At 42.0% G+C, this 144,179-nt stretch overlaps 1 protein-coding gene across 3 annotated transcripts; it reads left to right on the top strand.

Annotated features, from left to right (window-relative positions):
- The first annotated feature begins 31,448 nt into the window (after positions 1 to 31,448).
- Positions 31,449 to 112,213, top strand: SHPRH (SNF2 histone linker PHD RING helicase). 3 transcript variants are annotated; one of them, XM_072140915.1, is made up of 32 exons: positions 31,449 to 31,979; positions 32,324 to 32,400; positions 38,932 to 39,562; positions 47,728 to 47,857; positions 52,046 to 52,264; positions 54,760 to 54,838; positions 58,487 to 58,637; positions 62,075 to 62,162; positions 66,836 to 67,098; positions 67,298 to 67,903; positions 69,851 to 69,988; positions 71,668 to 71,919; positions 72,937 to 73,015; positions 74,343 to 74,506; positions 76,661 to 76,917; positions 78,069 to 78,190; positions 78,867 to 78,955; positions 84,525 to 84,617; positions 85,305 to 85,412; positions 87,564 to 87,706; positions 89,430 to 89,603; positions 92,609 to 92,671; positions 93,031 to 93,256; positions 97,430 to 97,573; positions 98,013 to 98,114; positions 98,377 to 98,448; positions 100,401 to 100,589; positions 103,111 to 103,203; positions 105,369 to 105,455; positions 105,912 to 106,090; positions 107,810 to 107,890; positions 110,399 to 112,213. In XM_072140915.1, exons 3-32 carry the CDS (start codon positions 38,951 to 38,953, stop codon positions 110,496 to 110,498), a joined length of 5,103 nt encoding a protein of 1,700 aa, XP_071997016.1. In that variant the 5' UTR covers positions 31,449 to 31,979; positions 32,324 to 32,400; positions 38,932 to 38,950; the 3' UTR covers positions 110,499 to 112,213. The 3 variants fall into 3 exon arrangements, with proteins under 3 accessions (XP_071997016.1, XP_071997015.1, XP_071997017.1); XM_072140914.1 differs by lacking the exon at positions 32,324 to 32,400 and having other exon boundaries at positions 31,450 to 31,979; XM_072140916.1 differs by lacking the exons at positions 32,324 to 32,400; positions 69,851 to 69,988 and having other exon boundaries at positions 31,452 to 31,979.
- The last annotated feature ends 31,966 nt before the right edge of the window (positions 112,214 to 144,179 follow it).

The following is a 144,179-nucleotide window of genomic DNA, read 5'->3' as shown; positions in this document are numbered from 1 at the left end:
AGAGGGTTAATCAGACCCTGGGATGCTATCTCTGCCACCAAAAGGACGACTGGTCCTCCCTGCTGTCATGGGCGGAATTTTCTTGCAACTTTCTGGATTCTGATTCTGCCAGCTATGCTCCATTTTTTGTTATCTTTGGGCGACATTCATGCCTACCTCTTTCTCTGTCTGAGCCTTCTGATTTTTCTGCCATGGAGGAATTGGTTCAAGATCTCAAGTCCATCTGTTAGCAAATACGGCAGTCACTACTTTGGACCTTTGCCCGCACCAAGACCAAGGCCTCCTCCAGTCTTCTCTCCAGGTCATAAGGAGTGGTTATCTTCTAGATACGTCTGGCTGAAGGATCCCAGCTACAAGCTCTGTCCTCGCTATCTGGGTCCATTTGAGGTGGCCTATAAGCTCCGCCTTCCTCCCATCATGCGCATCCCAAATTCTTTCCACTTCTCCCTTCTGAAGCCAGTCATCCTGAACCGCTTTTCCTGGCAAGTACCACCTCCAGCTCCTGAGGCGCATTCCACCTACACTCACCGGCCACTTTATTAGGTACACCTGTCCAACTGCTCGTTAACACTTAATTTCTAATCAGCCAATCACATGGCGGCAACGTGCATTTAGGCATGTAGACATGGTCAATACAGTTCAAACCGAGCATCAGTATGGGGAAGAAAGGTGATTTGAGTGCCTTTGAATGTGGCATGGTTGTTGGTGCCAGAAGGGCTGGTCTGAGTATTTCAGAAACTGCTGATCTACTGGGATTTTCACGCACAACCGCCTCTAGGGTTTACAGAGAATGGTCCGAAAAAGAAAAAACATCCAGTGAGCGGCAGTTCCGTGGGCAGAAATGCCTTGTTGATGCCAGAGGTCAGAGGAGAATGGGCAGACTGGTTCGAGCTGATAGAAAGGCAACAGTGACTCAAATCGCCACACGTTACAACCAAGGTAGGCAGAAGAGCATCTCTGAACGCACAGTACGTCAAACTTTGAGGCAGATGGGCTACAGCAGCAGAAGACCACACCGGGTGCCACTCCTTTCAGCTAAGAACAGGAAACTGAGGCTACAATTTGCACAAGCTCATCGAAATTGGACAGTAGAAGATTGGAAAAACGTTGCCTGGTCTGATGAGTCCCGATTTTTGCTGTGACATTCGGATGGTAGGGTCAGAATTTGGCATCAATAACATGAAAGCATGGATCCATCCTGCCTTGTATCAACGGTTCAGGCTGGTGGTGGTGGTGTCATGATGTGGGGAATATTTTCTTGGCACTCTTTCGGCCCCTTGGTATCAATTGAGCATCGTTGCAACGCCACAGCCTACCTGAGTATTGTTGCTGACCATGTCCATCCCTTTATGACCACAATGTACCCAACATCTGATGGCTACTTTCAGCAGGATAATGCGCCATGTCATAAAGCTGGAATCATCTCAGACTGGTTTCTTGAACATGACAATGAGTTCACTGTACTCAAATGGCCTCCACAGTCACCAAATCTCAATCCAATAGAGCATCTTTGGGATGTGGTGGAACGGGAGATTCGCATCATGGATGTGCAGCCGACAAATCTGCGGCAACTGTGTGATGCCATCATGTCACTATGGACCAAAATCTCTGAGGAATGCTTCCAGCACCTTGTTGAATCTATGCCACGAAGAATTGAGGCGTTCTTAAGGCAAAAGGGGGTCCAACCCGTTACTAGCATGGTGTACCTAATAAAGTGGCCGGTGAGTGTATGTCTATGAGGTGAAAGAGGTCCTGGGTATGAAGTCAGTTCGAGGGAAGCGGTTCTTTCTTATTGACTGGAAGGGGTTTTGGCCAGAGGAGAGATCTTGGGAGCCCAAGGACAACATCCTGGATTGTGCTCTTCTTCAAAGTTTCCTTCAATCAAGAAGAGGGGGAGGCCGAAGGGGGGGGGGGACTGTCACGGGTGTCCTGCGACCCATATCGCTGATCACAGGCGCACCAGTGTACTTCCGTGTGCCCTAGCCAGGAATTTACCTTTCCCAGCTCCAAATATGTGATTTTTAGATGCTCTATATGTGTGTCTGTGTATAAATGTGTGTGAATGGGGTTGGGATCTAAACAAGGTGGTTAAACCCAGTCTAGGGCTACACACATGCGCAAAAAAAATATACAAAATTGAAAACAAAAAAGCATGTGTAAGGTAGCAAAACATCAAATAATTACTTTAATGAAAAGAATGGACATACAACAAACATCAACAGGACACAAAATAATAAAATCATTTAAAAAGGATGCACCCTAGTGCACCCATGCATACACAGTCACCTGGAGCCCGACACCTGATAATGTCAGGTTATCCAGACCTGCGCCCCCCACAAGCCAATCTCACAACACTAGCTCCAAAAATATATATAGCTATAGAGGCTGGGCCTGTGTTTGTAAGCTATAGTAGTGTGATCACTGTCAGCACATCCGGGCTGAGGATATACAACAATGTGTGCCCAAATGTGCATAATATTTCTCTGTGCCGTGATGGCTTGTGTGCAAAATATAGACCCAAAAACACTGGTCCAAGCTGTGAATTTACCGGGAGGTGGAGGTGAGGGCTCAGGACAGGTCGCCCCATGCATTCCGCCATGAATCGCAGCTTCCTCAGGGGTGCCCCGCTGATGTAGTACCCAAACATATATACCTGTAGCTTGTAAACATGATGTGCAGCCGGTGTGTGAGTACCGGGGCTGCGCCAGAATCGGCATCCCCGGAAACAGGGAGGAGCGTGCCACGATACGACGTCACATCCGCTGACGCGGGCCGCCATCCGCGCATGCGCACTTCCAACCCGTATCCGGGCAACCTAATCTTACATAGAATCGAGATAGCACGGGTGTCTCATGAAAACGCAACTGTTGAGAATAGATAACCACAGTGCAAACCACAGTATTAATAAAGAGCATAGTGCATATGTAATCATAATGGGTAGTGCAAATATAAGCAATGTGCAGGTAATAATAAACAACATGATTAGTCCAAAAGGAATTTCTATCACAAACTGTAACAGGCACATCCAATCTGCCACTCATGCACCATATATGCATGGGCCCATGCACACTAACCCAACACTCATACCTTAACATTCAGTCAAAAATATTTCATGATAATTTCATCATAAATTTTGTTACAATATAATTATTGTAAGAAAATGCCAGATATTATAAAATACAAAATAGTGGGTACTTGAACTGTCAGTATGACCATATCAATTTTATATAACAAGCCATAATAAGGTTTGGATGGAAAACAACTATCCACAGTTGCAAAACATTTTCTCAATGTGCACAGAGGTTATTCCTCCAGTTTAACCCCTTAACGCTGAAGCCACTTTTCACCTTCCTGACACGGCCCATTTTTTAAAATCTGACATGTGTCTATTTAAGTGGTTATAACTTTGGAACGCTTTAACATATCCAGTTGATTTTGAGATTGTTTTTTCGTGACACATTGTACTTCATGTTGGTTGAGAAATTTCATCAATATGTTTAGTATTTATTTATGAAATAAATGGAAATTTGGCAAAAATTTTGAAAAAAACAATGTTTTCCAAATTCAAAATTTTCTACTTTTTGGAAAGTTGGTCATATCACTAAAATAACTTGATAACTAACATTTTCCATATGTCTGCTTTAACTTGGCATCATTTTTCAAACATCTTTTCCTTTTTTTAGGATGTTAGGAGGCTTATAACTTTAGGTGCAATTTTTCAGATTTTCACGAAATACATCAAAACCTACTTTTGGAGGGTCAATTTAGTTAGAAGTGACTTTATAAGGCCTACATGACAGAAAACCCCCACAAATGACACTATTTTAGAAACTACACCCCTCAAAATATTCAAAACAACCTTTGGGAATTTTGTTAACCCTATGAGCGTTTCATGAGGGTGAAAGATAAATGAAAGTGAAATTAGAGAAATGTAATTTTATCTTACTATAGATTCATTGAACACTAAAATTTGCACCTTCACAATGGGTTAAAAAGAAAATTGCATTTTTCAATGTTTTGGGCAATTCCTCCTGAGTATGCCAATACCCATTTTGTCACTGTACCCTGCTGTACGGGCTCAGGGGGGCACTTGGAATGCAAAGAGCGTTGTTTCGATTTTGGAGGGTAAATATGGCTGAAAAAGTTTTCATGTGTCAGGATGCATTTGGAGAGCCATAATGGTACCAAAACAGAGGAAAGCCCCAACAAGAGACACCATTTTGGAAAGTACACCCATTGGAGAGTGTAGCAAGGTGTAATTTGTGTATTTGCCCCAACAGGTGTTTGATTCAATCAGGCCCCAAAAGGGAAAAAAGGTGAAAATTATCTCAAAAAAGTCACTTTTACCCCAAATTTTTGTAAGCCACAAGGGATAAAATATGAAACAACCCCCATAAATGTGTAAAACTATTTCTCCTAAGCACAGAATTGCACCACTTTTGCATATAAAGTGTTGTATGGGTACACAGTAGGGCTCAGAAGGGAAAGAGGGGCTTTGGCCTTTTAGAAGCCAGATTTGACAATCATCCTTTACATGTGTCAGGATGCATTTGGAGAGCCCTAGTGGTACCAAAACAGAGGGGAACCCCAACAAGTGTCACCATTTTGGAAAGTGCACCCTTTGGAGAATTTAGCAAGGTGTAATATGTGTATTTTCCCCTACAGGTGTTTGCTTCAATTAGGTCCCTAAAAGGAAAAATATGAACATTTTCCCCAAAAAGTCACTTTTACGGCTAATTTTTGTATCCCATAAGGCATTAAAGATGAAACAACCCCAAAAAATGTGTACTAGCATTTCTTACGAGTATAAAATTGCCCCACACATGCAAATAAAATGTTGTATGGGTACGCAGTGAAGCTCAGAAGGGAAAGAGGGGCGTTGGCCTTTTAGAAGCCAAATTTGACAGTCATCCTTTACATATGTCAGGATGCATTTAGAGAGCCGTAGTGGTACCAAAACAGAGGGGAACCCCAACAAGTGTCACCATTTTGAAAAGCACACCCCTTAGAAAATTTAGCAAGGTGTAATATGTGTATTTGTCCGTAAAGTTGTTTGATTTAATTAGGACTTAAATAGGAAAAAGGTGAAAATTTTCTTATTAAGGTCATTGTACCCCTAATTTTTTATAGCCACAAGGGATAAAAATATGTAATAAACCCCCAAAATGTGTAAACCTATTTCTCTCGAGTGTAGAAGTACCCCACATGTGTATATAAAATGTTGTATGGGCGCACAGTAAAAGGGAAGGGGGATGTTTGCCTTTTAGAAGCCAAATTTGACAGAAATGTTTGACATGCATTTGGAGAACCCTAGTGGTATAAAACAGATAAGAATCCGAAAAGTGACCCTAATTTTTTAACGCACACCCCTTAGAGAATTTTGCAATGTGTAATATATGTATTTGCCCCTACAGGTGAATGATCCAATTAGGCCCTAAACATTAAAAAGGTGAACATTTTCCTATAAATGTCACTTTACCCCTAATTTTTGTAAGCCACAAGGGATAATATATTAAATAACCCCAAAAAAGGTGTAAAACTATTTCTCACAAGTGTAGAAGTACCCCACATGTGCATATAAAATACTTTATGGGCGCACAGTAGAGGAAAAGAGGGATGTTTTGTCTTTTAGTGGCCAAATTTGACAGAAATCCTTCACATGTGTCAGGATACATTTGGAGAGCCGTAGTGGTACCAAAACAGAGGAAAACCTGAAAAGTGACCCTAATTGTTGAATATACACCCCTTGGGGAATATAGCAAGGTGTAATATGTGGTGTAGGGTAATACACGTGGTGAAATGAGCATTTTGAACATATAGGTGATGTGCAATGGAGTCCAAGATGGAAATTGCAATTATTTCTGGAAAGTTCAGTGCCCGTTATGTGGCGCCCCTTATGAAATAATCGAGGGGTATAGGGAGCAACGTGACCTAACAGTTGTTACAATTATTCATTTTACCTAAATGAATTCACAACAGGTTGGGGCGTAAATTGTGAATGTGTTGCGTATAAGGAGATGGAATATACCAAGGGACCAATTAAACGTTTGTCACTCTGGAGGTGTCGCAGGTCTCTTAGTAGTGTGTAGTGTCCATCCTTACTCCTCTTTTGGAACAGACTCTTTATTGAAGCAGCAGAATTCACCGGGAAAATGCTGTCCTGGCAAAACACAGGAACACCTAAACCAGAGCGACTGGGGCCCCGTCCTTCTTGTCCCAATATTAGTTTCCTAATACCTTCCTCTTGAAAACGGAGAAATGATACGGCAGGACATGCACATTGGAACAGCTCGTAAGAGTTGTACAGCATAATCTGTACAATGTGCATGGCCAGCGCTTTTGTACCATATCTTCGTTTTCCGTAGGGAAATTATCGCCAAGTGTTGCTCTTATTCACCCTAGCGATGCCCATTGTGACGAATATTGCTGCTTTTGGCTGGACCAAATCGACCAGCCAATAGCGGCAAACATGGACAGAGGGGGGCAACAAAACCCCTCTGGACCGCAAGGCAAAATTGGTGGCTGTCAGGAACAGCCGCCACCCTGCCCCGATCACCGTGTCTACAGACATGGTGATCGGAATTACTGACGTCATAAGTAAATTCGCTGCTATTGGCTGGTCTGAATTGATGAGCCAATAGCAGCGATCGTGTGGGGGGGACGTAACCCTTCTGGTCCATGGGGCAGGATGGATGGCTGTCAGGAACAGCCGCCATCTTGCCCCGATCACTGTGTCTGAACCGTGTTGGCAAGTCGCTACCCGCCGCACCGTTGTATAACAACGCGCGTTGGGAATAGGCTATACAATCTTTATTTATTTTTTAAGCAATTTAGACAAATAAGGGCTTATTTTTTGCGAGACGAGATGCACTGTAAAAAAACCTTCATTTTAGTGGGTTTTTAGTTTATTGAAGCAATTTTATTAACTCTTTACGTGAGGAGGAAAATAAAATCATCAATTCTTGTTTTGGATTTTTAGCATTTTTTTGGGGGGGTGTTCACTGTAGCATAACAATAATATATTATCTTTATTCTACGGATCACTACGATTACGGTGATACCTCATTTATATAGTTTTGTTTATATTTGTCCAATTTTATTGAAGGAAAACTAGAATAGAAAAAATTGCATTTGTTTTAGAATTGCCATTTTTATAGCAGCATAACTATAGTATTTTTTTATTGACGGAGCTGGTTGTGAGCTTATTTTTTGCGTGACAAGTTGTTCTTTTCAGTGGTATCATTTTGGTGCTTGTAACTTTTTCGGATCACTTTTTAGAACATTTTTTGTAAAGCAATTTGATGAAAAGTTTAAATTTTTGGCACGTTTTTTGGGGTTTTTTTCTACCACGTTCACCGAGCGGGTCCAATTATGATTAGGATTTATTGTACATATTGTTACGGACGCAGCGATACCAAATAAGTGGGGTTTTTTGTGATTTAGTGTTTTTTTTTATACTTTATTACTTGTGTACATGGAAATGTGGTGTTTGGGGGGACTTTCACTTTCTTTTATTATTTATTTTTATTTAAAAAAACTTTATTTATGTTTTAACTTTTTTTTACAGTAATTGACATCTTAGCTTGAACAAGTGATCTTCTGATCACTTGTTCAAGCTCTTTTACAGGTTACACAGTGCAATACAGAAGTATTGCACTGTGTAATGTAAGACACTAAGCATGCTGCGCATGCCCAGTGTCTTACAGCCGGGTCCTGCCAGGAGGCACGGACCCGGCACCGGGAGGAAGATCGCGCAGCCCCGGGCACCGGCAGTCCCGGGGCTGCGATCGGAGCTGCGGACCCCCCCGGTAAGTGCCGCGGGGGGGTCCGATTGACTTAAAATTCTTTTAGGGTTTAACACCCGCGATCGGAGAAATCTCCGATCGCGGGTGTTAGAGGCGGGTGTAGGCTATAATATGTAGCCGACACCCGCAGCTTCTGGCGCCGGCTCCGTTCAGGAGCCGGCGCCAGAAGCTTGACGTAATACTACTGCATTTTGCGGGAACGCACCTCCCGCCATGCAGTACTATTACGTCAAATGTCGGGAAGGGGTTAAGAATCATAGGCCTTGCTCGATAAGGTGCAACCTAACATACGGGGAGGCGACCTGACGCCGGCCCTTCTCCGATTCGAAGCTAAATGGATATTCGAGTTGACAACACAGGCAATCTCGTAGTCGGGGACAGGCAGGAGGTCAGGACAGGCAGCATGAGATCAGAGCAAGAGCGCGTAGCAATAGGTCAAGGCAGGCAGGGAAGAAGCTTAGTCAGGAACGGAACCGGGGTCACAACAGGAAATCACAGTTACAGCGCTGGGCATCAGACAAAGATTTCTTTAAGGCACAAGAACAAAGATCCAGCAGGGTGTGCAGGGAGAGGCAGGTTTAAATAGATTTTGGGGAAATGGGTAGTGCCAATTAACAGTGCGTTTTATGTAAACATATATCTTTTCTTTGCCTTAAATGCATTTTCATTTTAATAATTTTTGTCTGTCACAAAGTTGCCTGATGGTGGTGCAGGCTGTCAACTGTTCAAAACAAATGCAATTACTAGGTTGACTGCTTTGAAAAAATATATAGGTTGTAATTGCCTTAAAATTTCTAGTGTTATTATGATGATTTATTCATGTGAACATATAGATTTGCACCACAAACAGAAGACATTTAGCCTCACATCTTCTAAATGCAATAGATGGACATGGGTAGATTTCACAGATACCTCATTTTTATGCATTTTATATAAAATCTTAGTTTTAATCAGCATGAAGATGCCTATATCTATAAACTCTGTAATGCAATTCTGAAAATGGAGCAACTGTCTGCTTTCAGAATGTACACGGTTTCCTGGGGTTTAGTCTAATTCTTTATGCTGTTTTATTTGTACTCCTCCGCATTATAAAAATTGCTCTGGCCAAAAATGCTACAAAATTAAAGGAAACGCCTTGCAGCAAAAGGGTTAATGATGACCCTCTGTTTTCTGTCGCTAAGCCAATTGCTTACCGAAGATGCACAGATTTCCCTTAGTCCCAGCAGTCGCATTTTATGTACCAACCTTTAATTCGGCACTGCATCAAATGCCTTGGAAAAGTGTAAATACACAACATCTTTAACCCCTTAAGGACGCAGCCATTTTGTAGCATAAGGCTCAGCCCGATTTTTTGGATTCTGACTTGCTTCGCTTTATATGGTTATAACTTTTAAACACTGTTACTTATCAAAACGATTCTGAGATTGTTTTTTCCCCACATGTTGTACTTCATTTTAGTGGTAAATTTTGGCTGATAAGTTTTGCGTTTATTTACAAAAAAAAAGAAAATATGATAAATTTTTTGAAAAATTAGCCATTTTCGAAATTCTAAATCATTGCGTTTTCAGGCAGATAGATTTACCACCTAAATAAGTTGCTGAATAACATTTCCCATTTGTCTACTTTACATTTTCATAATTTTTGAAATGTCTGGATAATTTATTTTGATGTCACACGGCTTACAAATAGAATATCGCTTTTCCGGATTTTCAGAATTGACTATTTTGGGGATAAATACAGTTTTGAATGAAATTTTACATATTTAGCATCAAAACCCCCTATATAATCTACCCATTTTCAAATCTGCACCCCTCAAACTATCAGAAACAGCTTTTACGAAGATTGTTAACCCCTTGAGATCTTCATAGTAATTGAATCAAAATGGAGGTGAAATTTAGAATGGTCATATTGTTCCCTTATACGTTCATTTAGCACTAAAATTTACACATTTCCAAAATATAAAAAGAGAAAACCCACCATACAATTTGTTCTGCAATTTCTCCTGAGTACAAAGACCCCCCACATGTGGCTGTGACTTGTTTTATGGGGGCACAACGAGGTGCAGAAGGGAAGGAGGGCGCTGCAGCTGCCAGGATTTTAGTTTCCTCATTGGCCCCTTTTGAAGGCTATAAAATTTTCGCTTTTTCGTTATTGGGGCCATGTGACGGCATTTTTTTTGCGGGACGAGATGCTTTTTCCATTTTTACCATTTTGGGGTTGGTATCACCTATTGTTGAAAATTTAGGAACTTTTTTTGAGGGCAGGAGTAGAAAAGCATCAATTCTGTACTGGATTTTTAACTTTTTTTTTTTGTGTTCACCGTATAGACTAATAATCATGTTATCTTTATTCTATGGGTCGATACGATTACGGGGATACCAGACATGAATATATTTTCTTACGTTTTACTAAACGTAAATGTGGGGAAAAATCTATCATTTATGTATTGCCATCTTCCAAGTGGCGTAACATTGTTACATTTTTGGCTACGGAGCTGGTTGATGGCTTGTTTTTTGCGGGACATGTTGTACTTTGCAACAGTATCATGTCTGAGTACATATGGTTTTTTGATCGCATTTTATAGCATTTTTTGTGGGATTGAAAAGGTAAAAATCATAATTTTTGGAGGGTTTATAACAGTTTTTTTTTACGGCGTTTATCATGGGGGTTCAATAATGATTTACTTTTATTCTACGGGTTGTTACGGACGCGGTGATACTATATATGTGGGGTTTGTGTTATGATTTAGACTTTTTTTTGAGTTATATGTCTCTTTATATGTTTTGGGGGTTTGGGGCATTTTTAGTGATTTATGACTTTATTTTTTTATTGAATAACTTTTTTTTTTTTTACTTTTTCACTTTTATACCATGGGACATGAACAAGCAATCATCTGATTGCTTCTTCATGATAATATTCTGCAATACTGATGTATTGCAGAGTATTATCAGTGTCAGCCTATACACTTGCATAGGCTGGCACTGTGCCAGTAAGATGACGTCACAGACGCCATCTTACCGGCAATTCTTGCAAGTAACTCTGGGGTCCAGATCGGACCCCAGAGTTGCTATAGCAACGATCGGCGCCCCCCGAAAACGGTTCGGGGGGGCCGATCGTGGGGGAAAGATCCCCCAGATGCATGTTAGATGCCGCGGTCGCGCTGACCGCGGCATTTAACGGGTTAAGCACCCGCGATCGGAGACAACTCCGATCGCGGGTGTTACACTGGGGTGCCGGCTATTAGTTACAGCCGGCACCCCGTGTTTCCCGATGCCGGTTCGGCTCTGATCCAGAGCCAAGCCGGCATAAGCGACATGGCGGATATATCCGCCACTGAGCGCTAAGTCACTGAAGGGTTTAACAAACCCCTCAAATATTTTCCCCACATCCAGAGTAATAAAGACACTACAAAAGAGTCGTAAGCCAGTTACAATGGCAATATTCAGGAGAACATATCTTATTGTTTCAGAAGACAGGATTACCTTCAGACTTCATCCATCTTTGCTCCTGAAAATAATTTCAGATTTTCAGAGAGATCAGGAGATTGCTCTCCCCTCGTTCTGTAACAATTAGAGATGAGCGAACATGCTCGTCCGAGCTTGATGCTCGGTCGAGCATTAGCGTACTCGAAGCTGCTCGTTGCTCGGACGAATACTTCGCCCGCTCGAGAAAATGGCAGCTCCCGCCGTTTTGCTTTTTGGCGGCCAGAAACAGAGCCAATCACAAGCCAGGAGACTCTGCACTCCACCCAGCATGACGTGGTACCCTTACACGTCGATAGCAGTGGTTGGCTGGCCAGATCAGGTGACCCTGGGATAGACTAGCCGCTGCCCGCGCTGCTCGTATCATTCTGTGTCTGGATGCCGCTAGGGAGAGAGCTGCTGCTGGTCAGGGAAAGCGTTAGGGTGTTCTATTAGCTTACTGTTAGGCAGGAGTGATTCTCCAAGAACCCAACAGCCCTTCTTAGGGCTACAATAACGTTCTACTTTTTTTTTTTTTATTTGCATCTAGTACCATTTTGTGAGGAATTAGCAGGGGGACTTGCTACCGTTGTGTTTAGCTCTTAGTGGCACACATATCCACCTCAAACACCAAAGTGGGAAAATTTAGTAGGGGTTGGATTTCAATTAGGCACAGTCTGCCATTTTTCCTTTTTTATTTTACGTTTATTTTGTTTAATAACTCAGTGTCATCTCATCTGGCATAGTAGTGTGCTTTCATACTTGGCTAGAAAATAGCCATAGGAGAATCCAAACGGCTTACGCCTACAGTAGCGTTATATATTTGATTTCTGGTTGATCTGCTGGTGGCTGTACTTGCTGCAGTGCATCTACTAGCCAATTGTGAGCAATTTGTAGTGAGACTTGCGACCGCTGTGTTTTGCGCTTAGTGACGCACATATCCATTGCAAAGACCGAAGTGGGAAAATTTAGTAGGGGTTGGATTTCAATTAGGCACAGTCTGCCATTTGTCCTTTTTTATTTTACGTTTATTTTGTTTAATAACTCAGCGTCATCTCATCTGGCATAGTAGTGTGCTTTCATACTTGGCTAGAAAATAGCCATAGGAGAATCCAAACGGCTTACGCCTACAGTAGCGTTATATATTTGATTTCTGGTTGATCTGCTGGTGGCTGTACTTGCTGCAGTGCATCTACTAGCCAATTGTGAGCAATTTGTAGTGAGACTTGCGACCGCTGTGTTTTGCGCTTAGTGACGCACATATCCATTGCATAGACCGAAGTGGGAAAATTTAGTAGGGGTTGGATTTCAATTAGGCACAGTCTGCCATTTGTCCTTTTTTATTTTACGTTTATTTTGTTTAATAACTCAGCGTCATCTCATCTGGCATAGTAGTGTGCTTTCATACTTGGCTAGAAAATAGCCATAGGAGAATCCAAACGGCTTACGCCTACAGTAGCGTTATATATTTGATTTCTGGTTGATCTGCTGGTGGCTGTACTTGCTGCAGTGCATCTACTAGCCAATTGTGAGCAATTTGTAGTGAGACTTGCGACCGCTGTGTTTTGCGCTTAGTGACGCACATATCCATTGCAAAGACCGAAGTGGGAAAATTTAGTAGGGGTTGGATTTCAATTAGGCACAGTCTGCCATTTGTCCTTTTTTATTTTACGTTTATTTTGTTTAATAACTCAGCGTCATCTCATCTGGCATAGTAGTGTGCTTTCATACTTGGCTAGAAAATAGCCATAGGAGAATCCAAACGGCTTACGCCTACAGTAGCGTTATATATTTGATTTCTGGTTGATCTGCTGGTGGCTGTACTTGCTGCAGTGCATCTACTAGCCAATTGTGAGCAATTTGTAGTGAGACTTGCGACCGCTGTGTTTTGCGCTTAGTGACGCACATATCCATTGCAAAGACCGAAGTGGGAAAATTTAGTAGGGGTTGGATTTCAATTAGGCACAGTCTGCCATTTGTCCTTTTTTATTTTACGTTTATTTTGTTTAATAACTCAGCGTCATCTCATCTGGCATAGTAGTGTGCTTTCATACTTGGCTAAAAAATAGCCATAGGAGAATCCAAACGGCTTACGCCTACAGTAGCGTTATATATTTGATTTCTGGTTGATCTGCTGGTGGCTGTACTTGCTGCAGTGCATGTACTAGCCAATTCTGAGCAATTTGTAGTGAGACTTGCGACCGCTGTGTTTTGCGCTTAGTGACGCACATATCCATAGCAAAGACCGAAGTGGGAAAATTTAGTAGGGGTTGGATTTCAATTAGGCACAGTCTGCCATTTGTCCTTTTTTATTTTACGTTTATTTTGTTTAATAACTCAGCGTCATCTCATCTGGCATAGTAGTGTGCTTTCATACTTGGCTAGAAAATAGCCATAGGAGAATCCAAACGGCTTACGCCTACAGTAGCGTTATATATTTGATTTCTGGTTGATCTGCTGGTGGCTGTACTTGCTGCAGTGCATGTACTAGCCAATTCTGAGCAATTTGTAGTGAGACTTGCGACCGCTGTGTTTTGCGCTTAGTGACGCACATATCCATTGCAAAGACCGAAGTGGGAAAATTTAGTAGGGGTTGGATTTCAATTAGGCACAGTCTGCCATTTGTCCTTTTTTATTTTACGTTTATTTTGTTTAATAACTCAGCGTCATCTCATCTGGCATAGTAGTGTGCTTTCATACTTGGCTAGAAAATAGCCATAGGAGAATCCAAACGGCTTACGCCTACAGTAGCGTTATATATTTGATTTCTGGTTGATCTGCTGGTGGCTGTACTTGCTGCAGTGCATGTACTAGCCAATTCTGAGCAATTTGTAGTGAGACTTGCGACCGCTGTGTTTTGCGCTTAGTGACGCACATATCCATAGCAAAGACCGAAGTGGGAAAATTTAGTAGGGGTTGGATTTCAATTAGGCACAGTCTGCCATTTGTCCTTTTTTATTTTACGTTTATTTTGTTTAATAACTCAGCGTCATCTCATCTGGCATAGTAGTGTGCTTTCATACTTGGCTAGAAAATAGCCATAGGAGAATCCAAACGGCTTACGCCTACAGTAGCGTTATATATTTGATTTCTGGTTGATCTGCTGGTGGCTGTACTTGCTGCAGTGCATGTACTAGCCAATTCTGAGCAATTTGTAGTGAGACTTGCGACCGCTGTGTTTTGCGCTTAGTGACGCACATATCCATAGCAAAGACCGAAATTGGGAAAATTTAGTAGGGGTTGGATTTCAATTAGGCACAGTCTGCCATTTGTCCTTTTTTATTTTACGTTTATTTTGTTTAATAACTCAGTGTCATCTCATCTGGCATAGTAGTGTGCTTTCATACTTGGCTAGAAAATAGCCATAGCAATAGGATAGCATCGTTTGGTTTTAAAAACTCAAAAACACAAAAAAAAACAAAAAAAAACAAAAAACACAAAAAAAAACAAAAACACAAAAAAAGTAAAAAAAAAATTAAAGTTATAACTCTCATTTTAAAAATGTTTAACCCGAGGGCTAGGGGTAGAGGACGAGGGCGGGGACGTGGGCGTCCAACTACTGCAGGGGTCAGAGGCCGTGGTCCTGGGCGGGGTGAGACACCACCTGCTTATGAGGGAGCAGGGGAACGCCGCAGAGCTACACTCCCTAGGTTCATGTCTGAAGTTACTGGGACTCGTGGTAGAGCACTGTTGAGGCCAGAACAGTGCGAACAGGTGATGTCGTGGATTGCTGACAATGCTTCGAGCAATTTGTCCACCAGTCAGTCTTCCACGCAGTCCACCCATGTCACCGAAATCGCCACTCCTCCAGCTCCTGCACCTCAGCCTCCTCCCCCCCAGTCTGCCCCCTCCCAGGAAAATTTGGCATTTGAACCGGCATACTCTGAGGAACTGTTTTCTGGACCCTTCCCACAGTCACAAACCACTTGTCCGGTTGCTGCTGAGCAATTTTCCGATGCCCAGGTTTTCCACCAGTCACAGTCTGTGGGTGATGATGACCTTCTTGACGTAGTGGAAGTGTGTAAAGAGGTGTCCGACGATGAGGAGACACGGTTGTCAGACAGTGGGGAAGTTGTTGTCAGGGCAGGAAGTCCGAGGGGGGAGCAGACTGAGGGATCGGAGGATGATGAGGTGACAGACCCAAGCTGGGTTGAGAGGCCGGGTGAACACAGTGCTTCTGAGACGGAGGAGAGTCCTCGACCAGAACAGGTTGGAAGAGGCAGTGGTCGGGCCAGACGGAGAGGCAGGGCCAGAGCTGGTGCATCAGCGCCAAATGTGTCAACTAGTGAAGCTCCCGTGGTGAGGGCTCTTGCGGCGAGGGCTAGATCTTCAGAAGTCTGGAGGTTCTTTAACGAAACACCGGATGACCGACGGACTGTGGTGTGCAACATTTGCCAAACCAGGCTCAGCAGGGGTTCCACCACTACTAGCTTAACTACCACCAGTATGCGCAGGCATATGAATGCTAAACACCCCACTCAGTGGCAACAAGCCCGTTCACCTCCGGCCGTGCACACCACTGCTCCTTCCCCTGTGTCAGCTGATAGTCAGCCCCCTGCCCAGGACCCTGCCACAAAAACCCCATCGTCGCCTCCACGATCCTCCACAGCATCCACCAGCGTTCAGCTCTCCATACCCCAGACGCTGGAGCGGAAACGCAAATATAGTGCAACCCACCCGCACGCCCAAGCCCTTAATGTGCACATCTCCAGATTGCTTAGCCTGGAGATGCTGCCCTATAGGCTAGTAGAGACCGAGGCCTTTCGCAACCTCATGGCGGCGGCCTCCCCTCGGTATTCGGTCCCCAGCCGCCACTACTTTTCCCGATGTGCCGTCCCAGCCCTGCACCAGCATGTGTCAGACAACATCACCCGTGCCCTGACCAACGCCGTTTCTGACAAGGTCCACCTGACCACGGACACGTGGACGAGTGCTGCCGGGCAGGGCCACTATATATCGCTGACGGCACATTGGGTTAACTTGGTGGACCGAGTCTGACCCTGGGGCTGGTCATATACTGCCGACGCCGAGGATTGCGGGGCCTACCTCGGTCCAGGTGTTTCAGGCCTACTATGCCTCCTCCTCCTCCCACCCCTCCTCCACCTCCTCCTCCGAACTACCATCCGTGGGCACGGCGCCATCAGTCGGTAGCTCTAGGCACAGCAGCAGTGCCGTCGCTAAGCGACAGCAGGCGGTGCTCAAACTGCTGAGCCTAGGCGACAAAAGGCACACCGCCCAAGAGCTATTACAGAGCATCACGGCGCAGACTGATCTGTGGCTGGCACCGCTGAACCTGAAGCCAGGCATGGTTGTGTGTGACAACGGCCGTAACCTGGTGGCGGCTCTGCAACTCGGCAGACTGACACATGTGCCATGCCTGGCCCATGTGTTAAATCTGATAGTTCAGCGTTTCCTCAAGACATACCCCAATCTGTCTGATTTGCTCACGAAGGTGCGCCGCATCTGTGCGCATTTCAGGAAGTCCAGCCCAGATGCTGCCACTCTCAGGGCAGCGCAGCGCCGCCTCCAACTGCCCGCTCACCGACTGTTGTGCGACGTGCCCACGAGGTGGAATTCAACACTGACCATGTTATCCAGAGTTTACCAGCAGCGCAGAGCGATTGTAGACTGCCAGATGTCAACTTCCACCAGAAGTGGTAGTCAGGTCAGTCAGCTTCCTCAAGTCTACAATGAGGAGTGGACGTGGATGTCTGATATCTGTCAGGTGCTGAGTAACTTTGAGGAGTCAACACAGATGGTCAGTGGCGATGCCGCCATCATCAGCCTCACCATCCCGCTGCTTGGCCTGTTGAAAAACTCTCTGATCAGCATGAAGTCGGAAGCTTTGCGCTCGTCACAAGAGACGGGGGAAGAAGATTCCCTTGTTGATAGCCAAAGCACCCTCAGGTCTGTTTCTCAGCGCATATCGGAGGAGGTGGAGGTGGAGGAGGATGAGGAGGAAGAGGAGGAGAATGTTGGCGAGACACAAGAGGGGACCATTGTTGAGTCCTTCACTGTTCAGCGTGTATGGGCAGAAGAAGAGGAGTTGGAGGAGTTGGAGGAGGAGGAAATGGACAGTCAGGCCAGTGAGGGGAGTGAATTCTTACGCGTTGGTACTCTGGCGCATATGGCAGATTTCATGCTAGGCTGCCTATCCCGTGACCCTCGCGTTCAAAGAATTTATTCCAGCACCGATTACTGGGTGTTCACTCTCCTGGACCCACGGTACAAGCAAAATCTTTCCACTCTCATCCCTGCAGAGGAAAGGAGTGTGAGAATGCATGAATACCAGCAGGCCCTGGTGCACAAGCTGAAACAGTATTTCCCTTCTGACAGCGCTAGCGGCAGAGTGCGTAGTTCTGCGGGACAAGTAGCGAGGGAGAGTAGGCGAGCAGGCAGCTTGTCCAGCACTGGCAAGGGTCCGCTTTACAAGGCTTTTGCCAGCTTTATGTCACCCCAGCAAGACACTGTCACCTGTCCCCATTCTCGGCAGAGTAGGGCTGATCTTTACAGAAAGATGGTGAGGGAGTACGTAGCTGACCATACCATCGTCCTAAATGATCACACAGCTCCCTACAACTACTGGGTTTCAAAGCTGGACATGTGGCACGAACTGGCGCTGTACGCCTTGGAGGTTCTTGCCTGCCCTGCCGCTAGCGTCTTGTCCGAGCGGGTTTTCAGTGCAGCTGGTGGCATCATCACAGATAAGCGTACACGCCTGTCGACTGACAGCGCTGACAGGCTGACGCTTATTAAAATGAATAAAGGCTGGATTTCTCAGAATTTCCAATCTCCACCAGGTGAAGGAAGCTCAACCTGAATAATTGATCCACTCCTCCTCCTCCTCATTTTCCTCCTTCTCCTCCTCTTTGTACAGTAAAGCAGAGGAAACTGGCTATTTTTTGACAGGGCCCACTGGCTCTTGCTATAGTACTTTATGCATTTAATTTTTCTGGAGGGCCACCTACCCGGTCCTCTGTTTGAAACAATTTTTGTGAGTGCCACATACAGGCACTCAATCTATTCCATTTTTCTGGAGGGCCACCTACCCGGTCCTCTGTTTTAAAAATTTTTTGGGACTGCCACATACAGGCACTCAATCTATTCCATTTTACTGGAGGGCCACCTACCTGCTCCTCTGGTTTGAAAAATTTTTGGGACTGCCACATACAGGCACTCAATCTATTCCATTTTTCTGGAGGGACACCTACCTGCTCCTCTGGTTTGAAAACTTTTTGGGACTGCCACATACAGGCACTCAATCTATTCCATTTTTCTGGAGGGCCACCTACCTGCTCCTCTGGTTTGAAAACTTTTTGGGACTGCCACATACATGCACTCAATCTATTCCATTTTTCTGGAGGGACACCTACCTGCTCCTCTGGTTTGAAAACTTTTTGGGACTGCCACATACAGGCACTATCCAAATTAAATTGTCTCCATAGCAGCCTCCACACGTTGTCTCCATTGCTACCTCCAAAAGTCGTCCATATAGCTGCCTCCATACATCCTCCCCTTATCAAACGAGGTGTGTCAGGCAGAAATTTGGGTTGTTTTCATGGATTCCACATCAAAGTTGTTAACTTTGTCGCCACCCTGCTGTGTTATCCACAAAATATACTGGCAAACTTTTATGATTAACCGATATTATTTCAGCGCTTCTTGCGCAGCTGTTTACATTCCCCTCACCCGCCATATCCCAAACTTATAAGAACGCTACTACACTTGATCTTATACAAAAGGTTCTTAGAAGTGCTGTTTGGGGAGTAGCCTAGAGACAGGGGCTTGGATTGGCGAAAGCTCGCCTGGCTGCAGAGCGCCAGCTCCATCCCAAGATCCAACTAACATAGTTTTAACTGCAGCACCTTTAATCTACTACTAGTTCACTGCCTCCATAATAATAATAATAATAATCTTTATTTATATAGCGTCATCATATTCTGTAGCGCTTTACAAATCATAGGAAACAAATACAAATGTAATGTAACAGAGCACAACATTTGTATGGAACAACAGGAGTGAGGTCCCTGCTCGCCAGAGCTTACGGTTTATGAAGATGATGGGGTAACACGAGGTAAAAGAATATATAATGGTCAAGCCATTCTTCTTAGGGAATAGAACAAAATATAATAAATGGAATTGCTGTCGCTTGAACCACTCAGCCGTCATCTTATATACCAGGTCCAGGGTGAATGGGACTGCAGAGAAGTCTGGTGCCTGTTGGTTGCTGGATAACAGATGGGAGGACGACACAGGACGGGTTAGTAGAAGAGTTAAAACTTCATGCAGTTAATGAGTGTTATAGGCTTGCCTAAAGAAATGGGTTTTAAGACCACGTTTGAAACTTTGGAGGTTAGGTATTAGTCTGATAGTCCGGGGCAGAGCATTCCATAGAATTGGTGCAGCTCTAGAGAAGTCTTGGAGACGCGAGTGGGAGGTCCGCACTAGGGTAGAGGTTAATCTAAGATCACTGGCGGATCTAAGAGCACGGGTTGGGCGATAGACTGAGATAAGAGAGGAGAGGTAGGGGGGTGCAGCATTATACAGAGCTTTATGGATGAGGGTTATTATTATTTTAAACTGTATTCGAAAGGAGACTGGCAGCCAGTGCAGCGACTGGCATGAACTGTAAGCATACATGGTCCCCTTATCAAACGAGCTGTGTCAGGCAGAATTTTGGGTTGTTTTCATGGCTTCCACAACAAACTTGTTAACTTTGTCGCCACCCTGCTGTGTAATCCACAAAAAATACTGGCAAACTTTTATCATTTACCGATATTATTTCAGCGCTTCTTGCGCAGCTGTTTACATTCCCCTCACCCGCCATATCCTAAACTTATAAGAACGCTACTACACTTGATCTTATACAAAAGGTTCTTAGAAGTGCTGTTTGGGGAGTAGCCTAGAGACAGGGGCTTGGATTGGCGAAAGCTCGCCTGGCAGCGGAGCGCCAGCTCCATGCCAAGATCCAACTAACATAGTTTTAACTGCAGCACCTTTAATCTACTACTAGTTCACTGCCTCCATACATGGTCCCCTTATCAAACGAGCTGTGTCAGGCAGAATTTTGGGTTGTTTTCATGGCTTCCATGTTAACTTTGTCGCCACCCTGCTGTGTAATCCACAAAATATACTGGCAAACTTTTATCATGTACCGATATTATTTGAGCGCTTCTTGCTCACCTCCTTTGGTTCCTCTCTGCCACCCATTGGTTTGAAGCCTGAGTCCATTTAGGGTATGTCGCCATGACACTCTCTAGCCTGCTGCCGCTGCCTCTGCATGCCGTCCCCTATAGTGTCAGGGTCAATTATTGGATGTTTTAGATGCTATTTAGCTTCATTCTGTCACTCTGTCATGGCCATGCTGTTGCCCATAATTTTGGCATAATGTTGCGATTATGCAGCCTCAGAGGCATCCATGCATGCTGCCCCTGCTGTTTCCTGTCCATTTCCGTGGTGTTTCCATCCTTTTCTGAGGTTCCCAGGTGTTTGGCCAAGCTTCCCTGTGCAGAGCCTTGGTCCCCTTGAAAAATGCTCGAGTCTCCCATTGACTTCAATGGGGTTCGTTATTCGAGACGAGCACTCGAGCATCGGGAAAAGTTCGTCTCGAATAACGAGTACCCGAGCATTTTAGTGTTCGCTCATCTCTAGTAACAATCCATGTTCTTCTAGGGAAGAAAGCTGGCATTTCCTGAATGTCAGACGAGCAGTCCTCTAATATTTAGATGCCACAGCAGCGTGGAGAAGTGATGACAACTTATTTATATTGTATTATAAACCGGGGCCTCTTGGGCAGAAAGAGGAGGTGCTGCACATATATCAAATAAGCAGGCCGGCCACATGGCCCTCGCCTATATAAAGCATTATCGTCTGGATCTGCAGGGTGTCAGGGATCTATTATTCGGCGCAAAGTTCTCCAGGTGGTGGTCCCACCCTAAGGTAATATTTGGTATATCCCCACATGGCCCACTTTTCCATGAGTCCACCATGACGGCCCTATATATTCCCTCCCTTGTTCTCTACACTTCTATTTTCACTGTTCATTTCGGTTATTTTTTATTACACTGGTGAAGGAGGATAATGGAAGGGTTTTAACTAGAGATGAGCGAAAACACTCGTCCGAGCTTGATGCTCGTTCGAGCATTAGCGTACTCGAAACTGCTCGTTGCTCGGACGAGTATTTCGCCAGCTCGAGAAAATGGCATCTCCCACCGTTTTGATTTTTGGCGGCCAGAAACAGAGCCAATCACAAGCCAGGAGCCTCTGCACTCCACCCAACATGACGTGGTACCCTTACACGTCGATAGCAGTGGTTGGCTGGCCTGATCAGGTGACCCTGGAAAAGACTAGCCCCTGCCCGCGCTGCTCGCATCATTCTCTGTCTGGATGCCGTTAGGGAAAGAGCTGCTGCTGCTGCAGGGATAGCGTTAGGCTGTTATATTAGCTTACTGTTAGGCAGGAGTGAGTCTACAAGAACCCAACAGCCCTTGTTAGGGCTAGAATAGCCTTATATATTTTTTTTTTTTGTTTGCTTGTGGCTGGGCTTGCTGGCACTAGTAGTGCAACTAGTACCATATTGTGAAGAATTTGCAGGGAGACTTGCGAACGTTATATTTAGCTCTTAGTGACACACATATCCATCTCAAACACCTAAGTGGGACAATTTATTAGGGGTTTGATTGAATTAGGCACAGTCTGACGATTTTTTTTTTTTACTTTTATTTTTTTTTATAAGTCCTCAGGCACAGCACAAAATCCAGTTGTGTGCTGTCAGTGTAGGTTAGAAACTAGCCATAGCAATAGGATAGCATCGTTTTATTAAAAAAAAAAAATAAAAAACACAAATAAAACAAAAAAAAACTAAAAAATCCCCAAAAATTTACAGTTTACACTTTAATTTTGAAAATGTTGAACCCGAGGGCTAGGGGTAGAGGGCGTGGGCGTCCAACTACTGCAGGGGTCAGAGGCCATGGTCCTGGGCGGGTGAGTCTACACCTGCTGATGAGGGAGCAGGGGAACGCTGCAGAGCTACACTCCCTAGGTTCATGTCTCAAGTTACTGGGACTCGTGGTAGAGCACTGTTGAGGCCAGAACATTGCGAACAGGTGATGTCGTGGATTGCGGACAATGCTTCTAGCCATTTGTCCACCAGTCAGTCTTCCACGCAGTCCACCCACGCCACCAAAATCAGCACTCCTCCAGCTCCTCCACCTCAGCCTCCTTCCCCCCAGTCTGCCCCCTCCCAGGAAAATTTTGCATTTGAACCGGCGTACTCTGAGGAACTGTTTTCTGGACCCTTCCCAGAGTCACAAACCACTTGTCCGGTTGCTGCTGAGCTCTTTTCCGATGTCCAGGTTTTCCACCGGTCGCAGTGTGTGGGTGATGATGACATTGTTGACGTAGTGGAAGAAGTGTGTATAGAGGTGTCGGACGATAAGGAGACACGGTTGTCAGATAGTGGTAAAGTTGTTGTCAGGGCAGGAAGTCTGAGGGGGGAGCAGACTGAGGGATCAGAGGATGATGAGGTGACAGACCCAAGCTGGGTTGATAGGCCGGGTGAACACAGTGCTTCTGAGACGGAGGCGAGTCCTCGACGAGAACAGGTTGGAAGAGGCAGTGCTGGGGCCAGACGGAGAGGCAGGGCCAGAGCTGGTGCATCAGCGCCAAATGTTTCACATAGTCAAGCTCCCGTGACGAGGGCTAGATTTTCGGAAGTCTGGAGGCTCTTTAAAGAAACACCGGATGACCGATGGACTGTGGTGTGCAACCTGTGCCACACAAAGATCAGCAGGGGTTCCACCACTACTAGCTTAACTACCACTAGTATGCGCAGGCATATGAATGGTAAACACCCCACTCAATGGCACCAAGCCCGTTCACCTCCGGCCGGGCACACCACTGCTCCTTCCCCTGTGTCATGTGCTGCCTCTGCTAGTCACCCCCCTGCCCAGGACCCCGCCCCAAACACCTCCCGTGCGAAAACCACATCTTTGCCTCCACAGCATCCACCAATGTCTGCATGCGCAGCGTTCAGCTCTCCATACCCCAGACACTGGAGCGCAGAAGGAAGTATAGTGCAACCCACCCACACGCCCAAGCCCTCAACGTCCACATCTCCAAACTGCTTAGCCTGGAGATGCGGCCTTTCAAAACCTCATGGCGGCGGCCGCCCCTCGTTATTCGGTCCCCAGCCGCCACTACTTTTCCCGATGTGCCGTCCCAGCCCTGCACCAGCACGTGTCAGACAACAGCATCCGTGCCCTGACCAACGCCGTTTCTGACAAGGTCCACCTGACCACGGACACGTGGACGAGTGCTGCCGGGCAGAGCCACTATGTATCGCTGACGGCACATTGGGTTAACTCGGTGGAGGCTGGGACCGAGTCTGGCCCTGGGGCTGGTCATATACTGCCGACGCCGAGGATTGCGGGGCCTACCTCGGTCCAGGTCTCTCAGGCCTACTATGCCTCCTCCTCCTCCTCCCACCCCTCCTCCACCTCCTCCTCCGAATTACCATCCGTGGGCTTGGCGCCATCAGTCGGTAGCTCAAGGCACAGCAGCAGTGCCGTCGCTAAGCAACAGCAGGCGGTGCTCAAACTGCTGAGCCTAGGCGATAAAAGGCACACCGCCCAAGAGCTATTACAGGGCATCACGGCGCAGACTGATCTGTGGCTGGCACCGCTGAACCTGAAGCCAGGCATGGTTGTGTGTGACAACGGGCGTAACCTGGCGGCGGCTCTGCAACTCGGCAGACTTACACATATGCCATGCCTGGCCCATGTGTTAAATCTCATAGTTCAGCGTTTCCTCAAGACATACCCCAATCTGTCTGATTTGCTCACAAAGGTGGGCCGCATCTGTGCGCATTTCAGGAAGTCCAGCACAGATGTTGCCACTCTCAGGGCAGCGCAGCGCCGCCTCCAACTGCCCGCTCACCGACTGTTGTACGACGTGCCCACGAGGTGGAATTCAACATTAACCATGTTATCCAGAGTTTACCAGCAGCGCAGAGCGATTGTAGACTGCCAGATGTCAACTTCCACCAGAACTGGTAGTCAGGTCAGTCCGCTTCCTCAAGTCTACAATGAGGAGTGGACGTGGATGTCTGATATCTGTCAGGTGCTGAGTAACTTTGAGGAGTCAACACAGATGGTCAGTGGCGATGCCGCCATCATCAGCCTCACCATCCCGCTGCTTGGCCTGTTGAAAAACTCTCTGGTCAGCATGAAGTCAGAAGCTTTGCGCTCGTCACAAGAGACGGGGGAAGAAGATTCCCTTGTTGATAGCCAAAGCACCCTCAGGTCTGTTTCTCAGCGCATATTGGAGGAGGTGGAGGAGGATGAGGAGGAGGAGAATGTTGGCGAGACAGAAGAGGGGAGCATTGTTGAGTCCTTCACTGTTCAGCGTGTATGGGCAGAAGAAGAGGAGTTGGAGGAGTTGGAGGAGGAGGAAATGGAGAGTCAGGCCAGTGAGGGGAGTGAATTCTTGCGCGTTGGTACTCTGGCGCATATGGCAGATTTCATGCTAGGCTGCCTATCCCGTGACCCTCGCGTTCAAAGAATTTATTCCAGCACCGATTACTGGGTATTCACTCTCCTGGACCCACGGTACAAGCAAAATCTTTCCACTCTCATCCCTGGAGAGGAAAGGAGTGTGAGAATGCATGAATACCAGCAGGCCCTGGTGCACAAGCTGAAACAGTATTTCCCTTCTGACAGCGCCAGCGGCAGAGGGCGTACTTCTGCGGGACAAGTAGCAAGGGAGAGTAGGCGAGCAGGCAGCTTGTCCAACACTGGCAGGGGTATGCTTTACAAGGCCTTTGCCAGTTTTATGTCACCCCAGCAAGACACTGTCACCTGTCCCCAGTCTCGGCAGAGTAGGGCTGATCTATACAGAAAGATGGTGAGGGAGTACGTAGCTGACCATACCATCGTCCTAAATGATCACACAGCTCCCTACAACTACTGGGTTTGAAAGCTGGACATGTGGCACAAACTGGTGCTGTACGCCTTGGAGGTTCTTGCCTGCCCTGCCGCTAGCGTTTTGTCTGAGCGGGTTTTCAGTGCAGCTGGTGGCATCATCACCGATAAGCGTACACGCCTGTCGACTGACAGCGCTGACAGGCTGACGCGTATCAAGATAATTAAAGCCTGGATTTCTCAGTATTTCCATTCTCGACCAGGTGAAAGAAGCTCAACCTGAATAATGTATACACTCCTCCTCCTCATTTTCCTCCTTCTCCTCCTCTTTGTACACTAAAGCAGAGGAAACTGGCTATTTTTTGCCAGGGCCAACTGGCTCTAGCTATAGTACTAGCTAAAGTATTTAATTTTTCTGGAGGGCCAACTACCCAGTCCTCTGTTTTAAACAATTTTTGGGAGTGCCACATACAGGCCCTCAATCTATTTAATTTTTCTGGAGGACCACCTACCTGTTCCTCTGGTTTGAAAACTTTTTTGGATCCAAATTTAATTGTCTCCATAGCTGCCTCCCAAAGTCGTCCATATAGCTGCCTCCATACATCGTCCCTTTAGCAAACGAGCTGTGTCAGGCAGAATTTTGGGTTGTTTTCATCGCTTCCACATCAAACTTGTTAACTTTGTCGCCACCCTGCTGTGTTATCCACAAAATATACTGGCAAACTTTTATCATTTACCGATATTATTTCAGCGCTTCTTGCACATCTGTTTACATTCCCCTCACCCGCCATAACCCAAACTTATAAGAACACTACTACACTTGATCTTATACAAAAGGTTCTTAGAAGTGCTGTTTGGGGAGGAGCCGAGAGACAGGGGCTTGGATAGGCGAAAGCTCGCCTGGCAGCGGACCGCCAGCTCCATCCCAAGATCCAACTAACGTAGTTTTAATTGCAGCACCTTTAATCTACTACTACTTTACTGCCTCCATACATCGTCCCCTCATCAAACGAGCTGTGTCAGGCAGAATTTTCGGGTGTTTCACCAGATACATAATGGAACTCGGCGCATCTGTCGCCGCCATGCTGGAGACCTGAAGTTGCAATCATAGCAGCGCAATATGGATGCCCCATATTGTCACTCTTAATCATGGAAGTCGTCTCCATGGCTGCCTCCACATGTCGTCCCCTTATCAAACGAGCTATGTCAGGCTAATTTTTCGGGTGTTTCACCAGATACGTTATGGAACTTGGTCACTATGTCGCCACCATGCTGTGTTATCGACTAAATATACCGTCAACCTTTTGTTCACATAGGAAATCATTTCAGCGCTTCTTGCTCACCTCCTTTGATTCCTCTCTGCCACCCATTGGTTTGAAGCCTGAGTCCATTTAGGGTATGTCGCCATGACACTCTCTAGCCTGCCGCTGCTGGCGCTGCCTCTGCATGCCGTCTTCTATAGTGTCGGGGTCAACTATTGGATGTTTTAGATGCTATCTAGCCTCATTCGGTCACTCTGTCATGGCCATGCTGTTGCCCATAATTTTGGCATAATGGTGCGATTAAGCAGCCTCAGAGGCATCCATGCATGCTGCCCCTGCTGTTTCCTGTCCATTTCCGTGGTGTTTCCATCATTTTCTGAGGTTTCCAGGTGTTTGGCCAAGCTTCCTAGTGCAGACCCTTGGTCTCCTTGAAAAATGCTCGAGTCTCCCATTGACTTCAATGGGGTTCGTTATTCGAGACGAGCACTCGAGCATCAGGAAAAGTTTGTCTCGAATAACGAGCACCCGAGCATTTTAGTGCTCGCTCATCTCTAGTTTTAACCTCTCTGTTTCCTGTTCCTGTAGGTGTAACTACCTTCTTGTTTTAGCAACTTAAATGCCTTATCTTTCCTGTTTATTGCTTGCCTCACAGTACTAGTTAACCAAATTGGCGTTTTCTTGATTCTCTTATGCTTTCCCCATATGGTATGTATATTTCACTGGACTTTTTTAGAATATTTGTTAAAGGTCCCATTTTTAGTTGTTTTTGAGAACATTGTCTAGTTTATGCTTTAAGGTTCCTCCTCAGCTGCTGAAAATGTGGCCTCCTGAAGTTCAAGGTGTTCATTGCACCTATATTAACCATATCAGTAAAGCATAATAGAAATCAATGATATTGTGGTTACTATTACCCAGGTTACCCCCAACCTGTAATTTTGATATTCTGTCAGTTCTGTTGGTTAGGATAAGGTCCAGGGGTATTTCACCATGTTTTGAGGCCGCATCCATTATATTCCTCAAAAGAGGCTTTCTCTATGCTTTCAGTGTAAGAAAATGCTGTGAATTTTCTGTTTCATGCATAACATCATGTCTGACGAAGAGAGCTAGTATTCTCGAAAGCTCACCATCAAATATACTCAGGTACAAATCTACACTACTAGCATATATGCTTTCCTATCATTATCTAAAGTCTCTTTTATAGTATGAAGTACATACCTGGGCAGTGGCAACAGAAGTCTCCACAGATCTACGGAATCTTTGCCACTTGATACAAACATCATTGCAGAGATGTGGCACTTGAAGGACAACCAGGATCAAGGAATATGCACTAAGCACACTGACATGCTGGTGTGTGCCCTTAGGATCTGCTCTTCTTTTAGCTTCTTATGCCGGTATTTTTGTTTTGTTAAAAGGACTTTAAAATTATTCAAGCTAGCCTGAGGGGCTCCAGGTGTTAAGGGGTTCCTATGGCACTTAAGACTCCAATGTACCCTCAAGCTATTTTAGGATTGGAGACCAATATCCCTAAATCCTCACTACTGTCTCCATCCCGCACATTATACTTCGGTATGAACTTATACACTACACAGACAAATTCTATACAGTGGACTGGTCGGTTGATTAGATTGTTTGCCCCATTGGGGGTAGGGATCTGGCAAGATGTGTAAGCTATATAAATAAAGGAATTATTATTGGAAGCATAATTTGCTCTGAAAATGTGCTTGTAATTTAAAGCTTGAATATATCAACTTGCACGCCCCATTGATCTACCTGCACACTCCAATAATCTCCTTCTCACTTCCTGCAGACGCCTATAATCTCTCCTTTTCACACTACCTGCACACCCCAATAATCTCCCTGCATACTTCAATAATCTCCTTCTCACACTACCTGCAGACCCCTATAATCTCTCCTTATCACAGCCTGCACACCCCACTTTTCTCCCTTTCCGCACAATGTGAAATCCTCCTGTTCTCACAGCCAGTACACCCCGATACTCTCCCCTTTTTACAGTCTTCACACCCCACTATTCTCCAGTTCTCAAAACCTGCACACCCCGTTATTCTCCCTTTCTCACAACCTGCACACCCCACTATTGTCCCCTTCTCACAGCCTGCACACCCCGATATTCTCCCCTTCTCACAGGCTGGACACTGTGATAGTCTCCCCTTCTCACAGGCTGGACACCCCGATAGTCTCCCCTTCTAACAGGCTGGACACTATGATAGTCTCTCCTTCTCACAGGCTGGACACTGTGATATTCTCCTCTCAGAGACTGCACAATCTCTCCCTTTCCCAGTATCATCCCCTCCTTAGTTACTATCTGCCCACTTCCTCTGCTCTGCAAGTGGAGCAACCACCTCTTGTGGCTCCTCACTATCACTAACAACTATAAAATCCCACTATTCTCCCCTTTTCACAGGCTGGACACCCCACTATTCCCCCCTTCTCACAGCCTGCACACCTCGATAGCCTCCCCTTCTCACAGGCTGGACCAGGGCCGGCACTATGGGTAGGCAAAGTGGGCAATTGCCCAGGGCCCCCTGAAATGGGAGAATATCTGCTTTCAAATGAATCTTGAATTTTGTTTCAAGGTGCCATGGATCCAGAGATATTTAGGTTTAAAAAGAGAATATCAGGTGCCATTTTATATATCTCCCAACGGCAGTTTAACAGTTAATATCTCCATTATCCTGACACATAGAGACACAGATTTAGATTCATATAAAATAGGAGACTCTCTTCTTTCATAGGAAAAAAGAAGTGAGGTTCTATGTGTCGCGGAGCCAGAGATACAGCCCATTCCCCTCCCCCCCCCCCCCAGATTCTTAGCCATCAGGCTACAGGGAGAATTTGCTGCACACAGGAGCTGCTGCACCTCACAGATAATGGAAATATTCACTTTATATGTTACTGCATTCTGAGAAGGGATAATATCAACTAATATTCATCTTTTTAATCCTCTCCTATCCAGAACTATCTAAGAGCACACGTGATAGGTTTTTTTTTGTAAAAATTGACTGATACGATGAACATTCGATCCTCTTCGCCTAATGTCGCTACATATTATCAACGCAACAAGAACATGTCTATAAAGCTATATGTAACACCAAAAACACATACATGCTCTGGAATAAAGTTTTTATTTCCCACCATCCTCCATTATTTGCATGTTATGACATCCTCACTCAAATTCTTATGATGTGCGGAGGGTTCTGTTAGGCCCGTTCCACACTTGCGAGTGTGATGCGATGAACTCGCATCACACTCGCAACGCAAGCTGCCGGGAACGCACGGCCTGAACGCTGCACCGCGGGAGTGAACTCAGCATGTCAGTTCACTCCCGCGGTGCAGCGTTCGGACCGTGCGTTCCCGACAGCTTGCGTTGCGAGTGTGATGCGAGTTCATCGCATCACACTCGCAAGTGTGGAAGGGGCCTTATTGTGCTGTTAATACATCTAAACGTGACTTTTATTATCTCGTAAGCTATGGATATATAGTTATTTATTTGGGTCACCATTGTGTAAGGGAACATACAATGATAGATCTGTGTGACGCTCAAACAGTTTGGTGTCCCCTGTGGATTTAACGTTCCCTCTGTTGCATATTTTGGTGAATATCCACATGTGGGGTATGTGTGATCTTCTCCATCTTACTGGTGTAGGAAAGTATGTTCTCTTTATATAAGTATTCTGGATTTATACATATTTTAGAGGAAATTTTGAATGTTAATTGCCAAATGCATCGCCTGGCTGTCTGCTTTCAAAATTATATAGGTTTTATGGCGCCTTTACCTTATTCTGTTTTATTTCTATATTTTGTAGGCTGTGACTGTCTGAAAAGCAGATATCTAGTTATTATAGTTTATGTGGATTTATTTTTGTGAACATATCAGCATTTGTGAACTCTACACATGTCCATCTATTATGTTTAGGAGATGTGAAGGTAAATATTTTCTGCCATTTTTTGCCATCAAAGTTCAAATTTTAGTATTTTTTTATAAAAAGTTTCAGAATCAAAATTGCATGAAGGCGCCTATGTCTATAAATTCCTTAATGCAAAATGGGGCAAGTGTCTCCTTTCAGAAAATGTGGTTTGCTGCTGTCTACTTTAATTCTTTTTGCTGCAATTTTATTTTTAAACGTCAAAATTGGAAAAAGTGCTCTGGTCAATAATGCGACAAAATATCCAGAAATGCCGGGGGGGGGGGGTGAAAGGGTTAATACCCCTTGGTTGAATTCACGGGTGAAGATGCTTATCATCTATATCCTGTGTATATATCTATTTGTCTAGTTATCTATCTCCTATGCTCTGAACATTTATGTATCTCACTTTTTCTCTATCTATTTTTCAATCTATTTCTCTTCTACTGTACAGTATTTATCTCTCATCTATCTACTGTATATATCATCTACTTTATATTCTGCATCTAGAAATCCCTGTCATCTTTCATATTTATCTTATATCATAGTAATTATAATTAATAATTTCTTTATTTTTATAGCACACACAGATACCACAGCGCTGCACAGAGCTTACCAGATCAGTCTCTGTCCCCATGGGGCTCACAATCTATTCAACCTATCAGTAACTTTTTGGAGTGTGGGAGGAAACCGGAGGACCCGGAGGAAACCCACACAAACACAGAGAGAACATACAAACTCTTTGCAGATGTTGACCAGCGCTACAAGGTTGTAGTGCAAACCACTGAGCCACCATGCTGCCCATCAATCTCCCTATCATCTCTCTCCTATTAAATTCTCCCATATTACAGTATTTTTTACCATACTAAAGGAGCCTCTAACTGACTGACTGGTCATAAATAGTTTTATTTTGGGGGCCCCCTTTTAGTTTTGCCCAGGGCCCCACTTTGTCTAGAACCGGCCCGGGGCTGGACACTGTGATATTCTCCCCCTCTCAGAGGCTGGACAATCTCTCCCTTTCCCAGTATCACCCCCGCCCTCCTTAGTTCCTATCTCCCAGCTTCCTCTGCTCTGCAAGTGGAGCAACCTCTTGTGGCTCCTCACTATCACTAACTATAAAATCCCACTATTCTCCCCTTCTCACAGCATTGACACTCCCACAGTCTCCCCTTCTCTCAAGCAGCACACCCAGATATTCTCCCCTTGTCACAGGCTACACACTCTAACGCTCTGCCTCTCCCAGTATCATCCCCTCCTTGTTTCTATCTCCCCGCTTCCTCTGCTCTGCACATGGAGCAGCCACCTCCTGGAACTCCTCACTATCACTAACAACAATAACCTCCCCCACTAGTCTCCCCTCCTCCTGGAACTCCTCACTCTCACTAACAACTATAACCCCCCACTAGTCTCCCCTCCTCCTGTAATTCCTCACTATCCTGTAAACAGTAGAACAGCTCCTCCCACACGCGTCTGGTCACATGATCATGATGTCATCGAAGGTCCTTTAGCACACTAGGAAATAGCATCTACCGACGATTGCAGCCGATGCACAATGTCTATGCATACGTATTACAGGAGAGCGTAGGACAGCAGGCGTGTATTGAATACGGTGCGTTATTCTTCTGTGTGTGCATTATGTATGACAATGTACGTGTGCTATTGCAGTCCTGTGATATAGCCTGCTTGCTGTGAGGAGGACTGCTCAGCTCTGATATGTTCTAGAAATGAAGTCGAGGTTGTAATCATTGTAGGTGGTTTGCAGTTATATAAAACTTCCTTTAGCCGTTATTGGGCACATCAGTGAAACAGCTGCAGACAAAAAGTCTTTGTTGCCCACAGCAACCAATCACTGCACAAATTACCTTTTTAAAATTCAGAATACACGGTGAAAGCTGTGTTGTTATTGGTTGGCCTGGGCAATAATTCGTTTTCTTTTTTTCTTCATATTTTTAGTTTAAACTATTCTACACGTTCCACCAGCAGTTGGGGATGTGACACCAGAATGGGTGCCTGAAAGTCTCTGCACAGAGGTGATCGACATGTGCCCTATTTACATTTGTTGGATTGCAGACTATACTATACAATACTATTACTATACAATACTATACTATTCTATACTGCAGATATAGAAAGTAGCGATAACCTGCACCACCACTACTCAGCATATGGATCTGTGTAAGCTGCTCCAAGGGGCAAGATGGGAGAGTCATTTGATAAGTAAAGACCTACATAAAGGGGTAGGAAATCAATATTCTCACCCCAGAAAGTACTCTAAACACTTGTAGGCATCCTCCAAGCCCCTGCTTAAGTTGTGATACATTCAATTAAGTTGGAAAGCGCTATGGAATATGGTGGTGCAATCTGAATAAAGATGATTAATGAGGCTTCCTCAGGCATTTTTCAGACTTTAAAAGGATGTACCAAGGTTGATCCCATGGAAAGGTATAAAGCTTCAATAGGTGGAGGCTTGTCTGCTGGAACCCCATGATCAAGTTTATTGGGGGGGGGCTAACTTGCTGATCAGTGAGGGTCTCTGTGCTGAGACGATCACGAGAACGAGGGGTCCGACTAACCCCTCGCCGCTTCTCAGACTAATGGAGCAGACGGCCGAGTATGACCGTTCTCCCTTAATCTCTGCGGGGTTTCAGCACGTTATCTCTGCTCTTGACTGCATGTTAGGTGCAGAAAAATTGCGACTTTTCACCACAGTTTTGCCAAAATTTGCGACTTTTTCAGACATCCATATCTGGAAATTTATGACAAATCATGACAAATTTTGTGAAATGGAAACAGAAGTCATGAAAAAGAAAGGTAAAAAATTTTTGATAGATGCCCTCCGTGTTTATCAGAATTAACCTTAGGCCGTACTCAACAATTTCCGTAGAATTGAACAGGACATATGCTCTACCTGCTGTTCCATCATTTAGTGAGAATGGGACCCCAATCCTCATGATCCTGGGGGTCCCAGCAGTCGGATCCTGTGAATAGAGGATATCATTCAAACTTGGTACCACCCTTTTAAGACCTGCCTTAATTTTTCTGCTGCTGTCCCTCACACAGTTTAGGCTTTCACTAAATCTGCAGCAAAAATGGGCAGACCTTTTTAGTACTGTAACAACTTTTTCCTCTCTTTTTATAAAGAGTAAAGAATATGAATATGTTAAGTGGGACTATAATAGTTTATTATTTAACCCCTACGGTACTCAGCCTCTTTTGGCCTTAAAGGGGTATTCTCGTCTGGGCTTTCACATTCATTTTCATTAATCTGCCATATATAAACATTTCTTCAATTAGATGTCATTAAAAAAAAGTTCCTGTGTCAAGATAATTTCTCATAAATGTAGTGATTTGGTCCCTTAGAAACAAGACTGTGTCCCTGGATACGGCCACCTCTGCTGGAGTTATTGCATAAAGAAACAAAAAGTTTTTGTATATGAAATGTCCAGCAGTTACTCCATATCCTACAGCCGCCCTGTTGTAACGATCGCTGAATCCAGGAAGTCAGACAAGACACAATAGCACATATCTGGCCACCACTGAGTGTGGGGTGGTCGTATCCGAGGAGGCTATCTCGTTTCTAAGGGACAACATGGCTATGCCTATGAGAAATTATCTTCACACAGGAACATTTTTTTTAATAACATCCAATTGAAGAAATGTTTATATATGGAACATTAATTAAACTGAATGTCATTGCCCAGATGAGAATACCCATTTTTCAAATCTGGCCTGTGTCACTATAAGTGGTTATAGCTTTGGAATGCTATGAGATATCCAGGGTATTTGTAGATTGTTTTCTCGTGACACATTGTACTTCAAATTAGTTTAAAAATCTTTTGCGTTTAGTTATGAAAAAAAAATTAAATTTGGCAAAACGTTCTAAATTCTCTACTTTTGATGCAGATAGTCATAGCACCCAAATAAATTCATTACTTACATTTCCCAAATGTCTGCTTTATGTTGGATGGTTTTTTAAGATTCCACATATTTTACTAGAATGTTATGAGGCTCAGAATTTAGGTATCATTTTTAAAATTTTTTGTAAAATCACCAAAACCTGTATTTAGATGGACCTGCTCAACTTCTAATGAGACTGAGAGGCCTAAATAATAGCGAGACTCATAAATTACCCCATTATGGAAACTACATCCCTCAATGTATGAAAAAACACTTTTAAGAAGTTTGTTAACCCTTTAGGTGTTTTATAGGGGTTAAAACAAAATGGAGGTGCAGTCTGCAAAAATATTTTTTCACAATACACTCATTTTGGGTGGAAAATTAAACATTTAAAATGGATTAAATGAAAAAAGGCTCCCCAAAGTTTGTTACCCAATCGTTCCCGAGTACACTGATACCCCATATGTGGTAGTAACCTGCTGTATGGCCGCACGGCCGGGCATAGAATGGAAGGAGGCGCCATCCAGATTAGATTTGCTATGTCACATTGTAAAGGCTATAATTGTTTTCTTTTTTTATTGTGGACCTATAGCGGCTTATTTCTTTTGCCACATGAGATGCACTTTTCTGGTACGTAATTTTGGGGAATCTATAGCTAATTGGTGAGATTTTATTAACTCTTTGTTGGTGGAGGAAATGAAAATCATAAATTTTTAGGAAAATTTTTATGTTTTTTTTTTGGCCGTTTACCATACCATAAAAATAGTATATTATTTTTATTCTATGGGTCGCCACGATTACAAAAAGACCTCATTTATATAGATTTTTTATTTTTTCCCATTTTTACTGAATAAAAAGTAATTTGGCAAAAATGTTGTTAATTTTAGCATCACCGTCTTTCATATGCATAACTTTTTTATTTTTCGCAAGGATTGTTCTTTTTAGTGGTCTTATTTTAGAGTGCGTAACATTTTTTAAATCACTCTTTAGAGCATTTTTATAGGGTATTAATTGAAAATTATCTTTTTTTTTAGCTTTTTTGGGTTGTTTTTTACGGGGGTTCACTTTGCGGATCTACCGTATATACCGTATTTTCTGGACTATAAGACGCACTTTTTTTCCCCAAAAGATGGGGAAAAAACTGTGGTGCGTCTTATAGTCCGGATGTAGCTGCAGGAGGGAATGGAGGGCACCCGGCTGCGCTCTGCCAGCTAATGCTGGCAGTAAGCGCAGCCCTTCACAGTGAAGCGCAGCGGCTGTACTGAGTGCCGCTGCGCTCCTCTCCTCCTCTCAGCCCTCCACTGCTGGAGGGAATGGATGGCAGCACCCATGCGCTCTGCCGTCCACAGGGCACCGATATACAGGAGCTTTGTGGCAGAGCAGGAGCGCAGCAGTGGAGAGAGAGGGGGAGGAGAAAGGCACTGACTCTGTGGCCAATCCCCGCTCGGCTTGTAAGTAGCCCGGGAGGTTCAGAGGAAAGAGAGAACATGAAGGCTGCCGGCAACTTGAGAAGAGGAACCTATACAGAGCTGTGTGCAGTGTCTGACCTGTAACTTCTCACAGGATCAGATAAGTGATAAGTGCTCCCTTCCCCCGGGTCTCTGCTCTCACACTCTTAACCCCTTGTTGCCTGGTATGTAGTGGCTGCTGTCTTGTAAAGGTACTTTATCCCACAGACCAAGCTCTTGTGGCCATTGTACAAGGACTGTCACCTCCTGTGTCCCCTCCTCCTCATAGATTGTAAGCTCTTGTGGCCATTGTACAAGGACTGTCATCTCCTGTGTCCCCTCCTCCTCATAGATTGTAAGCTCTTGTGGCCATTGTACAAGGACTGTCATCTCCTGTGTCCCCTCCTCCTCATAGATTGTAAGCTCTTGTGGCCATTGTACAAGGACTGTCATCTCCTGTGTCCCCTCCTCCTCATAGATTGTAAGCTCTTGTGACCATTGTACAAGCATTGTCACCTCCTGTGTACCCTCCTTCTTATAGATTGTAAGCTCTGGTGACCATTGTACAAGCACTGTCATCTCCTGTGTCCCCTCCTCATAGATTGTAAGCTCTTGTGACCATTGTACAAGCACTGTCATCTCCTGTGTCCCCTCCTCATAGATTGTAAGCTCTTGTGACCATTGTACAAGCACTGTCATCTCCTGCCCCCCCCCCCTCCTCATAGATTGTAAGCTCTTGTGACCATTGTACAAGCACTGTCATCTCCTGCCCCCCCCTCCTCATAGACTGTAAGCTCTTGTGACCATTGTACAAGCACTGTCATCTCCTGTGTCCCCTCCTCATAGATTGTAAGCTCTTGTGACCATTGTACAAGCACTGTCATCTCCTGTGTCCCCTCCTCATAGATTGTAAGCTCTTGTGACCACTGTACAAGCACTGTCATCTCCTGTGTCCCCTCCTCATAGATTGTAAGCTCTTGTGACCACTGTACAAGCACTGTCATCTCCTGTGTCCCCTCCCCATAGATTGTAAGCTCTTGTGACCATTGTCACATATACTCATACCTATGCAGCCCTGGTAACTCTTGAGACCCCCAGAATTATGTTGGCATGTATTCAATCTAAAGATAGATGGCGGTGCCCGGGAGAGGAGGAGGGGGTGACCACTGCTCGCCCCTGCCCCTCTCCAAAGAGAAACATGGCTGCACTGCACCGCCCAGTTACTTTACAGTTACTTTATTAAATATTTTAGCATACTATTTTGGGAAAAAAACATTTTTTCTTATTTCTCCTCCTCTAAAACCTTGGTGCGTCTTATGGTCCAGTGCGTCTTATAGTCCGAAAAATACGGTACTCGTGTATAAGCCGAGTTTTTCCGCACAAAAAGTGTGCTGAAAATCCTCAACATGTCTTATACACGAGTCAATAGGCAGCCCAGCACTTAAAAAAAAAACAATAAACTTATATACTCGCCCTCCGGTGGCCCTGATGTCCGCGCTGCTCCCCCGATGTCCGCGCGGGTCCTCTTCTGTCTTTTGTTTTTTTTTTTTTTTTTTGTTAGTGCTGGGCAGGCTGTATACTACTGGGGGCAGGCTGTATACTACTGGGGGCAGGCTGTATACTACTGGGGGCAGGCTGGGCTGGCTGTATACTTAAGGGGGCAGGCTGGCTATATACTGGAAGGCTGTGACCAATGCATTTTCCATCCTCGGCTTATACTCGAGTCAATAGATTTTCCCAGTTTTTGGTGGTAAAATTAGGGGTCTCGGCTTATACTCGAGTATATACGGTAATAACGATTCTGTTTTATTATGCAGATTGTTACGGGCGCAGGGATACCAAATATGTGGGGGTTTTGTGTATTTTATTCAATTGTACTGAATAAAAACCAATTTGCAGAAAATCTTGTTCATTTTAGCATCACCATCTTTTCATATGCATAACTTTTTTATTTTTCGTCTGAAAAATCTGGTTAGGGGCTTATTTTTTGCGAGAAGAGTTGTTCTTTTTAGTGGGCTTATTTTAGAGGGCATAACATTTTTTTAAATCACTTTTTAGAGCATTTTTTATAGGGTATTAATTGAAAATGTATCTTTTTTTTTTGGAGTTTTTTTTTTCCAGTAACGATTCTGTTTTATTATACAGATTGTTACGGACGCGGCAATACCAAATATGCAGTGTTTTTTTGTGTGTGTGTTTTTTATACTTTATTACGTGTTTTTATATGAAAGTAACATTTTAGGGGCTTATATTTTAATGTATTTATTTTTTATTTATTCTAATGTATTAACTTTAGTGTTTTTCACTTTTTTTTTACTTATAAATACTTGAACCAGCGATGCTCTGATTGCTGATTCAAGTTCAATACACTGCTCTACGATACTATTTTATTGTAGAGCAGTGTAAACTGTCTGAGCATGCAGGAAGGGGTCTGACTGCCAGGGACATCGGGCAGCTCCGGGGCACATGACAGTCCTCGGAGCTGCCCAGAAGAGGATCGGATCCCCAGGAGGCGGCACGGGGGATCCGATCCACAGCGCAAACACCCTTATACGCCACGGTCATGCTTGACCGCGGCATGTAAGGGGTTAACACCTGCGATCGGAGTCGGCTCCGATCGTGGGTGTTAGCGCAGGCTGACAGCTATGATACACAGCTGACAGCCGCTGGTTCTGGTGCCGGCTCTGTTTGTGAGCCGGTGCCAGAAGCAGGACGTTATAGAACTTCCCTGTGCGCTTAGCATCTAGCCCCGGGGACGTACTATAACATCCTGGTGCGCCTAGGGGTAAAAAAAAAATGCTGGTATACATTCTCAAACAGTGCTCCATTCACTTCTATGGGACAGTGAGTTTTGCTGTACAAGAAGTGTCATAGAAGTGAATGGAACACTGGTGAAGCACTATAATTGGGAGCTCTCAAATGACACTTCCCTTTTGATAGTTAAAGGTATTGTCTGGAGGTTGAAAAACTTGGCTGCTTTCTTCTAAAAACAGCTCCTCTCCTGACCATGGCTAGTGGGTGATATTGTAACTAAGCTTTATTTTACTCTATACAGCTAGATGCAATACCTACACAAACCATGGTAAGGTGTGGTGCTGTTTTTGGAAGAAAACAGACATGTTTTTCAGCCTCCAGACAACCCCTGCAGTAAGTGTATATCTAAAGCAAATACCATTCTGAATTAGTTACATAACATTATTTGCTTTTGCTTTATAGGGTCAAGAGTTCTTACAAGATGGCAGGCCGTAGAAAACGTGCGGCGCCAGTCAAACTGGATGATGGCGCTAAGAAACTGTTATCCTGGAACATGCATGAAGATAGAAGGAATGATGTAACACTAGAAGAGGATGGTGAAGCTGCTGAGCCAAGCACATCATTCTCTTTAGTAAATGATAGTCCTGAAAAGTTGTTATGCACTGAAGAGACAAAAGGAACAAGTATACAGCCACAAATAAAGGAAAATAAAGACTTTGGGAACATCTTGGCTCCATGTTCTGGTGATCTTAATTTGATGGTCCTTGCCGTTCCTGATGATGATGATGATGATGCTTGGAGAGCTTTGCTTTGTGTATTCAGTATTCATTTTACATCTAAAAAATATACTAGTTCTGATTTTCATGGGTGCAGTTTTACATTGACTAGTACCACTTCCTCGGCTCATCTTTTGCTTTGTGTGCATGAGTCTGATGTAGATGATGATGGGTCTAAGGAGTCCAGTAAAATGTGTGCAGAAGAGGTCCTTGTGGAAACTTCAGTTGGTGTTCAAATGCTGGAAGACATAATGTGGTTGCAGAAGAAGAAGCTTATTGAACTCTTTCAGAGGACAACTCAGCATAATAATCTGGAGGTAATTTAGTATCCTGTTATATCTACACCTACCAATGGATTTAATGGTGAATTCTATTCTATTTTCTTCCAAAATACAATATCACCTGTATATATTTAATTTTGTGAATGGCACTGAACTAATGACAGGCTGGACCTACATTGTAGCTACAGGCCACAAGTTAAAAGGGTTTTTCAGGAATAAAGAGAAATCAGAGAGGTATAACAGTTTTTATTTAATGCCCAGCATTTGTCCTCCTGACTGTGCCGCTTGGGACACTTAGCGACCTATAGGTCTATATGGACTGTGGGTGGTTTAATGTCCCAAATCGCACCAAAGGACACAAGTATGGGCCTATTAATATGAAACATTAAAATAAATGTTTGGTGCATGTCTTGTGATGAGTCCGATGATGCTCACTGGACTCGTCTCTAGTCTTCCCAGCAGCTCCACAGAGCTTCATTGAAGTTGGCGGCAGTAGGACTGCTGTGTGATTTATCTTATCTCTGGTTGTTTTGGCTAGTTTTTGCCTGTTGTTTTTCTGTCTGCTTCTTTGGTAGTTTATCAATCTCACATTTTCCTTGTGTTAAATGGGGGATCTTTTAAAGATCTCTTTTTGAGACATGTTACAAATGTCGCAAAAATGTTGCACAAATGTCTCAAGTCACTTCTTTCCATTTTCTAAATTTTCCTTAAGTATGGTTTAGTCTGGAGTTTTTTGTGCCAAAAAATGTTGCAAATTTGAGACAATTTTAAATTAAAATGTCATTTTAGCAACATTTAGCAAATCTGTAATAAAGATAAATGTGTCCACTTTACATACCAATGTACATCTATAAAACATTCTGCTCCGCTTTCTTGATATGTGAAGTGAAGCCTCCTGTCTTTTACCTCATCATCCAGACATTTCTGTGCATAAAATGGCTGCAGATGGAGGGTCATGTGATCTCTAGCCATCCATGAACAATCGCCAGATAGAGATCACTGGAGTGACTCGCGCAGGAGTGCCCGGGACTCGCGCAGGAGTGCACACTGCACAATATATGGCCCAAAACCCCACTTCTTTTTATGCACAACCCCACGGGTGAACCCCTGTTAGTGCAGCAGAGATGGAGACATTTTGGGGCGTAACGCTTCTTATGGGACTAGTAGGATAGGCTTTGAAGCCATCCATAAGTTTTTGCATTTGCCGACAATTCACAGAGCCCACCAAGAGATGACCCCAGGTGTGATAGGTCGTATAAGATCTGGCTCATATTAGACTATGTAAATGCCCGATTTATGGAAGTGTATACTCCAGAGAGGCATTTATCAATAGACGAGTCCCTGGTACATTTCAAAGGGAGACTTCAGTTCTGCCAGTACCTGCCCAATAAGAGGGCAAGATATGACGTGAAGATGTATAAGCTGTGAGAGAGTACATCAAGGTATACTTTATAAGTTCAGGATATGTGAAGGGAAGGACTCCAAAATAGTGCGCCTAGAATGTGTCCCCCCCCCCCCCCCCTTCCTGGGAATTACTGGAAAAGTAGTGTGGGATTTAGTGCACCTACTACTGGACAAGGGCTACCACCTATCCCTGGATAATTTTTATACCAGTATTACCCTGCTTAAGTGCCTCGCTTCCAGAGAAACTGTGGCATGCGGCACTGTTAGTAGGAATTAGAGAGGTCCCCTGAAATCACTGCTAGGGGAAAATCTCCGAAAGGCACGAGAGCTGAGCACTAAGAAGCTACTCAGTATTGTGTGTTAGGTACAAAGACAAGAGGGTCATCCTTGTACTAACAAAAACACATGGGCACACCACCACCCCTGCCCCTGTATGAGGTACCAGTGCAGAAACCCCCACGCCGGACTGTATTTTGGAATACAATAGGTACATGGGAGGGGTGGATTTGTTGGACCAGGTTCTTCAGCCATATAACGCCATGCGGAAGTCGAGGGTGTGGTACTAGAAGCTGGCCGTGCACATCATGCAGATGGCACTGTATAATGCTTACGTGTTACATCGATGTGCAGACCAGAAGGGAACTTTCCTGGAATTTCAAGAGGTGGTAGTCAAGCAGTTGATTTTTAGAGACCAGGAAGGGAGGAGTGCTAGTACGTCTGGAAGTGAGGCCACATCACGCATTGTACCAGGGCAGCACTTTCCAGGAGAAGTTCCCCCAAACGGCCAGCAAGGAAAGGACATAGAAGAGTTGAAGAGTGTGCTCCAAAAGGGGCATAAAAAACAAACTATATACCAGTGTTATGCATGAAGGAGTGTTTCAGGATTTACCACACGTCCCTGGATATATAATTGTACCCTGATGCACACAGCTTACGCAGCTTATGCAGCATGCCGCACCTTCCCTCCTGAGCTCTGCTGTGTGCCCAGCCTGTAGATTATTGCCACATATGGGGTATTGCTGTACCCGGGAGAACCTGCATCATGATTTTTGGGGTGTTTGCCTCCTGTGGCAGGAGCTGGGCAGAAGATAACATAATGGATAATTTGTTCTATGCACTGTCCATTATGCATCATCCTTGGGGTCCACCTGTGGGGTTGAAATGCTCACCCCTAGATTTATTCATGGAGGGGTGTAGTTTTCAAATAGGATCAGTTCTCAGGGTTTCTATCGGATTGATCCCTAAGGGCATCTCCAAATGATGCCAAATAAAGAAATTAAATGTCTGTGCTCCAAATGCTATTCTCTTCAGGGCCCTGGGAAAATCTCCATCTTGTAGTCCATTGCCACACATGGGGTATTACCATACCTGTAATAACCCGCAGAATGATTTTTGGGCTGTTTATCCACAGTGGCATGAGTTGGGCGGATTTCATTTGTCACTACAATGACACATTTCAGAAAAAAATCTATTTTTACACTGACCCATACACTTTGTATTACATTTGGGCCATCATCCCGGGGGTTAAAATGCTCATACAACCCTAGATCAATACTTTGAGGGGTGCCCTTTCCTAAAATGGGTCACTACTCGGGGGTTTCTATTGTACTGGTACCTCAGGGGCACCCCAACACCAGTCTGGTGAAAAGGGTGCTCCAAAAGCTAAATTTTGCTTGTCCCTTCTGGGCCATTCCGTGTCCCCAGCCTGTAGCCTATTGCCACACAAAGGGTATTGCCATACCCGTAGTGACCCACAGAATGATTTTTGGGGTGTTTGTCTAAAGTGGAATGGTTTGGGCACAATATATTAGACCCTAAAATTACATTTTTGAGATTAAAAACTCATTTTTAACTGTGCACCATTTATTTAGCATTAGATTTTGGCCAGCATGTTGAAGGTCAAAATGCTCACCAGAACCACAGATAAATTCTTTGAGGGGGTGTAGTTTCCGAAATGGTGACATCTTTGGGAGTTTTCTATTGTACTGTTACTTCAGGGGCTCTTCAAGTACACAGTGGCACCAAAAAACATTTGTAGCCAAATTGGCCACCATAAACCCAATAGTACCAACTCTGTTCTGGACATTGCTGTGTGGCGAAAAACAAGTTGACATCCACATGTTAGGTATTGCCGTACTCGGAAGAAGCAGGGCAAAAAATTTGTATAGTTTCCTCAAATTCCTTCTGAATGTGTCAATTTTAGAGATAAAATCGTAATCAAAAATTAAAAATAAAAAGTTAAAAAAAAATTAAAAATTTCCTATCTATTTTTGTTTGCTTCCGGAAAAATAATTAAAGGGTTAACAGACTTCTTGAATGCTGATTTGAATAGGTTGAGATGTTAGGTTTGTGAAATGCTGTTACTTGGGGGGGTATATAGTACAAAAGTACAAATAGCGCACTTCCAAACTGAATTGGTCACCAAAAAATGGCATTGTGTGCGTTCCCACAGAGCCATCGCCGGGATCCGAACTCTGTGCTGTGACAGGGGGCCGATATAATCAGTCCCCTGTCAGAGCAGCCCCAGAGGACAGCGCTCATAATGAAAACTGTGCCTGCACAGTAATCCTATGATATCACGGGATATTACAAAAATGCAACTAAAAAAAAACTATAAAATTAAACTTAAAAAAAGATCATTTAAAAAGTATAGATATGAGTTACCTGCGCCCCCTTCCCTTCCGTAGTTTGGTCAGGGAGGTTGGTTGTGTCAGCCGTAGTCTGGTCTCGGGAGGTCGGCTGTCTGCAAAGTCTTCTTTGGGTGATGCAGCATCCATTGTTTAAAGGACACCTGTCATCAGGTCTGTGTCACTAGTCCTGTCACTACTACCTGTTGGAGCAGCTCACAAGGATCCCATCCCAGCCTTTATGTAGTTATTTCATACATTATTCATTGTAAAATCATCTATTTTTTATCATGTAAATGAGGCTGGTCACATGGTCAGAGGCAGTGATGTCACCCCTGTTACCCCTCCCCTCTCCTCCCCCTGCTCATGTCTGTGTGTAATGTATAGTAAAGTATTGCTGGTATCTGTGCTGCATCTGCTGACATGCTGCATCCTCCTAATATACAGGTGAGAGACACAGACATCAGCTACACATGAATCTGACATGTTCTGCTGTAACATGGTTGCCTGGAGCTGCTGTATCTCTCCTATATACACACACATGCACACACAGGATGCAGGGGGCGTGACCACCAGCACCAGGAAGCACATCATTATACAGCCTCACATCATTATACAGGCTGTCAGTCATGCACTGGGGGTGTGGCTGTGCCTCCCACTCATGAATAAGGTGGACAGCTTGAATATGCTAATACTTAATTGGACATGTCACAGGTCATTTGCATACAGCTTTAGGACCTCATTGCTTAGGTTTACAGGCATGTAGAGGGACAATGAAGGGATAGAGACAATGCTCTCTAATGGCAGTTTATGAAAATATATTTAGTTTAGGGGGGTTATTTTGCATGACAGGTTCTCTTTAATGTAAGATTACTATAATTGCCTAAATAGCCAACTAATAACATTATACATGAGTTATTAATTAGTAAAGATAATTTCATACTCCTCCTCGGCTAAAAATACTTCTGAGAAATGGTGAGAGGAGTATTTTTACTCTTCTGGAAAATGTTAGTGAGTGTGACCTCTACACCCACCAGAGCCCCTTAAGCTCATTAGCATAATTTTTAACGTTTATTTTAGAAGGAAGGAAGCCAAGGATAACAAGAGTTTAATAAGATTCCCTGGTTTATCATGATGGAGTTTGATTATAGATTTTCTTTAAAGGAAACTTACGATCCGCTCATACATAAAATCTACCTATTAAAGTTGGTGGTAGGTTGCTAGTAATGTACAAACCTTAATCTATAGTTACCGAAACTTAAATACTTTCTAATTGAAGCTGTGCTTTATCTATTATATATTATGCTAATTATCGTCAGCGGTTACTGTAGCATGGAGTAGATTCTCTGGGCAGTGTCGGCAAAGGCTGCTCCACACCCAAGAAGCTTCTGTCGATAATTAGCATATTAGGTAGATAAAGTATAGAAAGTATTAACAGGTTCACGACCGCCCGCCGTGTATTCACGGAGGCGGTCGGGTCCCGGTGCATGGAGAGGGCATGGGCGGCGCCATCTTTCTGAGGATCGTCACTCCCCGTGACGTCATCGGGGAGCGGCGATCCGTCGCCATGGTAGCCTTGGGTGTTCCGAATACCCAAGGCTACTTCGTTTTAACCCATTCATGAATAATGAATGAGGAGTAAAATCGCCATATACTGCCATACTGTAGTATGGCATTATATAGTAGGATGGATCAGACAACCTAAGGTTAAAGTAGTAAAAATAGTAAAAATAAAAAAAATTATAATAAAAAAATTCAAATCACCCCCTTTCCCTAGAGCTGATATAAATCTAAATAAACAGTTAAAATCATAAACACATTAGGTATTGCCACGTCCGAAAATGCCCGATGTATCAAAATATACTAACGGTTTTTCACTGCGTTTTACTCCGTAACTGAAAATCACGCCCAAAGTAAAAAATGGCACTTTTTTGCCATTTAAAAAAAAAATTAAAATGCTATAAAAAGTAATCAAAAGTTCGTTAAGTCCTAAAAATATCATTTAAAACCTCATCAAAAGTTGCAAAAAAATGACAGCACCATACACCAAAGTATGAAAAAGTTATTAGCGCAAGAAAACGGCAAAATCAAAGAAAGAATTTTGTACAGGAGGTTTTAATTTTTGTAAATGAATGAAAACATTATAAAACCTATACAAATTTGGTATCAACATAATCGTATTGACCCAAAGAATAAAGTAGATATATCATTTGGGGCGCACAGTGGAAGCCCTAAATTCCAAGTCCACAAGAAAACGGCGCACATGCGTTTTTTCACCATTTTCACTGCATTTGGAATATTTTTCCTGCTTCCCAGTACACGACAGGGAATATTCAATGCCACCATTATGAGGTGCAATTTGTTACACAGAAAACAAGCCGTCACACAGCTCTTTACGTGTCAAAATCAAAAAGTTATAGATTTTTGAAGGTGGGGAGTGAAAAATGGAAATGACAAAACAGGAAAGGGCCCGGTCCTGAACCAGTTAAAGGACTCCTGTCATTAGGTCACTGTCACCGCTACCTGTTGAAGCAGCTCACAAGATTTATCTAGTCAATTCAAACATTAAAGGGGTTGTCCGAGTTTTGAAAAAAAAAATATATGTGGCCGGGAGCGGGCTGCCTAAAACAATAAAGCTGTACTTACCTTCCGGTGCCCTTCGGTATCCAGCGCTGCTGTCGCTCCGGTCTGGCGCTGCATTCAGCTTCCGTCCGGACCCGACAACCTTCCAGCCCCCATACACAATGCTGTGTATAGGGACGGATAGGCGTACCCGGCCACGGCCGGCCGGAAGCTGAATGCAGCGCTGCTTTGGTTTCCGTCGCGTGAAAGCCGGTGCCGATGCGCCACAATCCAATCGCGTGAGCCTAAATCCCAGTGCAAGTCAGGGAAAGACTGCGCAAATCGGAAAAATACGGGAAACCTAACGAAAATGCGCAAATCAGACCCTTAGTAAATGACCCCCAATGACTCATTGGACATCTCACAGGTCATTTGCATACAGCTTTTGGACCCGATTGCTTAAGTTTACAGGAATGTAGAGGGACAATGCACTCTAATGGCAGTTTATGAATATATATTAAGTTTTGGGGTTTAATTTGGCTGATGGGTTCTCTTTAAATTACCCCCCCAAATTAGTTCCCCCTAATCCTGTCCCCAGCCCCTTTATATTTATTGAATTTTTATTAAAATGTGTGTGTGCATACTTAGTTTTAAACGATCTGACCTCTTATCAAATAAGAGGTCGGATCGTTGTACAGGTCCCCGTGCAGTTGGGTGTATTCATGAGGGGGGCGGCCGACACACCCCCTCCTACCCTTGTCAGTCAGGGACCTGTAAGAATTGCTGGCAGCAGCGCATGTATTGCACGATCGCTGCCGGCTCTATGCGATGCGGCGCACTGACAGCGGCTGCAGACGGGCTTATTCACAGCGCCGGTCGAACATAATAATGCTGACCCTCCTATGCTGCCCCTCTTCTTTCTCCTGGCTGCTGTCAAACAGGAAGGGGTGCGTGTCCGCATGATGATGTCATCACACGGCCGCGCATCCAGGTTCAAGGAGCGAAGTGTGCTGGGTCTTCCGGGCCACATCGCTCCACCTGCAATAATAGTGCTTGACAGTGATCGAGCACTATACTGTACAGTGACAGGCAGGAGCCTTCTGACCGGATGGATGGAGGCCCCTGCCCGACTGCCGAAGGCCACAGCTTGGTGGGCCGGATCTGGTCGGATGCAAAGGGGGGAGGATATAAAAGGCTGTGGCCCCCGGGCCGTAGTTTGGGGACCCATTCTCAAGGGATTATTACTGTCTTACTTTGTGGATAAAATTCAAAAATCTGCCCCATAATTTAAAGTTTTGTGTATTCATTAGTGGAGGGCGCCCTCTCTCTCTGCCCCTGGTCTCCTAATGAATACCACAGAATCATAAACTATACATTTTAATGTATTATTTGAGCATCTCTAATAGCTAAAATGGAACAGCATTTTTTGCACATTTTAGCTACATAAGTTCCAGCCTGAAGCTGCTACCCCTACATTGGACATCATATTACATTGACAGATCTGCTTTAAGATTTCTGCTGTTGGCTATTTGGAAACTTATTTCTGTATATTCTCATGGTTAGGTTTGCCTTCTGCAGATTCAGTTGACTCCCTTGTTCTTGTTGTAGGTTGGGATCTACTTGTTGGAAGGATGTTTTTCCAAACCAGAATTTCTCAGCGAAGGACACAGGAGAATGAAGAAATCTTGTCTTATTACTCAAAAGCTGATGGAAAGGTTCTATAACATTACTATACCAGGTATCAACCATAACTATTAGTTAGTAAACTACAGTACATTTATATAAATATTTTATACTATCATAATATACAATTTATAGTATTTATATTCTTGTGTTGATATCCCTATAACTAGGAAACAATTTGATGCACTTTGTAGGCTGCATTCACATCTTGTTTTTTTTAACACCTTCCGCATATACGCCAGGAAAATAGGGGTCCCTAGAATTATTCTGGCAGACTTTTGCCTCTGTCGCATACTACCGGAAACATGAAAAAGTGCATGCTTCTCCTGCTGCAAAAAGCAGTATGTGCTCAGTGAAGGCCTTGATTGCCAATGGAAGATGAATGCAAATGCATGTCATCCATTCCTGATCTCCGCTGAGTGTACACTGTGGGTTTTCCCCAGTGATGTAACTGTCCAAATATGAAGAACTATATCACTCGGTAGACACCCTTAACTAAACTGTTGCTGATGTACACTCCTGAGGGTGAGGAGCTGAACTGGAGAACATATCCCACTGTACAACATTGGGTTGTTCTTGTGCCCTCCGTTGTAAGGATAGCTCAGGAATCCTCCCGACATGTTCCTATAAGAGAAGAAGCAAGATGTGAACGTAGCCAGCATTTCTCTATATAGAGGATCTTTTCTCAGCTGTAATTGGATTATCTAATCTTAAATAATTATTTAATTTTAGACCCATGGACAACTAGGTTTTTTTTTTTAAATTCTTTTTTTCCACAAAATACATAGGTGTTTATACATTAAATATCGGTAGTACAGTATAACACACAAAAACACATCACAATAATACCAACCTTATTTTTTTCACTTCTATGTGCATGTGATAATTGCCAGCATCTAAATAGGTCCCCCTCTTTAAGAATGCCATGTCTACCCAGTATTGACGTTAATTCCCTGTTCACCCCCAATTGCTCCATAGAGACTATTCCTCTTTTTTCCCAAAATTCGAAATCCTCCAATTTAAAAAGTTCTGGCAAGTTACGGTTAACCCATAAGGGTGTTAATTTAAATCCGCCCTCAATCTTTAACAGGTTCTTCACCTCCCTCCAGGTGTTTTGCAGTAGAGTGGCCAGGGGGAGTTTTCTAATATCCCGGGACCCCAAAAGTCCCAACTCTAATAGTACAAAAATAGAATCATATCTCTTCCCGACCAGATTAGATAGTGTTTCGAAGAGCGGGCTTTCCTTATTTACTATAAGTAGTTGAATCTGAGAAGCCAAAAATAATGAAAGAAGGAGGGAAGGGAAAGACCCCCCCCCCCCTTATCTCTAATTAAAATTTCCTGCTTGATACGTACCCTTTTCCTCCCCATAAGAGTTTGTTAATAATAGCACAAATAAGTGCAAACCATTTCTTATCGATGCAACGTGGGCAATTACACAGTACGTAAAGAATTTGGGGCAACAATATGGTTTTAACCAAAACAACTCTCTCTGCCCGATTTAATGGGAGAGAACTCGAGGTATTCACCTTACTAGGTTATTGAAGTCCCCTTGTAGTACAGTCTGACACAAGCATCCTTGATTTAAAGTTGACCCAGTCTATAGACATATACCTCCAACTAGTAACACCTAGGCATTTATCTATATGTTTGTAGCCAGAATAGAACACCACACAGTTCTAAAAATTCTGTTAAAGGGGTATTCCGGGAATATGCACATCTGACACAAAAACCCATGATGATTTAAATAAATGAGCACAACAATAATCAATGTCATTAGTCACAAAACGGTGCTTAAATAGTTTGATTTTATGATTTACAAAATTTATCGCCTCTCTAAAGTAGGTGGAGTTATCACTAAGATGGCCGCCACTGAAAACTACAAGTTCCATGATCCTTTAGTTCTCAGTACAGTAACTCCTCCTCCATCTTATGTTCTGCCCCCAGTGATGATGTAACAGGTTTTCTTGCTCTGTTACCATAGTAATGATGTATAACTGCCATCACCACAACACTGGCCATACTGGATGCACTGCAACCAACCAACTACAGCCAAACTTAGTGGTGATCACATGACCTGCCCAGGCAGGTGCAGGACATGTGATGTGGACATGTGACCAGCGACCATCTTCTGTCCTGTGTATGCTCTGCAACGGACCGCGTGGAGGAAATTAATGGACTGATTAAAGGGCCAGTAACATTTTAATTCTCCATTACAGTCTACAGGCAGTCCCCGGGTTACATACAAGATAGGGACTGTAGGTTTGTTCTTAAGTTGAATTTGTATGTAAGTCAGAACTGTATATTTTATCATTGTAGTTCCCGACAATTTTTTTTTTTTGCCCCAGTGACAATTGGAGTTTCAAATTTTTTTGCTGTAATAGGACCAAGAATTATCAATAAAGCTTCATTGCAGACAATTTTAAGCTGATTATTGCAATCTGGGACTATTTTAAAGCATCCAGAGAGCTTCACCAGAGGTCACAGTGGGCAGAGGGGTCCGTCTGTAACTATGGGTTGTCTGTAAGTCGGGTGTCCTTAAGTAGGGGACCGCCTGTATGTCATGAGCATTTTCTGCTAAGGGGAGCAAAATTTTAAATAACAACTAATTACACATTAGCTTATATTTTGAGTACCCATTTGTATATGAGTTATACTGATTCCTGAAATACCCCTTTAATTATATTAAAGGATATCTTAACATCAGATTTACTGATAGTAGACTGTCCAAACGTGTATGCTCGTCCTTTACACTAGGGGATGGCAAAGTCTTTTTTTATATTCAGGAATTTCCGGATTAAGTTTTTATAAAAATATGCAGATGAGCCACAGGTGCTATGGCTTCTTTGCTGCTCAGTCAGTCACTCAGGCAGACAGACGGTGACGTCACAATCGACAGACAGGACCAGGCAGCAAAATACGAACCTGGGGACATGCATACATAATTAGATGGTGGAACCGGGAGGCTCTCTTTTAACGTAACTGGAGAGCCTTTAGTTCATCTGCATGTTTTTAATAAATACTTTTTTTTAACACTTAACTGGAGGTTCCTGAAGATAAAGAAGTTGCCATCCTCTAGTGTAAAGGACGAGCATCAGTAAATCTGTTGGTAGATGTCCTTTAAGTATAAAAACGGACATGTCCTAAAACCTAACGGGTTCTCTTTGTTTTTTCTGAGGGATTTTTGCTTCTAAAAATTGCAATTTATTAATATGCATATGAGACTGAAGTGCTTCCATGGGTGTATCTGAAGTGCTGCTAGGCTTTGACTCCCCTGTAGTAATCCATCCCTCAGTCTTGCTTAATGGGGTCAGTACAAAGATACCCATATTATCAAATGTAACTTTTTTTTTAAAGGAAATCTACCACCAGGATGAAGGATTGTAAACCAAACACACTGACATACTGGTATGTGCCCCCTCTGACATGAACCAATCTTCTTTTAGTTTATTATACCCTTGTTTTTACAAAACAAGGCTTTAAAAATTATGTAAATAAGACTGAAGGGCTCTGTATAACTGTTAATTGAACCTGGAGCTCCTCAGGTTCATTTGCATACGTTTTAAATCCCTCTTTTTGTAAAAACAAGGCCATAGAAAGCGAGCAGATCCCACCAGCATGTTAGTGTGCTTGGTTTACAGTCCTTCATCCTGGTGGTAGATTTCTTTTAAAGGAAACCTACCACTACGGATCTACCTATTAAGGTAGATGTGGTGGTAGGTGCATCTAACATATGTAAGGATAACCCTTTTTAGGGCTAATTCTTTACTCTCCTCTATCTTCAGCACGAACACAGGCCAGCGGCTGTGCGATCTCGGTTCCAAAGCCGGAGCTACTGCGCATGCACATAACTCCGGCTTTGCAGATGATATCTGGATCAAAGTGGCTACTGGGGCGTGGAGCAGCCACGTTGTGTAGCCTCAGCTACAGCTACTCCACGCCCCAGTAGCCTCTTTAGAAGATTTGCATATTACCCTAATTAAAGATTAGCAAAGATAGAGGGGAGTAAAGAATTAGCCCTAAAAAGGGCTATCCTTACATACGTTAGATGCACCTACCACCGGATCTACCTTCATAGGTAGATCTGTAGTGGTAGGTTTCCTTTAAGGGATAAGGATTGTCTTTTTTTACTGGTTTAATGTGCTGCTGGCTGTTGTTAATGGGCCTCATTTCATACATGGACAGGCAGTGTCCAGCAAAACGGGAATGCTTTAGATTTACTAAAAGTAATATCTACTTTCAGATATTTCAGATGACCATGAAGAGGAGTCGGACCAAGAACTAGAAAGACAAAATATTGAAGAACTTTATGACTATGTCAGACAGGCTCATCAACAGGAAGACCAGGTTTTGCGGGAAGATGTGCAGCATCCAGCCCTTATACCTATTCTGCGTCCGTATCAAAATGAAGCAGTCAATTGGATGCTACTGAGAGAGAACTTCCAAAATTTTCCTTCCAATGGTAGATATTTTGCCCTTACTAGAAAAATAATCCAAAGCATCCTATTTACTAGGCTTCTTAAAAGTCAGAAATTAATGTAGAAGAAGCGGCCTTATGTAACATTGGAGGCATACATTTCCTTTGCCCACCCCTGGAAAACTTACCGTATATACTCGAGTATAAGCCGAGTTTTTCAGCACAACAAATGTGCTGAAACCCCCAAACTCGGCTTATACTCGAGTGAAAAAAACCACAAAAAAACCCCTCACCTCTCCGGCGCCCCGGCAGGTCTTCTGCGTGATCCATAAGTCAGCGACAGGTCCCTGTGACGTCGCAGGCTCTGTTGTCGGCACAGTATAGTATAATAGTATAGGAATAGTATTGTGTGTGCCGGTAGCCGGCACAAACACTGGTGTCAGCGGCGGCCGCTGGAATAGTATTGTGTGTGCCGGTAGCTGGCATACACACTGATTTCAGCGGCAGGCGCTGGAATACGAGCTGTGCGCTGCACGGTCCTGCCGCTGACTGATGCATCACACAAAAGTCCTGCCGGGGCGCCGGAGAGTTTTTTTTTTTTTTTTTTTTAAATCTAATGTCTGTATAACGGGGCGGGGGAGGGGCTACATAACGCGGTCGTAGGTATAACACATCGGGGGGGGGGGCACCTGTATTACGGGGTAGGGGATGGCTACATACTGGTGCACGGGGGCTGGCAGGCTATACAAAGGTAGGGCATGAGCTAGATGGCTATGTACTGGGGCATGGGCTAGATGGCTATATACTGGGGCAGGGGCTGGATGGCTATATTTTGGGCAGGGGCTGGCAGGTTAAATACTACAGGGGCTGGCAGGCTATATACTACAGGGGCTGGTAGGATATATATACTACAGGGGGTTGGCTGGCTATATACTGGGGGGGCTGTGACCAATGCATTTCCCACCCTCGGCTTATATTCGAGTCAATAGGTTTTCCCAATTTTTGGTGGTAGAATTAGTCGCTTTTACTCGGGTCGGCTTATACTCGAGTATATACAGTATTTATAAATTCCTTATACAGAACATGCATGGCCTGACTGCATGCAGCCTTCTACATTTTTAGGTTTTTAGTTTTAATTTCTCCCTTAACAGAGGTGTTTGAGAGCTTCTGTGGGAAAGGACTGTATTTTGTAATGGCACCCTATAATATTCCATGAAGTGTACTAGGGAGATGGGAAAGAGATTCCAAATTTGGTGAAATTGATGGGAAATAAAGCAGTTTCACCGTGTCAGTCACAGGCTTTGTTTTATGGCTTTCATTGTGTTGATTAAGTATAATCTTGGAGATATCCAAAAATGCCCTTAATAGCTAAAAAAAAATAAAAAGACGTTTGAAAGTATAAATATTGTTATAATATGACACAAAAATAGCTTATTTTCACTTTGTTGGCTTATGTAAATCTTACTAAGGAAGAGCACCCAGTATTTAATACTTAAAAATCTTTTTTAAAATCTTTAAAAGAACCCGTCCCGAATGTTGTAGCAGATCATGTCAGGCACTTGTGTATCTGTGATGTCTGTTTCATGTGTATAGCAGAACACACCATGGCAGCAGCACAAGCACTATCAATGCTTTACTATACATTACATATGCTTCATTTGTATCCATGCCTGAAGAAGGGGCCTGTGTGCCCTGAAAGCTTGCACTAAATATACTTTTTCTGGTTATCCAATAAATGTATTATTTCCTTAAGCACTTTTGTACATAAGATTTTTACTATACATTACACACAGACATGAGCAGGGGGAGAAGAGGGGAGGGATAATAGGAGTGACATCACTGCCTCTGACCATGTGACCAGCCTCATTTACATAATAAAGAAAAGATGATTTTACATTGATTAATGTATGAATTGGCCAGATAATGGCTGGGATGGGATCCTTGTGAGCTGCTCCAACAGGTAGTGGTGACAGAAATAGTGACAGAGACCTGATGGTAGGTGTCCTTATAAACCTTGAAGCCTATAAAACAATTGTGACGCAATAATATATTCTATTGTTTTCCTGTAATAAATTCTCTTGTTTGGATAGAGAACCCAAACCTCGTGGGTCCATCATGTCATCAGGCCCAAGAGGAATTGTTTGTGAGATCTGCAATGTAGCTTTGTATGTAGATTCAAACCTAGCCTTATCTGACTAAGATTTAATGTCAAAGAACAAGTATTAGATGAAATTCCTCATACATCTAGTGACTGCAGGTTATTCACATAGAAACCTTTTTAAATAAAGAGTTCACAGAGTATCATTTTAAAGAGGAGAAACTCTCTTTCAATGGCTCAGGTGTAAAAGTCTAAGCATGAAATGCCATTTACCTAGAGAATGATTTTTCTGTATTACTTTGGATTATATTATTGCATTATGTACGATAAATCAGTGTTATTTAATTCCCATGTTACATTCTTCAGCATCATTTACATACAGCAATCATTTATTAAAAAATTAATTTATTGTTGTATTTTTATTATTTTTTCTTTTGGGTAGAAAATGCACTGCATCCATTATGGAGAGAAGTCATAACAATGGATGGAACAAAAATTTTCTACAACCCTTTTTCTGGCAGGTAAACTCTGTTATATATTGCTGTTGTATATTTTACATAATCTGTTATGACTATGGAGAAAAATAATCATTTCCACTATGCCCTGCATCACATTGGTTCAGCGATCATTCATAGAGTATAACCAAAAATCCTTCTATGTCTTTTAGTAGGCGATTTTTGCCAGCAGAATATTAAAAAAATCTATATTTGACTACTTGGTATACTCCAGTATAATCTGACTTGAGTATCAGCCGAGGTCCTTAATTTTGCCACAACAAACTTGGAAAACTTATTGACTCTAGTATAAGCCTAGGGTGGGAAATGCATTGTTCACAGCCTCCTCCAGTAATGAAATGCCCCATGCAGCCAGCCCCTCCTCCCAGTTATGAAATGCCCCATGCAGCCAGCCCCTCCTCCCAGTTATGAAATGCCCCTTGCAGGCAGCCCCCCTCCCAATTATGAAATGCCCCATGCAGCCAGCCCCCCAGATGATAAATTGTCCCATGCAGTCAGCCACCTCAGTTATCAAATGCCCCAGACAGCCACCCCCCCCCCTTCTAAATGCCCCCTGCAGTCCTTTGTCGTATAAAAAAAAATAAACTTGCATACAGGCAGTCCCCGGGTTACGTACAAGATAGGTTCTGTAGGTTTGTTCTTAGGTTGAATTTGTATGTAAGTTGGAACTGTATATTTTATAATTGTAACCCCAGCCAAATTTGTTTTGGTTCCTGTGACAATTGGATTTTAAAAATGTAGCTTGTCATAAGAGCCAGGATTAACAATAAAGCTTAATTGCAGGCTAAAGTACAGTAAATTACAAACATCCAGAGGTCCGTTTGTAACTAGGGCTCGTCTGTAAGTCTGGTGTCTTTAAAGGAAACCTACCACTTAAAAGTGGTAGGTTTATACACATATACACGGCACCAGCTCAGTGGGAGCTGGTGCTAGAGCATATTTTTGTTAAGGAAACAAAGCCCCTATGTTAGAATTATAAGTTATATTAACTTATAACTCGGCGCACCGCACTTGGGCTGGGCGCACCATGCGCGCGCCCGTGCGTGCGCCGGATTGTGAAGTGCAGGAGAGCCGGTGACGTCACCGAGCTCTCTGGCACACGCGCGCCTGCGCAACTCAGCACGGGGAAACAGGCTGGGCTGGTGCCGTGTATATGTGTATAAACCTACCACTTTTAAGTGGTAGGTTTCCTTTAAGTAGGGCACCGCCTGTAATCACTTTGTGTTGCTCCCAATGCTTGGCGCGGCTCCCTGATGTTCCCATCCCCGCGGCTACTCTTCTTTCTTCTCTCTGCTGTAACAGCGGACAGAGACGCGTCCATCATCATCGTCTCTGCTTGCTGTTACAACAGAGGAAAGAAGAGGAGCCGCAGTGACGGGAGCATCAGGAGTGCTGGAAGGTGAGTATGTATGGTAAGTTTATTTTTTTTATAGCCTCTTGTATAAGCTGAGGGTATAAACTTGGCTTATACATGAGTATAAACAGTAAATATTATAATTTAACCCCTTAACGCTCTGCGCCGTAGCTCTACGGCGCAGAGGTATAAGGGCTGTATGAAGAGGGCTCACGGGCTGAGTCCTCTTCATACAGAGGTGGGGGTTTTTGCATATTGCACAAAACCCCCACCGCTAATAACCGCGGTCGGTGCTTGCACCGATCGCGGCTATTAACCCTCTAAACGCCGCCCGCAAAGTCGCGGGCGGCGTTTAAAAGACGGCGGCGCGTGGGCGCCGCCATCTTTTTTTCGATCGCCACGCCCCCGAACGTCATCGGGGGGCGGCGATCGGTTGCTATGGTAGCCTCGTGTCTTCTTTTGACACGAGGCTATCTGGCAGCTGCAGATTCGTTACAATGAGCCAGTGGCTCATTGTAATGAATGTGCTGCAAAAATGCCATATATTGCAATACAGAAGTATTGCAGTATATGGTAGGAGCGATCTGACTATCTAGGGTTAATGTACCCTAGATGGTCTAAAAGATAGTGAAAAAAAAAATAAAAAAAAAAGTTTAAAAAATAAAAAAAATTAATAAAATATTAAAAGTTCAAATCACCCCCCTTTCCCTAGAACGGATATAAAACATAATAAACAGTAAAAATCACAAACATATTAGGTATCGCCGCGTCCCAAAATGCCCGATCTATCAAAATATAAAAACGGTTACGGCCGGCGGTGACCTCCGAGGCGGGAAATGGCGCCCAAATGTCCGAAATGCGACTTTTACACCTTTTTACATAACATAAAAAATGAAATAAAAAATGATCAAAATGTCGCACAGACCTCAAAATGGTAGCAATGAAAACGTCGCCTCATTTCGCAAAAAATGACCCCTCCCCCAGCTCCGTGCGCCAAAGTATGAAAAAGTTATTAGCGTCAGAAGATGGCAAAAAATTTTTTTTCTTTTTTGTACACATTCGTTTAATTTTTTAAAATGTATTAAAACACAATAAAACCTATATAAATTTGGTATCACCGCGATCGCACCGAACCAAAGAATAAAGTAGGCGTATTATTTGGAGCGAAGAGTGAAAGTCGTAAAAACTGAGCCCACAAGAACGTGACGCACGTGCGGTTTTTTTTCAATTTTTCCACATTTGGAATTTTTTTTCAGCTTCGCAGTACACGGCATGTTAAAATAAATAACATTACGGGAAAGTAAAATTTGTTACGCACAAAATAAGCCCTCACACAGGTCTGTACACGGAAAAATGAAAAAGTTATGGATTTTTGAAGTTGGAGAGCGAGAAATGAGCCGGAAAACCCTCCGTCCTTAAGGGGTTAAAATTTAATTACAGATTCATCTTTTTGTATATACTAAACTTCGTCTTCTTTTCAGGCTTCATCACAGTCATAAGTCACTATTTTGCTGGCGTCATATTTTATCTTTATTTTTGCAGTATAAACTGCTACTACTACCTTTACAGACATAAAAAATGTATATACTGGAGATCTTAATTAGAGAACAACACACAATTTACTAAATATCAAGGTCATTGTGTAGTCCTATAAGAATATATCCTAACATAACTAAAATAGCAGCATTTAAAGGGAACCTGTCACCAACGCACTATTTTACACTAATGACATGTGCCAAGAGCCCATAACATGACAAATGTATATGTGCTTTTGTTATGTTTGTGGCATGTGTACATCAGATAAAATCGTCATTATACCAACGTACATGGCTCCCTGCCAAGGTCCCCCTGAAGTCCCAGGGGCTGGGATTAAAATTCAAACCGTTGTCTGCTCCTCATTCTTTAGGGCTGCCCGCACACTGAACCCCCCTCCACATCCATGTGACGTGGTTACGCTAATAGCCCATAACATGACAAATGAATATGTGTCACAACATTTAAGAGCATCTGGACTGAAAGCCCACTCTACAGTGACCAAACCTCTCATTAACAGAGAGAGTTAAACTTTTTGCTGAGGAGCATGTTGTGTGGACAGAAGAAGAGTGGTCCACAGTTCATTTCAGTGATGAAAGAAAGTTTAATTTATTTGGATCAGATGGAAAACATTTTTGCAGCAAAACATTTTTGTCGACAAGCTGTGAATATAATTTTGCATAAAAACACAGTAATGATTTATTAAAGAAGTAACTTGACATTTGCACAAGGCAATTGGTCTTTTATTGGTCTTTTCTATTCTCCAGCATCATCCACGAACGTCCTGCTGCGGCTCACGAGTGGCCTGGAGGGATTCTTGCAGATGAAATGGGTCTTGGGAAGACAGTGGAAGTTTTAAGCTTAATCCTTTGTCATCCTAGAAAAGATGTCAAAACAGACTTGCTGACATTACCGGAGGTAATCCATATTCTGGGTCTTGTAGATGACAACCAGTTGAAATGGAACTTGATTTTGATTTTTGGGATATATGATAAATTATGGCTTGCAACAACTGAGGATGACATTATTTGAGGCTCTGGGAGTAAGAGGCTGTGGTGTCAGTATTCATTACTGTTTTTCTATTGACAATTAGGTTACTGAAGTAAGACAAAGTATTTATTTGAAACCGAAGCATTTTTTTCAGCACGTTTTACATTTTTTTTACAGATATTGTGTTTTCTATATAACCAATAATATTTTTTGAGGGGGAGGGGCTGCAATTATCTTACTGTTTTGTGAACAAATTAGGTAAAATTACTTGGTGGAAAACTGACTTGAGTGAATACACCCTGGGAGTTATGATCTGCATAGAACAGTTTTTTTTACTCTCTAATCGGGGTTGTATCTTGCACTAGAAATATTAAACTCTTAGGCTACATGCCCATGACAGTTATTGTGGCTGTGGTCTGGCTGTACCAGATCAGGGCCACAGTAGAGGTCTATGGCACCTGATCATGGTGCGGCGAGTACAGTCACTGGGGGAGATTTATCAAAAGTGTCTTAGAAAAACTTTTCTAGTTGCTCATAGTAGCCAATCAGAATTCATTTTTATTTTCCCACAGCAATTTATGTTGAATCAGTTTATTGAAAACACACATCAATAAACAAGCAAACAATAAACATTAACAAAGTAAACAAAAACAAAATAACATAACAGTCGCCAATGTGAAAATATTGGGAAAGTGATTGTCAAAGACCGTAGGTAGTGTGGAGAATTACAATATATATTACGTTGCAGTACACGAGGCAAAATGTAATATACGGCCTTCTTAAAATATGCATGTTTTAAACAACAGCTCATGCAGGAATTTCCCACAAACCTAAGAGCGAGACCCCACGTCTATCTTTATGATCTCATCATACAGGAAGGGGAAAACAAGCAAGCAAGTGCGGGTAGAACTGTAGGGGGTACAAATGTTCAGAGAAAAAGAAAAACCGCCTAACCCCCGAGCAGATCCTTAAAATTCTGGGAGTCTTTAAACTCTAACCATGGCTGCCAAACATGGGTGTATCTTGCATAAGCCTCTGGCGTGACTGCTGCTAGCTCCTCCATGTGAGACAGCGCCAGCATCTCATGAGCCCATTCAGACATGGATGGGCAGACAGTGGATCGCCAATGCCTGGGGATCACTGCTCTGGCCGCAATGAGGCAAAACCTCAATATGTTTTTTTTCTGTAGGCTAATGGGTCCTGGGAGCATTGACAGCAATGCTACCTCCCGGGAGGCTGTCACCTGCGTATCTGTCATCTGCCGGTATGCAGCGAATACCTGATCTCAGGAATTTCGGAGAGCATCGCAAGTCCACCAAACGTGCAGCATATCGCCCTTCTCCTTTCCACAGCGCCAACAAGAGTCTGAAACCGAGGGAAAAGCCAAGTGGAGCTCTGTCGGCACCCGGTACCACCTAGACACAATCTTATATCCCTTTTCCTGAGCAGCACAAGCAGAGGACAGTTTGTGGGTAAAGAGGAAGGAGCGCTGCCAGCCCTCTTCTGATGGGGCATTGTCTACGTCACGCTCCCATCCCCTAACAAAGGAGAGCTCAGCTATGTCAGGGCCCTGGGACAGAAGCGAGTAAATTTGAAACAATCCCTCGAATTCTGTAAGAGAATCCGTATATGCGGCAGTGGGGCCAGCTTTAGCCATGAAGGATCTAAGTTGTGAGTACTGAAACCATGATGTGTTAGTCGCTTTGGGGTGCGGATGAAAATCTTCCAGGGTTGGCAATGGAGAACCTTTTAGGATATCATATAATCTGGGGTCGTCAAGGATTCCCCAGCCCAAGAACGACAATTTTGACATTCCAGGAGGAAAGCCAGGATTTCGGAATATTGGTGTGAGAGGGCTATGCTGACGGGATAGGGTACCTCTAGAGATCAACGATCTCCACAGCCGCAAGGTGTCTTTCAAAAGGGTAGCCTGAGGAGGAAGGGGAGAAAAAGACTCCGGGGAAATCCACGGGAGGAGTTTAAGTAGAACCGGAGAGTAGGTTTGTTCCAAAGACACCGATTGTTTAGTTGTGGAATGTGGAGTTGGCGGGGAGAGACGGGTCCTTCCCCCGGCTTGGGCAGCACACTAATATGAGCCTCCAAGGCCCGGACCGAGAACCCAGAGTCCACAGAGACAGCGCCAAAAACCTTAGCCAACAACGGAGACAATAACTCCCTAAATTGTTTGTAAAAGGCTGGGGTAAATCCATCAGGGCCAGGGCTTTTCCCTGCTGGGGTGAGTTTAATGACAGCTGAGACCTCCGCTGGTTCAATCACCCGTTCTAGAGCATCAACCACCTCTCCAGGTAAGGGAGGTAGGCTGATATCAGACATGTACGAGTTCACCTGGGCCTCATACGAGGGATCCGCCTTATGCAAGGCAGGTTCCTTCAAGGCATACAGGGAAGAGTATGAGGAGAAACTATCACACATGTCAGCAGGGTGGTAAACCTTCGTCCCCCCCAGGCTTATGATCTTGGGTATGTATGAAGTGAGGGATCTGGGTACCTCGGAGTTACAACTACGCTGGGGCTGAGGATCAGGCCGGTGAGACCAGTCAGGGTCCTCCAGCTGAGCTGGCAGGCATCCACGTGCAAATGAGGGGGAGGCGGATTCTCCAGGAGGCTGTTCCATGGCGGGACTGGGGTGTTCCAGCCTGTCCGCTTGCTCCTCAGCCATCTTCCCCTCTGTGTCAGCGTGCGGGGAGAGGGTATCCGGCTGCAGCTGTGGTGGTGAGGAAATGTCTGCGGCGGCACCGACTGCCGCGTCCAGCCATCTTGGACACGGGGAGCAGCCCCGCACTCTGCATTACTGGGAGCCGTTGCGGCTGACAGCGGTGTGCCCTCCGATGTGCCCCCTGAGGTCTCGGGTGCGTGGGCTGCTACTTCGGGCGCAGCCGCGGCTTGCGGCGCAGATGAAGCGGCAGACGGCATTTCTATATTTCGGGCCGGGGCCGCGGCGGATGCGGAGGACCGGCCAAGCTGTATAAATGGGGTACGGGTGCTCCCCCTTCGCTTTGCCCCCATTTATATGGAGGAAATCGCTGTATACAAAGATCAATCGGCCGTGAAACAGGGAAAAGGCAGGAGCGAGGTCAGTGTGCTGCCATCTTCCTCCACAGCCAGGACACGCTCCCCCACAGCAATTTATAAAATGAAAGCTGGGTTCCTGGTTGCCATGTTATGGCAGATGGTATATGTCTGCCTTAGAAACAGGGAGCTGCTTTTGGATCAGATTTTAAGCGGATGCGTTGTAAACCAAGATTTCTATGAAGAAGACTATATTAGGTCTTCACAGCTATTTTGACTACTATGTTCATTTACCTCAATTTTATACAAAGCACACAACCTTTTGTTTTATTTTAGGGGAAAATGGTAAACTACTTTATCCCACCTCCACCCATAGAAAATACTAAGAAAAGCGGGGCTATGGACAACAAACAGACCTTCCCTTGTGAGTAATATGTTAATTCTGTATTAAATGGTTAGTATCATTAGGAGAAAAAGTTTTTGTTTTACTCTAGAGCAGACTGCTTCACTTGCGTATCACCCGTTCTTTCTCTTTTTGAAGACATGCACGTTACTCTAAGAAGCTGTCTGTGTGTGTGACTCGTGGAAGAGAAACAGGCAGGTGTAGGCAGGTGTAGGCAGGTGCCTACACCTGCCTGTTTTGCTTTGTCTCATTCTACAACAGCATGGTATTGTATAAACTGGGCATGTAGGGATCAATGCATTAGAGATTTGTTACATTGTTCAATTGCACTTTTCATGCATCATGTTTTGCACTTTAGCTCTATATGGTTATTCATATTCTGGTCCTTATGGTTACTGTAGTTCGACTCTTGGCAGACTGTAGTAGGGGTTTTTAGGGCAACTTGGCCCTTGGCAGCTTTGTATACCCCTCTGGTGTACTTTTTAAGTGTTTTTATATTTATTGTTGTCCCGTCTTGATTGTGTTTAAAATTGTTACTTGTCCATTAAACATTTTTTGCTATATTTCTGTCTAGCCTTGTGTAGGCATCTTACCTTTTTCTTGTTTTGTTTGGATTGTATAATTGTGATCCTGTCACTGTCCTAAATAACTGGTTGATGGCAGTTTCTGGGCCTAAATCCTCATGACAGGTTCCCTTTAAATAGCAAGGTGTAGGTGTTAATTTTTGTTGGTTTATTAATAATGCCAAATGGAATTAATGCTCTAAATGTTTTCCTAAGCTTCTACTACTTTGGGTGTTTGGGAGGTAGAGCATGTGATCCAATGAAAACATAAATAACTGAGGCATTGAAGCTGTTATGGCTGATAAGGAAGCTTTTGGAGGAATAACTATTATTTCATTTTACAATTGGTTTCAATATTTGCAAACAAATGCTAATAAATCTGTGAACCTGTATTTTCCTTGTATTTCCTTATATTTGACCATTTAAAGTTTAACACTAAATAAAGTTATAGAAAATTCTAGGAATAGGTCCTTGATATGAGAATGATGGGTCAACATAACTTACCACCCTTGTAGCACAAACTATACTCAGCAGCAAATAAATGGAAAAGAAAGCAGACTGCTCCATTATCTTGGTGGTGGTCACACTAAATCTGGCGGTCACACAAAGTCTGGTTGTCAAACTAAATCACTGCAACTTGGCTCTCATTGAAATGACTGCAAAACTTGGTCTGACCACTACACAGGGAATAGAGACGAGAACAGCTTATATCTTGACTCGTTCAATATGTTATCAATATTTATAAAAATGTTCTTTATGGGATTTGTAAAAGCAACTAGGATACACAAACAGTGGGCTCAGGATCCCTGACCTCTGGATCACTTGTGTTCTTAGTGGTTTGCTTCCACTAATCAAAGATTTTGATCATGTTCTATCTGTATCTTTTAAAGGGAACCTGTCATCAGATTTTAACATTTTACCTAATTACAGATTCTCAGGCTGTAAACTTGGCTCACTGCCAGCAAAGAGGATTGAGTCATAGAGGCGTCTCTGCAAGACTCTGTGTCAGTGGCGTAACTAGGAGAGGCTGGGCCCCATGACAAACTTCTGCATGGGGCCCCCTTCCCCTAAAGGCGAATTCACACAAACATGTGCATGCTGTACCGTAGCACAGCAGACACACGTCGGCGACACATCGGACAGGAGGAGGGGGTGAGCGCTGCTCATCTCCGTCCCTCTCCTTAGCGATGTATGGTGCATTACAGGAAAAGATAGGACATTAGGACAAGTCCTATCTTTTTCCCGGGTACGGAATGGTACGGTGCTGCACGTGTCCTGCACTGTACCTCTCTGTACCCCGCCGTGCGCCCATTGCTGGCCAATGGGGGACGTATATACATACATGCATATTTGTATATAAAAGACATGCTGCATATACATACACATAAAACATATACACATATGCACAGTATATACAGAATATACACACACACCATATTCATACACTCACAGCGCACCCACACACACCATACACTCACACAGCACATTCATACACACAAAGGGCACAAACACCATATACACTCACAGGGCGGGCACAAACACCATATACACTCACAGGGCGGGCACACACACCATATACACTCACATCAGGGGGAACACACACCATATACACTCACAGCGGGGGCACACACACCATATACACTCACAGCGGGGGCACACACACCATATACACTCACAGCAGGGGGAACACACACCATATACACTCACAGCAGGGGGAACACACACCATATACACTCACAGCAGGGGGAACACACACCATATACACTCACAGCAGGGGGAACACACACCATATACACTCACAGTAGGGGGAACACACACCATATACACTAACAGCGGGGACACACACCATATACACTCACAGCGGGGAGACACACACCATATACCCTCACAGCGGGGACACACACACCATATACACTCACAGCGGGGACACACACACCATATACACTCACAGCAGGGGGAACACACACCATATACACTCACAGCGGGGGCACACACACCATATACACTCACAGCAGGGGGAACACACACCATATACACTCACAGCGGGGACACACACCATATACACTCACAGCGGGGACACACACACCATATACCCTCACAGCGGGGACACACACACCATATACACTCACAGCAGGGGGAACACACACCATATACACTCACAGCAGGGGGAACACACACCATATACACTCACAGCAGGGGCACACACACCATATACACTCACAGCAGGGGCACACACACCATATACACTCACAGCAGGGGGAACACACACCATATACACTCACAGCGGGGGAACACACACCATTTACACTCACAGCGGGGACACACACCATATACCCTCACAGCGGACACACACACACCATATACCCTCACAGCGGACACACACACACCATATACACTCACAGCAGGGGGAACACACACCATATACACTCACAGCAGGGGGAACACACACCATATACACTCACAGCGGGGGCACACACACCATATACACTCACAGCGGGGGCACACACACCATATACACTCACAGCAGGGGGAACACACACCATATACACTCACAGCAGGGGGAACACACACCATTTACACTCACAGCAGGGGGAACACACACCATACACACACACACTCAAAGCACATACACACACTCACACAGCACGTACATAGAGTCACTTACAGTCGGCTGGCTGTATTCGGCGGGAGAAGTGGAGGATCCAGCGGGCGGGTGCTCCCGAGTCTGTCGGCTGTGACGTCCGTGTGGGGGAAGGGGGCAAGAAGTGAGCAGGCAGGAGGGAGAGTTGCCGGTTGTGCCGCTGGACGGTCGGCATTGTCGTTGAGGTGGAGGGAGGGTTCCTCCTGGCTTCCCTCTTCTGCGCACTGGGTAACGCGCCCAGCGCTGCCAGCGTAAGGACGTCATTACGCTGCCAGCTCTGGGACTCTTACCGTCCCATGCGCTGCTTCAGGCATTAGTGTGACAGAGCAGGAAGTGTCAGCGCGTGTCACTTCCTGCTCTGTCACCGCTCTAAGCAATACAGAATGCCGCAGCCGCAGAGTGAAGACCCTCTCTGATTCCCCCACCCCCCGGGAATCATTTAGCACTCCGCCAATGCATGACAGGGGGGCCCGGGCCACGACAGACAGAGGCATTAGTGACAGTCCCGGCCGGGGCCCCCCCTTCTGATGGGCCCGGTCGCACTTGCGACCGCTGCGACCGCGGTTGGTACGCCACTGCTCTGTGTCATTACTGTTCTTTTCGCTCTCTCCTTCATGCAGACATGAGCTGGCTTGCAGCACCTCGGCAGGGGGAGAGCTATGAGAGCAGTGATGACACAGGGACTGGCAGCCTTGCACAGACGGTCCCTTGATTCAATCCTCTCGAAGTTTTATATACAGGCAGTCCCCGGGTTACGTACAAGATATGTTCTTTAAGTTTGTTCTTAAGTTGAATTAATATGTAAGTTAGACCTGTATATTTTGTAATTGTAGCTCCAGAAAAATTATTTTTTGTCTTTGTGACAATTGGATTTTAAAACCTTTGGGTTGTCATAAGAATGAGGATTAACAATTCTATCTTAAATGCAGACACAGCTGATCATTGTAGTCTGGGACTAAAGTACAGTACATTACCAACATCCAGAGGGCCATTTGTAACTGGGGGTCGTCTGTAAGTTGGCTGTTTTTAAAATGTACTTTTAAAATGTAATGGATCTCAGAATCTTTATTATTAAACAAGTTTTGTAATTGGCATTAAACAGACTATGGGAACCTGTCATTGGGTCAAAATGTGAATTCCTGATAACAGATTCCCTTTAAAGATTTCTGATGGGGAAATCCATCTTAGAAATTAAGTCATTAGCTGGGTTCTACAGCAATAATACTTTTGATAAATTTTCTTTTAGTTTTTCCAAGCATACCTGGTATTGATTTTCATATTTGTAAGGTCCAAAGCCATGCTTTAAGTCAAAGCAATATGACGGAATACACTGTTTCAGTGCCTTGAAAGTCAGTAGCCCATCAAAGAGAGCCTGTAGTAGACTAATTTTACTGAGAAATAGCTGCTGATTACCTTCCTATGACACCTGAAGGTTTTTAGTGCTGTGTGCATTCATTAAAGGTTGACACTTTTTTTAATGCTTTGCTTAGGTTTAAGAGTTATGATTTTAGCAGCAATAAAGGAATTGAGCTCAAGCAAAGGGGTGTCTGCCATCGGCATACTTAAATACCTAAGTTCCATGTATAGTTTTGACATGCGGGGGAATCATCGACAGCTCAAGAAGACCTTGGATAAGCTACTTTCCAAAAAGATAGTGGAACAAGTTAAAGGTCGTGGACTTCAAGGATCCTTTAAACTGGGAGTGAACTATAAAGAACAGATGATTCAAGATAAGACTTCAGTCCAAAAGTTGGTAAGCTGTCATGGATATTAATTTACATATTTGTATATACAATTTGATTTCTATTGAGGTAACAGGTAATTCTCTTGAATGCAGTCTCGGCACAGCTTGGTGCTTTTACAATCGGCTACAGCAGATTTAATTGTGTCTATAAATAGTTTCCCACAAGAACCTTTATTTTTCATGCTCGTGCATATCCCATTTTTTGTAGAACAGAAGATCTTCCAACAGGCTGCAGAGAAGTAGGATTCAACTCAGGGAAAATAATGAAGACGCTTCTGAGACTGGTGCTGATCTAAATGTCTTGTCAAAAGATCATGACTACTGTGCATTGAGCAAAGCAGGCTCACCACAAAATGAGCTACAGGGCTGTGATACCAATAATGGAGTTACAGAGCAAATGGACGGTTCTCCTGTCAACGATGAGAAATCTACCACTGCTAGTGACAGCACTGCTGATTTAGAGACAAAACCAGATGATTTGGACTTTATATCTCAGGAAATGGATAGTAATCGCAGTCCTGTCTTCCCCATTAATACCTTTGATTACCGCTTTGAATGTATTTGTGGTAGTCTCAGGCATCCTGATCCCAAGGACAGAGTTCAGTGCTTGCAGTGTCGTCTATGGCAACATGCAGAGTGTGTAAACTACAATAAGGAAAGCGTCCACACCACACCTTTCTATTGCCCACACTGTCTTGTTGCAATGGATCCTGTTCCAACTGGCGCCACTTTGATTATTTCTCCCAGTTCCATCTGTCACCAGTGGGTCGATGAAATTAACCGTCATGTGCGATCATCCTCTCTTCAGGTCATGGTGAGAATATTATAGATTTCCTACCACAGATGTTATTGTAAAATTGCTTTTAGCCCATGTACATAGCCAGGCATTATATCAGCTTTAACACCATAGCGCTGCGTGCCGTACTAGTACTGCGCGAGATCCAACAATTAGCTCTCAGCACTAATGCAGGTCCAGCTCTGCCCCGGAGCCAAACCGGCATTGGGAGTCATTGGGTGTCAGCGGTAATCTAAAATGTTAAAAAAATGTTATTCAATAAAAAATTAAAATAAAGAGACATATAATGCACACAAAAAAGTCTAAATCTTAACACAGTGACAGTGTTCAAAAGTTATAACCATTTAAAGCGACACATGTCAGAATACAAAAAATGGGGCTAAGCCTTAAGCTATAAAATGGCTGCGTCCTTAATGGGTTAAAGATAAAATTATTATCAATCAGTCTATAGCTGTAATCTGTCATCACATTTTAAATGTACAGCAGTTCTCATGACGAGGAAGACTATTTGGGACACTGGGGGCTCAAATAGTCGTTATAGGTGACGTGATCCGGTCATTAATTGCGACCACATCACAGCCCCCTAGACTTCTATGGCTCCCGGTGGCGGTGCAGTGATCACACTGTGTGGCACGCACCGTCACCAAATTGGACTGCTTGTCTGCCTCCTCACCCTTCTCACCTCCTCCTTCTGGCCCTGTGTTTGCCCGTGATACAGTCCAGCGAGCACACGGCCATTGAAATGAAGCCTAAACCAAATACAGGTCTGTATGCAAATGTGGTTTAGTGTGCCAAATTGCCCAGTAGTTTTTTTTCCCCATCTGCGACCGCTAAAAAAACCCATAAATATTAAACATGACTTGGTCTTCACTGCACATGTGCTATAGGTATGGTGCTGGTGCGCGGAAGCTGAGATGTACTACTCCGGCTTCAATGAATTACTGTGCAGGAGTGGGGAGCACCATAGATTAGTCAAATACACCTTGGACCACATCTCTAGTTATGTGTAAATGTTTTTTTTTTGTTTCATAGTGGCCACACTATGGATGTGTAGAAGGTCGTGTAGTTGGCATAGGGTTCTAAATTGGCCTGAAAGGTTCTCTTTAATCCCTTTGAGGCATTCCTTGTATGTTAAAAGCCAATGTGCTCTCGGACAGCAAGCTCAAAAGCATGGCTTTGATATGCGGTAATTACTTAAAGCAGGGATATCCACCTACCACAGCCAGGATCAGAGAAAACTATGGTTCTGGTGGTTTCACCCACTCTACAATCTGTTGAGTGGGTGCCAAGGTTTTTTTATGGCCACCAGAGGCCTAGTTGAACTTCCCTGGCACATACCTATATACACTCGAGTATAAGCCGACCCAGGTATAAGAGAGGCACCTAATTTTACCACCAAAAATTGGGAAAACGTATTGTATACCCCTTTAGTATGCAGCCAGCCAGGTCAGTGACTGGTCCTTGCACATGGCCCGGCTGGCGCACGCTGTCATTTCTGCGCGCTCGCTGCAGACGGACCTGCCGCTGACGATGGAAGAAAAGACCAGCGGGGGGGAGGGAGTCGGGGTGATGCAAAGGTGAGTTTTGACTTCATTTTTTTTCTTGACTCAAGTTTAAGCTGAGTTTTAGTTTTTCAGCACATTTTTTGTGCTGAAAAACTCGGCTTATGCTCGAGTATATACGGTATAGAAGTATTAACATGTACCCATTTATCATGTCCAAAAACGCAAATACCCCCAAATATTAATAAAATAATAACAATTAAAAAGTGTTAAAATAGTATTACTTTGTTTACATTGCTTCCCACAGAATGATCAACAAGTGATCCAAAAACAGATATGTACTTAACTATGTGCCAGTAAAATCTTAAGATCAGAATATAGTGGTAAAAAAGTATAAGATATAATACATTACTAATAATAAAAGATACTGTATAAGTATTTATTATACCGTTTATATACTCAGGCACAAAGTAGAGGAAAAGTTGAAGGAGTAGCACAGTGGTGTATTGGATTGAGATCCGTGTGGGTGCACGCTTCAGGGAATCTGGCTCAGAAAGACCCTTGCATAAGTAAATCCAACAGCGGGGAAGCAGCACTCCAAGTTCAGTAGTGGTATTTATTTCACCAGTGGAAAAAGATATGTTTCAGCTATCTCTATGTAACCATTTTCAAGTACACCAAACAATGATACAGGGCGGGTTTATATCCCCCGCAGGATGTGACATCATCAGTGAAAAACAATACAATCAAGCATATACATTTTAACCCTATGCGGGTGTGTTCAAACATCCAATGTGTTGCATGTGTATACAAATCCATGTGCATAACAATTTACACAATATAGCTCAACATGCTACCCGGCGTACCACCCAGCCAATTGTCCGGTGTCCACACTACTAGGATTCTGATGAGATAAAAATTCATATGTGGCCACCCACAAAGTCCTGACTCCTTGGTACCGACATTCTAGAGTTGTGTTCAGTCTATTATATTTTATTAGAGCAAAAATTATTGCAAAGAAGTATTATCACTAAATTTCGGGCACAGCTTATCATATAGATATGTACATTGCATATTACTTACCTGTACATCAGCCAGAGGAAAGCGCATACCCACCTCCAGGTTTATCCCGGACCCGTCAGATGTTTTCTCGCGAGAGTATGGTGGACTCATGAGTAGTAGACAGTGCTGTGAGACGAGATGATCGTGGCGGTACAAGGTCCCGCAACGCAGTCACATGATCCCAGCTGGTCACCTCAGGATCCCCTCTTACATCGGCACAAGGTCTGACATTACCTATGAGTGTGGGTTTATCAGTCGCGATTACTGAGCAATGTACAGGTTAGGTTGATAACAAGCGATCTGTCCTATGTATAAGTCGGGTTACCTAGCAACGTCTTTGGACATGCGCTGTGTCGTTTATATACTCAAGTATAAGCTGTGGCACCTAATTTTAACACAGAAAAATTGTTAAAACCCAGCTAGTAGCTAGTGCCTGCCCCCCAGGATATAGCCAGTGCCTGCCCCACGCCCCCCAGGATATAGCCATTACCTTCCTCCCCGCCCCCCAGGATATAGCCAGCGCCTGCCCCCCAGGATATAGCCAGCGCCTGCCCCCCAGGATATAGCCAGCGTATGCCCCTTTAGTATTTAGCCAATTTAAAAAAATAAAATAAAAATTAGTGATTTTTGAAGATGGGGAGTAAAAAAAGGGCCCTGGCGGGTAGGGGTTAAATGTAATTGAGTAAAAGTTGAGCTTTATCTGTCCATTGTACTGTGCTTTGATTTTTTTTTCCTTAGATGTGAAGAGGGTGGTGATTGAGCATGCCCACCACTGCTATACTCTTACTTGCTGCTCCCCATTGTAATTGTCATTGGGGCCATCATTATGCACTTCTCAGCTAAGAGTCAAATTAGGGATTTTTGAGTTCACAATCAGTGAAAAAATAAAGCATTTTTAAAATAAAGCCAATTAACCAAGACATTAAAAGTCAGTGTTTAGTTGAAGGAGCCTACATGCGCTATAATGTTGATAGCCCATCTTCAGGAAATGTTTTTGTAGGTATCTGAATCCTTGTATACCAATATAAAAAGGGATAGTCTACCAAGGACAGACCATGATGGAACCCTGGAAAAGTCCTTTGGGAGTCAGAGTTTAGCATGAAACGAGAAATGTTGGTGCCTCTTAGAGAATGCATATAGGTAAAACATTTGTGTCTCTATTAAGAAAATATATATAATGAAACTAGGGTCAGTAATAAATATGTGTTTCTTACATAGGTATATCAAGGTGTCAAGAAACATGGTTTCCTACAACCCCAGATGTTAGCAGAGCAAGATGTAGTCATAACCACGTATGATGTACTGAGGACTGAGTTAAATTATGTCGACATTCCTCACAGTAATAGCAAAGATGGACGGAGGTTTCGGAAACAAAAACGATACATGGCAATACCAAGCCCCCTTGTGGCCGTGGAGTGGTGGCGGATCTGTTTAGATGAAGCACAAATGGTAGAATGCACAACAGCAAAGGTAAATGGACTGTGCAGCAACAAATGTATAAAATTTATATCAATCATGGAAAAGACCAACACATTAGGTATTCCTGTATTGCCCAAACTAGTACTATATGAGAATAATTTTCCCTCACCAGAAACAAATGTTGAAATTCATATTTTTTCATACTATAAAAATTTGAATAAAAAGCAGCATGCATTTCCCAAAATCGTATCAATGAAAACTATAGATAAATTACTCTAACGCATTTCTGCATATTTTTTTCTTTCAATTAGGTAGTGCAACATAAGAAACTCTTTCATAAGAAGGATATACAGCAGATATCTCTGTAATTGTATCTACCCCAAAAATAAGAGTAGTGTATAATTTGTACTCCATAATGAATTGCATAGTAGCATATTTTTTTCTAATGCATTTGGAATTGTTTTTAGCTTCCTAGTTCAGCCAAGTCGGCATATGTTCGCAGTAGGGTTAGTATCTCTTCCAGACACCTCTGGTATGGGAGATACAAGGCAACCCTACACTACATTAGATGATGGTTGGCTGTTCCTACAAGCAACAGGCTTTGATCCTTTTTTATTAGAAGGAAATCTTCCATCAGTCCCAAATGATAAACCAGGGACCTTACTCCTACAAAGTCACAGTCGTAATCTTCTTATATTTATTATACATGGCTTCATTCTGAAATCAATTTTAAAAATTATGCAAATGAGTCCGAGGGGCTACCCTAGCCCCTCTGTGATATTGCTTTACAGACTGTTACAATGTCTCACTCCACCCCGCCCCACTTTTAAGAGTCTGTAATGGCAGATCACAGAGAGGCTAAGGTCAGTCTCAGTCACAAAGCCTGTATCTGTGCGTACGTTTATCATGATGGATTTTGATGGTAGATTCCCTTTAATGCATATAGTTTATGTTCATCAATGATACTGGTTGTCATAAAGTGTTTCATTATTAAATGGAGAACAGAAAGTGGACCAGGAGGTAAACAATTTGTCTGTGAGACCATACTTTATATTTGTTTTTTTATAGGCTGCTGAAATGGCTCTACGTTTATATGGGGTTAACAGATGGTGTGTGAGTGGAACTCCTGTACAAAGAGGCTTAGAAGGTAATATTACAAGATGCATTACTCAGGCCAAGGCAGAAATCCTGAAAACTGCTAAATTACATTTTCTAGCATCAAATTAATTCATGTTATAAGTTTAGTCGCCAAGTTAAACTTTATCTGCTGCCACTTTAGTGATCAGCTGACCACTGTAGCTCCATTCCCTGGAAAATTAGCTAGGCATTCCCATTAAGGTAAATGGTACTCTATGTAACCTATGAACAACTTGAACTCTTATCTGCCCTATAGGAGGTTACTAGCGTACATATAGTAAAGCTCAGGAGTGGTTGTTTTTATAAAACCACCACACTTATATGTATACCTTTAATACGTTGAAAACATGCATTATTTTAACTAAATGTTCAACTAAAGGGGCTGTCCCACCGTCACCAAGTCCCAGCACCTGATATAACGCTCGGGCATTATTCGGGGAAAGGGGGGGGGGGATGCGGTGCCCAGGTGCCCGGAAGTATTCTGAGCGGACCTTCCCCTGTAAATAAATAGTTTAGGTTTTTTTTTTTTTGGTTATGCAACCCCTCCCAGCCACTTCGCTATTTTTACATACGGCCGCACAACCTCTTTAACATAGTGTAGTATCTGATAACGATTGTAACTTGCCATGTGCAAGGGCTTAAACTAATGACTTTTTTTTTTTTTTAGACCAGTTACAGGGGAAATTAATAAGTGCCCATAAAAAAAGGGTTTGCTTAGACTTGATATTAATCGCCTATCCTTACATTAGGTTATGCGGGTTGTATACGATACCCATCTCCCCTACTAATTCGTGACCATAACTTCCTGCCATCTGTGATGTTAGTCAAGTTGGGAGCTGACGGAACTGTGCAATTGGAAGTGGTAGTACCTTACTATTGCAGCTTAAAGGAAAACTGTCACCAGTGGGATACTTGTTAAAATTCTAAACATACCTTATAGGGTGTAGTAAATGCTGTCCAGCCATGTCCTTATAATGCTGGTGTGCTGGCCACATGCTGGTGATATTTCACACCAGCGTTTATAGGGACATTCCTGGACAGCATTCACTACACCCCATACGGTATGTTTAGGGGTTTAACAAGTGTCCCGCTGGTGACAGGTTCCCTTTAACTCCTATTCATTGGTAAGGTAGCTGAGCAGCATTTCCCTGCCCGGACCAACACAGAGTGTACAGAGTTGTCTGCTTCCAGCTGCTTGGGGATGCTGGTTTCCGATCTAATTATGGTATTTCACTGCTACTTATGATTGCAATAATGGTCCTGAATTTTGTGCCTCATCTGCTCCATAAGAAAGACAATAAGATGTAAATATTTGCCCTTTATGATTTGTCACACAGATTTATTTGGACTAGTGCTTTTTCTTGGAGTGGACCCTTATTGGGTAAAACACTGGTGGGACCAACTTCTATACAGACCATACTGCAGGAGGAATCCTTTTCCATTGTACCGTGTTATTGCTAAAATTATGTGGAGGTCAGCCAAAAAAGATGTTATTGATCAGGTATTTATTGTTTGTCTTATTATAACATTATTTGTTGATTTGGGATTTGTTAAATAAGTTATAAAAAGAAATTTCTCATCAAACATACAATAAAGAAATATATTGATGCCTGCATTCATCGGATAAACTAATGCAGTGCCTGCCAAAATACATTTGTTACCTAATGTGTATAGATTTGTCTTGACTGTAAAATTTCAACATGCCTGACCTTCTATCTCTTAATCTTTGGTCTTAAAAAAATAAACAACTGACAGGAGTTTGCATCAGTATGCATCACGGGGTCTTAATGGGAACCTGAAACCAGTATTTGCACCATAGTACAACTGTAAAATATAAAAACTATTGCCTCTACACTAAGCAATTCTCTAGTTTACTCTAATCTGTAGGTGTTTAGCTGCTAGCAGAGGTTTTACCTTGTCCCCCAGCCTAGTATCCATTTGACATGCTTACTAGTAACCGTGGGAAACCGTGTAGAACAGGTAGAGACAATAAGAGGCTTGTTGGGAGGGGCTGTAAGAGAGGAGTGCAAGAAAAAAGGACCATCACATTCTTCAGGTTGTCCAATTTCAAACATGTTGTCCTGATTCATATAAATAATAATTCTTAATTTATGTAGCGCACACAGATTACGCAGCGCTGCACAGATCTTGCTAAATTGGTCCCTGTCCCCATGGGGCTCACAATCTAATCAACCTACCAGTATGTTTTGGAGTGTGGGAGAAAACCGGAAGACCCGGTGGAAACCCACGCAGGCACGGAGAGAACATAAAAACTCTTTGCAGATGTTGACCTGGGTGGGATTTGAACCCAGGACCCCAGCATTGCAAGGCAGAAGTGCTAACCACTGAGCCATTGTACCGCCCAAATATATAAATGCCCTCAATGCTCTCACCTCAGTGCCCTAAGCTGATGTCACAACCAGGAAGTGCTGCCCACTTCAGGAATAGCTGAATATGAGTTTATAAAAAATGCTAATATATATCTTTCTATATCTCAGGCTAGGAAGAATCCAGCAAATTATACATGTATTGTTGGAATTGTAGTCCAAGGCTCTCTCCATCTGTGCTAAAGCTATTTTTGGTCAGTAACTTTAGAGTTATGCTTTAAATTTTCAGCATCCTATTTTTGGTATTCCCTAATGCTGAAAATTGTCTAGTCACTTTTTTGAGATGTGGTTACATTTTTAAGATCAAAATTTGAAAATGCATATGGATTGCAGTTCTCTGTGCTGTAGGGCCAGAGAGATGGAGAGTTAGATAAAGGTTGGAAATGCAAGCTGCATATATTGATCCAATTCAAGATTATATCTTTAAATGCCTGTATCACTAGTTCTATAGCTCACAGAACCACAATCTTATTTTTGGAGATTTTGATTTTTGAATGTAGCATGATTCAAAGTGCTATAGAACTCAAGATACTCATTGGAAAACACTTGGCAACATTGGCTAATTATAGGTGATAGTAAGTTACATAAAATGAAATCACACATGGTAGTTTGTACCTTATGTAGTTATGTAGTTATCCCTATGTAATAAACCATAAAGGGAGACCGAATGCAGGTATTTTCTTTCTTTTTTTTTAACTGTATTTATGGAATTTTTTTTGAGAAAACAAGACTCCAAAATAGGGTCAACAACACAACAATGGGTCCAAGATCCATAAGAAGGAGAGGGGCAAGGGAAAGGGGAGACCCAAGTTAGTCACTAGGTTTTATTTGGTCCTGAGTATCAGGCGAAATTCACTGCTACATTTATTAAGATAATAAGTCTTCTAGTCAGAATCCACAGAGAGTTGGACAATAAAGCAATGTCCGTGAAAAGTAATTTTACCAGGTTCAAAAAGAAGCGGAAGGGGTAGAAAATGGGGGTTAAACACAGAGCAGAAGCAATACAAAATAGAACCAGAGAACTTGACACTTGCTCATCATCTCATCACCAAAGGTCAAACCATGCAGGTATTTTCATACAGATTTTAGAGCAGAATGCATTTGGAAATCTGCTTTGAGAATCAAGTGTATAAGGAAAGGTATATTTGCATACAAAGTGCATTATTTTATATTTATAAGCCCTTACATATATAATGTGAATATAGTGTATAATATATTAAAGGAGTGAGAGATGAAGGGGATCCTGTAATTTGGTTTTTTGTTTGCAGATTCAAATCCCAGAACAAACAGAAGATGTCCATTGGCTTCACTTCTCCCCGGTGGAGAGACATTTCTACCACAGGCAGCATGAAGTTTGTTGTCAGGATGCTCTAGCAAAGCTGCGTAAGATTTCGGATTGGTCTCTCAAGCTTAGTAGCCTAGACAGAAGGACTGTATCTTCCATCCTGTATCCTCTGCTGAGACTTAGACAGGCTTGCTGTCACCCGCAGGCTGTACGTGGGGAATTCTTACCATTGCAGAAGAGGTAAAATGCCTGGTCACTCTTGTGATGTAGACTGTGATATTTGCAATATTCTTGCTGTTATAATATAATGCTGTGGTAATGTTCTTATATTTGTTATCCATGCTCACCTTCCTTTTTAAATCAACTTTTAAAATTATGCTAATGAGCTAGATGGGCCTCCTGATGCAGCTTCATGGGCTATGACACTGTACAGGAGCACTTACTACCTCCCACTTTGTGTGATTACAGCAGACATAGGGAAGGGGGAAGTCCCAAGGGAGTAAGGGAGAGGGGTAGATATGTACCTGCACAGTGTAACAGCCTGTGCAGCACAGAGGGGCTTTGTTAACAACTTCCTCCCCCCCCCCCCTTCCAAGAGCCCTTCTCATTAGTATAATTTTAAAACTTTATTTTACAAGGAAGGAGGCCATGGATAACAAATATCACACGATAACCAGAGTCACAGTGCCTGGATCTTTGAGTAAGTATCCTTGGTTTATCATGCTTGATTTTTTTATAATGCTTGATTTTTATGGTAGATTTCCCATAAAGGGAATCCATCTTCTTAATTTTATCCAACTGAGCACGCTCAGGTAGGGTACAAAGTATTTTTAGCATTCCTTTTTTATGTTAAAACTCAACCTTTTCCCTTTAAAATTTACCTACAAATTCATATGCAAATGAGCCAAAATTAGTTGAACTAAGATTACTCGTGCGGAAATGCTGGAGGGAGAGTGTCATTTCAAATACACCTATCCAGGGGTCTTTAAAACATAGGACCATATCATAGTAAAGATGATATGACAACTTACAAATTGCATCAGGATTTCTGTGTGACACAGAACCAGAGATGCAGACCGTTAAAAACTTAGTGTTTCTCGTGCTGCGGTTCTTCGGTGCTGTGCTCCTGTTTGTTTACAGAGTCACGCACCGCCGGCCTCTGTCCGGCTGCCTTTTGTTGGAACAAAAGGAAGGGGTGAGTGTGCCAGGCATCGAGACACTGGGAGCGCCGAAGGAGGTAAGTACACGTCTAATTGTACAGCACACCCCCCCCCCCCCTTCACCTTGGGCTACTTGCTATTTTTTGACAATCCCTTTAAATATCAAATTCCTATTCAAGTATCTTTTCTTGGATCAGATTTTTATTCTGTTTCTCTTCCTTTATGTTACAGTACAATGACAATGGAAGAACTTCTGACTTCTCTCCAGAAAAAATGTCGAACAGAGTGTGAAGAATCTCATCGCCAGCTTGTCTGTGCTCTCAATGGTTTGGCTGGAATCCACATCATTAAAGGTAATTTATTGGAAAAACGCTATCAGGATTTTTTTCTGCTTTCACTGTGGCCTCTTTTAGGCCAAGCTTATTATGTATGTGATAAATAAAGTGTAACTAACAGCTTTATAAGATTAATTTTTCTTTGTCATTGAGGAACACACATGAATATAGCAGTAGCTGCTAGGAGGCAAAAACGATGCATCCCTAATACTGTCACTGAACCAATATACATGGCAGAACTTATTGCTATGCAGATCAATATGAGGCATGATAAACCATAAGTACTTACTCATAGATCCAGGTGCAGGTAATGTTCACATATTTTTTATTCTTTCTAAAATCAGCTTTTAGAATTGTGCTCATTAGCCAGAAGGGCTTTGGGGCACTAACCAGAGCTTGTCTGTCCTTCAGCTTCATAGGCTGTTACACTTTGCAGGAACACAACCCCCCCCCCCCCCCAAAGACAAAGATAAGAAGTTTACCGTAATTCTGGTGCCTTGATCTATGAGTAAGTGTCCCTGGTTTATCATGTATGATTTGTATGGTAGATTTAATTTAAAGATATCTATAGTGGGCCATATGTCTTAACCAAGGATTGGGGGCTCCAGGTAGCAATCAGCAATTCATACAAATTTTGGCTTTTTTCATTGTATAGTAATAGAAATGTCTCAGTGGTTCATTCCTTTTTTTCCAGGAGAGTACCCTATGGGTGCTGAATTGTATAGGGAAGTTTTAAGGTCATCAGAAGAACATAAAGACAAACTAAAGACTGATTCATTACAAGTAAGTATACCAAATGTTGAATTATAGGGGGTTGCCCATGAAAGAAAATTCTCAAATTTCAATCCCCTAGTGATGTTTACACAGTAAAGATCATTTAACCCCTTATTTTACAATTTTAGTCAGATGCATGACATACTCAGCTCTGCTATCTCAGCCATAACAAACACTATCAGCACTGCTATACCTCCTTCCACCTCCCCTGGATAAAGACCTTATGGGACATTTACTAAGGGTTGCACGCTGCACTTTGTCGGACTTTGCACGTTCTTCATGGCTAAACGGCTTGCACAGGTATTTAAGAAGTGTGTGCGCTGAGATTGGGTCGCACGCGACCCATTTGTGGCACAGCTGCGCCGACTTCCATGCGGTGCAAATTAGGAGGCGTGCCATCAGACGGTCCGACTGATTCGGACCAAGCGCCGTATTTGACATTCAAATTCTCTTGCACACCCTATGTTAAAGTTGCACCACAAAAAAGATGGTGAACTCTGTCGGACCAGTGCGGGGAAGCTTTCATGACAGATTCATGATTTCTGGCACCCGATCTTAGTAAATCGCCACATGCACCACTATAGAGGGACAATGAAATTGATTGACCTTGTAAGTAAATGTGCCCCTATCTGTCTGTAGCATATAGCTTTACTCTCTTCATGCTGCTTGTGTGTCTGTGTCTGTCTTGCAATGCAAGGGTCTGGAGGCAGAGAGGAGCTCACTGCAGCATCGGGCATGAGAACAATATGTCCTTTCTGACCCTAGACTTCTGATTTACAGTCAGATCCCAGTGCAACCGAAACTGTATGTAGCAGGACTGACAGACAGGTTGGAATTATATCTGTGAAATGCTGTAATTATGTTAATAACATTATGTTAGAGAATGTGTTATTTTGTTATTGTGACTATATTAAAGTATCTTGTCTTCATGGGAATACCCCTACAAAGATGGTGTATATTTCAAGATACATCCCTCCTAAAGCTAAATGACCTTTGACTATGGGCACGGCATGTTACAACTCAGTCAAGTTTGCTGCACAGGTGGCACCCGACTGACAGGCAACCCCTAGTTACAGACTGACTTTTCTGCCCACTGTGACCTCTGGTGAAGCTCCCTTTATGCTTTACTATAGTCCCAGTCTGCAATGATTGGCTGCAAGGTTTTTGTAATTAAGTTTTATTCCTCATTCTTGTTCCAATGACAGCACAAAATTAAGAAAATCCAATTGTTACAGGGACAAAAAAAATTTACAGTTGCAAAGTTAAGATTATAAAATATACCTGTTCCGATTTACATACAACTTAAACAAAAAACCTATCTTGTACATAGCCCAGGTACTGCCTGTATATTCAATCGAGCAATTGATCGTATTGTGTTGTTATTTGCAGTTCTCAGTGCTGCATTTGGCATCATATTATTCTGTTTCTCAGGCATGTAGGGAGGTATCTTACCTCATTTTTTAGTGTGTAAACAATTTTTTTTAGGTTTTAAAATTAATCATTTATCTTTAGGGTAGATGACTTACATCATATAGTTGGGGGTTGACTTCAGGTTCATTCATTGGTCAAAGCCATCTTCCCCCATGGTTTACAGACCATTGACCGCATGTGATTTGGTGTAGAGCACAAACCTATTCATGTGAATTGAGTTGAGCTGCAATACAGTGTAGGGCAGTAAAAGGTAAAAAGATTTGCAGTGCCCCTCCAGTTCTGTGATCTCTTCACCAGGCAGAACCTGAAAAATCCTTTAACCGGTTAAGGACCGGGCCCTTTCCTTTTTTTTCATGTCCATTTTTCACTCCCCACCTTCAAAAATCTATAAGTTTTTTTATTTTTACACGTAAAGAGCTGTGTGACAGCTTGTTTTCTGCGTAACAAATTGCACTTCATAGTGATGGTATTAAATATTCCATGCCATGTACTTGGAAGCGGGAAAAAAAATTCCAAATGCAGTGAAAATGGTGAAAAAAATGCATTTGCACCATTTTCTTGTGGGCTTGGATATTACCTCTCACTGAGCGCCCCAAATGACATGTCTACTTTATTCGTTGGGTCAGTACGATTAAGGGGATACAAAATTTGTATAGGTTTTATAATGTTTTCATACATTTACAAAAATTAAAACCTCTTGTACAAAAAATATTTTTTTGATTTTGCCAACTTCTGGCGCTGTTAACTTTTTTATACTTTGGTGTACGGAGCTGTGGGTGGTGTCATTTTTTGCGAAATTTGATAATATTTTCAATGATATCATTTTTAGGACTGTACAATCTTTTGATCACTTTTTATAGATTTTTTTATATTTTTCAAAATGGCAAAAAAGTGCCATTTTCGACTTTGGCCGCTATTTTCCGTTACGGGGTTAAACGCATTGAAAAAATATTATCATATTTTGATAGATCGGGCATTTTTCGGACCTAATGTGTTTATGATTTTTACTGTTTATTTATATTTATGTCAGTTCTAGGGAAAGGGGGTGTGATTTGAAATTTTAGGTTTTTTTATTATAATTTTTTTTTTAACTTTTTTTTATTTTTCTTTTTACTATTTTTCAGACTCCCTAGGGTACTTTAACCCTAGGTTGTCTGATCGATCCTATCATATACTGCCATACTACAGTATGGCAGTATATGGGGATTTTCCTCCTCATTCATTACAATGTGCTATCAGCGCATTGTAATGTAGGGGTTAAAATGAAATAGCCTCGGGTCTTCAGAAGACCCGAGGCTACCATGGAGACGGACCGCCGCTCCCCGATGACGTTACGGGGAGCGGCGATCCCAGGTAAGATGGCGGCCCCCATGCGCTAGCACCGATCACGGGTGCTGCAGCAAAGACTTACCGGCTATGGAGAGGGCTCAGACCGGTTAAAGGAAATCAACCGTCAAAATCAAACACGGATAAACCAAATCCAGGCACTGTGACTATGGTAATCTTCTTATATTTGTTATCCATGGCCTCCATTGTTCTAAAATCAACTTTTTAAATTCCGCTAAGGAGTAACACTGCAGCTGCACATCTCAGTCTCTCCCTCCCCCTGCGGTTCCTGTGATCTCAGCAGCAGTACACAAATTGGGAGGGTCTTTCTGGTCCTACATAGCCATTATAAAGCCGTGATGTTAATGTGAACCAGTGATGCCACCTTATGGCTAATATTGCCAGACTACTTTTCCCACCTTACTCCTTTAGAACATTTCTCTTTATATCTGCAGTGGTGTTTATTGTAGCTAAGATTTGTTTTTTCCTCTGACACTATTCAGGATGACAAATCCACCTTCCTTGTTTGCTTATCACTACACTATTACACTGTGTTTGAGGCTTTAGATTAAGTTGTAACCAAACTGCTTCTCATTTATTTTGTTCCTTGTCATTTCTTGAAGTGTTCTGATTAGGGGAAAATGTACTTGTTAAAGAATTAAACACGAGGTGGCTGAGGTTGGTAGGTCACTGCTATTGCCATTGTAAACTCTAATTAATTTTATTAAATTGTAGCTACATCCTTTTTCCTGCTTTATAGTTTGCCTCAAAATCAGTTTTGTAGCTGTAAAGCAACAATGTAAATAAGCTCACTCCTAAAGTTAAAGACATAACTTTGGTTTCTGGTGACACAAATCCTGTAGACATATAGTACATATGCACCACTTTCTTGATATGCAAAGTGAAGCCAACTGCCATTTACCTGATCATAGGTAAAGTGGCCAACCCCTTTAATGTGCTCAAAATGGAAGATATCACTGAACAATGGCGGGGGGCTTTCAATGCTTGTACTAGTGTAAAAGCCTTGCTAAAGTTGCATTGCCTGGAACATGGACAGGCATTGCAACTATTGCCCCCCTTGTGCTACTCCATGCCAAGGGACATTGAGTGGACCATGCCATTCCAGGTTGTAGTGCAATTCAAAGCCAGGTAGTTAATATTTTCCTTGTATTAGATACATAATTGGTTGCCCCGGAATACGACCGTAGATCTTCTTATTATGGTCGGGCAGATTCTTTTCATGAATAGCTTCTCTTCTCTGCCTCCAGCCCCTCCCCACAACATTACAAGATGAGCTCACACACATACACTTCCTGTTAACAAGCCGTATCATGCAAAGGCTTACTCTGCAAACTACAGATAAGATCAGGTCTTTAGCTACATTGGACAAAGTGTGTCGTTGTGTGTTATATGCATCTCATGGATCTCATCATCACTGTCTCCTCTTTCTTTCTATGTGTCAGATACTAGTAGAATGTTCAGAAGCTAAATAAAAGTGTAGATAAACCCCATACCCTGATAATCTAATCACATTGTCAGCAAACAGCATCTCACAGAACTAGAGGAATCATAATACCGTATATACTCGAGTATAAGCCGACCCAAGTATAAGCCGAGGCCCCTAATTTTACCTCAAAAACCTGGTAAAACCTATATATTTTTTACTCGAGTATAAGCCGAGTTTGGCTTTTCAGCACATTTTTTTGTGCTGAAAAACTAGGCTTATACTCGAGTATATAAGGTATGTCTGCTTAGAGAGTCCCCACCCGCACTCTGGAATTCTACACTGGCCATCACTGAGTTGTAGGAGCTAAAACAGCAATAAAACTGAGTAAAATTGTAAAGTGAAGGGGATAAAATAAGCTTTGTTGCGTAAACATCACTAGGGAATTAAAATTTGCGAACTTTCTTTCAATTGCAAACCCCTTTAATTGTTTGGGGGGGGGGGGAGTTGTGGAGAGTTTGTGCACCAGTTTTTTGTCTGTCTTTGCATGTTCTTTTCACTGCAAACTGCTTGCACATGAATTTATGAATTGTCTGCCCACTATGCCCAATGCCACATAAAATTCTGCTCATATAGGGACGTTCCTGTGCACAGTCGGATCGTGTGACACATTGGTGTTTGAAAAAATTGTGTTCACCATCAAAAAGTTGTTTTACTCTATCGGAGCAGTGCAGGGAGCGCCAGGTTCATGAATACCTAGTGCCGTTTGCACTGTTTTTGATAGTCTTCGGGACTCATTTAATAAGGGTCCGCGGTCCGCACTATCGGGAGAATACCCGGCGATTTCCAATGTGCGCCGCATTTAGAAAGGGTTTTTGGCGCACGCGATCGGATTCTGGTGCATTGGTGCCGGTTTTCGTGCAACACATGACGATCCGCGAATTCGGACAACAAACGGGATTTAACAAAGCAATTTGTGACGCAAGTCGCGCACATACAAGCACCGGGTAGAAGAAGGTGAACTCCGGCGGACCTCAGTTTGGGAAGCGACAGATGCAGGAAATCGGGCAAACGAGCTAAGTGAATCGTGCTGGACTTCCTCTTCGTCGGACTGTCGGTATTGCGACAGGACCGTGTAAGTAAATTTGCCCCTTTGTCTTTAGTTGTGCATATTTTCCATTGGGCCCCATCTCGTTGAATCAGAGATGGGCTTTTTGTCCATGTGACTATGCGTTTGTCAGTGTAATTCCATACTGATCTTAGGTCCAACTCGGACTCGTGGAAAGGTTGGCAATAGGTGTTTTATTTAAGAAAGAAGCTTGAGAGAAATATGAAGAATTAGTGTTCATATCATACCTCTGTTCAATTTTTATTTAGAGACTACACTCCACACACAACCTCTTTGAGCTGCTTTCTGCAAAGCATCCTGGGATTCCACCCACCCTGCGTGATGACAAGCTGGAAGAAGAGGTTAATGGTTTTTCATTGTGCATTATGTTGCATTATATTATCCTTCTGTGTTGGAAATTTAAAGGGAACCTGTCAGCCGAAATTGGCCTAATACACCACTACCAGTATGTTGTCAAGCAGCTGAACACCTTCCAGATCATTTTTCTTTCATGACCCAGTGTGGTGGTAGCATTCAGAAAAGCTACATTGAAGTTAGATGCAAGTTGGTTGTATAAAGTCAAGGAGGTGGAGATTTTAACACTAAAATCAAATTCTTCTTTAGAAACCCAGCTTTAATTATAATTGGTGGTCCTGCATCCAGAGACATAACTAACCAGATCTCCTAAAGTCCAATGAATGATGTCAATTAAAGAGGAGGAGGTGATTAAAGCTCCCCACCTTGACTTTAGTGTTAAACTCTCCTCCTACTTGACTTTATATAACCAATTTACATCGTGCTTCAAAGTTGATTTTCAAGATGATGCTACTACACTGGACCATGAAAGAAACAAAAACTAGAAGGTTGCGCTGCTTGCCAAAATGCGTTCTATTAGGCCATTTGCTGATGATGGGTTCCCTTTAATAAATGGTTTACATCTAAAATCATTTCTCGGTTACTTATTTGGGGAATATCAAATGTTCCTTGTGTTTGGGGGAAAAAAGTTCATATTTGCATTTGTTTTTTTTCATAGTATATTTCTATTTTAGATAAAAGAACTTAAAGAACATTATATGATCAAATCAAACGCAGAAGTGTCCGAGGCTCACCAAGCTTTGCAACCAGTCCTACAAAATATACGAGAACTGCAAAGAAAGGTAAATTTTCAGATCAGATGGTGTTTTAAAGTTGGATGTAAAGTTAGTTATATATATGTCCAGAGATGCAGACTGTCCAGGAGTAGAACAGCAGGTCAAATCCAAAGCTAAGCCCTAAGTCAATCAGAAATAATAACGGAGCTAAGAATAGATATGAAGCTGACTTGAAGCTGGAGCAGGACCAGAATATTTTTTTTGCCAATACAAAGGCTCTGTACTTAATTACTTACCCACCTGTCCTCTTTATACCTTACTTCATCCATTTTCTGTTTCTCAACAAACTTTTGCTTTTGTGATGAATTATACAAAATTTACCAAGCGGATTTACCCTAGCTCTTAGGGCTTCAGACAAAAAACATCAAATTGTGGTGGGCTGCAGCCAATAAAGTTCTCCTAAAAAGTTGTTAAAAAATATAGCTGGTTTGAAGAATGAAGAATATTTACCAGTATAACATCAAGCTAATATACAAAGCTGAGTGTATGTAAGTGTGTATATGTTGTATGTCCGCTAAAGGAATCTGTACCATCGCTTTTACAGTCACCAAATTTTGCACAGCCGCTCTCTGTGACCTAGGGAACGTCAGACTCGGTTTCGACCGAAAATTTTCACCCCATGCTTTCCAGAATCCATAATTAACCACCATATACAGGAGCCATTGTCTGCTTCTGATGTGGCAGTTGGAAGTTGAGCTGTGATTGGTTGCTGTTCTGTCACAGATCATTTATATGAGCTCTGAACTTTCATAGGTTACTATAGGCAATGAATAAAATATACAAACAAAGAAAAAATATAGTAAATCAGCTCACCCTTCTGTGGCCATACATCAGGTGCCGGTGCACGGATATGCTGAGCCGGATCAGTGCATCTTGGACAAAAAGGAACGTTTATCCAGCAACCAGCCTGGTTGCTGGATAAACGTTCCTTTTTGTCCAAAATGAATAAAATATACCTTGGGCTGTGTTCAGACGCTGCGTTGTGTTTGCGTTAATGCATGTGTTTTCAAACGTATCACAACAGCTGAGAAGAGGAGATTTGCCTAATTACATTGTTGTCAACATTGCATTAACAAAACACAAGCGTTAATGTGACATTAACACATATGTTAAGAAAGTGTTAACATATATGCATTAACAAAATATTAACATAAAAGTTACCATTGCGTTAACACAATGTTGACAGCAATGTAATTAGTCAAATCTCCTCTTCTCAACTGTTGTGATGTGTTTCAAAACGCATGCGTTAACAAAAAAAATTGAATGTGTGAATGCAGTCTTAGGTGTGAGGTAAGGTGTGAAGTAATATTTAAAGAAATATGTGAGGTAATATGATAACCACCATATACAGAAACTACTGTCTGCTGTGGCAATAAGCAGCCAATCAGAGCCAGATTTTGCCACAGGTCATTAATATGAGCTCTGAGCTGTGATTGGTTACTAAAGTCAATGCCTATAATACAGGTTAGGTGTAAGGTAAGATGTGAACTATATACATACAGATAAATGGGCCAACAGATGAATAGATAGACATAGACAAACAGATATGATAAATAGATATACAGATAGACAGACATGCAGATAAATAGATAGACAGACAGACAGACATACAGCTAGATAGACAGACAGACATACAGCTAGATAGACAGACAGACATACAGCTAGATAGATAGACAGACAGACATACAGCTAGATAGACAGACAGACAGACATACAGCTAGATAGACAGACAGACAGACATACAGCTAGATAGACAGACAGACAGACAGCTAGATAGACAGACATATAGATTTTGCTATAGCTGAAAGCAGTTATTTAATATCCTGGGCAATGCCGGGTGCTACAGCTAGTACATTATAAAGCTGTGCAGAGCATAGAGCAAAAGACTCCCTGCTCTGCTATTTTGAAAGTAAATTTTGGAATTCCCATTGATATTTGCTTCTAAACGCCAAGAAAGACATTGGTTTCAACAATAACATCTATTTATACAAATGAAAGAATTTAAACCTTATTATGTCATGGTACATAGCTCTGTGATAAGTGAGAAAGCTTGACTCTTATTTGTTTTTATCAGCCTTGTCTGAGTTTATGCCTAATTTCTTTTTAAACTCTACAACCTAAAGTTCTGAAAGTCTTAAATTCTCGAGTCATTTGCAGATTAACTTCTCTTCTCCCTGGTGGATTGATGTGATTCAGCATGCAATCCAGAATGCAAGTGATGAGGACCTTGTTCAGCGAGTACAAAATGAAATTGCTGTCAACTATAAACACCAAGTGAGCAAGTTCTCCATGGCAGATAAGTAAGTTAAAGTAGGGAGGTGTCACAAGGTGCATATCCAAACCATAGTAAATAAGCTTACAATTCAGAAATTATTTGTAATATTTGTACTTATCAGTATGCATCTGCAGGTAATTGGATTTGCATGCTCATTCATTTAAAGTGTAAATGTAAAGTTATAAAGATTTTAGCAAATTCTCATATGTGAATCCCCATTTAAAAACAAAAGAAATGATGTCCATATTGTGTTAATCATCCTTTTCTTTCCAAAGTTATGGCATTTTCTATTCTGAATGTGTTTGACAAAAATCTTTCTCACAAGAGGTGATGTGGGAGAAGACTAAGGTCTTCCTGTAACTACCCTCATGCTGAGTCCAATTACTTTGCCCACAGATCCCATAATGCCTTGTGTTCTCTCTCAAAGTAATTTAGCAGCAAATCCAGTGATATTCATGCAAGTAAATCCATTGAACACTGCACAGTGCACATGCAGGATGTATATGTTGACTAGCCTGGCAGCTTTCATCACATGTAGGAACATGAAACATGTAATACGTGGTAGAAATCATTAGTATATGAAGTGTATAGCTTGTGCTGTGTGAGCACAGAGATTACACTGCCGAGTACAAGGTGGGGGCAGGGCTGACACGTGCCATTGCCTGCAAACAGCCCTAGGGTCCTTATCGGACCTCGAGGCTGCCCTTGGAACGATCGGGGGTAGGGGGATCGACCCCCATTAGGCAGTTTAAATGCTGCGGTCGTGGTTAAACACCTCAAATAGGATTCCACTGGGATGTTGACTGTTAGCTAAAGCCGGCACCCCGTGTTTCCCAATGCCGCCCCAGCTCTGATCTAGAGCTGAGCCAGCATCAGCACAGCGTCCAATATATCGTATGCTTAGCGCTAAGGGGTTAAAAGGAATCAAAGTGTCAACAGTGGGTGTCTGCTGTATAAAGCAGAATACTTGCGCTCTGTATGCAGAGGGCTGTACTACAGACTTCATGACTGTGTGCCGTACATAATTCTATTTCTAGCCATTATATGTCTTGCATTGTGCGTCATTAGGTGGAATGTGTGAAGAGAGGCATAGATACACACTATAAGCACAGCAATATTCCTATATATACACAAATCACCACATTGAGTGTACAATTTTTGGCGCTAGCATAAGCAAGAACATGGCAGAACTAAAGTCATTGCAAAGGAGGGGATTTAGAGTACAAAGGCAGGCTATGAAAAGCAGGATTATTCTGTTTACAGGGCGATCTCATTATAATGAACAAATACTCGAATTGACAGTACAGAGCTTTTTGTAATGATCTTTTTACACTGAGGACTGCTTGTCTCCGAGATTAAGCCAAACTGATTTAATGAGCCATTCGCAGTTTCACCGTAAAGAATAGTACTTCCTGGTTGATGCTGCCAGTAACATATGCTTGTCTCCGAGATTAAGCCAAACTACTTGTTACAACAGTAACTGCGAATATAGGGGGATTCTTTTCTGTAAAACTATAGAACTCCACACGATTCAGTATATCTCTCATCTGTGTTCTCGTTTAAATACAATTATTTCAGACCATAGAGTGTTTCCAATCAGTAAGTAGGATACACACGGAGGCACCCTGCTGCTTCTCTGGCAAAGAAAAAAAAAACAAGCCTGCAATGAATTTTTAAAAAATCTGCATAAAAGTGTACATGACTTTTTATCCTTTCCCTAAACTATGCATTTTGGTTTTTTTTTTAAGGTTTCGGGACTGCAGAGGGCTTCAGTATGTTGTTACCTCTCAAATGGAAGAAGTAAGAAAGTGCCAGAAACAAGTCAGAGATGCAGTGAAGAACTTGGAAGGTCCGCCATCTCAAGAAGTTATTCACACTGCATCAATATGTCATCTTAGAGTTGGCCGGCTGCCACTCCACATGTATGTACTTTTCATTATATACATGTATCACTAATTTTAGGTATTAGACAAATGTATGTAATCAAAGCCTTTCAAGTATCCGTTTTCAATTTTACCCTAAACTGTATTCAGAAATACATTTGCTAATTATACACTGACAAAAAATACAACTGACAGGCTCCATGTGGAGGGCGAACGATTAATTCTATAGAAATGACATCCTGAAAGCAGTAGTACACTACAAAGTATGTGTTTTGAAAAGAACTTTTACATATACAAGCAGTCCCCAGGCTACATACAGGGAGTTTTTTTTGTCCTGGTGACTATTGGATTTTAATAATTTTGAGCTGTCATAGGAATGAGCATTAACTTTTCTGCATACTCTTCTGCCATTTTCAACCTGGGGCCAAAGTTCAGTATATAACTAACATCCAGAGAGCATCACAGAGGTCACAGGAAGCATAGAGGACCATCTGTAACTAAGGGTGGTCTGTATTTTGGGTGTTTTTAAAGAGAACCTGCCACCAGGGTCACCCCCCAATAAAAAAATCCCACAGTACATTTTAGACGTCTTCATACATGTTCCACTGATCTTTCTATCCATGGGACTAGAGCCACCATTCTTCAATAAAAGACTTATCGATTCCTTCTGTTCCAGTCAAGGAGGCAGGGAGTTGCAGTATATAGTCTATATACCCCACCTCCCTACTTGTGCTTACACTGCAAGCTCCACCTCCATTATGAATGAGAGACATGACTCTGAATACAACTCCTAAGGAGAGCATGAGGTTTATTTCCCTTCATATAGCCAGATCTCTCACAGCCCCCACCTTTCTGAGGGAGTGGTTATAATGATGTAGCAGTGTTGAGTCATACACAGCACAATTAACTTAAGTTATGGAAGAAATTTACATCCTGGTGTAACACTCTCCTCTGGTGTCGTATGTGATATTAAATATCTAACTCTAAAAACTACTTGCAATAACTTCTGCCTGCACATTAAGTAAAATTCAGGCCTTATCTTCCAGAGAACCATTTCTTTGCATCCCAGACAAAAATTTGATCCCCTGCTCCTTCCAAAAGTCATCTCTTACTTCCATCGAAGTGAGGAAATAATTTTACCATCTTTCTGTGATAATCCCACCTCGGAGAAGGAGAAAGAATGTAACACCTTAGATGTTAGGTGTCTTATCACCTAATTAGACACTACCCATACAGGCAGTAAAGACTACTATCTGCCAATATAGCTTGCCAGGAATAGCAAAGGCAAGAAAGCATCTAAGTCAGTAATAGCTAGGTGGATAAAGTCCACGATTAAAACCTGCTATAACTATAAAAAAAACTATTACCTGAAAATCTAAGGGCTCACTCCACTAGATCTATATCCTCGTCCTGGGCTGAGGAAAGTGGAGCTTTTTTAGATTTGTTGGGTGGCTACGTGGTCAACCCTTCTTCCTTTACCAAGCACTACCAGCTAGAAATTGCTAGTTCTGGAGAACTGGCCTTCAGCAGGAAAATTCTCCAGGCCGTGATCCCATCCAAAATTAATAATCTGGTATATTTCCACGTGGGGCCATCATGGGCAATGTGATGGAAACATAAAATTAGACTTAACTGTAGTTCAGTTTACATAAGACAACCATGACAGCCCCTGATTATTTCCTGCCCAAAATTTTTTCTTGGTGATGGTTTTTCAGCTTTTTAATTCTTCCTGGTGGTTCTTTGGTAGTCACTGGTAAGGGATTGCTAGGGAGGAGCAACCTCCAGGTGGGGCCATCATGCTGAATTTATGAAAACCAAATTACCTGCAAGTCTTATTAAATTTTTTCTGTTTTGAAAGTGTTTGACAAAAATCTTTCTCATCATTGGTGAAGTGGGCAGAGACTTCTCTCTTCCTGTATATTCCCTCAAGCAGAGTCCGATTCACTCTTCCCACGTATCCCATGATACCTTCTGTTCACTCATTAAGCAATTTAGTGCAAATCCAGTGATATTCCAAGTAAATCCACTGAAAACTGTCAAATGACCTCCCCCTCCTTTCTCCTCTGTGAGCAGGGAGCAGCAAGCTTCTCCCCATGTTTGAGTCCATACAGTTGTCAACACAGCCAGGGGAAGCAGCTACTTTAGGACTGTGCTACACTGAGGGGTATAGAAAAAAAACTGCTGGATATAGGTAACAAACATAATGGACAAAGTTGTTCTGCATCCCAAGAGCTACTGATTTGTGAAAAGAAAAAAATGTAATATTTTATATATAGTGGAGCAGATTTTCCTATCTTTAGTAATATTTAAACAGTATGGGGCACATTTACTAAGGGTCCGCAGACCGCATTTCCGTAATTTTCGTTCCCTGACTTTTACGATTTTGCACCGCATTTAACTGGGGGTTTTGGTGCACGTAATAGGATTTTGGCTCAATTGAGCCAACTTTCATACGACACAAATTGGGGGCGTGGCCATCGGACAACCCAACTGATTCGGACCAAGCGCGGGATTTAACATTCAAAATTGTGTCGCAAGCCATGCACTCAAATACCCCGGGAAGAAGAAGGTGAACTCCGACGGACCTGAGTGTGGAAGAGACACATGTAGGAAATTGGACACGCGATATCAGTGAATCACGGCAGCTCCGAATCCTCGTCGGACAATGCACCTCAGGGATCGCGACAGGACGGATAAGTAAATGTGCCCCAATGTATTTAAGCTATCAAATTGTCTAAAACCCATAATGGATGTTGTGCAAAGCATGTCCTCTAATCAAGTCTGAATTGTGACAACTTTAGCTCAGTGTATGTTGTATACAAGAAGTTTGTCTCTCGAAGTAAAGCATGCTAATTATTTAATGGTTATTGTTATTACACTATTTTTGCATATACTATATACACAGTTAGTGCTATTTTCAGAGCCTGCTGCTGGTGATGCTGCTGACTCATTGCTTTACCTGTCTTATGTCTGCTGTGTGAAGAGTACCATAATGTAGTAGCGCACTTCTAACAGCGGGTGTCTGATGTTCCCTCTCTTCACAGCTGCGTCTTTTGTAAAGCTGATGAATTATTCACGGATTATGAGTCAAAACTCTTCTCTCATACGTAAGTAGCTACCTCACTTCAAAGATTATTGTCTGTGACAAGTCCAATGCTGAGAAGCTTAGAATTGAAAATTAGTTTAGTTGTTTATAGTAATAATATTCTTTTATTGTTTTGTTGAAATGAAGCTGTAAGTTTAAGTACATGATTTATATGTTAATAATGCAGAATATTTTACAGCAACACTGGAATGTCTTTTCTTTGTGTTTCTATACATCAAATGTGTCAGAGAAAGTTCGTTTAGGAAGTATGTTTGCAGACCATAATTTTTTAGAAATAAAAATTATGTATAAACAAATTATCATTAGATAACATGTAAGTGCAGAATAATTTTATTGCCATCCCTGTCTATTAACTTTCAGGGTTAAAGGTCAAACTGCGATTTTTGAAGAGATGATTGAAGAAGAAAATGGATTGGTAGATGATCGTTTGCCTAAAACGAGCCGAGGTCTGTGGGCAGCCAGCGAATTGGAACGATCTTTGAAAGCAATACTATCCTTTGCCAGAAGTCACCGAATGGACCCCTGGCTAACAGATGAAGGGGCGTGCTTCATGGAGCTATTTGAGGCCTGGAAAAAAGAATATAAGGTAAGGTTTTCTTATTTTATTTAGATGCTGTAAAAACCTGTTTATGTCTCATGTAAAAAGCTGTAGTCCAGGTAGTCTAGATTGGAAGGCACTATATAAATTATTATTTATTTATTATTTTGATTTGTATAGCGACGGAATTTAATGGCGCTATATAAATAAAGATTATTATTATTTAAAATACAGCATGATGAGCCAGAAGGCTACGGGGGCGGTTTCTTTAAATCTATAAATAAATGCCCCTTGTTTATCATGTTAAATTTGATGTTAGATTTTCTTAAACAATACACATACATACATATGGTAGTCATCCTATAATTTGAGTTAGAGAATTATTTATGTGTAAAATATCAATATATTTCCTCAGGGATCAATAAAGCTTTATTGTATTGTGCTAAACACAGGATTTGCTAAGTTGCTATAAATAAATACAACAAAACTCATTGTAATTAATCACAAATTGGAGCTTAAATGATTTGTCTTTATGATTTACAAAATTCTATGGGTTTTCTAAAGTAAGTGGCGTTATCTCCATGAACCCTCAGTTCTCAGTAACAGCTCCTTCTCATGTTCTGCTCCCCATTATAATCTAACAGACTGTCCTGCTGTGTTAACATAGCAATGATGTGTGTAACTGTCATCACTGCATATTGCCTCACTGAGATGGCATCTCACCCTAGCACTGGCTATGCTGGATGTGTCAAATAGTTTACACCCAGTTGAATATTAATTATATTTATTACTTTTACTTTCTCAACTCGCAGTGAGCTGCTACAGACAATTTTCCCCCTTTATTGTGCTTTACGATGACTTGGACAGTCTTCCCCTACAGATTTTCCTTACTGTTTTCTTTGAAGCTGCTGTCCTCCTACACCATGATGCCAACTGCTCTGGATTATTTTCTCCCACACTTTATTGTGAGTTGGCTAAACAATGAGTATGAGTGGGCATTCATGAGAGGACCAGGGAGTGACTAGATGTCCTGTTAATAAAGCAAGCTGTATCAGAATGTACAGTTGCTTGCTTGAGATATCCAATCCTGTAAAAGCTGTATATCCTCGCTGACTTGGCTTGGCAAAAAAGCAATAAATATCTGTACTAATTTAAAATCCTTTTATTTAAACCAGTGCTGCCTTCAAGCATGGTTGCATTGCAATTTAGGTTTAAGAAAAAGAATTCCAATTACACTGTGTTCCAAATATATGCAAATATAATTTTCTCATATTTTCCAAAATTACCTGAATTACAGTAATTGTAATTTTCCATTTATCAACTATTCGAGTATAATTGAAATGTTTTGAACAAACTGGCTATGATAACAGTATATTATAAAAATATATATTATTAATAAATTATTATTCACAGCAGACTTTTCAACCTTTTCATTTTTATTAAGAAAAAAAATGGTCATTTGTGACATCATAAGAATTAGCAGGTTATTACAAACTGAAATCAAACAGTTTTCAAGTAAAAAAATTATTCTAGGTGATGTTACATTTGCACATAGGACCCCTTGTTCGGAAGAAGATGCTGAACTCTCTTGTCCATTGAATTTGTCAGTTTTTGGATGGTTTCTGCTTCAATTGTTTTGCATGAGGACAGAAGTCACTCTTCATGTATTGTATGGCCCACTGGAGCTGTTTTTGCTTGTGTGCAGTGGATAGAGGAGGTCGACAGGATGGCTTGCAAACCTCTGAACGACCCTCCATCTTGTTGTTTGGGGGACGTTGAAGGCACCAGCAGATTCAAAAACTTCTGCTATGAAAAGGAATTTTTGCAGCTGCTCTTTTAACCTGACATAATTGCCTGTTGGAAAGAGTCCTCAGTTTTCCCTTATCAGCACGAACACTTGTGTGCTGTGAATCAGCTACATACTTCTTGATGTGCGATCACAATGAAGTGTCTTGGCATTGTTGATTGTAGTCATGCCTTGACCTAAGAACCAAAACTGGGGCAGAGGGGGGACACTAGAACTAGAGGGGGGAGAGGGGAACTAGAGCTGAGGAAGCAGGGGGGACTAGAACTAAGGGGGGAGAGGGGAACTAGAACTGGGGCCTGCAGGGGGGACTAGAAATGGGGGCAGGAGGGGAGGGGGAAGAGAACTGGGGGCAGGGGCAGCAGGGGGAAGACTAGAACTTGGGGCAGAGAGGGGGAACAAGAACTGGGGGAAGTAGGGGGGCTAAAAATGGGGACAGGAGGGTTGAGGGGAATAGAACTTGGGGGCAGTGGGGGGTTGACTAGAACTGGGGTTGCAGGGGGGCACTAGAACTACGGGGGGGTTTGGACCAGAACTGGAGGCTGCAGGTGGAACTAGAACTGGGGGCAGGGGGGGAGGGTGATAGAACTGGGGGAAGAAGGGAGGGGGGAATAGAACTGGGAGGCAGTATTATCGTAGTCATATTCTTGTACATAGGGGGCAGTATTTTAGTTATGTTCGTGTACATAGGAGCAGTATTACAGTAGGTATATTGTTGTACATAGGGGGCGGTATTATATAATTGCCATATAAATTTCATATGGACTGGGTGACCATGGGATAGCTTAATTAGGGGTTTAGACAGAATACAAAACATAATCAGACAACAGTTGCCTTTGACCAATTGGTACTTTACATGCCAGCTCACCAGAGACCCCCCCCTTACTAGAGCTGTGTGTTATTTTGACTGGTGTGGCTGGAGTACTGGATCTCCGTTTTTGTTATTGCAATATATGGAACTCTATGTTAAATTTTGACTGCTAAGGCCCCTTTCATACTGATGTTGTGGGGACTTGTATCCAGCTGCAAATTTGCCATCCCAATAGATGCCTTGTGAACCTGGCCGCAGTATGGTGCACACACACATGTACCACCGTACAGTACAGTGCACAGGGAAAAAAATAGAGCGTGCTCTATCTTTTCCGGTGTCTATGGCTGAGCGCCATCCCTCGCTATGCGGAGGGGAGACCAACATGCAGCTGTATGCTCACCCAGGCTATGTCCAGGCGGCCATATGGCAGTGGGGAAAAAGGCCTTACTTTGTAGTTTTTTTGGTTTTTTTTTGTTTTTTAGTTGTTTTTTTTTAATGTGTTGCTGTGCCTCATCTCTTTTACTAAATGGCTTTTGGTTGAAAATCCCTGAGAAACATCCCTATGAGCATTTCTATTCTCTGAGTCTTGTGTTGAATCTGATAATGTAATCTAGATCCTTCTGCATCTACTGCAAGTGTTTATCTGCCTTATCACTTCTACACAGCTTTTATACGTTTGACCTTGTTATACAGCATGAAAAATTCTTTAATAAAAATGTAATATTCTGAGGTTTTCTATATTGTCAACTCACCATCTGAGGACTAAATTGCCTGGTACTTGTTAATTCTCACTGCTAACCTATTCATCTCCATGGGGAAACGTTCACCCTTCCAGGGATATAGGGACACCCTCCTTCTACTTGTTGCATAATCGGTTAGTCTTTGAACTCTTTGTAAAGTTATTTGAAATTTAGATAAAATGCATATCTATGTAAACTGAATTATGAAATTATGACCAAACTTTGAATAGTGTATTTGAATAGTGCATTTTGAAAACTTTTTCAATTTCTGGTGTACATTTTTGCTCTTATGTTGCCTACATACACCTACACACTGGATTTTCCATTTTACCATGATCATTTCTTCCCATTCAGACTCTGAATTTACTTCAAAGATGTCACGTACAAGGTGTTAAGGCATATAATGAGCATGTGTGGTTCTAACATGCTGGGCTTGTTACACAAATGTAAAGTCTATAGCTGCCAGTGAACATGAGTAAAACGTGTCATTACAGTGAATACAAAATGTATTATGCATGCACCCACTTTCAATATAATCAGAGGGAAGAAAAGCAAATGGAGGAGTGCGACTGCATCTGAACTTTTGCATCTGTTATTTTCGGCATTAATGGAACACCAATTATTGTAAACAAAGAAAAATGTTTTTTTTTAATTATCTCTAAAGTGCCTCAGAATGGTTTATGTAAATATGTTTAGATAATCTACATTTTTGGTTTATCTTAAAAACCTTTTTATTTAAGGCTTCTAATAATTTTCTGTTCTTTTTACTCTTTTTACTTTTACTATGGTGGAATAAAAACTTTCTCCATTTGAATTTCTGCAGTGCTTCTTCGTGTTCTTGTTTACTATTGTTCTGTTCTTTTTAGTTACTACATGAGTACTGGATGGTCTTACGTAACCACGTGTCTGCTATTGATGAGATTTCCATGGCAACCCAGCGCCTCCGGGTTCGGCTTCCCGATGAACCTAAGCCCAATCCTCCTGTTCTTCACATCATTGAACCTCATGAGGTTAGTTTATACCTCAAATACAGTTACTTCCAACAAGCAAGACCGAAATAACACTGAGGTGTACCAACTTGCGGTTTTTAGCAGTTTTGTGATATGGCAAAGTGAGTGACATGTAAATTTAAGAAAAAAAGAGTAGTGCTCACGTCATATGGAACAGATGATGGTTGCTGAAACCTACCTTTAGCATCCAGAAAGCTGAAGAGTAAACAAATGATTAAAGAGAGTTCTGCAACACCACACCTTATAATACTAATATTTTATACTCAAATATATAGGTACCTAAAAAAAAGCACCTCTCTATATTCATAAGTAATGAAAAAGCTGGTCATTGTGAGTTTTACTTTCATTTCAATCCTGTTATTCATTATTTCATTATATCTACTAGAATGTCTGCATTTTCTCTTAGATAACTTAAGGAGTTATGTCATTGTATTTGTAGGTTGAGCAGAATCGTGTAAAGTTGCTTAACGACAAAGCTGTTGCCAAGTCACAGTTACAGAAAAAATTGGGCCAGCTCCTTTATCTGACAAATTTAGAAAAGGTATTTATGAGTAACAGTATCAGGCAGTTTCTATCAGCAATTATGTGTAAGTATAAATTTGTCATATGATCACTGAGATTTATGTAATATACTACGTTAATTTCCATTAGTACTGTTCTGAGAACTAATGGTTGAACCATAATCGTGTCTCTATTATTTTATTTGTGTAATCGTGTTCATTTCAGCAGAATATACTAAGCCAAATCGAGTAACATTATTATGACTTTCTTTTGGGGAAAACAAGTATTTTCTTCTTTTCTAGTCTCAGGATAAAACCAGTGGAGGAGTAAATCCAGAGCCTTGTCCAATATGTTCTAGAAATCTAGGAAAACAGGTAATTTATGACCTTGTTTACATTTTTATTTCTTACAGTTGGAGCACAAGATTTCATAAAATGCATACTATACTAATCTTATAGCAAAGTTCCAGAAATGTTGATATGTAAAGTGAAGCCTCCTGTCTATTACCTCATCAGTCAGACATTACTGATCATAAAATGGCTGCAGATTGAGGGACATGTGATATCTATCTGCCCATGAACAATCGGGTACATTTTAGGGTTGAACAAAAATATTTTTATAGATAAAATGTAAAAATGTCCACTCCGTTTTGTTTTGTTTTTGAGAAACAATTAAAAAGGGTTAACAGACTTCCGAAATGCTGATTTCAAACGTTTGAGACCTTAACCTAATAAAATGTTGTTAATAGTGGGGGTTTATAGTACATAAACCTCTAAAAGTCACTTCCTAAATAAATTGGTCACCAAAAAATATAGCTTTTTTTCAAATCTCTAAATTTTGAGAACTTTCTACTAAAACTATAAACCTTCTAAGAACTTTAAAAAATAGCCAAACGTAAAAAAAAAAATCTGGTAATATAAAAATTTGTGGTAGGACTTTTTGTCAAAAGAAAATTGGAAACTTCATGTTTTTCTTAAATTGTTGAATTTTTACCCCAAGAAATCCTAGCCGATCAGTGAAATTCTACTTTTACATCATCTACAATGTGTCATGAGAAAATAATCTCAAAATCACATAGATAAGTGTTGAAAAGTTATTACTACAGGAAGAGAGACTGTTCATAAGACTCATATAGATACATAAGACACTGATCCTGAAGTGTGCCACATTTATACACAAGCTATCTGCATGGGTTATGTGCAATTAGGATGTAAGTAGCCCATGAAGTGATTAATGTATATGTGTTATCAGAATCATCTCTAAAGGGAAACATGGCACTCCATACTGTACACTGTGTAGCTAAGGTGAGAAACACAGATTCTTATCTTGCCTTATTGCATTATGCAGTACAAACACAATGTCGCTGTTGGTGTGGTATAAGCCTTAGTCTTATTTCTATCGGCACCACAGGTCACAACAAAATTTGCGGTTAAAAGCATCTAAAAGAACTATCCACTTAATGAGTAGGAGAGATTTTGATGATATTGTAAATAAGCAGCACCATACAGCGTACAGGCGGTCCCCTACTTAAAGGACACCTGTCATCAGGTCTGTGTCACTTGTCCTGACTTGAATATGATAATGACTCATTGGACATCTCACGGGTCATTTGCATACAGCTTTAGGACCTCTTTGCTTACGGTTACAGGTATATAGAGGGACAATGAAGGGATAGGGGAAATGCTTTCGAATGGCAGCTTATGAAAATATATTTAGTTTAGGGGGATTCTTTTTAAGGAAACCTGAATTACAGACAACACTGAGTTAAAGACGGACCGCCCTGCCCACTGTAACCTCTGGTGAATCTCTCTGGATGCTTTACTCTAGTCCCCGGCTGCAATGATCATCTGCAAAGTGTCTGCAATGCAACTTTATTAATAATCATTGGTTCCAGTACAGCAAAAAATTTTGAAACTCCAATTGTCACTGGGGAAAATTTTTTTGTCTGGATCTACAATTACAAAATATTCAGTTTCGACTTGCATACAATTTCAACTTAAGAACGAACCTATGGATCCTTTATTGTATGTAACCTGTGGATTGCCTGTACACTCAGGCCCTTTATTCTGCCAATGGGCTTCAATAGGGTTCTTCTACTCTATTTCTTTCGTTTATCAGCTTTACTTTGCTAAAAATATAAAAAGGCTGGACTTCAGTATAGTCATTTGTAATTGCTGTGAATGCAGAGTATAAAACTCAATGAACTCATATTTAGAGGAATAAGAGTGTTGGGCCAAGAGGGTTATGTGCAAAATTGGAAACAGTCATTATTTTGTTTTTTTGCATCATTATCATTATTATTATTATACTTTTTATTGTTTTCTAGTGGGCAGTGCTTACTTGTGGCCATTGCTTCTGCAATGAATGTGTAGCAATCATCGTCGAACAGTATAGTGTTGGCACAAGAAAAAGCTCCATTAAATGTGCTATATGTAGACAGACAACTTCACACAAAGAAATCTCTTATGTGTTCACTACTGAGGCTTCAAATGAAGAGAAGGACATTCCAGTGAAGGTAACATAATATATTGTTGTTTTTCTCTCAAGGAAACTAGTTATTAATTCACCATGCATTTTTACAGGTGCCATGGGTCAATCTATATCAAAAGGGAGAATGAGAAAATATTCATAACATAAAAATGTCACTCCTGTAGATGTGCAGCTAAATCATAAATAATTGTCTGCACCTCAGCTTATCCACGACTTATGACCATAGACTCTATAAGCTAGAGACAAGTGGGTTGTGTCATGTTATATCTTTATCTAACACCAAAACGGAGGGTGTAGCACAGCCAAAGTATGTGCGAGCCAATGCATAAGATCCAATATCAAACCAAACAAAAGAAAAAGAATGCATCAAAAGGCTCATGGGATCATGCAAAAACATAAATCAAATTTTATTAGTACATGACAGACAATTCACAACGCTGATTAAAAACATTAAAAACACATAATATACAGACATACAGTATGGAAACTAAATGAAAGTTTGCAGAAGTATAACTCCCATTATGTATTGTCAGTTTGATTCCTTGTCATTAAGTTTGATTATATTGCGTTCTGAAATGCATGGCATTGAAGCAGTTGTCCTGCCAATCCGTGCATGCATATTCTTGAATAGTGATTGTAAAACTATAGAGCATAGTAATATATCAGGTAAATTATATTATAATTTAAAACCTGATCCTAGATGTAATCGGCGTCCAGTGCATTTCCTATAATGTTCAATTCAGTAATCACACTGGTTTCTATAGCTACATGCTTTTTTGTCTAGTTTCCACGTTTTAAATAAACAGGAAAGCTTTTATATTCCTTTACAGAGTACCTAAAAACCATCAATAGTTGTAGCTATAGCAACTAGAGAAGGAGTCTGGAGTGGCAGACAGCATTTAAGTTATAGATTTTAAAGGAAATCTACCATCAAAATCAAGCATGATAACCCCAGGGACACTTACTCATATATTCATGCACAGTGACTGTGTTAATGTTATTATATTATTTATCAAAATTAAAGGTCTATGGGGGTGTTACCAGAGCCCCCCCAATACTGTCTGCACAGGCTGTTACACTGTCTCGCCCTCTTCCTGCTCTCTCAGCACATCCCCGGGCCATATGCCTGCTGTAAGCTCGGGACAGAGAATACACATGGTGGTAGAGGAGAAAGTGCTCATGCTCAGTGAATCTGCAGCACAGAGGGGCTATGGTAATGCCCCCCAGACTCCTTCATACTTGTTGGCATAATTTAAAAAGTTGATTTCAGAAAGGAGGCAGCCATGCGTAAAAAATATTCAAAAAACACGTTCTTTCTTTCTCAGTTCTTCCTGTGTGCTATAGCAGTCATAGTACCGCAATCTCTTCTCTATAAATACCTTGCAATCCATGCCTGATGAAGATCTTATTTGTTAAAGACCGAAAGTTGCATAGGATGGAAAGTTAGAGGATGTCTAGGAGCATAGCACAGAGGAATCGGGAAATGTCTGCTCAGCTAGTGCCCACCAACAGAGATGAATTTTGAAGTCAAATTTCAAATTAAGGGATTAAAAATCAATTTTATTATGTTAGCAACACTAAGGGATTAAGATTTGAGGACTTTTCATTTATAGGAAAACTTCTTTTAAAGGTGTATTCCCACGAAGACAGGATTCTTAAATATATTCAGGATAACAAAGTAACACATTATCTAACTCACTGTTATTAACAAAAATGTAGCATGTCACAGAGGTAATTCCTACCTGCCTCCATCAGTCCTGGTGTACACAATTTTTGTTGCCCCTGGATCTGACCCCCAATCTCCTTCTGACTATGGTCAGGCATGGCAGATTTTTCTTATGAATAGGTTTTCCTGTTTGCTGCCTGCAGCGTTACCCCCCAACCTTGAATTCCAAGACGAGCTCACACAGACACAGACACTCCAATGACCATTCCCTCCCGGCAAGCAGCATCAGGAAGAGACTAAATCTACAAGCTGCAGGCAAATAAAAGGGTAGATAAACCCTGTACCCTGTAAAATGTGTTGTGCATGTCATATGTACTACAGGCGGTCCCCTACTCAAGAACACTCGACTTACATACGACCCCTAGTTAAAACGGACCTCTGGATATTGGTAATTTATTGTACTTTAGTCCTAGGCTAACGTGATTAGCTGTAACAGTTATCACAGGTGTCTGTAATGAAGCTTTAGTGTTAATATTGATTCTTATGACAACCCAACATTTTTAAAACCCAATTGTCACAGAGACCAAAAAAGTTCTGGCTGGGATTACAATGATAAAATATACAGTTCCGACTTACATACAAATTCAACTTAAGAACAAACCTACAGACCCTATCTTGTATGTAACCCGGGTACTGCCTGTACTTTAATTTATTTGTCTCTGAATGTTTCATTGAAGCAAAATAAGTATTTTTGATGGCCACCTTCCAATACAATGTATTGGATTTTAACTAGCAAAATAAATAAGTGGTCTTTTGGGAAGATTTTTTTCTGCAATTAATGTAACTATCTATCTTCTCTCCATTGTATTCAATTTTCAAGGGGAGTCATTCTACAAAAGTTGAAGCAGTTGTCAGAACTCTTATGAAAATACAATCTTTGGATCCAAGTGCAAAATCTTTGGTCTTCTCAACAGTAAGTGTCTGTGCTTAAAGGGAACTAGCTACCACATTTTCCTTCATAGCCCTAGAAATAAACGTAATCCCTTCTTTTAACTAAAAATTGTTTCCCTCACATCCCCATTAATCAACTCTATATTATATCAGAGGGGGGCATGGCCTGCTCAGCAGGCCCCTGCCTTCTACTCCTCCCCATGTTCCATAACTCTTCTCAGTATGTCATGTGACATTTGCAACATCTATCCCATGTATGTATCTGATCAAATGAAATCACAAAAGCCTCCATAGACCTTTACTTCTCCACATCCTCCATTGAGGCATGCCGTGATTTCATGCGATAAGATACATACATAAGGTAACAGGACCTTATATGATGTCATCTTGGCCACATGACTTTATGTGCCAAATGATGTAACAGAACTTTATCACAGCAGAATATCGTAGCACTTAGATTTATCAATCAGGAACAAGGAGGCAGGGCAATGCAAGTAAAATGAATCAATTAGGGATAAGGCAACGTCTTTTGATCACAGTTCTTAATGACGTTTATTTTGGGTGGATTAATTTGAATTACATGTTCTCTTTAAAGCTAAAGAAAAATTTGTCAATATGACAGACTGTATCACATGGTCTCCTCTAAGTTAATCACTTGAAACAGAAGAGAGCAGATACTTTGAAAATGAACCAAATTAGTAGGCATAACATCCAGTGCAGCGGAAGCTTTAATATTATTACTCAATACTAAATTGTAAAGCATCATATTAGGGCATGTGGTTTTGCTTTTATCTTTCAGGGTTCGGTCACACGTTGCATTTAAAAATGCATTGCAACAGCTGAAGAGAGATTTGCCTAATTAAACAGCTGTAAACACTTGTGTTAACACAGCCGTTAACACTGTGTTAATGCATTTGTTTGTTAACATAATGTTAACACTTGTATTAACACAAGTGTTAACATTTGCTTTTTGCAAACACAATTGTTAACAGCTGTCTAATTAGGCAAATCTCTCTTCAGCTGTTGCAGTGCATTTTTAAACGCATGCAGTAAACGCGACCGCACCCTCAATGGATGATGATAGTTGTTATGGTGCAGTTGTGGATTTTATTAATAATATATCTAGGGGAAAACAATCAAGTGATTACAATGTGTCTTAAGGTGAGAGACTTTCTTAACTATTAAAGGGGTCACTATCTGTTCATTTTTTATTAAATATGGGGGACATGATATTAAGCAAATTAGTAATAATTCGCTCAGCAGCCTTAAGAATTTTTTTTTTTTCGTACAAAACATTCAAATCTTTTAAAATGAATTAAACATAATAATATCTATATAAATGTGGTATAGATATTTTGGAATGAAAAATGAAATTACAGGTGTAAATAAAGAGCCTGCAAATGATTCCCCAATTTCACCACATTTTCCTGCTTCCCAGTACAAAACAATAATATTAAATACAGTCACTGGAAAATACAATTTGTTTATAAAAAATGTTTGAAGGCGGGGAGCAAAAAACAAACTCAAAAACAAAAGGGCCAAGTCGTTAAAGGAAATCTACCACTAAAATTAAGCTAAATTAAACTACACATACTCACCTTCTTCTCTACGCCTCAATCCCAGAGCTGGTCTTCTTTAATCTTCTTCTTTTTTAAAAAATTTGCATAAAGTGGCCAGCCCCCTTAAAGGGGTTTTCCCACGAAGAACAGTTAGGCTCTATCCTGTGCATAGGGCTTAACTTGCTGATCAGTGTGGGTCTGAGACCCCTGCAGATCATGAAAACGATCGACCGGCCCCTTGCCGCTCCTCAGACTAATGGAGCAGACAGCCGTGCATGACCGTTCTGCTCCATTGATCACTATGGAGCAGACGGAGATCGGTGAGCGTAGTACTTAGCAATTTCCATCAGCACAGGATAGGGCCTAATTTTTCTTTGTGGGAAAACCCCTTTAAGTCCACTTTTGGTGAGCTAGATGTTACAACAAAAAAGCTGAGAAGCCATCCTTCATTTATTTCAATAGGAGACAGTAATGGGTTTTTCTGCCTGCAGACAAAACTCTATGCTCTGTGTGCATTATAGGAAAAATCTTCATCTCCGTCCTCTATTCCTTCTCTTCCTTGTTCTTTGGATATCCTGGGAATGTTTAACTTGTAAATTTAACTTATTTGTATATCATTTCTCTTCAGTGGCAAGATGTATTGGATATTATTGCCAAAGCTTTGCAAGACAATGGTATGGTGTTCTCCCAGATCAATGGGATACAAAGATTTCAGGTGAGGAAGGTTTCTCATTGCATTGTAGTGAGACATAAACCCAAGCGCTTCTGCACAAAAGAAAAATGTCTGCTGCCGATAAGGTTATAAGAGCTGGTCACAATCCAAGGTTATATGAAATTATAGGTGTAAATACAGAGCCCACAAGGAAATGGCACAAATGATTGTTTCACCAATTTCACTACATTTTCCAGCTTCTCATTACAAACACTGATCAGTTAAACTGGTCAGCCACATGCTATCTGTTCAGAAAACGGAAGGCACCCAGCCAGTTTTAACTCTCATGGACATCTGCCCTAAGAGTAGAAGTACAGTATTCAATGTTTTAGAATGACTTCATGTTGAATAGAAGATTATTTTACACAATTTAAGTGACATTTAATTTTTTAAACTGAAACACATTGAAGCATTACTTTTAATTTCAAATTAACCAAATCTGTGTTTCCTCCTAACCAGGAAAATCTGTCAGCGTTTAAGTATGATCCCAAGATTAACATTTTACTTCTTCCATTACACACGGGATCCAATGGGCTGAATATTATTGAGGCTACAAATGTGTTGTTGGTAGAACCTATTTTAAACCCAGCACATGAACTTCAGGCAATTGGTCGTGTGCACAGAATTGGCCAGAAAAAGTAGGTTCTTAGGTTTTTTTTTTTAATATATTGGACTTCCATTAACTTTTACTGTCGGTCTCATTTAATGTCTTTTGAAATAGAACAATGTCAATGGAATACATACGTTACGTTTAGTTATGTTTTAGGACTTTAAAATACCAGTCAACACTTTACAGACACATATCTTCATACAACACCAGCGATCGCAGGTGTTAACCATTTACTCTTTGCATAGGCGCCGCCATCTTGGATCGGGTTATCGCTGCGGGTGGCATCATCGGGGAGCGATGATCCATTCCCATGAGAGCATAGAGTCTGTATGAGACTCCAGGACCTGTCATCCGGCAGATTCTATAACAGTGTGCCAGAGGAACAGTATTATAGATCCATAGCAAATTCTCCACATATTGCAATACTGTACTTTTTCAGTATATAGTAGGATCGATCAGACCCCAAGGGTTAATGGAAAATGGCGCCCAAAATGTACAAAACACCACTTTTTCACCATTTTGCAACAGCAAACATTTAATAAAAAGCGATCAAAAGGTTCCAAAGAAGGTCCAAAAAATCTTTTACAATTTCATTGCATGTGGTATTTTTTTCCAACTACCAAGTGACCGGCATTGAATATGAAATGGCATCACTGGAAGTACAATTTATGTGGCAGAAAAAAAGCCCTCATCCAGCTTTGTAAACAGAAAAACAAAAAAATTAAGTATTTTTAAAGACAAAAAATGTTTACATTGCTACCACTTTGGGGATTGTACAACCTTTTGATTACTTTTTTATTATGTTTTTTGCTGTTGTAAAATGGTGAAGAGTGACGTTTTAGACACTTTGTTGCTGTGTTCCATAACAGGGTTCACCAACGGCAATAACCTGTTTTATAGGTTCATATATCGGGACTTTTGGGACGCGGCAATAGCTAACATGTTTTATGATTTTTATTTTTTTTTAAATGTATTAGTTATACAAAAACAGTGTGATTTTGAATTTTTAGGTTTTATTAGAGAATTTGCTAACAGTGTGCCAGAGGCACTATAATCTGCCCAATGAAGGGTCCTGGAGTTTCATACAGACTCCAGGCTGCCATAGAAACAGATCATACAAAACCCAAGTAGTAGGCGGCAGGTAAATGGTTGACAACCGCAATCTGTGCATAATGTGATAATGCAGCCAATACCATGTACGCTGGGGGCTTAGCCCGTGAGCCCCATTCAGACATCCTAAACGCGTTATGGCATACATGTACATCATAATGCATTAAGTGGTTAAATTAAATGTGAATGTCCATTTAAAGAAATGATATAGATAGGTTACCACAATGTAAAATATAAAATTTGATAACCACTTTTAGTTTGTGTTAAATGTTTGAGGATGCTTGGGTTATTTCAATACAAGACCCAATAGGTGCAGATGAGTGGCTTAATGAGGAAACACCCACAGAATGTTCTCATTGGCCAAGAGTCATCACATGATCACAGCTCCTTTTGGCACATGACGCATGTGATGTCTCACTGACAATTGGGATGGCTAGGCCACTTGTTACGGCGCTCATTGATGCTCAATATTGTGAGCTTGTTGTTATAGCTAGTTTTCTAGAATTTTTTTTATGCAAACATATTGACAAACATATTGCTTTTACAATATTTGATTTTATGTAACAAAAAGTTCAAAAATGTAAAAAGACTATAGATTTATTGTTTTAAAAAAAACACATTTGTCCCTCTATTTCAGAGCTACCATTGTTCATAAATTTCTGATTAAAGCAACAATTGAAGAAAGAATGCAAGCGATGTTAAAGACCGTTGACAGGAGGTATTTGGAATTCTGTTCTGTATAAATAAGTCAGAATTGTGAAATAACAACCAAGTCTCTACGTTCATGGTACATTAATGCAATTTTTAGTGTAGTTATTTTATGTATAAGAGGTGAAGTTTGTGGCTTAAAGACAACATTTCACTACCTTCATCATGCATAAATCCTTGTATCCTTTAGAGGGAACCTGTCATCAGGAGCCCTTTTTCAAGCTCCCCTATGTCCTCCTAGAGAATAGTGTGCACATTGCCAAAGTTTTTTTTTTTTTATAATAAAGCCTGGTTTTTCCAATAAAAAGAAAAGTTAGGTGAAAGTCCACCTTTCTCTCTGCAGAGCAGTGTCCCATGGGAGTGGCTAGTGAGATGCAGTTGCCCTCTCCTCCACCCATAATACCCATATCCCTCCTATTTGAAATAAACGTATGATAAAGTGGGGGGAGCTTTCACTGGCCATGGGACTAGGGAAAAAATTAGGGAGAAAGGTACTTTCATCAAACTTCTTTTCAGGAAAAGAGAGTTCTATTATAAGAACACAATGAAATGTGCACTGATGGCGTTATTATTATTTTTTCAGCACCCAGTTTTAAATGATGGGTTGTCCATGGGTGAAACAGACAACTAGCCTCTGCCCATCTGTCATATGAGATCCAAAACTAAAGCTACTGATTGCTTGATAATTCCAACTAAACCAGAATCAGTAGAGCAGCTGTTAATACATGCAAAGAATTGGGGTTGATAGTGAAAGGTCCAATTTAAAGGTTAATTCAAACAAAGCTTGAGATGCGAAGCGTCAAAAATCCTAATTGCGGGATCAAAAATGTAAAAAATCCCACCATTGTGGGATCTCCTGATCTAGGTTAGTATGTAAGTTTATTTTTTTATAGACTTTAAAAAGGTCTATGTAAGACCCTAAACCACAGGTCCATAAGGACCTCTAGTTGGTTTACAGTCCCAAATTGACCTGATAGGCCTTCTATCTGTCACCAGGGACCTCATTTTCACAAAAAACAGGTTGCAAAAGCCCATTACAGCTGCATTGCATTCTGCTTTCTCTAAGCATTTGCTTTACAATATAATTGTGTGTTATAACTCGCCTTGCACCCTGACAGAATCCTCTGTGTAGTCCCAGGGGTTGTACTTTGGTTTGGATGCATTTCAAAAAACAACATGTGACTTGTCTGTGCTGCAGACTGCTCAGCTCTCAGCCTCCACCTGTGTGCTCCTGTACAGCTCCTCCCTATCCCACTGATTGTCAGATCTCCAGGCTGTGAGCTCTGTGAAGGAAGAGGAAGGAGGAGCTGTACAGGAACACAAAGGTGGGGGGTGGGGGGCAAGAGCTGAGCAGTCTGCAGTACAAAGTCACATGTTGTTTTTTGAAATGCATCCAAACCAAAGCCCAATCCCTAGGACTGCACAGAGCATTGTGTCAGCTGCAAGGTAAGTTATAACACACAATTTTATTGTAATGCAAATGTTGAGAAAAAAAAAGAAAGGCAGATTTGCACTGCAGCAGTAATGGGCTTCTGTAACCTGTCATTAGTGAAAATTAGGTCCCTGGTGACATGTTCCCTTTAAAATGTACAAATGGACAGTACAGGAATATTTCTTTTTAAGCCAAGACAAGGGGGCATCCTCTACGCCTAGAGGAGAGATGGTTCTACCATAACCACAGACTGGGATTTTTACTATAAGAGTAGTGAGACTGTGGATATGTTGTGATAACTGAGAATTTTTACGTATTGACAGTCCTGTATACTTTTCTAGAGAGAAAAACATCAAAGCTTTTGGGAACAAAACATTTTGTTAATTTGATTTTGATTCAGTGGGTTATTCTGACTGTTCTAACTGCCATATTCAGGGAAGGAATTATTACCAAATTTTGTCCACTTAGCATTAACCATGTAGTTTTTATTTTTTCCTTCCTCTGCATCGGCACTGTATGATTTATAGATTAGACATGATGGACCTGCATCTTATCTGCTATGACAATAAGAAAAAAGCCAAACAATGATATGAGAAATAAGTAATTGACTGTTACATGTAGTAATCTCATATGGAGTATATAGTTGCTTATAGCCTTGATGATCAATATGTGAAAAATGTATTTTTAATACTTACATTTTATTTTGAGTAATTATGTATCCAAAGATTACATCATAAATGTATGATCAGTGTCAAAATATCATGAGAACAGGGGACCTGCTTATTGATTTTTGTATCAGTGATTTTCCATACACTTAAATTGAAAGTAGAAGCCCTCTGTCATTGCATACACTGTAATAAAGAGTTCTGCAAATTTAAATTTGTTAAAAAATGCAAGGACTGTGAATCCACAAGAATATGAAGATGGACAAGTCCAATGGTGGGATCTGCACTTACCAGTAGTTATAAAATATATATATACAGAGATGTGTGTGATATTTCAGTTGTTTTTTTCTTCTGTGTCCTTTTTCAATGTTAAACCATTTTTACCAAGATTATTTCAATGGCATTCTTGTTTGGTTTTCAGTCATTCAAGTACTTCAATGAAACAATCTGAAGCCTCTGTCCTGACTGTAGCAGACCTTGCTGACCTGTTTACAGAGGAGAGAGAAATCGAAGAGCTCTAAAAAAAAAAAAGTCATCAGCCACCAAGGGACATTCCCTGAACAGAGCACCTTTAGTATCTCTTTATTAGTATGCACATATATCTACCAGAGATTGAGCTGTAGCTTTGTTCTCTGGACATACACTCACTGGCCACTTTATTAGGTACACCATGCTAGTAACGGGTTGGACCCCCTTTTGCCTTCAGAACTGCCTCAATTCTTCATGTCATAGATTCAACAATGTCCCGTTCCACCACATCCCAAAGATGCTCTATTGGATTGAGATCTGGTGACTGTGGAGGCCACTTGAGTACAGTGAACTCATTGTCATGTTCAAGAAACCAGTCTGCGATAATTCCAGCTTTATGACATGGCGCATTATCCTGCTGAAAGTAGCCATCAGATGTTGGGTACATTGTGGTCATAAAGGGATGGACATGGTCAGCAACAATACTCAGGTAGGCTGTGTCGTTTCAATGATGCTCAATTGGTACCAAGGGGCCCAAAGAGTGCCAAGAAAATATTTCCCACACCATGACACCACCACCACAAGCCTGAACCGTTGATCAAGGCAGGATGTATCCATGCTTTCATGTTGTTGACGCCAAATTCTGACCCTACCATCCGAATGTCGCAGCAGAAATCGAGACTCATCAGACCAGGCAACGTTCTTCTAATCTTCTACTGTCCAATTTCGATGAGCTTGTGCAAATTGTAGCCTCAGTTTCCTGTTCTTAGCTGAAAGGAGTGGCACCCGGTGTGGTCTTATGCTGCTGTAGCCCATCTGCCTCAAAGTTCGACGTACTGTGCGTTCAGAGATGCTCTTCTGCCTACCTTGGTTGTAATGGGTGGCAATTTGAGTCACTGTTGCCTTTCTATCAGCTCGAACCAGTCTGCCCATTCTCCTCTGACCTCTGGCATCAACAAGGCATTTCCGCCCACAGAACTGCCGCTCACTGGATGTTTTTTCTTTTTCGGACCATTCTCTGTAAACCCTAGAGATGGTTGTGCGTGAAAATCCCAGTAGATCAGCAGTTTCTGAAATACTCAGACCAGCCCTTCTGGCACCAACAACCATGCCACGTTCAAAGGCACTCAAATCACCTTTCTTCCCCATACTGATGCTCGGTTTGAACTGCAGGAGATTGCCTTGACCATGTCTACATGCCTAAATGCACTGAGTTGCCGCCATGTGATTGGCTGATTAGAAATTAAGTGTTAACGAGCAGTTGGACAGGTGTACCTAATAAAGTGGCCGGTGAGTGTATGAGATCTAGTCTTTTTCTTATGTTTGTACTGGTGAATTGTTAACATACTTAATCTTTTAGCAATGTTTTCTATTATGTGGACTGTAAGCCTGCATTGCACATTTAAAGGAGTATTCCAAGAATAAGCATCATTCATATACAAAACGGTCCTTAAAATATAAGCTAATATGTAATTGCTTGTTATTTAAAATTTTGCTCCCCGTAGCAGAAAAATCCTGTGGACATACACTATAATGAAGAATTAAATTGGTACTGGTCCTTTAATCAGCCCATTGATTTTCTTCGTGTGGAACAGACACAAAACAGAAGATTATTTCATCTAAAAATATTTTTTCTCAATTTAATCTCACAGGTCAATCAAAAGACCACTGCCCTAAGACTACACCAAAAACCGTACACCAAAAAATGGTTACTGAGTTTTGGACCAAAATTTATTAAATAAAGTTTTTTTTAAAAAAAATATATAAATACAGACAGTTTTTTATTGAATGCTTAGAAAATGATACATTTAATATGAAAGGAATAACAATGAGGGTTTTCACACACAAAAACAAAAATATGCATTGCCTGGGTATCTTTATAGCTCCTATTATTTTTTAACTGTTCTTTCTTTATACATAATTTATCCATTTACAGATTTACTATAATATGTATTGCACTAGTCCCTGTTATTATCTTTGCACTATCCCTTTAAAGTTATTCCCTAAAAACACCATATTGATTTTATATAGAAATATCTTAACATCTGTAGGAACACTTACTTGCCTGACCTGTAAGTGTTCCTAAGTGTCTGAAAATGGAGACCCGGCATCCACTGAACACCCTCGACGCACGTTTTGCCTTTCGGTTCGTCAGGAGGACGAACTAGTGATCACCACTAGTTTGGCTGTAGTCGGTTTATTGCAGTGCATCCAGTATGGCCAGTGTTGTGGTGAGATACATCTCAGTGAAGTTATGTGCAGTGATGGCAGTTACACATCATTACTATGGTAACAGAGCAAGACAGACTTTTAAATCATCACTAGGAGCAGAGCATGAGATGGAGGAGGAGTTAATGAAAACTAAAGGATCATGAGACTTGTAGTTTCCCCTTCATCACAAAGGCACCACCAGAGAAATAGAGATCCGTCCTCCAGGGACAGGAAACCTGAGCATAAAAAGAGGCTCCTCCTATCCCTCCTTAGGCTTGTCCCTGCAGTGTCTCACGTACTCTTTAATAAGGAGGAGTGTGGGACATTGTGAGTCTAGTTCTCCGAGTTGCAGGATTGGCTTACTTACATTGGTTTACTTACAAGGTGGGCCGAATGGCCTGCTTGCAGCGCCTCCCTGCTGAGATGTGTGAGGGTCACTTCCCTCGGAACAGGCGACCCGGCCCGTCCTCCTGCGGAGGCCTCCACTTGGGTGGCAGTTGCCGCTTCCAAAGGGCGGCACTTCCAATATAAGTAGTTATTTCAAGTCACGACCCAAAGTAAGCTGAGGACACGCTCACTGGCTTCTTGGCAGGCTATTTAAACAAGAGAGCAGACTGGGGAGTGCTGTTCTCAGTGATTTGCAGTTTATCATGGCTAACAAGCGTGACCTCCATGAGACGCCAGCCCCGGTAACTCTACTGGAGAGCGGTGACTAATGTGTTCTTTCTGTATTCATTCTTGATGTGAGTTGTTTCTGAATATCTTGGGGAGAAGAGGTGCCTAAGAAAGCGACTCGTAAGCCTAAGTAAATGGAGAGTTTGTGGTCATAAACTGCCTGCTGGTTATGAAAAGGCCACTTGTAATAGCTGTATTGGCAAAATTTTAACTGAAGAATCCTCCATTTGGATTAAATCACTAAGAAATGTAGTTAGGAAGTTCAAAAGGCCAAGGAGGTGACCATTTCTAGCCCATTTCCTCTCACACCGGAACTGCCTGGTACCTCAGCAGTATATATCACACAGAGGTCAGGGTTGGAGGAGGAAGGAACCGCTTGTGTTAGTGAATCTGCCTTGTTGATCTCAAAAACAGAGCATGCAGGGCATCCTTTATTTAGCATTGATGACTCTGATCACCTTCTCAAACTCGTCAGAATCACCATGGTTATTGAGAATAAGAGGGAATCTAGATCTATCCTGGATATCATGTTTGAGGGGTGGAAAGAGAGAAATAAACCGGTCTTTCCTCTTCATGAAACAGTAACCTCTTTAATACAGAAGGAATGGAATTTTCCAAACATAAAATCATATATTGCCACATCAGTTAAGAGGAAATACCCGTTTGACACAGACGTTTCCAGCTCCTGGGGTTCAGCTCCTAAGATGGATGCATCTGTGGCCAAGGTGCTCCGCAGTTCATCCCATCCCTTTGAAAATATGGGTTTCCTTACGGATCCCATGGATAAGAAGATGGAAAGTTTCTTTAAGAAATCAAGGGACAGGAAAAGGTCCTTAGACCAGCCACATTTAAGGTTCAGGTTTCTGCATTGGGGGCCCTGTTTGACCATGAATTATCTAGGTATCCCTGGATTTCTAAATTTATTAGAGCCACAGGTTGAATCCGGTCCACCATTAGAAATAGAGTGTCACCATGGGATTTATCCTTGGCACTTGGGGCTCTGTCAGGTCCCCCATTTGAACCCTTGGATAGTGTTTCCATCAAGCTCCTCACTTTCAAAACAGTTTAACTTACAGCCATTACTTCAGCTAGAAGAGTAGGCGTGATAGCAGCTCTGTCATGTAGGTCTTCATACTGTAAGATCTTAGATGACAGGGTTATTCTAAGACTAGATCCGAGGTTTTTCCCTAAGGTAGTATCCGACTTTTATAGGTCTCAGGACATCACCCTTCCCTCATTCTGTAGCAATCCCAAAACAGAGAAGGAAAGATCTTTTCATTGTCTTAATGTAAGAGGTATTGTTCAATATATGAATACTACTTCAGCCTGGAGAAAATATGATAGTTTTTTTGTTTTCTTTTCAGGAAAGAATAAGGGGAATAAGGCATCCTCTATGTCTATTGCTAGATTAAGATCAAGATCATTGATTCAGAAATGAAATTTCTGAAGTTCCCATTTTGGACGGCATCCATGCCCATTCAACTTGAGCCTTAACTAGATCGTGGGCCGAGTTTAGGGATGCCCCACTGAAACATATTTGCTGAATCACTATAGGGTGGATGTGATGGGGGTACTCTTCTCTATCATTTGAGAGAAAGGTCTTGTCCTTCATTGTCCCCCCCTAAGAGTCTCTTTTTTGTTCTCTTTAATTCTCTCTGGTGGTGCCGTTGTGATGAAGGGGAAAACAATAAATTACTCTTACGGGTAATGTTGTTAACTCGAGTCATGACGGCACCTGGTGTTGGCTTCACAGGTGTCGTAGAAAAAAAAAATATGTATATATACATATCTTATTTATAGCATATATATATATATATATATATATATATATATATATATATATATATATATAATGATTAAGAAGATATGTATACACTCACCGGCCACTTTATTAGGTACACCATGCTAGTGACGGGTTGGATCCCCTTTTGCCTTCAGAACTGCCTCAATTCTTCGTGGCATAGATTCAACAAGGTGCTGGAAGCATTCCTCAGAGATTTTGGTCCATATTGACATGATGGCATCACACAGTTGCCACAGATTTGTCGGCTGCACATCCATGATGCGAATCTCCCGCGAATCTCCCACATCCCAAAGATGCTCTATTGGATTGAGATCTGGTGACTGTGGAGGCCATTTGAGTACAGTGAACTCATTGTCATGTTCAAGAAACCAGTCTGAGATGATTCCAGTTTTATGACATGGAGCATTATCCTGCTGAAAGTAGCCATCAGATGTTGGGTACATTGTGGTCATAAAGGGATGGACATGGTCAGCAACAATACTCAGGTAGGCTGTGGCGTTGCAACGATGCTCAATTGGTACCAAGGGGCCCAAAGAGTGCCAAGAAAATATTCCCCACACCATGACACCACCACCACCAGCCTGAACCGTTGATACAAGGCAGGATGGATCCATGCTTTTATGTTGTTGACGCCAAATTCTGACCCTATGATCCGAATGTCGCAGCAGAAATCGAGACTCATCAGACCAGGCAACGTTTTTCCAATCTTCTACTGTTCAATTTCGATGAGCTTGTGCAAATTGTAGCCTCAGTTTCCTGTTCTTAGCTGAAAGGAGTGGCACCCGGTGTGGTCTTCTGCTGCTGTAGCCCATCAGCCTCAAAGTTCGACGTACTGTGCGTTCAGAGATGCTTTTCTGCCTACCTTGGTTGTAACGGGTGGCGATTTACTGTTGCCTTTCTATCAGCTCGAACCAGTCTGCCCATTCTCCTCTGACCTCTGGCATCAACAAGGCATTTCCGCCCACAGAACTGCCGCTCACTGGATGTTTTTTCTTTTTTGGACCATTCTCTGTAAACCCTAGAGATGGTTGTGCGTGAAAATCCCAGTAGATCAGCAGTTTCTGAAATACTCAGACCAGCCCTTCTGGCACCAACAACCATGCCACGTTCAAAGGCACTCAAATCACCTTTCTTCCCCATACTGATGCTCGGTTTGAACTGCAGGAGATTGTCTTGACCATGTCTACATGCCTAAATGCACTGAGCTGCCGCCATGTGATTGGCTGATTAGAAATTAAGTGTTAACGAGCAGTTGGACAGGTGTACCTAATAAAGTGGCCGGTGAGTGTATATGCTGAATAAATATGTATATATGTTCTATCCACTAACTATACGGCTCTTCCAAAGAATCTCTCTAACCAAACGGATGCGGGATAGGAGGAGACTGTCTTTATGCTCAGGTTTCCTGTCCCTGAAGGGCGGATCCCTATCTCTCTAGTGGTGCTGTCGTGATTTAAGGAAACCAAGGATTACCGGTGAGAGTAATTTATTGTTTTCCAGTGGCGGCCTTTTTGGTGATAAATTCACATACTTTCACATTTTGTGAATCATAAAATCAAACTATTTAAGCTCCATTTTGTGACTAATGGCATTGAGTTTTGGCATTTATTTATAGCATTGTGGGTTTTTGTATAAAACGTTAATTTTCCTGGAATACCCCTTTAATGCTGCAACTTGCTTTTTATGTAATTGTAACCTAAAGATCCCTGTGCTCCTTAATAAAATCTACTTTTCCCATTTTAACAAAGCCCATTAGTCCAACAGGTAAGGTTGATTGATATGAATTGATCTACTGGTTACAATGGCTTAGGAGTAACATTGGATTTCTTAGTGTAAAGCAATTTTAAATCTTACAAATGAGATTAATACAAGTAAAGTACCTTCATCATCCCTGTGATAAAAGTTATATGAAAGAATTGCATAAATCGTAATGGTCAGATTTTAATACAGTAATTTCCTTTTAGCTCTAGCAGCTTTTTTAAAAATAAGCTGCAGGTCTAAGTGGATTTGTAAATTACCTATAGATTAAGTTTTTTGGCAGTCAGTGTTTGACAAAATAGTCTGTTGGCCTTCTTTTGTGTATGGGATGGGTTTTTGTGTATGGGAGGGAGATCCCCACTTTCCCTAAATGGCAAAGCAGAAGTATTAGAAATGTAGAGTTTAAACATGCTAGCTTTTTAATCTCTTGGCATAGCAAACAGCATTATAGATGTCTGACTGACTTCTTACTACCCCCATCTTATGAAAAATCTTATGAATATCAGCCAAACAGCCAACTAAAGTGTAAGTGTATACAATCTTTACCTATAACCCATTCCTGCCAATGCCCTTTTTAATTTTTGCATTTACATTTTTTTTGCTCCCCATCTTTTAAAATCCATAACTTTTTTTATTTTTCCATATACATATCTTTGTAAGGGCCTGTTTTTGGCAAAACAAATCGCAGATCCAATTTGCGGTATTTCAAATACAGTGAATTTGAGAAGAAAACACTTTTGTGCTATTTTCTTGTGGGCTACGATTGTGTGGATACCAAATTTTAAGTAAGGTTTAACAGTAATATCAGGAATAACAGGAATAACAGTTTTCATATGTATAGACTTTTGGGAAGCAGCAATACCTGTTTATGGCTTTTACTGATTATTTTTATTTCAGTTCTAGAAAAAGGTGGTGATTTCATTTTAAGGTTTTTTCAATTTTTTTTTCATTTATTTTATTCATTTTTTTGTGTTTTTCGACCCCCCCCTAGAAAATTTTCACCTTAGTGGTCCTACCATATACTGCCATACTACAATATAGCAGTATATGGTGTTTTTGCACGTTATCTGCTACAATGTTCCACCGAATCTAATTAAGATCCAGGCTCTCATGGCAACAGGTTGTCACTTCCCGATGACATCATGGGGAGATACGATCATAGCCAAGATGGCAGTGCCTACGCACTGCCAGCAGCTTTGATGGAGGCATATAAAGTATTAACACTTGCGTTTGGAGCCAGTGCCGGGTGTTAGAGATGGGTGTTTGCTGCAGACACACGTTTTGTGTGTAGAGGGCTAACCCTGTGAGCCTGCTACATACACCCCTTAACGCACACTGATGTACTATTATATAGCACATAAAAATGGTTGCTGTGACCTTTGTAAAACAAAAGGCTGCATTTTTGAGACAATAAAATACCCTTATATTGCTCTCTCCCAATACCGTCTATACTTCTCACTTTCTGTTCTCTCAGATTCTGGTAGGCAAGACCCATGTCTTCCTTGTCTTAACTTAATAACAAAAGGGAGTTGAGGTGTGATTGGCTGCTCACAGCCACAAAGACACCGTCACCACACTGCCTATAAACATCTAGGATCAGCTACTTACATGACTTGGAATAGGCAGTGAAGGATTAGACCAAGCATCACAATCTTCTAATACCCAACTCCCTGCCTATTCCTTATACAAAACTAGCTTCAGCCATGTAGCTGACTGCCAGGGGTTAGTTCTTTAGATGCTGCAGGCACAGCATAGTGTTTTGCTTAATTTTGCAGTCAAGCCTCCTTACTTGACTGCTTTCAGTCTGTATGGCAGCGTGTGCATCTGCAGTATATTAGTGAGAACAAGTTCTCAAATGATCACTTGTTCAACACCCATAAAAAAAGTTAAATAATTAAAGCATTTCTACTGCCACTTTTAGATCTAAAACAACATATAACCATAAAACTGTGAAAATTTGTGAAAACACACAACACATTTGGTGTTGTTTGTAACAACCCATATAATATAGAAAAATCATTATTGAAGCCATATTGTGAACGCGGTTTTAAAAAAATTATTAAAAAGGCCAAAATTATGGTGTATCCACTCTGTTGTACATAACCCAGAATAAAAGTCAAAACGTAATATCAATTTAAAAAGTATCAATAAATAGTTAACTTTGTCTTGTAAAAAACAAAGTCTAACAAAACCCCATGACAATGAAAAAAAAGTTATTTTTTTTTATCCCCCGGATTAATTTTTTTCGAATCAAATAGTTTTTGCATTTAAAACATAGAAGCGAAACACAATTTCTTAAAGGTAAACTACCAGTAAGGCTAAACATAACAAACTACACATACTCACCTAAGGCCCTCTTCATCCTGATCTCAGCGGTATCTTTTTTAATGTTGACAGAACGGGATCACTTGGGGGAAAAAAAAGAGCCCCGGGCTGATAATTACTCATGCCTCCTGCATGACGTCACCTCCTGCTCCCATGCTGGTATTTGCCCCTTGCCCAAGGTTGTCATTTGCAATTCTAACCTCCTTGATTTTCTCCTTAGGTGTCTACTTTTTTCCAAAGCTGGTTTAGCACTTACCATTACAAGATAACTACATAATACTCCAAACTACTGTGTGCTATGTGAGATGCATAGCAGGTGCTTTTTCCCATGGTGATGTGCCCTCCTATGACTTAAACACAAAAAAAAGGCTTTTATAAGTAGTTTAGAAAAACTTTAATGAATTTTTTTAGTTTCATTAATGGATTTCTTAGGGCACAAAGGATGAAAGGGATGGGATGCATACTGTTATGAGATTTATGATATATGATTTTGAGTGGGTAACCATGAATTTTTTTAGTAGGCCTTCCAATTTCTTTGCTCTATTGCATTAATGGGACTGTTCTAAGTGAAAATCTGACTTCATAACTTGAAATGTTGTTCAGAAGATTTCGCTTTTCAACAAGAAGTCAGTTGAAATTTTTATTCCCTATTATTTCCCACAGTCCGCAATTGACATCTGTTCTTATAGAAGTTTGTGGCTTTCAAAGGTAATGTGCACCTAAACATCTAATGTATCATTGAGATATTGAGGGACGTTATCATAGTTAACTGCTCGTAAACAATTGTGGTCACCTTGCCCATCCATTAACTTAACTCATATATTTTTTTTATTCAAAATGATGGTCCTTGATACCTGTGGAAATCTCCTATATAAACCTAAGGTTATGTTCACACATATAGTTTTTCAGATGCAGTTTTTGAGGTCCAAATTAGTGAATGTGTATTGAAAAAACAGGAGGAGCAGCTTCTCTCAATGATAAGTCCTCACCCATTATGATCCACACCCGCTTTAAGCTTCAAAAACTGCATCTGAAAAACTGAACGTGTGAAAGCACCAAAAGGGTCACACTGCGAATTTTAGAAATCAAGGATGGATGGGGAAAGGGCCATAAGCCTTATTTATTATATAATATTTCAAGCAGGACGATGGTGTAAGTAGGGGAAATGCATTACTGCTTTGTGCGCCAATTTTATTACTTTCTGCACTGGCGCACAACACAACGGAATTGTATGTGAATTGAATTCTCTGCCATGTCATGCCAACATTCAAATGGAGGCTGTGATAAATTTAGCGTCCTCATCCCTTGTCTGCTCTATGTCCCGTCCACTTTCAAAAAAGCTTTGTGAGGATTGTTTACAAGTCATGGTAAAGGCCCCCCCCGGTAACTTTCAACTACATTCACATTACTAAACTTTTCTTAATTCTAATGACAATAAATGAACAACTAGCTTATGAATTTAAGAAATTAATAATTTTTTTAATAAGTAATAATACTGAAGCTGAATATGGACTCGATCTCCACCCTTTGGCTCAACAACATTTCTCAATATATTTAAAGAGAACATACCCTTTAAGATGAATGCTTTATTAGAATTTTATATGTTATATTTTTATAATCTGTTTTAGTTTGCATAGCTGCAATAGATTTATGCCACAAGAACAAAGGACATCTACCACCAGAATGAAGATTTGTAAACCATGTACACTAACATACGGGTATGTGCCCCCTATAGCAAGATTTGCTGGTCTTTGAGCTTTATATGCCCTGCTTTTAAGGGAAAAGGCTTCAGGAATTATGTAAATTAGCCTGAGAGGCTCCATTAACTATGGAGCTTGAAGCCCCTTGGGCTAATTTGCATAATTTTAAAAGTCAATTTTTGGGGGAAAACCCAGGGAATAAGAAGCTTAAAGAAGAGGAGATCTTGCCAGAGGGGGCACACACCAGTACTTCAGTGAGCTTGGTTTACAAATATTCACCCTAGTGGTCGATGTCTTTTAATAACACCCTGCATATACTGTACTATTATCAAGGGCTGGCATTCTACTACTTATGTTGCATTCCTTAGAGTAACCTCTTAGTTAGATATGCTTTATTTATGATTGTCTTTAAATATGAAAATATATATGATTTTAAAATTTTTAAATGTTATATAAGGTGGAAAAGAACAATCTACTATGTTTAATATATGATTTGTGAGCTTCTTGATTGAAATTTGTACAGAGCCTGTTTTAAGAATATTTGTATATAGTTTGAACTTGTATTATGTCACGTTGTATAATATAAATGGGCAATAATTACTTAATTTACTACTTCATTCATTTTAAATGTGTGGTGACTCTTTTAAAAATAAAAAAAAATCATAGGGTACATCAAATGCACACTAGGGGGCACTAATACCTTTCATCTGCTGTTTAATCAGACACTGTTAGTGGGAAGATATATTTTCATATTCATTCAAAAGCAATAATAATGAAGCATCATAGGGATCTCAATAGCAGGACAGGCATAACACTGTGACCACACACCACTAATGATGACTAAAAGGGACATCATTTTTTTAATTAAATATTGTGGGGTAGCTACAATAGTTCAGATTTATCTAGAGACAACCAGTAAGTGTTTCAGCTCTCTAGCTAATTTTAGGCCTCTTCCATAGTTCTCTTTGTTGGGTACTACATAGGTATTGCTTCTGCAATAAACCCCTTAACGACCAGGCCCTTTTTGTGCTTTCTTTTTTCACTTTTCGCATTTAAAAAATCCATACATTTTTTCGATTTACATGTAAATAGCTGTATGAAGGCTTGTTTTCTGCATAACAAATTGCACTTCATAGTGACTATTTAATATTCCATGCCATGTACTGGGAATCAGGAAAAAAATTCCAAATGCAGGGGAAAATACTACCGTATTGCAGTATATAGCAATATAACTGATGATATCTAATAGTGTGGCATCTGCTGGATATTAGAGATCAATACACATGGCAAGTAAACAAGTCTCGGAGGGCGGCAACACTCAACAGGTTAACTGCCCCAATCGGTTCCAGCACTAACAGTGGCATTGTCGGGCGTGTATTATACAGCTGATACCTGCTGTGTATGGAGAGAGCTCAGCTTGTGAGCTCTCTCCATAAACTCCTCGCAGCATGAGGACAATATAGTTCGTCCTGGTGCGCGAAGGTGTTAAAGGCTGCATTAATAAATTACATAGAAGAGATGGTTGAAGATTTTGACAACACACAAATTTCGCAGAATTTCAACATGTCTGATCCTTGGGTTTCACTAGGTTTTAACCCAAAGGAAAATTCACCCTTTATATCAGGGATATAAAAAAAATCTTGTTCTTAGAAGGTTTTAAACTGAGGTAAATTTTATCTCAAATGAACATCAAAACATGAGAAATTTCACCAATGTCAGCACTTTCATGAAAGCTGTTTTTTCCACACACTGTGTAAGGCAAACAGTGGACCCTGATGCTAAACCCACTTCCCAGCTGTCCCTTCCTATTGCCCAGCCTCCCCTATGTAGGGAATAGACAATGAGAAGGATTCAACACAGAGTGTCAGCAACAGCGGGAGCAAACAATGATTGAATCGAGATTCAAAGGGTAGTAAGAAGTACATGCCAGAGGTCAGGTATTGGGTGAGAATCGGAATCAACAGAAGGAGCAAATGTAAGGGAGCAAGAGGGAAAATTTGAACAGCAGCCTCTATAGTAAGAAGTGGATACTTATAGAGTGCACAGGTCCTGCCCCAAGTAAATAGAGCAGGCAATCACAGACACAAAGAGTTAACCCTTGCTAGGGAAAGACTGCACAGAGGGTGTGGCAGTAATCAGATCAGCTAGACACTAGAGCCCATTTAAGACTGCTGGACAGGTGAAGAACATAGGAAAAAACAAAACGTATCTTCAACCTACTAGCATGGATTGAGAAGTACACTAATGAAGGTGTGACACGCTGCATTTTGGATTACCATTCAGGAAATAATAATATGGTGTAATTTGTCATGTGTCATAAAAGGGTACACTTTTTTTTTCTCGTGATTGTCCATGTGCCTAAGTAGCAATGAAGTGCTGCCAATAAAAGGATGAGTAATAAATCATCAGCAAGGATTACCACCTATGCTCGGGAGTATTCATCAATGTTTTGTTAATATTCTAAGAAAAAGTTCAAACATTTTATAGCGGATGTTGAATAAAGGCACATTTCCACACTAATAATTCTGGTGTTGATTACAACGAAGATCAAAAATGTGCCAATCAGGGCCGGCTCCAGATTTCAGTGGGCCCCTTAGCAGTGGACTCATGTGGTGGCATTAAAAACACAGAACCTTAAGATACCAATATTAATATACAGCCCCCCAGGCTCCATTAATATGCAGCCCCCCCAGGCTCCATAAATATACAGCCCCCCAGGCTCCATAAATATACAGCCCCCCAGGCTCCATAAATATACAGCCCCCAAGGCTCCATAAATATACAGCCCCCCAGGCTCCATAAATATACAGCCCCCAAGGCTCCATAAATATACAGCCCCCCAGGCTCCATAAATATACAGCCCCCCAGGCTCCATAAATATACAGCCCCCAAGGCTCCATAAATATACAGCCCCCCAAGCTCCATTAATATACAGCCCCCAGGCTCCATTAATATACAGCCCCCAGGCTCCATTAACCCCTTAAGGACGCAGCCATTTTACAGCTTAAGGCTCAGTCCCATTTTTTGGATTCTGACCTGCGTCTCTTTATATGGTTATAACTTTTGAACACTGTTACTTATCAAAGCGATTCTGAGATTGTTTTTCCCCCACATGTTGTACTTCATTTTAGTGGTAAATTTTGGCTGATAAGTTTTGGGTTTATTTACCAAAAAAAGAAAAAAAATGATGAATTTTTAGAAAAATTTTCGAAATTCAAAATCACAGCGTTTTCAGGCAGATCGATTTACCACCTAAATAACTTGCCAAATAACATTTCCCATTTGTCTACTTTACATTTTCATAATTTTTGAAATGTTTGGATAATTTATTTTGACGTCACGCGGCCTACAAACCGAATAGCGATTTTCCGTATTTTCAGAATTGACTATTTTGGGGATAAATACTGTTTGAAATTAAATTTTACATATTTAGCATCAAAAACCCCCTATATAATCTACCCATTTTCAAATCTGCACCCCTCAAACTATCAGAAACAGCTTTTACGAAGATTGTTAACCCCTTGAGATCTTCATAGTAATTGAATCAAAATGGAGGTGAAATTTAGAATGGTCAAATTTTGTCGGTTATACGTTCATTTAGCCCTAAAATTTACACATTTCCAAAAGATAAAAAAAGAAAACCCACCATAAAATTTGTTCTACAATTTCTCCTGAGTGCAGCGACCCCCCACATGTGGACATTACTTGTGTTATGGGGGCACAGCGAGGCGCAGAAGGGAAGGAGCACCCTGCAGCTGCCAGGATTTTAGTTTTCTCGTTGCCCCCTTTTGAAGGCTATAAAATTTTCGCTTTTCCGTTATTTGGGCCATGTGACGGCATTTTTTTTGCGCGATGAGATGCTTTTTCCAGTGTTACCATTTTGGGGTTGGTATCACCTATTGTTAAAAATTTAGGAAATTTTTTTGAGGTCATGAGTAGAAAAGCATCAAATCTGTACTGGATTTTTAACTTTTTTTTTTTTTCGTGTTCACCGTATAGCCTAATAATCATGTTATCTTTATTCTATGGGTCGATACGATTACAGGGATACCAGAAATGAATATTTTTTCTTATGTTTTACTAAATTTGCCAAATAAAACCCTAATGTGGGGAAAAATCTATCATTTTTGCATCGCCGTCTTCCAAGTGGCATAACATTGTTACGTTTTTGGCTACAGAGCTGGTTGATGGCTTGTTTTTTTGCGGGACATGTTGTTCTTTGTAACAGTATCAGTCTGGAGTACATATGTTTTGTTGATCACTTTTTATTGCATTTTTAGTGGGATATAATAGGTAAAAATCATAATTTTTGGCGGGATTTTAACGGTTTTTTTTTACGGCGTTCATCATATTGGTTCAATAGTTATTTAGTTTTATTCTATGGATTGGTACGGACGCGGTGATACTATATATGTGGGGTTTGTGTTATGATTTAGACTTTTTTGAGCGTTATATGTCCCTTTTTATATGTTTTGGGGCTTATGGGCATTTTTAGTGATTTATAAAGTTATTTTTTATTGAAAAACATTTTTTAAAATTTTTTACTTGATCCAGCATGGGATATGAACAAGCAATCATCTGATTGCTTGTTCATGACAATACTCTGCAATACTGATGTATTGCAGGGTATTAGCAGTGCCAGCCTATGCAGATGCATAGGCTGACACTTTGCCTTTAAGATGACGTCACACTATCCACTCCACTATCCTTTCCCATATCTTTTTTATTACCTTTTGTTCTCCATAATGCAGCTCTGCTAATGAAAATGGTTGCACCGCTCCCCCCGGGACTTCAAGGACCATCAGAACTATCATCCTTTGCGTGTTTCCCATGATGCACGTTGCTGTATTGCAGTATATGACTTTTTTGCACACTATTCATTACAATGAGCCACTGGCAGTCTTTGATATATCTTGCACTGAGGAGAGTTTTTCTTATTTACTAAATTAGCAAAAATATCTACATTCATGTCAAAATCATAAACATGTTATGTTTTGTGACCTCCCAAAATGCCCGAAGTACTTTATAAAAATATAAAAATGTTATTTCCAGTATTGAACGGCATAATGGAAAATAGCTCCCTAATGTCCAAAATGCCACTTTTTGCTGTTTTGAAACACATACAATTTGGAATTAAAGTTGTACAGTCCTCTAAATGGTAGTCCCGCAAAAAAATCACAACTTACATGCGTATGTACAGTGAAGTATGATTTTTTTTTTCTTCCAGCTTCCCAGTATAAGGCATGTAATACCAACCCTAACAAGCCTTCATAACTCTCTGTAAATGGAAAAATGCTAGCACCAATCGTGAGTGTTAACACATCCATTGCCGATGGCTTAAAAATATGGCTGCGCATGGGCTCATCTTGATGAAGAACGTCGCTCCCCGTGACACCATCGGTCGCCATGACAGCCTTGTTTCTTCGGAAGACCCAAGGCTGTATCGTTTTAACCCATTTTTTTAATGGGTATCGTTTTAACCCATTGATTACAATGTGAGATTTCCAGCTTCCTAGTACAAGACATGGAATATTAAATACCAGCACTATGAAGTACAGTTTGTGACTCAGAAAACAAGCCCTTACACATTTAAAGGTGGGAAGTGAAAAATGAAAACGCTAAATCGTATAAGGACTGCGGCAGGAAGGAGTTTAAAAAGTTGTAGATTTTTGAATGCAGGGATCAAAAATGGGAAATCAAAAGCTTTAAAAGGTTCAGTGTTTTGAAATCGTATAAAGGCAGCATAGAGGGGCTCATCATGCATGTGACACTTTCCCGCTCAGGTCCGACGGAGTTCACATTTTTTTTTAGTGGTAAGACATTCTACACAATTTGAAAGTTAAATCTCGAATCCCGGGGGGGCGTGGCCAGCCGTCAGCCAAGATGGACGCGTGAGCGGAGAGCTCCGGACCCCTGGTGCTAATAACGCACTAAAACAACAGAGAACACTGGCACCCAAGGTTAAAAAACGCCCGAGAAAGGGGCCTGAAGCATTACCGCCCAAGAAAACTCCTCCGGTCGGCACCTTGGACGGATACGTTCAGCGCAATCCCGCTCACTCTCCGGACCGAGCGCCATTTTGGCCGCGAGACGCACTTGGCGGCAGCGAGATCTCCCTGCAGAAAATCACCCCGGAGAGGAGGAAGGCCATGTCTCCCACATCGGCAACGTCCCGTTGGCGCAGCCAAACAGAAAGGTGAGCCTCCCACCCGCTCTTCCGCATCGGCCCCCACAACCAGACATACAGCAGCCAAGGAGCAGCCTGACCTGCCCGAAGCAAGGGTAGGCAGCACACCGAGCCCCCTGTCAGGAGGGAAAAAGGGGATAGATGCTCCACATGAAAAGGGGAGACATGGAGCAAAGGAATTGGGAAGCAAAATCCCCCTTAATACAGGAGGGAATAAGGCACAAGAAATACCCCCTCCAGGGAGAGAGAGCTCACATAACAGGAGCTACAGTGCTGTAGCGAGAGTTAGCAGGGAGGCAGAGATGGATCACCTCAATCCAACACCGACACTATCTCAGAGGAGCCTACATGAGCAGGCACCAAACCCTCCTATGAAAAAGCAGTCAAGCTCACAACCACGATCCCCTGTTCTGCGAGAGGAGGATTTGGCATTAACTCCCACTTTTACAAGATACCAAGAGCCCTCACCCACATGGGCTTCATCTCCTGAATCACATACAGAACCAACAGGGGGCTTCTCAGCTTCTAACACAGAGCTTAACACCCTACAAGCTTTTCTACAAAACCTCCCTACTAAAGAGGATTTCAAGCTTCTTATAACAGAGGTGAAAGATACCTTGAAAGCTGAACTAACAGAAGTGAGAAATGATCTGCAGTTGGTTACGGGCAGAGTAGACTCTGTGGAAGTGGCTACAGAAGACTCTAGGCACAACATGGCACAGCTGCAATCCCTTGTCTCCTCCCAAGCATAGGCTATGCGAGATATCACCAGACACTTGGAGAATCTGGATAACAGAGGGAGACGAAATAACATAAGAGTGAGGGGAGTGCCGGAGGTAGAGGGAAGAGAAAACGTAAAAGATTTGCTACACTCTTTATTCACTTCTATACTAGGAGACCCCTCTGTCCGGATAAAATTTGACAGAGCTCATAGAGCCCTTAGACCAAAGTCAGCAGGCTCTGCCCCTAGGGACATCATTTGCAGGCTACAAGATTATGAACTTAAAGAACGTATCATGTTCAGAGCAAGGAAGCAACGGGAGCATGAGTTCCAAGGTGCAAAGATACAGCTATACCAAGACCTCTCATGGATGACCCTGCAGAAGAGAAGACAACTGCGCCCCCTCTTGGACATCTTACATCAACATGGGATTACCTATAGATGGGGCTATCCTTTTGCCTTAATAGCCACACATGAAGGCCTGACGATGACACTGCGCTCATTCCAGGATCTGATACCATTCTGCGAAACATGGGACATACCTGTGCCTCCTATGCAAGATTGGGAAGCGGGATATTCAACGCCAGTAGCCATACCTGCATCCGAATGGCGGATAGTGCAAAAAAAGAGGAGGCGACCGCAATCAAGAGGGTCTGCTGGAAAACCCCCTACCTAGGTCCGACAGATCCTTCCTGAGGATATCCTTTTTAGAATGTGATCTTAACAGTACAATGCTATTCAGCCTGGACAAAAAAGAGTTTTTCAATGTGTTCATAAGTTCACGTACCTCTGCACCAGGGGTCTGACTGCAGACGTATTTCCTAGTTATTTTTGACAGTATTAATAGATACACTTCTAGGTTGTGTGACCCCATCTTGGCTGTGCTGTGGTCTCACATTACCCCGTCTGGGACTATTGAGTGATCTCGCTGGTATACACCAGACGATCCCTCAGCCACCTGCTGGTTTTCTCCCTTTCCTTTTTTTTTTTTTTTTTAAGGGAAAAGGTTTAGATCCCAACCAGAAAGGGAGCGATATTTCTCTCCCATTTTGGTTTATACCCTTGGTATAACTTAAGTGTTATTGTATCTTGTCTTTTTACGTCCTTACCCATTAGTGTGTTCCCCCCTTCCCCTTTTCCTCTTTTTCCCTTTCTCTCTCCTAGACCTTCTCCACCCATCTCGAAGGGAGATAATAAGGACACCTCCCAGTACAAAAGTCGTAAACAGTGAGTACCCCAGGATTTAGAGAATAACAATGGTAAAACTACTATCGCTGAATGTCAAGGGTCTAAATTCTCCAACCAAGCGCAGGTTAGCCTTAAGGGAAATGAGATCCAGTAGGGCGGACATAGTTTACCTGCAGGAGACACATTTTGACACAAGAGGATCATTCGCTTTCGCCAGGCACTTATACCCAGAGGCCTATTTAGCTTCCCATGACAGTAAGAAAGCCGGAGTAGCGATTCTGATTTCCAGCTCATGCCCGATGCAGGTCTCCTCTGTGATCGCTGACCCGATGGGACGTTACCTCATCCTACAGGGTACGCTACTTGGCAACCCAGTCCGCCTATACAACATATATGCCCCAAACTCCTCCCAGGTGAGATTCCTCACCAAGGTACTTAATAGAATAGCTAAATTGCCCCCAATGCCACTATTACTGGGAGGGGATTTTAATCTCATCTTCTCTACTTCAATGGATAGGTTAGCAATGACGAATTCCCCAGTCAATCGTTCCCAAAACAACATGGCATCAGCCTTTCGTAGCCTTGTTCGGCGCTTCTCCCTATACGACCTATGGCGGGTTTGTAACCCCAGAGAAAAAGAATACACATTTTTTTCTGCCCCACACGGCACCCATACCCGCATTGACTATTTCTTTGGAGATATTCAAATCCTGCGGATGATGAGAGATGCAGAAATAGGGACCATTTCCTGGTCTGATCATGCCCCTTTGGTGCTAAACCTTAGAGACGAGTTTACCTACTTACGCACCTGCCGTTGGAGGTTAAATGAGGCCCTGCTAAAAGTCCCACATATAAAGGAAGAGTTATCCACGTCCCTAGCTGAATATTTCCGCTTTAATGTAGACTCAGTACCGACTCAAGCCATACTTTGGGAGCCTCACAAAGCTGTGATGCGAGGGTACTGCATAGAGCAAGGGACAAGATCCAAACGGGATAGGTTGCGTCAGGAAAAGGAGTTACGTAAGGCAATAAAGTCCATGGAGACTGATATGGCAGAAAACCCGACCACAGGGCAACTGAGACGACTGGTTGAGCTTAGGGAGACTTTGAGAGAACTCCAACTTAAACAAGTGAAGAGAATGTTGGTATTCTCAAAGCAGCGTTATTATGATAAAGGAAATAAATCACACACACTGCTTGCGCGGCAGCTGCGGGAGAGACGTGGTGTCGTATATGGCACTATGCAGCTAAATCATCGACGTGCACTGTTTACAAGCAGAACCAGTATAAGCTGTTATATTTCTGGTATCATACACCAGCACAATTACATCAGATATTTCCGGAAACTCAGGACATCTGCTGGCGTTGCAGGGAGACAGGTAGTGACTTACACCATATCTTCTGGTCTTGTGCGAACATTCGGCTGTTTTGGGAGGAGGTCAAAGACCTGATTCATGACATACTTTCAGTTTCGATCCCTCTTACTCCCCTGTTCTACTTGCTTAACATAGCACCGCAGCCTCTACCTAAGCTGTCCATGAGGTTAGCCTTACATATCCTTACAGCAGCCAAGTGCTTGATAGCACAACACTGGAAGAGGTCGAAGCGGCCAACCAGAGGGTCCCTCTTGGCAAGAGTGAGAGAGGTCAGGAGTATGGAATCTATGACTGCTTCAATGGATGATAAAATAGACCTTTTCTCCAAGATCTGGGCCCCATGGGATGCATATTGGGCGGGTATGGTAAACCAAAGAGATGATTGACCGGGAAGCAGGCACAGCTTATAGAGAGATCTCTACTTCTTCTCCTCCTCCCCTCTTTCCTTATGTATCTTTGTCTGACGTCTCCCCCCACGGTTTAATGATCTGTTGTAATGTTGTTTATTGGGCTCCGAATGAGCTTTCCTTTTTGTAATGACTACATGCAAGATGTATATGATAGATACAAATCTGACTACTGATCTATGTAACTGATGATTTAAGGTTAACCTTTTACAACTGAGTGTTGACTATGGTTGATTTTGAAATAAAAATACAGTTAAACAAAAAAAACCTCGAATCCTGAATCATGCGTACAACACAGAACAGACACAATCCCAGCACAGACACCTGTTAAATACCTGTCACAGCCTTGCAATCCCTGAAAAAGGCAAACAGTCCCACAAAAGTGTGCAGCGCGACCATTGGTAAATGAGCTAGTTATGTGATTGCACCTGGGGCGTGCAAAAAGAGCTGCAAAAAGAATGTTTCATTAAATTTCGAGAGCATTAGTAATGTTCACCTTTAGAATACATCATTGTGTGGAGAATAGGGTATAATATTTTTATTATGTAATGCGATAGAAAAGACTGCAACAGTTTCACAATGGACTGCTGACTGCTACCTATTGCTAAGCTCATGTAAATACAAGCTCTTCTCCTCCCCCTAAGTGATGCCTTGAGAAGAATGATAATTCCGTGAAGGGCCCCTTTGTGTCTTGCGTGAGATAGTATGAAGACTTACACTGTTGTCACGCTATTCGGAAATGACTCAGCAATAGAGGACAAAGGCAATGGAATTGTCAAGGTGTCAGGTTACTCCAGTTGAGTCTCATTCCGCAGAAAGGTTGTTACGAAAGCCACTACAACTTCAAGTCTTCAGTGAAGCTGCAGTTTCCAAATGTCAGTCCAGGGGTTTTCATTTGGACATCTAAAGGCATTTTTTTATTTATGTATTTTGTAAGGCATCTTTCAAACCCAGCATTTTTATCCAGTTTTAGATGCATAAAATAAAGTGACCACAGTAATTTCCAATAAGGGGTTAACATTAAATATTGCAGTTGACTGCTCTGTTCTATACATTTCATTCAGTTAATATAAACATGATAATTTATGTCTGTTTTTAAAACATGGGGATAGATGCAACTCACTATGGTCTGGATGAAGTTTAACATTTTAAACATGTTTTTTCATGTAGTTTTCAAGTTTTTCTAGGCCAGTGTGATATTTAGATTATCCAGACAGCAGGATGCAACCACATTTCACTTTAACAAACTAAAATTTATGGCCTAAAGCATACCTCCCAACTTTTGGACGAGAGAAAGAGGGACAAAAGCCCCTCCCACTTTTCTAAACCACGCCCATTATCCCACCCACAAGCATAGTATAATATCAACCTTGACGTTCCCCACATAGTACGATGCCCCTTACTTTGGCCACCCTTCCCCCCATGGACCCGTTTAATACCCCCTAATGCAAATCTGCAACATATAAAACCCCTTCTTTAATTTTATCCTCCCTTTACATTTGGTTTTCCACTTTTATTTATCTCCCCAAACTTACACATAATCCTATCTGTACTCCTACCCCCACCTCTCCTCATATGGTGTGGTCCCTGTTCTCTATCCTCCTCCTGTCCTCCAGCAGTACCCAGCAGCCTTCTCCTGTCCTCCTCCTGTAGCCTCCAGCCCCCCTGTCCTCCTCCTGTAGCCTCCAGCCCCCCACCTGTCCTCCTCCTGTAGCCTCCAGCCCCCCCTGTCCTCCTCCTGTAGCCTCCAGCCCCCCCACCTGTCCTCCTCCTATAGCCTCCAGCCCCCCCACCTGTCCTCCTCCTGTAGCCTCCAGCCCCCCCTGTCCTCTTCCTGCAGCCTCCAGCCCCTCTGTCCTCCTCCTGTAGCCTCCAGCCCCTCTGTCCTCCTCCTGTAGCCTCCAGCACCTCTGTCCTCCTCCTGTAGCCTCCAGCACCCCCCTCCCCTGTAGCCTCCAGCCCCTCTGTCCTCCTCCTGTAGCCTCCAGCACCTCTGTCCTCCTCCTGTAGCCTCCAGCACCCCCCTCCCCTGTAGCCTCCAGCCCCTCTGTCCTCCTCCTGTAGCCTCCAGCACCTCTGTCCTCCTCCTGTAGCCTCCAGCACCCCCTCCCCTGTAGCCTCCAGCCCCTCTGTCCTCCTCCTGTAGCCTCCAGCACCTCTGTCCTCCTCCTGTAGCCTCCATCACCCCCCCCCCTTTGTAGCCTCCAGCCCCTCTGTCCTCCTCCTGTAGCCTCCAGCACCTCTGTCCTCCTCCTGTAGCCTCCAGCACCTCTGTCCTCCTCCTGTAGCCTCCAGCACCTCTGTCCTCCTCCTGTAGCCTCCAGCCCCTCTGTCCTCCTCCTGTAGCCTCCAGCCCCTCTGTCCTCCTCCTGTAGCCTCCAGCACCTCTGTCCTCCTCCTGTAGCCTCCAGCACCTCTGTCCTCCTCCTGTAGCCTCCAGCCCCTCTGTCCTCCTCCTGTAGCCTCCAGCTCCCTCTGTCCTCCTCCTGTAGCCTCCAGCCCCCCCCCCGTCCTCTATCCTCCTCCTGGCTCCTCTCCCTGTGCCCCCCCCCCTGTCCCCTCAGTCTTTTACCTGCACTCATTCCATCTTCTCCCGGGCTGGAGTCTGAATGACTCGCGGAGGGGGCATGGCCAGCCGGGGGCGGAGCTACCTCCTCACATGGTTGGTGCAGACATCATGTGAGGAGGTAGCAGAGGCTGGTCCCGCCTCCTCCCGGCCCCCATGCCTTGGCTGCTCTGCAGCTCTAAACTACGGGGTCTGGAGGAGGCGGGAAAAGTGGGCGGGCCCGGGACATTGTCTCCTCCCTCCGTGGCAGCGTGACAGAGCCCAAAAATCGGGACTGTCACGCTGAAAGCGGGACGGTTGGGAGGTATGCCTAAAGGGGTTGTCCACTTTGAGCAGATAATTGATTATTGATTGTGTAATAAAAAGTTATACATCCAATAGACTTACTGTATCGATTCCTCATGGTCTGCTAGCTATCATTCAACAGGAAGCTTCATTGTTTACTTCCTGTGGATAAAACTGGTCCATCCTTATTGAATGTCACACAGGAGTGCAGCTCGTTATATCCCTGGTCATGTGATGTCACACAGGTGCAGGGCTTCTTAGTATCACAGAGTAGTCAAGGCTGTGTGTTATAATGAGCTGTGCATATGTGTGACATAACATGACCACGACCCAGCAGAGAAATAGGAAAACATGAGGAATTGATACAAAAATTATTTCAGAAAATTATATAAATTTTATTACACAAATAATATTAATTATTTCCTGAATGTGGACAATTTCTTCAATGGCCATTTTGCACCTTCCTGACATTTTTCCCTTTTTTTGAAATCTGACATGTCATTATAAGTGATCATAATGCATATAAGTGGTCATAAAACATATTCAGGTGATTTTGAAATAGTTTTTTCATGTCACATTGTACTTCATGTTTGTTGAGAAATCTAAGTAAAATGTTTAGTATTTATTTATGAAATAAATGTAAATTTGGCAAAAAGTTTGAAAAAATGTTTTTCAAATTTAAAATGTTATACTTTTTAGAAAATAAGTCATATCTCCAAAATAGCTTGTTTTTTTTTTTTTAATCAAAACATTTTTATTGTGGTTTTTTTCAATTTTTATAACATACAGTTTATGACACAAAAGACCAAAGTAATACAACATCATAACATTCCACCCCCCCCACCCCCACCCCTTTACCCTGTAGCAGACGGTTTAAGGCTCTATTTATAATTGTATCAAAGGACCACTCATCCGGATCTTATAAGTCTTACTAAAGAGTATAAAGGACCTAGACAGAAAAGTATCTATCTATTATGTGCCTAACAACATCATTTGGTATCGAGTACTATTCCGCAGATCTATCAGTGCTTTGTTTGGTAGTCCCGCCGTATTCAACCACCTGCCCCATATCTTGTCAAATTTCTTAGGACATTTCCTTTTTAAATACACTCCCCATTCCAGCCTAATTATATTATTGACCTTGTTTATGAATTCCTGCACTGTAGGTGCCAAAGTTTGAATCCACCGAGCCACTATGGCCTTACCAGCCAAATATAACATTTTCTGTGCACATAACAAGGTAGCTCCTTCCATGGTGTCACTTTCGATCAGACCCAATAAACAAGCCCTCGGGTCCGGTTCTAAATCCACCGACAATACTTTCCGGATTAAATGAAGAAGTTGCTTCCAGAATTCCCCCAACTCCCTACACTCCCACATCATGTGAAGCAGATTAGCATTTGGAGTTGAACATCTAGGACAACAAGAGGTGGACTGGATTCCTATTTTATGTAGCATGCTTGGCGTCTTATACATCCTATGTAGAATATAGATTTGTGATAATCTTTGGGCCTCTGACAGAGACAATCCCCTTACTCGGGCCCCCTCCTACTGCTATTTTTAGGACACTGTGATTTGAAGTTTGAATCCTTCCATCTTTGATTGTCTTTTCATACGCATGTCTCAGTTGGAGAAACTTATAGAATTGTGTATGTGGTAGATGAAAGGATTCTTGCAACTGCTCAAAGGATTTAAAAGTCTCATCTTCTATTAATTGATGAAGGAACCAAATTCCTTTGCCCTCCCATGGGGAGAACCCTTCAAGTCTGAACATCTCAGGAAGCTGCAGGTTATGCCAAATAAAGAAAATACATACGAAAAGGAGGGTGGTGTATACCCCCTCCTAAACCCCACTTGGTAGGTATAACAAAGAGTACAAGGAGAGTGGAGGACCAATATAAAACTTAGCTTTTAATGCAAAATATCCTTAAAAATGTTAAATACAAAAATAGATGTGTCAGTTACCAGTGTTCGTGAGGATGATGCCGTATAATGGGTGTAGGCACCGATGATGCAGAGTGGCACTCACAATTTTCTGGGTATATGTGGTTCTGCAGAGGTTATCCCATTGCGGGATGCCGAATGTCATGCAGAAAAGATACCGTCTGTGATAATGTATCGATGCTTAAAGAAGATGTGTGGTGCGGAAACTCCGAGAGAATGAGACAATGGTAAGAAGGGGTGGGGGTGGGGCACTCCAGGGTGTAGAGTGCGGGGTACCCTATAAGACCCTAGTATTAAAGATGAGTGGTCCCTGTCCGACCCTTCGAACCTCGCCTAGATGGCTGCCGCCCCGTCTGGAGCCTATCCCTACCAACGGCCCTCTGACCCTAATACAGGGGAGGGGGGAGGAGGGGGGGAGGAAGTGTCCAGAAAAGAGTCTCTTGTGATGCAACAAGTACCCGACCTATCTAGAGGGGAAAGATAGATGTGTCCTCTATTGTGAAAATGGTGGGTATTAATGGCAATAGGCAGGTAAAAAATGTGTAGCTGCAGGGTCACATCTGGTCTTGAGAACCCTACATGTCATGTTTCGCCTCTTCAATTGGGCTCATCAGGGGCAAAAGGAGACCAGAATAACCTGCTTCAAAAGCCTATATAGATGTCTCGGCTGAAGACAGCAAAATGGTGTTAAATAATCTTGAGATAAATTAGGGCAGTGGCCGGATCAAGAGGGTCCGTTCCAAAGAATGGTTGGCATGGACCATAGGTGCCTGGACTTAGAAACGCCAGATGCTGTGCTTAGCGTCCGGCGTGGTGCCCAAGATGTCAGTGGAACACATGAGGCATAATCATTATGATCTATATAGGCTTTTGAAGCAGGTTATTCTGGTCTCCTTTTGCCCCTGATGAGCCCAATTGAAGAGGCGAAACATGACATGTAGGGTTCTCAAGACCAGATGTGACCCTGCAGCTACACATTTTTTACCTGCCTATTGCCATTAATACCCACCATTTTCACAATAGAGGACACATCTATCTTTCCCCTCTAGATAGGTCGGGTACTTGTTGCATCACAAGAGACTCTTTTCTGGACACCTCCTTCCCCCCCTCCTCCCCTCTCCCCTGTATTAGGGTCAGAGGGCCGTTGGTAGGGATAGGCTCCAGACGGGGCGGCAGCTATCTAGGGCTGCGGCTCCGTGGCGAGGTTCGAAGGGTCGGACAGGGACCACTCATCTTTAATACTAGGGTCTTATAGGGTACCCCGCACTCTACACCCTGGAGTGCCCCACCCCCACCCCTTCTTACCATTGTCTCATTCTCTCGGAGTTTCCGCACCACACATCTTCTTTAAGCATCGATACATTATCACAGACGGTATCTTTTCTGCATGACATTCGGCATCCCGCAATGGGATAACCTCTGCAGAACCACATATACCCAGAAAATTGTGAGTGCCACTCTGCATCATCGGTGCCTACACCCATTATACGGCATCATCCTCACGAACACTGATAACTGACACATCTATTTTTTGTATTTAACATTTTTAAGGATATTTTGCATTAAAAGCTAAGTTTTATATTGGTCCTCCACTCTCCTTGTACTCTAGGTTATGCCAAATAGGAAAATATTCGCTATTCCCCTTGACCCCGAGTATACTTTTAATCTTGCTCCAAGTTTTTGCCATTAGGGCTAAGGTCGGGCATCTCAATCCAATTATTGTTCCCACCTTCCCTATCTCTACTGCTGCAATTGGTGGTACCATGCCAGTCATGGTTGATACTAATCTACCGTTTAGCCCTGCTCCATCTAAATCTTGCACCCAGCCCCTTAGCTGTTGCGCCTGTGCGGCCAAGAAGTAAATCCATGGGTTAGGTATAGCTAGGCCCCCATTATCTTTGGCTCTCTGCAGGGTTTCCAATTTAATCCTGGGATGCCCCTTTTTCCCCAGCAGCTCCCGGAACATACCTTGTATGCCATTAAAATACTCTAAAAGGTATCCATATGGGCGTGTTATGCAGAATGAAAAGTAATTGAGGCATAAGTACCATTTTTATTAGGTTTCCTCTGCCTATCACAGAGAGAGGAAGTCTGCACCACATATTTATCTTATGTCTACTTTTATTCAACAAGGGTGTTAAATTATCTTCAATGTAGTCCCTTGTTTCTGGGGATACCATTATGCCTAAATATTTACATTTTCGGACAATTTTTAAAGGCAATGCGTGTACCAGAAAATCCATTGCTAATTCAGCCAATGGGAGAATTGACCATTTGTCCCAGTTTATTCTGAGTCCTGATCTATCACCAAACTGCCTAATCACTTACATAACTGGTTCTATAGAGCTATTCACATCTCCCAAGTATAACAAGGCGTGATGATATACGCTCCTCCTTGGTACCCAAAGGAAACCCCTGAATTCCTGGCATAGTTCGTATCATACTGGCCAGAGGTTCTATAGCTACCGCGAATAGGAGGGAAGACAGGGGACAGCCCTGCCTTGTACCCCTCCCCAACCCGAAAGCCTCTGATAGACAACCATTTGCCCTCACCCTAGCAGTTGGCCGTGAATACAGCAGACGTACCCATGCCATGTATTGCGGCCCGAATCCCATCCTTCGCATCACTGCCCATAGATAGTCCCACTCGACGCTGTCAAAAGCCTTGGCAGCGTCGAGTGAAACAACAGCCGGAACTCCTCTACAGGTCGCTCCCCTCTGGATATTCAAATATAAACGTCCAAGATTGATAGCTGTATATCTGTTTGGCATAAACCCAGACTGATCCTCATGGATCAAGGCAGATATCACTGGCAACAGACGTCTAGCCAACACCTTTGCCAATAATTTGACGTCTGCTGGTAACAAGGATATAGGCCTGTAGGATTCGGGTTCCACGCTATCTTTTCCTGGCTTCACTATTACCACAATCACAGCTTCCCTCATCGTTCTAGGCAGACAGCCAGTTTCAAAAGCTTCTCTGAAAACCTGTAGCAGCGATGGCAACAGTAGATCCTTCTGCAATTTATATAGTTCTACTGGTAGTCCGTCACCACCTGGTGCTTTATCATTGGATAGCTCCGCCAATGCCTCCTCTAGTTCTTCTAAAGTGACCTGTCCCTCTAATTGATTGCTAATCTCTGGGGTAAGCCTCGGTAAGGAGATACCAGAAATATACTCTTCTAGCACAGCAGTTGATGCCTCAAACTGAGACTGATAGAGTCCTTTATAATGTTCATAAAATCTGTGCAATATCTCATTATTCGAATGGAGGATAGAGCCATCTACACCCTTCAATCCTACTATATGTGTTGTTCCCTGCTGAGACCGTATTATCGTTGCCAGTAAATGGCCTGCACTCTCCCCCTCTGTAAAGAACTTTTGCTTAGAGAAGAATTGTTTAGAGAAGAATCGTTTATTCTCAGCAGTCATCCGTATATGCTCAGTATCCACCTCTATCCACTATCCACCTCTTTTCATTATCATTAGTTAAGTTATTTATACAAGAGGCTTCTGCTACAGTGACTGCCTGCGATAAGGACTTAGTCATTGCGGCGCTGGCCGTCTTATGTGCACATATTTTATAAAAATAATGATCTTGTAGCATTCCCTTTAAACACTCCCATACTGCTTCCTGTGAGGCTGTAGGCGTGTTAAAACGTAGAAATTCTTCTATGATTTGTGCTGTACCCGCTTCTCCCTCTACAAGTTACAACCAAAAAGGATTAAGTCGCCAGATTAGATTATGTCCCTGCTCTCTTTCTCCCAACCGTAGACACACTCTTAACGGACTATGATCAGATACACTCCTTGGAAGATATTCCACCGATCCCAGATAATTAAGTAGGCGGTCAGACATAATAGCCAAGTCTATTCTAGACAATGACCTATAGGAGCTTGAATAGCATGAATATTGTTTGGTCAATGGGTTGCGTGCCCTCCAAATATCACTAAGCCCGCATTCCTGCAATAACCTAGCTAGTGTTGTGTGTGGGGTATTCGATGGTATTGTACCTGTATGAAATTTATCCAGATGTGGATTCAGGTAATTATTAAAATCTCCCAACATTCATACTGGGATATAAGGAGACGCCGCCATAAAACTTAGCACTCTCTTCAACACACTACTGGAAAATGGAGGTGGGATATACACCGCAAATAGAAACAAGACCATTCCATATATATTGCATTTGAGACATATAAATCGCCCCTCCGGATCAACTAGTTTTTCTATACAAGAAAATGGAATCGCCCGATGTATTAGTATGCTGACCCCCCTAGAGTGGGTAGTATATGTGGAGTGAAACAACTGAGCCATCCATGCCCTATGAATAGTGGATAAATTATCCTTTACCAGATGTGTTTCTGCTCCAAAATAGCTTGTTAACTAACATTTTCCATATGTCTGCTTTAACTTGCCATCATTTTTCAAACACCCTTTCATTTTTTTAGGACATTCACGATTTTAACGAAAATCATCAAAACCTATTTTTGGAGGGATCAATTTAGTTAGAAGTGACTTTATAAGCCCTATATGATAGAAAACCCCCACAGATTACACCATTTTAGGAACTGTATCCCTCAAAATATTCAAAAAAACCTTTGAGAAGTTTGTTAACCCTATGAGCGTTACATGAGGGTGAAAATTATTTGGAAGTGAAATTACAGAAATGTTATTTTATCTAGCAATATATTCAGTCAGCACTAACATTTGCACCTTCACAATGGGTTTAAAACAAAAATACATTTTACAATGTTTAGTGAAATTCCTCCTGAGTATACCCATTTTGTGACTTTACACTGCCGTATGGGCATAGGTGGGCACTTGGAAGGGAAAGAGCGTTGTTTCGTTTTTGGAGGACAAATATGGCTGAAAAAGTTTTCATGTGTCAGGATACATTTACAGTCATGGCCATAAGTTTTGAGAATGACACAAATATTATATTTTCACATGATCTGTTGCCCTCTGGTTTTTATGTGTGTTTGTCAAAAGCTTTTATTGACAGAATGAGTTAATGCAGAAAGTCAATATTTGCGGTGTTGACCCTTCTTCTTCAGGACCTCTGCAATTCTCCCTGGCATGCTCTCAATCAACTTCTGGACCAAATCCTGACTGATAGCAGTCCATTCTTGCACAATCAATACTTGCATTTTGTCACAATTTGTTGGTTTTTGTTTGACCACCCGTCTCTTGATGATTGACCACAAGTTCTCAATAGGATTAAGATCTGGGGAGTTTCCAGGCCATGGACCCAAAATCTCTGTTTTGTTCCCTGAGCCATTTAGTCATAACCTTTGCTTTATGGCAAGGTGCTCCATCATGCTGGAAAAGGCATTGTTGATCACCAAACTGCTCTTGGACGGTTGGGAGAAGTTGCTTTTGGAGGACATTCTGGTACCATTCTTTATTCATGGATGTGTTTTAAGCAAGACTGTGAGAGAGCCAATTCCCTTGGCTGAGAAGCAACCCCACAAATGAATGGTTGCAGGATGCTTTACAGTTGGCATGAGACAAGACTGGTGGTATCGCTCACCTTGTCTTCTCCGAACAAGCTGTTTTCCAGATGTTCCAAACAATCGGAAAGGGAATTCATCAGAGTTCATCCTCAGCAGTCCACTCGCTGTACCTTTTGCAGAATATCAGTCTGTCCCTGATGTTTTTTTTGGAGAGAAGTGGCTTCTGTGCTGCCCTCCTTGACACCAGGCCTTGCTCCAAGAATCCTCTGCCTCACAGTGTGTGCAGATACACTCACACATGCCTGCCGAGCAAGCTCTGCACTGCTGGTAGCCCCATCCCGAAGCTGAAACACTTTTAAGAGACGGTCCTGGCACTTGCTGGTCTTTCTTGGGCACCCTAGAGCCTTTTTGGCAACGATGGAACCTCTCTGCTTGAATTCCATGATGATGGGCGAGATACTCTTCCCTGTTAGGCCAGTTTTGTGCAGTGCAATGATGACTGCACATGTTTCTTTAGAGATAACCATGGAAGAGAAACAATGATGCCAAGCACCAGCCTCCTTTTAAAGTGTCCAGTAGAGTGATTCTTAATCATGACAGATTGATCTCCAGCCCTGTCCCTATCAACACCCACACCTGTGTTACTGGAGCAATCACTGAAACGATGTTAGCTTCTCCTTTTAAGGCACGCCTGCAATGAAGTTGAAATGTGTTTTGGGGGAAAAAGTTCATTTTGTAGGCAAATATTGACTTTGCAATTAATTGCTGTTAAGCTGATCACTCTTTAATCCAAATAAAACAAGATAAAAGTGGGATTCGTACACAAGGCTAGACAGAAATATAACAAAAAGTGTTTATTGGATTAGTAACAATTTTAAACACAATCAAGACGAGACAACAATAAATATAAAAACACTTAAAAAGTACACCAGAGGGGTTTACAAAGCTGCCAAGGGCCAAGTTGCCCGAAAACCCCCTACTACAGTCTGCCAAGAGTAGAACTACAGTAACCATAAGGACCAGAATATGAATAACCATATAGAGCTAAAGTGCAAAACATGATGCATGAAAAGTGCAATAGAACAATGTAACAAAGCTCTGATCCCTACATGCCCAACAATACCATGTTGTCGTAGAATGAGACAATAAAGCAAGGCAGGCTGGTGTAGGCAGAGAGAAAAGTGAAAAGTGCAATTGAACAATGTAACAAAGCTCTGATGCATTGATCCTCAGGAAGTCACCGAATAGGTGACGATACGCGTGGGGTCTGCCTAACCCCCTCTCTCTCTGCCTACACCTGCTTGCCTTGCTTTATTGTCTCATTCTACAACAACATAGTATTGTATATGTTGTCTGTACAATGTACACGGCCAGTCTTTTTGTACCATATCTTCGTTTTGCGTAGGGTGCTGCACGGCTTCAGCACCTGTTCTGACAGATCAAACACACCCATGTATTTATGGTAAGCTAGGATACCCTTTGGGGACAGCGGTGGTGGTACCTTGTATGGGGTGAAGGTGCTGGAGTCCCCAGAACAAGGACATTGCTTTTGTCCTTATATTTGATCAACACCATGTTCTGATTGCCGAGTGCCTTGATGTTTCACAGTGCCACACACTACAGAACCTCTGGAACTGAGTGTTGGGATAGTGGAACGCTGGCAAAAAAATTTATCCACATACAAGTGGTAACCCTTATCCAGCAGTGGGTGCACAGATCAGTCAATTGGAGCTCTCTGGCATGATGCCACCCAGACAGCAGCAATTATCACTGTGTGTGTCTCTCATTCACCTAGCGATTCCCATTGTGACCAATATAGCTGCAATTGGCTGGTCCAGATCAACCAGCCAGTAGCAGCGAACATGGATAGAGGGGGGCAGCGAAACCGCTCTGGACCGCAACGCTGTCCGGAACAGCTGCCCCCTTGCCACGATCATTGTGTCTACAGGCATGGTGATCGGTGATACTGACGTCATAAGTAAAATCGCTGCTATTGGCTAGTCTGCATTGATCAGCCAATAGCATTGATCATGAACTGGGGGGTCAACAAAACACCTCTAGACCATGGGACGGGATGGATGGCCGTCAGTAACAGCCGCCATCTTGCCCCAATCACTGGGTCTGAACAGTGTATGCAAGTTACTTCCCTCTGATCCGTTCTATGACACGCGTTGGGAAGGGTTTATAGGCTATACAATATTTTTTTTTGGGGCAATTTGGACAAATAAGGGCTTATTTTTGCGAGACGAGATGCATTGTAAAAAAAACCTTTGTGTCTAATGGTCGCATGAATGGAGTTTAGACACTATGATAAATTTACTACTGTCTGTTTACCAGTCTTTTTATCTTCTGTCATTGCACTCTGATCCCATTGTTTCCTTTAGGATCTATGTTTTTGTATATAATGATGACCAGCTTTGGAGACATTTCATGCAGTATCTGGAAGCATAGAGAAGCAGTACTCAGCAGCATTAGATTAGTATTGGTGGACATCGATGGGGTAAGAATTACACTACTTTTATATTTCCTTTATGCTATGCAGAAAATATCTTGAGCTAAAAAAAAATGTTAACTCCTTCAAGAATTTTGACTTGGAAACAATTCAAGTGAATGTGCAGTACTGATGTTAATGAGTTACCAAACTGCATACAAATCCAAAAAACTTTTTTCATACACAATCTCAAAACGTGCAAGATAAAAAAAACACACGTGTATGAGCGTGTGCTATTTTAATGTGATTAAAAATAGGATAATAGGATATTCAGAAATAAATAATTCTAAATATTCTACAGTGCACTTATAATTGACCCCTATGACCCCAAAATATACAAGATAACATACTTTTTAAAACTTCACAGATTTCATGCCATTTCTGCAAAGCTGCTTCTCCTTGTTTCAACACTTGTCGCAAAAACTCATAAATAATTGAATGCAACTTGTGTGGGTTAAAATGCTCACTACGCCTTTCAGAACTCTCTGAATGGGTTATTGCTGCAGGGTTCAGAGCTTGTAAACCACACCCAGGGTTGCTCCTGTTGAGGTTATGATTGACAGCTTTCTCTGCAGAGTTTAGTAACCTTGGCTGATCTGTGTGTGTTCTGTGGAAAGCTTGTGGTTTCATTTTGGAACT

Source organism: Engystomops pustulosus, chromosome 3, assembly GCF_040894005.1.
Source record: "Engystomops pustulosus chromosome 3, aEngPut4.maternal, whole genome shotgun sequence".
Lineage (NCBI taxonomy): Eukaryota > Metazoa > Chordata > Amphibia > Anura > Leptodactylidae > Engystomops > Engystomops pustulosus.
This window is presented reverse-complemented; position numbering and strand designations above follow the sequence as displayed.

Bases quoted from the DNA above. Each gene is read 5' to 3' on its own strand.
- SHPRH (XM_072140915.1), top strand. From the start codon at position 38,951: ATGGCAGGCCGTAGAAAACGTGCGGCGCCAGTCAAACTGGATGATGGC. The intron at 62,163-66,835 runs GTGAGTAATATG...TGCTTTGCTTAG, and splicing joins CAACAAACAGACCTTCCCTT to GTTTAAGAGTTATGATTTTA. The intron at 92,672-93,030 runs GTAAGTAGCTAC...ATTAACTTTCAG, and splicing joins TCAAAACTCTTCTCTCATAC to GGTTAAAGGTCAAACTGCGA.